Below are 144,179 nucleotides of genomic sequence, written 5' to 3'. Positions count from 1 at the left end.
ATATGCAGAGAGTCCGGGTTTATCCCATGCTTTTTCAGTCACAGTCCAGCTGGCCTTGGTGAGCTCCCAACAGATCAACCCCACTGTCTCCGTGGGTGGGTGCACCCCTTGTGGTCCTGACTTCTCTTCTCCTGTTCTCCCTCCTTCTGCTCCTCATTGGGACATTGGGAGCTCAGTCCGGTGCTCCAGTGTGGGTCTCTGTCTCTATCTTCATCCATCTCCAGATGAAGGTTCTATGGTGATATGCAAGATATTCATCAGTATGGCTATAGGATAGGGTCATTTCAGATTCCCTATCCTCAGCTGCTCCAGGAACTAATTGGGGACATCGCCCTGGGCACCTGGGAGCCCCTACAGGTCAAAGTCTCTTGCCAACCCTAATTCTTCTCGACTAACAGGTCTATTTAGGTCGTTCACCTGGTCCTGGTTTAACTTTGGTATATGGTATTTATCTAAAAAAGGGTCCATTTCTTTTACATTTTCCAGTTTTGTGGCTACCTATTGTTTAAATATTTTTTCTTTTTAACATTTTTTTATTGAGAAAAAGAGAAAAAAACCCACAAATTTCCTCCTCCTCCCAGCCTCCCATTTCCCTTACCCTCCTCCCACCCTTCTCCCCCTCCTCCCACCCTTCTTCCCCTCCCCCCACTCCTCTCCCCCTCCCTCTCCAGCCGAAAGAGCAGTCAGGGTTCCCTGCCCTGTGGTAAGTCCTAGGTACTCCCCCCTCCGTCCATTTATAGGAAGGTGAACATCCAATCTGGCTAGGCTCCCACAAAGCCAGTACATTACGTAGGTTCAAAACCCCGTGCCATTGTCCTTGGGTTCTCATCAGCCCTCATTGCTCGCCATGCTCAGAGAGTCCAGTTTCGTCCCATGCTTTTTCAGCCACAGTCCAGCTGGCCTTGGTGAGCTCCCAATAGATCAGCTCCACTGTTTCAGTGGGTGGATGCTCCCCTCGGGGTCCCGACTTCTTTGCTCATGTTCTCCCTCCTTCTGCTCCTCATTGGGACCTTGTGAGCTCAGTCCAGTGCTCCAATGTGGGTCTCTGTCTCTGTCTCCATCCATCCCCATATGAAGGTTCTATGATGATATGCAAGATATTCGTCAGTATTGCTATAGGTTAGGGTCATTTCAGGTTCCCTATCCTCAGCTGCCCAAGGAACTAACTGGGGACCTCGGTTTGGGCATCTGGGAGCCACTCTAGGTTCAAGTCTCTTGCCAATCCTAAAGTGGCTCCCTTAATTAAGAATTGTGCTTCCATGCTCCCCTATCCAACATTCCTTTATCCCAATCCTCCTTTATCCCCAAGTTCCACCCATCCTCCCCTTCTCCCTTTTTTCTCCCCATCTCCACTTACCCCCATCCCACCCTACCCCCAAGCTCTCGATTTTCTCCCCGGCAATTTTGTCTAATTCCCATAGCCAAGAGGACAACTATATGCTTTTCCTTTGGTTCACCTTCTTACTTAGCTTCTTTGGGATCACCAATCTTAGCCTCCGTGACCCTTGTTTATGGCTAGAAACCAATTATGAGTGAGTACATCCCATATTCATCTTTTTGGGTCTGGGTTACCTCACTCAGGATAGTGTTTTCTATTTCCATACATTTGCATGCAAAATTTGAGAAGTCATTGTTTTTTATGCAGCATAGTACTCTAATGTGTAGATATTCCACACTTTCTTCATCCATTCTTCCCATGAAGGGCATCTAGGTTGTTTCCAGGTTCTGGCTATTACAAATAATACTGCTATGAACATAGTTGAACAAATGCTCTTGTCATATGATAGGGCATCTCTTGTGTATATTTCCAAGAGTGGTATTGCTGGGTCCAGGGGTAAGTTGATCCTGAATTTCCTGAGAAACCGAAACACCGATTTGCAAAATGGTTGCACAAGATTGCATTCCCACCAGCAATGGATGAGGGTACCCCTTCCTCCACAGCCTCTCCAGCAAAGGCTATCATTGGAGTTTTTTATTTTAGCCATTCTGACAAGTGTAAGATGATATCTCAAAGTTGTTTTGATTTGCATTTCCCTGATTGCTAAGGAGGTGGAGCATGACCTTGAGGGTCTTTTGGCTATTTGAACTTCCTCTGCTGAGAATTCTCTGTTCAGTTCAGTGCCCCATTTTTTAATTGGTTCAATTAGCATTTTAAAGTCTAGTTTCCTGAGTTCTCTATATATTTTGGAGATCAGACCTTTGTCTGTTTCGGGGTTGGTGAAGATCTTCTCCCAGTCAGTAGGTTGCCTTTGTGTCTTGTTGACAGTGTCCTTTGCTTTACAGAAGCTTCTCTGTTTAAGTAGGTCCCATTTATTCAATGTTGCCCTTAATGTCTGTGCTTCTGGGGTTACTCATAGGAAGCGATCTCCTGTGCCCATCTCCTGTAGGGTACTTCCCACTTTCTCTTCTATCAGATTCAATGTGTTCTGACTGATAGTGAGGTCTTTAATCCATTTGGACGTGAGTTTTGTGCATAGTGATAGATATGGGTCTATTTTCATTCTTCTACAGGTTGGCATCCAGTTATGCCAGCACCATTTGTTAAGGATGCTTTCTTTCTTCCATTGTGTACTTTTGGCTCCGTTATCAAAAATGAGGTGTTCATAGGTTTGAGGGTTAAAATTCGGGTCTTCTATATGATTCCATTGGTCGACTTCTCTGTTTTTATGCCAGTACCACACTGTTTTCATCACTGTAGCTCTGTAATAGAGTTTGAAGTCAGGGATGGTAATGCCTCCAGACAATCCTTTATTGTATAGGATTGTTTTGGCTATCCTGGGTTTTTTGTTTTTGCATATAAAGTTGGTTATTGTCCTCTCAAGATATGTGAACAATTTTGATGGAACCCTGATGGGGATTGCATTGAATCTATAAATTGCCTTTGGTAGAATTGCCATTTTTACAATGTTGATCCTCCCAATCCAAGATCAAGGGAGGTCCTTCCATTTTCTGGTGTACTCCTCAGTTTCTTTCTTCAATGCCTTAAAGTTCTTGTCAAATAGATCTTTCACTTCCTTGGTTAGAGTTACCCCAAGATATTTTATGCTGTTTGTGGCAATCCTGAAAGGTGAAGCTTCTCTGATTTCCCTCTCTGCTTCCATATACTTTGTGTATAAGAGGGCAACTGATTTTTTGGAGTTGATCTTGTATCCTGTCACATTACTAAAGGTGTTTATCAGCTGTAAAAGTTCTTTGGTGGAGTTTTGGGGGTCGCTTATGTACACTATAATATCATCTGCAAATAACGAAAGTTTCACTTCTTCCTTTCCAATTCCAATCCCGTTGATCCCCTTATGTTGTCTTATTGCTATTGCTAGAACTTCAAGTACTATATTGAAGAGGTATGGAGAGAGTGGACAGCCTTGTCGTGGTCCTGAGTTTAGTGGGTTCCTGGAGAAAATCAACAAGATTGCCAAACCCCTATCCAAACTAATCAAACGGCAGAGAGAGAATTTGCAAATTAAAAAGATCAGAAATGAAAAAAGGGACATAACCACAGACACAGAGGAAATTCAGAGAATCATTAGATCTTTCTACAAAAGCCTATATGCCACAAAACTGGAAAATGTAAAGGAAATGGACACTTTTTTAGATAAATACCATATACCAAAGTTAAACGAGGACCAGGTGAACAATCTAAATAGACCTGTTAGTCGCGAAGAATTAGAAGAGGTTATCAAAAACCTCCCTACCAAAAAGAGCCCAGGACCAGATGGTTTCAATGCGGAATTCTACCAGAACTTCCAAGAAGACCTAATACCTATACTCCTTAATGTATTTCACAATATAGAAACAGAAGAGGCATTGCCAAATTCCTTTTATGAAGCTACAGTTACTCTGATACCAAAACCACACAAAGACTCAACCAAGAAAGAAAATTACAGGCCAATCTCACTCATGAACATCGATGCAAAAATTCTCAACAAAATACTGGCAAACTGAATCCAAGAATACATTAGAAAAATTATCCATTATGATCAAGTAGGCTTCATCCCAGGGATGCAGGGCTGGTTCAACATACGAAAATCTATCAATGTAATCCATCATATAAATAAAGTGAAAGAAAAAAAACATATGATCATTTCATTAGATGCTGAAAAAGCATTTGACAAAATTCAACATACCTTTATGATAAAAGTATTGGAGAGATTAGGGATACAAGGGTCATACCTAAATATAATAAAAGCTATAAACAGCAAGCCAACAGCTAACATCAAATTAAGTGTAGAGAAACTTAAAGCCATCCCACTATTCTTTAAATTTGTTCTTATCCGGGAATGTCTTGTTTTCTCCAGGCTGGGTTTAGTAGTTTGTGTTTGCATCCACGGTCTCTTAGATACTGCAGTACCTCTATCCAGGACCTTCTGGCTTTCATGGTTTCCATAGAGAAGTCAGGGGTAAGTCTGATCAGCTTACCTTTATAAGTTACTTGGCCTTTTTCCTTTGCAGCTCTTAATATTCTTTCTTTAACCTGTATATTTTGTGTTTTGATTATTATATGGCGAGGGGATGTTTTTCTTTGATCCAGTATGTTTGGTGTTTTGTATGCTTCTTGAATATTCAGAGGAATATCTTTCTTTATGTTGGGAAAGTTTTCTTCCATAATTTTGATAAAAATATTTTCTGGGACTTTAGCTGTGACTCTTCTCCTTCTTCTATTCCTATTATTCTTAGGTTTGGTCTTTTTATTGTGTCCCATATTTCCTGAATGTTTTGTGATGAGAATTTGTTGGCTTTGCTGTTTTCTTTGATCAGTGCATTTATTTTCTCTATGGTGTCCCCAGAATCTGAGATTCTTTCTTCTATCTCTTGTATTCTATTGATTATGCTTGTTTCTGTAGACTCTGCTCGTTGACCTAGATTTACCATATCCAGTTGGTTCTCAGATTATGTGTTCTTCCTTGCTTCCATTTCAGTTTTCAATTCTTGAACTGTTTTCATTACCTGTTTGATCGTTTTTTTTTCTTGGTTTCCCATGGTATCATGTACGTATTTACTCATTTCTTGAAACTTTTTGTTATACTTCCCATCCATTTCTATAAGGGCGTTTTTTACATGTTGTTTAAGGGACTCTGTTGCTTTCATAAAGTCAATTTTTTCCACTTCTTCTGTGTTAGGGTGTTCAATTACTTCTGTTTTAAGATCATTGGATTCTGGTGTTTTCATGTTGTTTTTCAGATCATTGGGTGAATTCTTTCCTTGGCGCCTGCCCATCTCCTCCTATCGATGCTATATAATGGGTCTTTTTAAACAGGATCAGGTTTCCCTGCTGGCCAGGGGCTCCTCTTACAAAATGCCCTCGCTCTGCTTCCTGGCTCCTGCCAGGGGCCAAGTTACTTCTCACCCCTCAGAAGGGTCTTCAGGAAAAGAAAAAGGCTCCCCATTTTTCTGGGACCTTGCCAAGAAAAGGCATACCTCTTTGATTTAATTGTAGTGGAGCAATCTGCTCTCAGTGTTGCATGCCTGTCCCCGCCGCCTGCATCTGCCGCTGCGCTGGTCCCCACTGCCTGTGATCTGCGTCTGCCGCTGCCTGCATCTTTTCATGGTTTCCCAGATTACTGAATGTTTGTGATAAAATTTTGTTGGATTCAATGTTTTCTTTTACTGTAGAAAATGTTTCATCTATAGTATCTTCAGCACCTGAGACTCTCTTTCCATCTCTTGATTTCTGTTGATTATGCTTGCCTCTGTAGTTCCCATTTCTTTACCCAGATATTCCATATCCAGAATTCCCTTGATTTGTGTTTTCCTAATTGCCTCTATTTCAGGATTTTATTCTTGAACTTTTTGAACTCTTTGCTTCACCTGTTTGGTTATTTTTTTTCTCTGCTTTCTTGGAGTTCTTCTAGAGATTTTTTAATTTTCTGTTTTCTGTTTGTCTTTTTCTCCAGTTCTTTAAGGGAATGTTTCATTTCATCTTTAAAGGTCTTCATCATCCTTGTAAAGTTCCATTTAAAATTGTTTCCTTGTGTTACTTCTGAGTTAGGATGATCAAGTCATCCTGTTGTATGACCACTAGTTTCTGATTTACCTTGTTCTGTTTTAGGATGTTAATGAATTCTTGCATTGTCACCTACCCATATCTTCTTCCAATTGGTCCCAGAAATGTCTTTGTCTCTTAGTCCGTTCCTTGCAGTGGCTGTTTGTGTCTTTGGGGACTGTTTTTGTTCTGCTCTGTAATGTCATTGTCTGTGTCTCTGGAAGATATTGACGTCTCTCTCAGCTTGCTCTCTTGGTCCACTCTATTAGATTGCTCTCTTGGTCTTCTATGTGCAGTCAAAGCCTGATCTTCATTGTATATTTGCAGCTCTTGGTCCTCTCAATTGGTCTTCTCTGTGTAGTTGCAGCTTGTGATTCAAAGTTCCTCTATGTTTGTAGGATGGTAGGAGGGTTAAGGTGCCTAATGGGACTGACAGATTACAGGGCCCAAATCATTTGGGTGTGAGTATTGGAGCGGCCTACTTGCAGGGAGCATACATGATGGCTGGCTAGAGAAGATTAAGCTGGTGTGGGACTTTCCCAAGGTTTATTTACTTTATCAACATTATTTAAATTACTTTTTATGCTGACCAGTTTGACTTCACTTTTCCCCTTCCATACCCTCCTCAGAGTCTCAGCTAATCCTTCCCCATCTAGCTAAGTCTCCATTCAGAAAAGTTCAGGCAGCTGTGTGTCCTCATGAGGGCTCCAGTTTCCTCGGCCTGAGATGCAATTCAATAAAAGCAACACATAAAAGGACCTACCACAGCACAGTTCCTCGATTATCTCTTACAGTCTCCATCTCTGGCACCTAGACAGACCCATCCTTGATATCTACAGAAACAAGGCTGTGCAGGTATAAGATGTTCATTTGGGAAATGCTTTTCACTGCCCAACAGGAATCCTAACCTTGTGGGTACTCAGAGGCTGACCTCCACACTTGTACAGTGCAGAGAATGATGGACCCTAAAAGAAGACTACTCTCCCTGCATCCTGTAGACAACCCTGTCTATGCTCTTCCAACTTTCCCTCTCTACCAAGACTTCTGGAGGCATCTGGTCTGAGACTAGAAATGAAGCTCCCAGGGAGTGTTAGGTGGGCATATGTTTGTGTTGGGCAGTGGGCATTGAGTTCCTAGAAATGCCATGTGGGCCACTCTTAATAAGGGTACTTCCACTTCTGTATGATTCCCACAAAATTCTCTCATCCATCAAGCAACACATTCAGATGCTGCCCACTCCACAAATGCACGCTATTAACTAAATCACTCCATACTTATGCCCGCATGAGGTAGAACTGAAGGATGGAGCCTGAAAAGCCTTCAGCTACATGCCAACCTACCCTACCATTTTAACTCTGAGCTGACCACCATAACTGTTACACACTGTGACCTCTCTAGCACTTCTTATGGCCTCTCCCATAATTAGTCTTTTGTCTCTACAAAGTAAAAACCAAACACACACAGACACACACTTGCACATACACACACTAACAAAGCAGTGCATGGGGACAGATATCACAGTGCATGGGGCCAGATATCACCCTCTGTTCTTTCAGACCCTTTTTTATGTATTCTTGTAGCCAAAATGATGCCTGGACAGCACAGAGAAGGAGAAGGGGCTCTTCGACCCTTGACCCTGTGACTTCTTCCCGTACATTGGGAAGTGTAAGTTAGGCAGGAGAAATCATGTGTAAACAGCCTATATGGGTGCCCTTATTAGAGTGAGGGGGATTACCAGGGAGGGCAAGGGCAGTGAAACCTGGTCTGAATGGTACCCACAGGCCTGCCTGGCCTCTTTTGGGCACCTTCCAATCCACACCCTGCTCTGGATCTTCAGATTCACTCTGAAGCACCAGACGAAATTGAGCTCAGTGCCCACTAGGTACACACAAGCAGGAGGTTCAAGATGATGTTGGTGGCAGGTGCCTTTCAGACTCTTTGTATAGTTCTTGGGATGTAGGTGTTGATCAGAAACCTCTTCTGGTAGGTCCCAGTCCCTGAACAGGTCAAGGAGAAAGCCATTTCTCAGAGAAAACAAGGGAGGGCCCTACAGACAGAGAGGAGGGAGGATGGCAGGTAGGGAGATATGTGAATGACAGATACACTGTGCCCTTTCTGGCACTGCTTATGGACTCTCCCAGGACTAGATTTCAGAAATAAATAGCCAGAGACAGTAGTGCCCATGTGTCGTTTCTACATTTTTTATGTAATAGGAATCCAGGAATGGGTTAGAATTATGTAAGAAAATAATTAGATTGACAAGTTTGGTATGTGCAATGCAAACACAGACATAAGAGAAACCCTGTTTCTGAAAAGGATAAAAATTAAAAACAACTCCCAAATGCTGTCCTCTGTACTCTGTGTATACTGTGACTTAGTCACTCCATTTACATAGACTTTGTGAACACACACACATTATACACATATACACAAATTTTAATAATAACCTTCAAAAAGAATTTTAGAATTTTGAATGCATTAGAAGATGCCTGTAATCTCAGCATTCCTGTGATTAAAGCTGGGGACAAGATACTTAGTGTAAGAAAGAAAAAAATTGGACGAAGAGTACCTAAAACTACTCGGGCATCACATTTTCTTGTAGTATACATCAACATAAGAGACAGTTGTATGTCAAAGCTCTCTAGTTCCTTGTTTAGTTTAGTTCAAAGACTAAACCTGAATAAACTCCCACACACTAAGACAATGGGGATGTTCTATTGGGATCTCACCAAGGCCAGCTGGCCTAGGTCTGAAAAAGCATGGGATAAATCCGGACTAGCTGAACATAGCGGACAATGAGGAATACTGAGAATTCAAGAACAATTGCAGTGGGTTTTTGATCCTACTGCACGTACTGACTTTGTGGGAGCCTAGGCAGTTTGAATGCTCACCTTACGAGACCTGGATAGAGGTGGGCAGTTCCTTGGGCTTCCCACAGGTCAGGGAACCCTGATTGCTCTTCGAGCAGATGAGGGGGGGGGACTTGATTGGGGGAGGGGGAGGGAAATGGGAAGCGGTTTTGGGGACGAGGCAGAAATCCTTAATAAATAAATAAATTAAAAAAAAAACTGAAAGGAGAACTATTTTGTTTTCTATTTTTTTACATTAGTTCTTTCCTTTATCATTCTAGACCATAGATGAAGCTTTAGTACTACTATGGATGAGTGAAAACAAAGTGCAAAAAAATAAAAGCCATGGCCATATGTGAACATATTATTCATCATAGTAAATAAAGTGGGAACTATATGATATTTATCTGTTAGGAAATTATAAATTTTCAATAATTTTGCTTTAAAGAGTACTGTTTCATGATGATTAACAGGAAATACAAGGATATACAGGAATGCATACAAATACAGACAAAGCTGTCATTTTCAAATAATTAGCATTTAGCCTAGTTTTTAAATACAACTTGCACTTCAAGCAGTGTTATGCATTCTTATAGAGTTTGGTAACTGAAATTATTTCTTCCATAAAAATTTAAAATTTAAGCTTCATTATCTTTTTCTTACCACAGGGCAGGGTTCAATGCAGGGACGGGGATGGTGGAGGGTAAGTTGGGGAGCGGGAAGGGAATGGGAGGAGGGGAGGAAGTGTAAATTTTTTGAATGGAAAAATAAATAAATAAAGTAAAAAATTTTAAAAATAAAATAAAAAGATCCCTGGCAACATGTAACTCTATGACAGGGTAGTTTTATTTGTACATACATGGTGCTGGTATCCACAATGAGTGCTGGAAAATATTCATGAATATAATTTCATTTCTTCTCTAGTTCATAAACCTCTAGTTTCTGGAGTCTGGATCATTGAAAGTGTGAATGCCTTTGGTGTGTTTTTTACATCCCAGTAGTTGAGAGACTTAGAAAGACAGATCTCTGAGTTGGAGGACAGCCTGGTCTACAGAACAAATGAGTTCCAGTATGGCCAGGGCTATACAAATGCAACCATGTCTGGGAAAACTACAATTAAAGTGAATGGCTCTGAAATTTCTTGAGAATATGCCAATGCACTTGCAGAAATGCAGCTATTTTGCTACCTCCCCCAAAGATCCACCAAATTAAAAGCCCTTACCAGTAATTTTGGGGAGCAAAGCCATTAGTTTTCTGCCTTGATGTCTGCCTACAGACCAGAAGAGGGCACAAGAGCTTATTACTGGTCTTTATGAGCCATGATATGTTTCTTGACAATGTTATTGATTAACATACCTGAAAAGTGCATGTAGTATTTTCTAATATCCTCTTGATATTGGCAATCTTTTACCATATAAATGTAATCATACAAACTTTAGTTTTTTAGGTGCATTTTCATATTTTATATCTCAAAAATAACATTAAATAGCATCATAATATGTGGGAACTATGAACAAAATTCTGCAACTTTTAACTATAGTTTTTTTTTATTGTGAAAAGAAGAAAAAAAACATAAACAAAAAACAAGTTTCCACCTCCTCCCAGCCTCCCATATCCCTTCCCCTCCTCCCACCCTTCTCCCCCTCCTCCCACCCTTCTCCCCCTCCCCCCACTCCTCTCCCCCTCCCTCTCCAGTCCACAGAGCAGTCCGGGTTCCCTGCCCTGTGTTAAGTCCTAGGTCCTCCCCCCTCGGTCCATATCTAGGAAGGTGAACATCCAAACTGGATAGGCTCCCACAAAGCCAGCACATTAAGTAGGATCAAAACCCCCTGCCATTGTCCTTGGTGTCTCATCAGCCCTCATTGTTCGCCATGTTCAGAGAGTCCGGGTTTATCCCATGCTTTTTCGGTCACAGTCCAGCTGGCCTTGGTGAGCTCCCCGTAGATCAGCTCCACTGTCTCAGTGGGTGGATGCACGCCTTGTGGTCCCGAATTCTTTGCTCATGTTCTCCCTCCTTCTGCTCCTCCTTGGGACCTTGGGAGCTCAGTCCAGTGCTCCTGTGTGGGTCACTGTCTCGATCTCTATCCATCACCAGATGAAGATTCTATGATGATATGCAAGATATTCGTCAGTATTGCTCTAGGATAGGGTCATTTCAGGTTCCCAATCCTCAGCTGCCCAAGGAACTAACTGGGAACCTCATCTTGGGCACTAGGGAGCCCCTCTAGGGTCAAGTCGCTTGCCCACCCTAAAGTGGCTCCCTTAACTAAGAATTGTGGTTCTGTGCTCCCCTATCCACCTTTCCTTTATCCCAATTCTCCCGTTTCCCAGGTCCCCCCTCCTTACCTTCTACCTTTTCTCTCCCCATCTCCCCTTACCCCCATCCCGCCCCCAAGATCCCATTTTCTCCCCGGAAATTTGGTCTACTTCCCTTAGCGAAGAGGACAACTATATGTTTTTCCTTCAGTTCACCTTTTTCCTTAGCTTCTTTAGGTTCACCTATTGTAGACTCCTTGGTCCTTATTTATGGCTAGAAACCAATTATGAGTGAGTACATCCCATATTCATCTTTTTGGGTCTGGGACACCTCACTCAGGATAGTGTTTTCTATTTCCATCCATTTGCATGCAAAATTCGAGAAGTTATTGTTTTTTACCGCAGCGTAGTACTCTAGCATGTATATATTCCATATTTTCTTCATCCATTATTCCATTGAAGGGCATCTAGGTTGTTTCCAGGTTCTGGCTATTACAAATATTACTGCTATGAACAAAGTTGAACAAATGCTTTTGTCATTTGATAGAGCATCTCTTGGGTATATTCCCAAGAGTGGTATTGCTGGGTCCAGGGGTAAGTTGATCCCGAATTTCCTGAGAAACCGAAACACTGATTTCCACAGTGGTTGCACAAGATTGCATTCCCACCAGCAATGGATGAGGGTACCCGTTCTTCCACAGCCTCTCCAGCAATGGTTATCCTTGGTGTTTTTGACTTTAGCCATTCTGACAGGTGTAAGATGATATCTCAAAGTTGTTTTGATTTGCATTTCCCTGATTGCTAAGGAAGTTGAGCACGACCTTAAGTGTCTTTTGGCCATTTGAACTTCTGTTGAGGATTCTCTGTTCAGTTCAGTGCCCCATTATTTAATTGGGTTAATTAGCATTTTAAAGTCTAGTTTCTGGAGTTCTCTATATATTTTGGAGATCAGACCTTTGTCTGTTGCGGGGTTGGTGAAGATCTTCTCCCAGTCAGTAGGTTGCCTTTGTGTCTTAGTGACCATGTCCTTTGCTTTACAGAAGCTTCTCTGTTTAAGTAGGTCCCATTTATTCAATGTTTCCCTTAATGTCTGTGCTTCTGGGGTTATACATAGGAAGCGATCTCCTGTGCCCATCTGTTGTAGGGTACTTCCCACTTTCTCTTCTATCAGGTTCAGTGTGTTCGGGCTGATATTGAGGTCTTTAATCCATTTGGACTTGAGTTTTGTGCATGGTGATAGATATGGGTCTATTTTCATTCTTCTACAGGTTGACATCCAGTTGTGCCAGCACCATTTGTTGAAGATGCTTTCTTTCTTCCATTGTATACTTTTAGCTCCTTTATCGAAAATGAGGTGTTCATAGGTTTGTGGGATAAAATCCGGGTCTTCTATAAGATTCCATTGGTCGACTTCTCTGTTTTTATGCCAGTACCACACTGTTTTCATTACTGTAGCTCTGTAATAGAGTTTGAAGTCAGGGATGGTAATGCCTCCAGAAGATCCTTTATTGTATAGGATTGTTTTGGCTATCCTGGGTTTTTTTGTTTTTCCATATAAAGTTGATTATTGTCTTCTCCAGATCTGTGAAGAATTTTGATGGGATCTAAATGGGGATTGCATTGAATCTATAAATTGCCTTTGGTAGAATTGCCATTTTTACTATGTTGATCCTCCCAATCCAAGAGCAAGGGAGGTCCATCCATTTTTTGGTATCCTCTTCAATTTCTTTCCTCAATGCCTTAAAGTTCTTGTCAAATAGATCTTTCACTTCCTTGGTTAGATTTACCCCAAGATATTTTATGCAGTTTGTGGCTATCGTGAATGGTAGCTTCTCTGATGTCCCTCTCTGCTTCCATATCCTTTGTGTATAAGAGGGCGACTGATTTTTTGGAGTTGATCTTGTATCCTGCCACATTACTAAAGCTGTTTATCAGCTGTATAAATTCTTTGGTGGAGTTTTGGGGGTCGCTTATGTACACTATCATATCATCTGCAAATAATGAAAGTTCAACTTCTTCCTTTCCAATTCGAATCCCCTTGATCCCATTATGTTGTCTTATTGCTATTGCTAGAACTTCAAGCACTATATTGAAGAGGTATGGCGAGAGTGGACAGCCTGGCCGTGTTCCTGAGTTAAGTGGGATGGCTTTGAGTTTCTCTCCATTTAATTTGATGTTAGCTGTCAGCTTGCTGTATATAGCTTTTATTATATTTAGGTATGACCCTTGTATCCCTAATCTCTCCAAGACTTTTAACATAAATGGATGTTGAATTTTGTCAAATGCTTTTTCAGCATCTAATGAAATGATCATATGGTTTTTTTCTTTCAGTTTATTTATATGCTGGATTACATTGATAGATTTTCGTATGTTGAACCAGCCCTGCATCTCAGGAATGAAGCCTACTTGATCATAATGGATAATTTTTCGGATGTGTTCTTGGATTCGATTTGCCAGTATTTTGTTGAGGATTTTTGCGTCCATATTCATGAGTGAGATTGGCCAGTAGTTCTCTTTCCTGGTTGAGTCTTTGAGTGGTTTTGGTATCAGAGTAATTGTGGCTTCATAAAAGGAATTTGGTAATGACCCTTCTGTTTCTATATTGTGGAATACATTAAGGAGTATAGGTATTAGGTCTTCTTGGAAGTTCTGGTAGAATTCTGCATTGAAACCATCTGGTCCTGGGCTTTTTTTGGTAGGGAGGTTTTTGATAACAGCTTCTAATTCTTCGCGACTTACAGGTCTGTTTAGATTGTTCACCTGGTCCTGGTTTATTTTTGGTAAATGGTATTTATCTAAAAATGCGTCCATTTCTTTTACATTTTCCAGTTTTGTGGCATACAGGCTTTTGTAGTAAGCTCTAATGACTCTCTGAATTTCCTCTGTGTCTGTGGTTATGTCCCCCTTTTCATTTCTGATCTTATTAATTTGCGTGTTCTCTCTCTGTCGTTTAATTAATTTGAATAGGGGTTTATCAATCTTGTTGATTTTCTCCAGGAACCAGCTTTTTGTTTCATTGATTCTTTGTATTGTTTTCTGTGTTTCTATTTTGTTGATTTCAGCCCTCAATTTGATTGTTTCCAGTCTTCTACTACTCCTAGGTGAGTCTGCTTCTTTTTTTTCTAGAGCTTTCAAGTGGGCTGTTAAGTCTCCAATATGTGCTTTCTCTGTTTTCTTTAGGTGGGCACTTAGTGCTATGAACTTTCCTCTTAGGACTGCTTTCATAGTGTCCCATAAGTTCGAGTATGTTTTTTCTTTATTTTCATTGAATTCAAGGAAGACTTTAATTTCTTTCTTTATTTCTTCCTTAATCCAGGTATGGTTCAGTAGTTGACTGTTCAGTTTCCACGAGTTTGTAGGCTTTCTGGGGGTAGCATTGTTGTTGAATTCTAACTTTAATCCATGGTGATCTGATAAGACACAGGTGGTTACTAATATTTTTTGTAACTGTGTAAGTTAGCTTTGTTACCAAGTATGTGGTCAATTTTCGAGAAGGGTCCATGAGCTGCAGAGAAGAAGGTATATTCTTTCCTCTTTGGGTGGAATAATCTATAGATGTCTGTTAAGTCCATTTGCTTCATTACCTCCATTAATTCTTTAATTTCTCTGTTAGGTTTCTGTCTGATTGACCTGTCCATTGGTGAGGGAGGAGTGTTGAAGTCTCCTACTATTAGTGTCTGCCTTTTGATGGCTGCCTTGAGTTTTAGTAATGATTCTTTTACGTACGTGGGTGCTTTTATATTAGGGGCGTAGATATTCAGGATTGAGACTTCTTCCTGATGAATTGTTCCTGTTATGAGTATAAAATATCCCTCTCCAACTCTTCTGATTGATTTAAGTTTGAAGTCACCTTTGTTAGAAATTAGTATGGCCACACCTGCTTGTTCCTTAGGTCCATTTGCTTGATAAGCCGTTTCCCAGTCCTTTACTCTGAGTAGGTGCCTGTCTTTGTGGTTGAGGTGTGTGTCTTGTAGACAGCAGAATGTTGGATCCTGTTTTCTTATCCAATCTCTTAGCCTGTGCCTTTTTATAGGTGAGTTGAGCCCATTGATATTAAGTGATATTAATGACCAGTGGTTGTTAACTCCGGTCACTTTTTTAGTAGTATGGTTTGTGTGTTTTCCTTCTTTGATTTGCGCTGGTGAATAGTCTCTAGATGTCTGAGTTTTTGTGGTCATTATTGGACTCCTTGGTTAGTGATTTTCCTTCTATTATTTTCTGTAAGGCTGGATTTGTGGCTACGTATTATTTAAATTTGTTTTTATCCTGGAAAATTTTGTTTTCTCCATTTATAGTGAATGAACGTTTGGCTGGATATAGTAGTCTGGGCTTCCATCTATGGTCTCTTAGTTTTTGGAGAACATCTATCCAGGACCTTCTGGCTTTCATGGTTTCCATAGAGAAGTCAGGTGTAAGTCTGATAGGTTTACCGTTATAAGTAACTTGGCCTTTTTCCTTTGCGGCTCTTAATATTCTTTCTTTATTCTGTATATTTTGTGTTTTGATTATTATATGGCGAGGGGATGTTTTCTTTTGATCCAGCCTATTTGGTGTTCTGTATGCTTCTTGAACCTTTATAGGTACATCTGTCTTCAGGTTGGGAAAGTTTTCTGCTATAATTTTATTAAGTATATTTTCTGTACCGTTGAGCTGCACTTCTTCTCCTTCTTCTACTCCAATTATTCTTAGGTTTGGTCTTTTTATTGTGTCCCATATTTCCTGAATGTTTTGTGATGAGAGTTTGTTGGACTTGCTGTTTTCTTTGATCAGAGTGTTTATTTTCTCTATGTTATCCTCAGAATCTGAGATTCTTTCTTCTATCTCTTGTATTCTGCTGGTTATACTTGATTCTGTAGTCTCTATTCGTTTACCTAGATTTTCCATGTCCAGCCGGCCCTCTGTTTGTGTTTTGTTCTTTGCCTCCATTTCAGTTTTCAAGTCATGAACTGTTTCCTTTATCTGCTTGATTGTTTTTCCTTGGTTTCCTAGGGTATCATTCACTGATTTACTCAATTCCTCGAACTTTCTATTATACTTCTCATCCATTTCTATAAGGGCGTTTTTTATATGCTGTTTAAGGGTGTCAATCACTTTCATGAAGTCAGTTTTTTCTACTTCTTCTTGATTAAGGTGTTCATGTCCTCCTGTTGTGGGGTCACTGGCTTCTGGTGGTTTCGTGTTGTTTTTCAGATTGTTGGGAGAATTCCTGCATTGGCGTCTGCCCATCTCTTCCTCCCAATACTCCCCTTTGGATCTTCTTTTATAGGATCAGGTCTTCTTGCCCACTGTTGTACCTTCCCAGTGATGTCACTCCCCAGAGATGTTTCTCCACAATGATGTTTCACTCGGTGCCCAGAACGAAACTCCACGCTGCTTGGTTAGCTCGCAAACAAAGGGCCCACCCCGCTCGCTGCGGGCAGGCTATGGGAACAAAGGAGCTACCGGCCACCCCTATGTCCTCCCGGTTCAGATTCAGTCCCAGCGCCCTAGCAGGCTGGGCAGGGAGGCGCTATGCCCCAAAGGAGGGAGGGAGACAGGGGGTGTGGGGATCTGGATGTAAGCTGAGTGGGATAGGAAGAGAGAGGGGGTTTGGGCAGTATAGCCCCTGTAGGATGGCCAGGAAGTGTGGGCGGGCTGAGGTATGATCCCAGCTGCCGCAGCACTCACTCACCACAATGATGTTTCACTCGGTGCCCAGATCGAAACTCTGCGCTGCTTGGTTAGCTCGCGAACAAAGGGCCCACCCCGCTCGCTGTGGGCAGGCTATGGGAACAAAGGAGCTACCGGCCACCCCTATGTCCTCCCGGTTCAGATTCGGTCCCAGCGCCCTAGCAGGCTGGGCAGTGAGGCGCTATGCCCCCAAAGAGGGAGGGAGACAGGGGGTGTGGGGATCTGGATGTAAGCTGAGTGGGATAGGAAGAGAGAGGGGGTTTGGGCAGTATAGCCCCTGTAGGATGGCCAGGAAGTGTGGGCAGGCTGAGGTATACGAAAAGCAGGAAGTGATGTGGGAGTGTCATATATCAATCTGTTGATTTCATTTGTTAAGCAATAAAGAAACTGCTTGGCCCTGATAGGTTAAAACATAGGTGGGAGGAGTAAACAGAACTGATTTCTTGGAGGAAGAGTAAGTGAGCTCAGAGACTCTGTGCTTCCTCTCTCGATGGGACAGACGCCATGAAACAAGCTGCCAGGTCATACATGCTGAATCTTTCCCAGTAAGAATGATGCTACACAGATTACTAGAGATGGGTTGATCAGGATATAAGAATTAGTCTGTGAGTGCTAGAGATAATGGGCCAAGCAGTGTTTAAATGAATACAGTGTGAGTGTTATTTCGGGGCATAAGCAAGCCAGGTGGCCGGGGTGCTGGGGACGCAACCCTCCGCTCCAATTACAACACCACATAGTGAGATCCCATCTTTAATAAAACAAAAAGACAAACAAAAGGTGAAGTGGCACATGGCTGTATCCTTGCACTAGACAGACAGAGGCAGAAAGACCAGAAGTTTATGGCCATGGGTCAGGAAGATGGCTCAGGTGTTAAAAGCACTTGTCTTGTGAGCCTAGCAACCTGAGTTCCATCACAGAATCCATGTAGCGTGGAAAAAAAACCCTCCCAAAACCTGTGCACCAACAGCACACCAATGCCTGAGCTTGCTTGTGTACGCAACGGCAATCATAAACCAAGCCTTTCCAAAAAGTTCCTCAGCCAAACCAATCAAACAGAACACCACTGTTTTCTCTATTGAAGTGAATTTTGTATTTTCAGGTTCTGGTCCTCTCCAGTGGGGGCAGTTTGGTAAACTAATGAACAAACTAAGCTTGGGCTGGACCCGGGGAAAGAAGGCCAGTCTGGCTTGAATCCTCCTGCTTTATTAAAGAAAGTACAGGCACCAGCCCCACCCAAACCAGTGAGCTAGCAGCCATGGAGGTAGAGTCCAAATGGCTGAACCAGGAATCCTGGGAGCCAGGAGGACAGGAGAAGAGAGAGGCTGAAGATGGAGAACCTGCCCCAGCTTATCTGATCTAGGCCACAGAGCTCATCACTCAAGCGCTGCAGAAAGGGATGGCCGGTGCCTATGGCGCTGCGCTCAAGACTAACAAGATAGGGTGCCCATCCTTTTCCAGGGTGTCTCAGTGAGTATGGCAGTAAGGAAGACGGGGACAGAAGGGAAGATAGCTCGGTGTGTAAAGTGCTTGTCGTGTCAGCATGAGGGACTGAATTAGAGTGCCCAGAACCCACACAGAGGTATGCTGCAGCATGCTCAGGGACCAAGTGTTCCTATGGCAATGTCGGGCAGAGACAGAAACAGGACTGGTGAGCCAGGCATGTGTAGCAGAGAACAGTCATGATGGAAGGGGGATACTACATCTGAGGTTGACCACTGACCTCCACACTGACCTCACACATCTACAATGTATTTTAAGGAAACAAAGAAGGCTCAGGAGCCTCCTTTTCTCACAGAGACCTTGGACAGAATTTTCTTTCTCTTTTTAATACACCTATAAATTGGGAAATACTAGGGCAGGGGGAGGCACATTCTGGCCAGGGATTTTGAAGGGACTGGACCTTCTGCTCTTTGAAGTAACCTGTCCACTGCCTGTCAGGATGGTGTGAAGAAGAAGGCAGCTGAGTGCCTGAAACGGGCGGAGACCCTCCAAGCACACTTGCCTTGATGGGGACCCTTCCTTGGATGTCAATTCCTGCACTGCCAGCCTCCTCTGCTCCTTTCCTTGGGACACGGTCGTTTTTCCCCTGCTCTTGTTACCCACAGACCTTATCAGTATTAACTGGATCAAGTATGAGAAAACCTAAGACTTCACAGCTCTGACCTGCCTGCCTCCTTGGAATCAGACTTGAACTTCTGGTCCTGCCTGTCTCTGCTTTATGTGAGTGGCATCTGGGCCACAAATCTGTCAGTTCACCCACGTAGACCCAGGGTCTGCAGCCTGTAGTCTGCACCAGACCTGGCCCACTGTCTTTCTTTGTAAGACAGTCAAGATATGAGGGTTTTTTTTCCTTTTTTTTTTTTTTGATATTTGCTTTTTTTGTTTTTTTGGGTTAACGGTTGGTTGAAAGGAAAAGGATTCTTTGACCAATTAATCAATTTTAAATGTGTGTGAATAAAGAGACTCAGAACATAACCAAGACCGTTTGCTTAAACTATCTGTGGTTGAGTTAACATTGTACCAATTGAGCTGAGTAAGCTGTGCCTAGAAAATCCTGTCTCAGTGTTGTGGCCCATGCCTTTAATCCTGGTACTCAGAAGGCAGGGGCAGGCAGGTATTTATTGAGTTAATTCAAAGTCAGTGAGCCACGACCACAAAATGAGACCTGGTTTCAAAACAAACAAAAAAAAATGCTTAGCAAAGGTATCTCCAGGGAAACAAATAAAGAACAGGCCCAAGGAACTAACTAGTTTTGTTTGTTAAAGAGATAATGGAGAGATAAGCAAAGCAGGGTTACCTATTTTGAGAGCCCAAGTCCCAAAAGCTGAAGTTTACTAAACTGCAGAAGATCTGAGAGGGTGTGGGCTCATCACTGGACTACAAACTGATGCATCATGGGACGGCTTATGTGGACCGGAATTGGTGGATATGGGAGGCATTACAGAAGCCTGCCGAGCAGGAGATTTCCTGCATGTTTTTCCTTGTCTGGGAAACCTGAGTGAGCTGGGACAGGCCAGCCACACTGTGCCCAGTGTGTGCTCGGTGAGTGTTCGCGTGTTCCCGGAGCATAAGGCAGAATGCTGCCCTTTGCTCTCCTACTATTTCCTTTTCTTCTAAATCGCTGATTTCTAGATTCATGTCATCCATCTTCTGATTGTTTGTCTACCTACAAACTTTTGTGTTTATTCATAATATAAGTGTAATGGAAAAATTAAAAATATTACAGGATCCCCGGTTGCAGTAGGCAGGTAGGCAGCAGAAATGCTGTAGGTCCCAACGCGGTGGTATCAGGCCATGTGGTGTTAGGCAGAGGATCCTGAGATCAGCCAGTCCCAGGCAGAGGTTGCTGGTCCTCAAGCAGTGGCTGTCCCCAGGTATGGATACACGTGGCAGGTGGGCAAGAGACAGAGACATGGATAGGTACGTCATACCAAGTGAGGTTGAATATTTATTCAGGGGATTATGAAGGGGAAGGAAAAGAGGAGAAAGGGGGGAGAGAGAGAGAGAAAGGGGGGGGAGAGAGAAACGAACGAGTGTAAAAGAGGGAGAGCGAGAGGGGGAGAAAGTTGGCAGCCTCTCCGAGAGAGAGGACAGGAAGAGAGAATGGGGCAGAGGCTGCAAGAAGGAAGGGAATCAGTGTGGCTTGTCTCTTAAAGAGACAGAACATTATATTCCCATCTCTTTTTTATAACAAAATGCAGGAGATTAGCACCAAAGGTTAAAGAAATTGGGGCAGCAGATTCTCAAGACTGCTTATTTGTGGTTTTCATCTTTGGGGCAGGGGAATCTGAGAAGGCTGAGTGCTGGCCACGTCCTGGCATAGCTGGTCTCTTTGCACCTGTCTGGTGTTTGTGGCATGGAAATGTCTGGTATCTCTTACACCTGGTTAAGGTATTGGCAGAACAGAGGACAAAGTTAAATTAAGAAAAATAAATTAGGATCAGGGAATTGAGGGGGGTATATTTAACCTGTTTAAGGTGGACCCTTCCATTCGGCTCCCTGGAACTAGTTTTAGACATATACATTGCATAAACAGTAGCATATTTATGTCTAAATGACTGTGACAGGTATTTTTGCACAATGAAAAGTATTTTCACGATTATACAAAGCATCATGTGAGAGAAATTTGAGCTGAAATTTGTTTGATGGGGTTGTATTTTTTTAAACTGACAAAACCTCTCAGCAATGAAACTGCATCAGAGATCTTTGAGAAGGATAACACTTTACTTGAATTACTGATTAGAAAATGGCAAAGAATTTACTTGGCTGGCACCCAGAGCAACCTCAGGGTCCTCCGTGGTTGCAGAAGGTTGAATTTGCCTTTTGCTATTTAGCGCAGGGCCTGCCAGGCTTCAGAAGATCCTGTGGGTTGAGAAATCTGTAGGAAGACAAGCCTACATTGACCTGATCAGCTAGGCTGTTGATTCCAGTAATTCTGTTCATGTCAGGAGATCTTCAGTTTGATCTTCAGTTTGAGATCTTTCAGATGAAAGGTACTTTGGCCCAGTGAAGATGGACTCTGGAGGTAGAGACCGACATTGAGGTTAAGGATTGCCTAGGAGCTAGTCCCAGGCTAGGCTGTTAGTATTCATGCATCTGTACTGGCCTGCTCTCAGCATCTTGACAGGAATGTCCTCAGCTACAGGCACATAGAGCATCTTCAGTTCACATTCACTTTCTCCCTCTCTCTCTCTCTCTCTCTCTCTCTCTCTCTTTCTCTCTCTCTTTCCCCTCCTGCCTCTGACTCTCTCTTCTCCTCTGCTACCCCTGTCCCCAGAATTGGTCACTCAGACCTTTCACCCTTTTACCATTCCATTTCCCCTAATAAACAACCCCCCCTACACGAAAAAAAGGAATCAAGTCAGAGAAGAATTCAGATTAAATCTTTACCTTCTATTGTTTATTTTAAATCTCATCCAGTGTGGAAGGATTCCTTTTCTGTATTTCCAAACTTATTTCTCTTGAACACCCCAATACCCTACTACTTATAAGACAATAGGCAGCTTATAGTTTGAAAATATTTTTTCAAGTTAATTACCTATATAAATTATTTCTAAATTAAAAACCTATATTCTAAAATTTTCAAATACATTTCTGGTAAAACAAACCAATCGTTTTAAAGAAATCTTCAAATCTCAATATTTTTATTTTAAAGGATTAATGTCCAGTTATAAATGAAAAGTAAAATTTTGTTCATCTTCTAAGTATCACATATTACTTTATTTATGAATGGATGAAGTTCTACAACATGCCCTGAAAATGTATTAGGGAAATTTTAAAGAAAAACAGGAGAGGGAATCACCCAGCAAGGTTCTTTACTATGCAACAGCAAATATTTATTACAATTTGAAGTGCAGGTTTCCATTGGCAAAAAAAAAATCAGTAAATAATAACTGATTGCCTTTGTTTGGCCTTGGTACACAAATAAAGAAATAAAAGATGGCAGTTTACAATCTCTGCTCTCAAATCACTTATAAGAGAGTTGGAACCATACATGCAAGCAAAAGAACTACACAGATATGTAGTAAAACTATAATTTGCGGAATGAACCTGCATAATCTCTATAAACAAAAATTTGACTATTTTGTATATCCAACTCACAAGTAATTCTTTTCAGCAATTTAGGTTTGGTACTGAACAGCATGTAGTTTGTCAACACCAATCCAAAATACATGTCAGATGTTTAGGGAAAAGGAAACGTGGCTCAATACCAATCCTGGGCTAACCTATCCTGGCCAGTTTTGAGGAAGGCCTGGCTGCTTTATCATTCTCAGTATTCTCACCTAAGAACAAGTCCAATGCACCTGTAGAGCATCCCACTACCTCTGTTAATGTGAATGGCAAAGTTCTTCACTCAGACCTATCTTTTTTAATCCCCAGCTCCTCTATTGGAAAATCATACAGCATTGTCACAATCACATAGTATTACCTTTAGAGGCACAGAATGAGAGGCTTTGGTAACGCACATATTCCACTTTTAAGTAAGAAAGTTTGAAGTTCACAAAATGAAATCTAATTAATTTGGAGCTTATAAAGAGGGGCGTTTCTTTCACAGTGAGCTAGATGGGCTCATTTTCTTTCTTTGCATTTTTTTCTTTTAACTTAAATCATAGGCAGATTTTTGAAAGTTTATACATGCTCAAATATAACATTTGTGAGGAAAAATAGCAACAGCAAAAATATCCAGTCTATACCTTAGAGCAGTGTGTTTTCTGCCCTCTCGCCTATACATTCTACACTTATACTTAATATCCCTGCATCGAATGATGGCACTGAAACTCTGTGTAAGTTACTCCAACCACAAACATTCAAATATATCCACAAGTCTTGACAGTACTAAGGCAAGAAGTGAAAACAAGTACATTCTTTGATTAGTAAGAAGACAGAGCATAAAACTAAGATAAGGCTTGAAAGAAAAATACCGATTTTTGGATTAATTTTGAAAGTTCAAATTAGCAGAATACTTGACCACTTGAATACCTAAACCTTCCTCATCAACTGAGATTCTGATACACAAGATTCTATGACATAATAAACTTTTCAGAAAAGTGTGTTTTTCACCAACAACATACGAACTATATACACCATGATCACAGTTCACGAGTGACATATTTCCAAAAGAACGCAATCTGCAACATGGAATGCATGTTATAATCGGAACAATGCAATAAAACTATGGTTAGCGCTCCAGAAGAAATGTCTAAACTCTGTTTATGAGAAAATCTTGTTCATATATCACACACACGTGATGAAAATTAAAAGCAGTGTCTTTAAACCAGCTAATAGTAAAATAACACAACACATACAAGCGTCTAACATTATAACAGGGGTTTTCTTCCACATAGAGACTATATGGATCACTCACTCAGAGACGGCACAGCTAATAATTAGTGGAAAGTATTTGTATGAACAGTTCAAAGAATGGTGGAGAGGTGCAGAAAATTTCTCAAAGCGACTTCTGTCAGCTCCATCTGTCTTCTCCTCTCTTTCTGCTAAGAAATACACCGGTTAATCAGGGCCCGCTCTGCCTGAAAGAAAAAAAGAGAGAGAAACAGAGTTAAAACAGCATGTGGAAAACGAAAACGGCAGCGTTCAGTTAGATTGACCAGAAAGATAAATGCATACTGTGAGTTCAGCTAACCTTAGCTCCAGAGGCCTGCATAGTTGCCATGGAGGCCTGAGGCCAGTGGGCCCCCACCCACGAAGAGCTTCATCTCTGGCCAGTTGTAGCAGTGAGTGTAGAGTGCGTTGGGGAAATCTACACCAGCAGCGTAATTCTCTAAGAAATCATTCTGGTTGATCCAGCCGCTGCCACAGGTGAGCTTGAGCTTCCTTCCAGAGGGCACAGGAAACATGTCTGGACTGGCTACAGATCTTTGCTCGAGGAACTTCTGGGCACGGATGTCATAGAAGAGCAGAGAACCGTGACCTGTTCCCACGGTGACAATATGCTGGTGGACACTCAAGGAATGCACACCAATGCCTCCTTCTCGGGAGCAGAATGGCCGGATGTTCTGCTGGCTTTGGCGAGTATCCAGGAATGAAACATGACACTGGGATCCGACAGCATAGAGGCACAACTCATCACAGTAGGTGAGACACATGTTCTCCCTGGAGTAGGGCAGCTTTAGGGACATCAGCCTGTACAGGGAGCTCCTGGCTTTCCACAGGTGGAAGTAGCCATCCAGAGACACTGCTCCCAGCTCCTGGTTTTGGTTGCTGTAAGCAAGGGCTCGAACTTTGCGGTTACCAGGATTGGTAGTGACTTTAGGGATGGCCTCTATATCTGTAGGACGGATGTGAGCATATACTGGAAGGCCCGCATCCTCGTGCCCAGCAATGCTGCTATTGAACATGTTCGGATCCACCAGCCAGAGTGCCAAGGTGCCATCGCGGGAACCACTCACAGCCACAGTGTCACTCATCCAAGCTATGGCAAAGATCCAGTCCCTGTGGCCTTGGCAATCTCCTAGGCACATGGGGTCCAGCTTGGGCAACTGGTAGACGGCCAGGCTGTTGGGGTTTTCCCCTCCAGTGGCCATGAGGGTCTTGGAGGGATTCAGCTCCACAGCATGAATGCCACAGGACGGCGAGCCACGGAATCGGTCGGGCCCCCTGTCACTAATCAGAGGAATGCACCTGATATGGTCGGTCTTGACGTCGACCACAAAAAGCGTGTTGCACTTGGTGCCACACACCACCTGCCTGGCATTTAGCCACTGCGATGCGAACACTTTGTTGAGGGGGCCAAGTGCCAGCTGGCGCTCCCTCAGCAGCTCCGGCAGCCTGAGGGCCCTGTAGCTGCTCAGGTCGCCCTCGAAGCCCGCCAGCCTCGGGTGGCCCTCGTAGCCCAGGGCCCGGCCCTTCAGGTAGTGCACCAAGGAATGGCGAGCCATGGGCCGCTGTGGCCTCTTGACCAGCAGCAGCGACCCCTCGGCTTGGCCTGCTTCGGCTGCAGCCATCGCCACCACGGAGGGGACTGGAGACGAAGAGCTCCCCGCGCCCTCCTTGGAGGCTTTCAGCGTACTGCTACCTATTTGCTGAGGGGCCATGGTGGTTGGCGAGCGGTTGGAGGGTCCTGCTGCGGGCTTTGGCATCTCCTGTGCCGCTGGAGAAGGCAGTGCCGCGGTGTTGGCCTGAAACAGCGAATCGCTGGGAGCCTGAGGCTAGGCAACCGAGCCTCAGAGAGCCTCTGGAGTCCAGAGCTCCTGGGCAGCAATGGAGGCGAAAGCTGCGTGACCCAGCAGGCATTGCGCGGTCTGGCGGAAAGAGCCAAGACTGAGCTGCTAGAGCCGAGGGTGCGGTGCCGCAGGAGCTAGAGGGAGCAGCAGATTCCAGCCAGCTCAGCTTGTGGACTTCTGGGTCTTGAGCAACAAGTCTCTGGAGGATAAGGACAGCAGGCCAGGAGGGGCAGGTTCTGAGGGTGGTGTTGGAAGAGCTGGCGGGCGGTATGGGCTGACTATCAATGGCAGAAGTGATGGGAGGTGTTGAAGGGTTGGGAGATCATGGCAATAGGGAGTTGCTCGTTCCCAGCCACAAGGGGATGGTAGGTAGTAGAGTAGTAAAGCCAAGAAGATAGGAAAGCGATACAAAAGCTAGAAAGGAGCTTGGAGGAACAGGGAGACATCACTCTAGGGCCAGTAGTCCAGCACCTTCCGGATCCAACAAGTCAAACTCAGTCACCTTCTCTTCGGCAGCCAAAATCCTTTAAATCTCTACTGCAATATAATCTGAAACCCAATATGTCGTCAATCATGGGATAGACAGAGCCGTGATCTTTCCTGTCTGTGGAAGAACACAAAAGTGTGCTCATAGGAGTCTTTACTAAGGTCTTATATTGAACTTGACAGAAAATAAAAGTGTTTGAAACTAGCAGTCCCTGTTCCTTTTAACAGCCCTTCTGCTGTTGGTAATTTATTTTCCACGAATCACTTTCCCCCTCCTCAAATGTTCTGTCCTTCTGCAACACAATCATCGGAGCAGACTGTGTCAAATGACAGAACATTGCGCCTCACATCCTGCCAGCCTATGATGATGCCCAGGCCTTGATGACTGACCACAGTCTTTAACGTCAAGTGGATTGTGCGAATTGGCTAGGAAGAAGTGAAGTTGGGTATTTTGGAGATACCATCATCTCTTTTAGCTATGAGAACTAAGGAAGTGGGGGTAGAAAACTGCAAGTGAGGACCTGGGGATACAAGTTCCCATCATTAGTTTAAGAGGTCCATGGCCTTAGAGAACACTGAATCTCTGAGTTAGGAATACGAAGGATGGTCATGATTTTAAGGACATGCGGAGACAGAGAATATTCCAGAGGAAAATGAGCATGTGAACACAGTGGAAAGAACTATGGTCTTCTAGCTCATAGAAGCTCAGGAGTCAGAGAGGAAAATTTTATATCGTTTATTTTATTTTATTTCTTTTTGCTTCAAGATCTCACATCCCATGACCGACATATACTTGGTAGTTTAGTCAAGTGTGACTTTAATTAATTAGGGATGCATTCCATAGACGCTCTTGCATAATACGGACTCTAAATATCTTATTTCCCCTCCACAAAATGTAGTTTATTGAGAATGGGAGCCATGATTTCACTTTTCTGATTAATCATGCAGTTTAAGAACTATTTTGTCCAAATAGACTAGGGTCCCAGATAGCCAGTACATGCAGTAGAAACTAGTCCCAGTGCCTTTATCAATGGCTGCTCAGTCAGCACCCATTGTCAGACAAATTCAGAGAGTCTGGTTTGATCGCATGCTCCTTCAGTCCCGGTCCAACTGGATTTGGTGAGCTCCCATTCCAACAGGCACGTTGAGGAAGTGTAATTTTTTTGAATGGAAAATAAATTAGAAAACCTGAAAAATAAATAAATAAATAAATAAATAAGACATTTAAGAATAGAAAAAAAGAACTATTTTATAGTGTTCCCACTCCCAAATGCCCCAAAACAGTTTGCTAATTTTATTTCTACTACTTTTTGCACTTTCGCTTCAAGGGTAAATTCCATGTACAAGCCATGTGTTGTTCTTTCCCACCATCTCAGTTAATCTGTCTCATCTTTGTACTCCCTAACATGCTCCAGTCTCAGAGTTCTGACCCTTTTCTACGTTATCCTTTTTATGGCAAAGGAAAAGGTGAAATAGGTTGCTCTGTTCAGTGAGAAACTATAGATAGTGCCTCATGGAGGAAACACAGAGACTCCGTTTGTTCCATTGTTACCTATGCGATGAACAAACATTTCAGAAATAAGTAAGCTATGTGAACAGGTTCAAGTGGTGTATATGAGTAACTCCTGGATTTTAATGTTCATCAAGATGACAGGAGTAACTTCACAAGTTGGCACCCCACCTTACATGGCTCTCTAGATATTTTGGTGCAAGTGACTTGGAACAATCTTATTAAGAATATTAAATGTAATAAATTTATAAAATAACATTCTAAAATATGACTTTAAATTTATAGTACACATAATACACTTACCCTGAAAGAATACTGATTTATTTTAAATATTTTAGTGCCATTAAAATTGCATAATACTTGGTGATGTAGCCATTTAAGGATTTGGTTTTCTGTTCATTTATCTTTATTTTAAAACGGTGTTTCAGTTTATGAGTTGAAAGGCAGTCACAACTCAAAGATATTTCACAAAGTTTCAAAGATTTAATTAGAAACAGCCTATTATGTTTGAGTTTCTTAAATCATGCATATTTAATCCCAGTCAAAAACTGCAGGTATAACTTCTCTTTTATTTTCATATTATAATGTAATTATACTCTCTCTCTCCCCCTTTTCTTTTCTTCAAACTTTCCCATATATCCCTTCTTCGTTGCTTTCAATCTTATGGTCTCTTTTTTTCCATTAATTGTTGCTTCTGAAGTAGGTGTGTGTGTGTGTGTGTGTGTGTGTGTGTGTGATTTTTCTGAATGCAGAAGTACAACTTTACAACTTTATCTGTCTGCATAGTGTTTCTTATGTTTCAGGGGTGACTGCTTGGTATTCGAAGCCAATTGGCGTGATATTTACTTGAGCAGAATATTTCTCCAATTCTCTGCATTCCTTAGTTTCTCATAGCTCTTTTTCTTTCCATAAATTTTTCCCATTCTGGCTCATGTTTTAGGGATTCATATTGGTATGGCTTTACAGTTGTAGCTTCTGGAATTTTAAATAAAACTATAGTTAGTGAATTTTCTACTTCTTTGAACATTTTCATTATACTTGGCAATTTGCACTTCTACAAAGAAGTTGTTATATTTTGAGGTTCCTTATTTAGATAGATTTTGAAATATGCTTGAAATAAAGGTTCCAATGATGTTTTGTTCATGTGACAGTTTACATTATAATTGTTAGCATATATTCATCATGCAAAGCGATGGATTTCATGTTGTTATACTATTTCACAGATATTCTCTTTTTTAATTTTTTAAACATTTCTCTTTTACATTTATTTATGTATTTTATGTTTGTGAATGATCTATTGACTTTATTCCAGAAGAGATCAGATTCCATTATAGGTGGTTGGGAGCAAACATATTTTTTGGGAATTAAACTCAGGACATCTGGAAGAGCAGCCTGTGCTCTTAAATTTTGAGCAAACACTCCAGCACCATGTAATACCTTTTGACAATGGAAAAGCTGGCTATGGTGGCACACATTTCTGATCCCAGCATTCAGGGAGTTAAAGGCAGGCAGATATGTGAATTCAAGATCAGCCTAGTCTACATAGCATATTACAGAATAGCCAGGCCCACATAGTGAGATCCCATCTTTAATAAAACAAACAGACAAAGAAAAGTTGAAGTTGCACATGGCTGTATCCTCGCACTAGACAGACAGAGTCAGAATGACCAGAAGTTCAAGGCCATGTGTCAGTAAGATGGCTCAAGAGTTGAAAGCACTTGTCTCGTGAGCCTGGCAACTTGAGTTCCATCACAGAATCCATGTAGGGTGAAAAAAAAACCTTCCCAAAACTTGTGCACCAACAACACAACAATGCCTGTGCTTGCTTGTGTATGCAACGGAAATGATAAACCAAGCCTTTCCAAAAAGTTCCTCAGCCGAATCAAGCAAACAGCACAACACTGATTTCCCTATGCAAGTGAATTTTGTATTTCCAGGTTCTGGTCCTCTCCAGTGGGGGCAGTTTGGTAAACTAATGAACAAACTAAGCTTGGGCTGGACCCGGGGAAAGAAGGCCAGTCTGGCTTGAATCCTCCTGCTTTATTAAAGAAAGTACAGGCACCAGCCCCACCCAAACCAGTGAGCTAGCAGCCATGGAGGTAGAGTCCAAATGGCTGAACCAGGAATCCTGGGAGCCAGGAGGACAGGAGAAGAGAGAGGCTGAAGATGGAGAACCTGCCCCAGCTTATCTGATCTAGGCCACAGAGCTCATCACTCAAGCGCTGCAGAAAGGGATGGCCGGGGCCTATGGCGCTGCGCTCAAGACTAACAAGATAGGGTGCCCATCCTTTTCCAGGGTGTCTCAGTGAGTATGGCAGTAAGGAAGACGGGGACAGAAGGGAAGATAGCTCGGTGTGTAAAGTGCTTGTCGTGTCAGCATGAGGGACTGAATTAGAGTGCCCAGAACCCACACAGAGGTATGCTGCAGCATGCTCAGGGACCAAGTGTTCCTATGGCAATATCGGGCAGAGACAGAAACAGGACTGGTGAGCCAGGCATGTGTAGCAGAGAACAGTCATGATGGAAGGGGGATACTACATCTGAGGTTGACCACTGACCTCCACACTGACCTCACACATCTACAATGTATTTTAAGGAAACAAAGAAGGCTCAGGAGCCTCCTTTTCTCACAGAGACCTTGGACAGAATTTTCTTTCTCTTTTTAATACACCTATAAATTGGGAAATACTAGGGCAGGGGGAGGCACATTCTGGCCAGGGATTTTGAAGGGACTGGACCTTCTGCTCTTTGAAGTAACCTGTCCACTGCCTGTCAGGATGGTGTGAAGAAGAAGGCAGCTGAGTGCCTGAAACGGGCGGAGACCCTCCAAGCACACTTGCCTTGATGGGGACCCTTCCTTGGATGTCAATTCCTGCACTGCCAGCCTCCTCTGCTCCTTTCCTTGGGACACGGTCGTTTTTCCCCTGCTCTTGTTACCCACAGACCTTATCAGTATTAACTGGATCAAGTATGAGAAAACCTAAGACTTCACAGCTCTGACCTGCCTGCCTCCTTGGAATCAGACTTGAACTTCTGGTCCTGCCTGTCTCTGCTTTATGTGAGTGGCATCTGGGCCACAAATCTGTCAGTTCACCCACGTAGACCCAGGGTCTGCAGCCTGTAGTCTGCACCAGACCTGGCCCACTGTCTTTCTTTGTAAGACAGTCAAGATATGAGGGTTTTTTTTCCTTTTTTTTTTTTGATATTTGCTTTTTTTGTTTTTTTGGGTTAACGGTTGGTTGAAAGGAAAAGGATTCTTTGACCAATTAATCAATTTTAAATGTGTGTGAATAAAGAGACTCAGAACATAACCAAGACCGTTTGCTTAAACTATCTGTGGTTGAGTTAACATTGTACCAATTGAGCTGAGTAAGCTGTGCCTAGAAAATCCTGTCTCAGTGTTGTGGCCCATGCCTTTAATCCTGGTACTCAGAAGGCAGGGGCAGGCAGGTATTTATTGAGTTAATTCAAAGTCAGTGAGCCACGACCACAAAATGAGACCTGGTTTCAAAACAAACAAAAAAAAATGCTTAGCAAAGGTATCTCCAGGGAAACAAATAAAGAACAGGCCCAAGGAACTAACTAGTTTTGTTTGTTAAAGAGATAATGGAGAGATAAGCAAAGCAGGGTTACCTATTTTGAGAGCCCAAGTCCCAAAAGCTGAAGTTTACTAAACTGCAGAAGATCTGAGAGGGTGTGGGCTCATCACTGGACTACAAACTGATGCATCATGGGACGGCTTATGTGGACCGGAATTGGTGGATATGGGAGGCATTACAGAAGCCTGCCGAGCAGGAGATTTCCTGCATGTTTTTCCTTGTCTGGGAAACCTGAGTGAGCTGGGACAGGCCAGCCCCACTGTGCCCAGTGTGTGCTCGGTGAGTGTTCGCGTGTTCCCGGAGCATAAGGCAGAATGCTGCCCTTTGCTCTCCTACTATTTCCTTTTCTTCTAAATTGCTGATTTCTAGATTCATGTCATCCATCTTCTGATTGTTTGTCTACCTACAAACTTTTGTGTTTATTCATAATATAAGTGTAATGGAAAAATTAAAAATATTACAGGATCCCCGGTTGCAGTAGGCAGGTAGGCAGCAGAAATGCTGTAGGTCCCAACGCGGTGGTATCAGGCCATGTGGTGTTAGGCAGAGGATCCTGAGATCAGCCAGTCCCAGGCAGAGGTTGCTGGTCCTCAAGCAGTGGCTGTCCCCAGGTATGGATACACGTGGCAGGTGGGCAAGAGACAGAGACATGGATAGGTACGTCATACCAAGTGAGGTTGAATATTTATTCAGGGGATTATGAAGGGGAAGGAAAAGAGGAGAAAGGGGGGAGAGAGAGAGAGAAAGGGGGGGGAGAGAGAAACGAACGAGTGTAAAAGAGGGAGAGCGAGAGGGGGAGAAAGTTGGCAGCCTCTCCGAGAGAGAGGACAGGAAGAGAGAATGGGGCAGAGGCTGCAAGAAGGAAGGGAATCAGTGTGGCTTGTCTCTTAAAGAGACAGAACATTATATTCCCATCTCTTTTTTATAACAAAATGCAGGAGATTAGCACCAAAGGTTAAAGAAATTGGGGCAGCAGATTCTCAAGACTGCTTATTTGTGGTTTTCATCTTTGGGGCAGGGGAATCTGAGAAGGCTGAGTGCTGGCCACGTCCTGGCATAGCTGGTCTCTTTGCACCTGTCTGGTGTTTGTGGCATGGAAATGTCTGGTATCTCTTACACCTGGTTAAGGTATTGGCAGAACAGAGGACAAAGTTAAATTAAGAAAAATAAATTAGGATCAGGGAATTGAGGGGGGTATATTTAACCTGTTTAAGGTGGACCCTTCCATTCGGCTCCCTGGAACTAGTTTTAGACATATACATTGCATAAACAGTAGCATATTTATGTCTAAATGACTGTGACAGGTATTTTTGCACAATGAAAAGTATTTTCACGATTATACAAAGCATCATGTGAGAGAAATTTGAGCTGAAATTTGTTTGATGGGGTTGTATTTTTTTAAACTGACAAAACCTCTCAGCAATGAAACTGCATCAGAGATCTTTGAGAAGGATAACACTTTACTTGAATTACTGATTAGAAAATGGCAAAGAATTTACTTGGCTGGCACCCAGAGCAACCTCAGTGTCCTCCGTGGTTGCAGAAGGTTGAATTTGCCTTTTGCTATTTAGCGCAGGGCCTGCCAGGCTTCAGAAGATCCTGTGGGTTGAGAAATCTGTAGGAAGACAAGCCTACATTGACCTGATCAGCTAGGCTGTTGATTCCAGTAATTCTGTTCATGTCAGGAGATCTTCAGTTTGATCTTCAGTTTGAGATCTTTCAGAGGAAAGGTACTTTGGCCCAGTGAAGATGGACTCTGGAGGTAGAGACCGACATTGAGGTTAAGGATTGCCTAGGAGCTAGTCCCAGGCTAGGCTGTTAGTATTCATGCATCTGTACTGGCCTGCTCTCAGCATCTTGACAGGACATGTCCTCAGCTACAGGCACATAGAGCATCTTCAGTTCACATTCACTTTCTCTCTCTCTCTCTCTCTCTCTCTCTCTCTTTCTCTCTCTCTTTCCCCTCCTGCCTCTGACTCTCTCTTCTCCTCTGCTACCCCTGTCCCCAGAATTGGTCACTCAGACCTTTCACCCTTTTACCATTCCATTTCCCCTAATAAACAACCCCCCCTACACGAAAAAAAGGAATCAAGTCAGAGAAGAATTCAGATTAAATCTTTACCTTCTATTGTTTATTTTAAATCTCATCCAGTGTGGAAGGATTCCTTTTCTGTATTTCCAAACTTATTTCTCTTGAACACCCCAATACCCTACTACTTATAAGACAATAGGCAGCTTATAGTTTGAAAATTTTTTTTCAAGTTAATTACCCATATAAATTATTTCTAAATTAAAAACCTATATTCTAAAATTTTCAAATACATTTCTGGTAAAACAAACCAATCGTTTTAAAGAAATCTTCAAATCTCAATATTTTTATTTTAAAGGATTAATGTCCAGTTATAAATGAAAAGTAAAATTTTGTTCATCTTCTAAGTATCACATATTACTTTATTTATGAATGGATGAAGTTCTACAACATGCCCTGAAAATGTATTAGGGAAATTTTAAAGAAAAACAGGAGAGGGAATCACCCAGCAAGGTTCTTTACTATGCAACAGCAAATATTTATTACAATTTGAAGTGCAGGTTTCCATTGGCAAAAAAAAATCAGTAAATAATAACTGATTGCCTTTGTTTGGCCTTGGTACACAAATAAAGAAATAAAAGATGGCAGTTTACAATCTCTGCTCTCAAATCACTTATAAGAGAGTTGGAACCATACATGCAAGCAAAAGAACTACACAGATGTGTAGCAAAACTATAATTTGCGGAATGAACCTGCATAATCTCTATAAACAAAAATTTGACTATTTTGTATATCTAACTCACAAGTAATTCTTTTCAGCAATTTAGGTTTGGTACTGAACAGCATGTAGTTTGTCAACACCAATCCAAAATACATGTCAGATGTTTAGGGAAAAGGAAACGTGGCTCAATACCAATCCTGGGCTAACCTATCCTGGCCAGTTTTGAGGAAGGCCTGGCTGCTTTATCATTCTCAGTATTCTCACCTAAGAACAAGTCCAATGCACCTGTAGAGCATCCCACTACCTCTGTTAATGTGAATGGCAAAGTTCTTCACTCAGACCTATCTTTTTTAATCCCCAGCTCCTCTATTGGAAAATCATACAGCATTGTCACAATCACATAGTATTACCTTTAGAGGCACAGAATGAGAGGCTTTGGTAACGCACATATTCCACTTTTAAGTAAGAAAGTTTGAAGTTCACAAAATGAAATCTAATTAATTTGGAGCTTATAAAGAGGGGCGTTTCTTTCACAGTGAGCTAGATGGGCTCATTTTCTTTCTTTGCATTTTTTTTCTTTTAACTTAAATTATAGGCAGATTTTTGAAAGTTTATACATGCTCAAATATAACATTTGTGAGGAAAAATAGCAACAGCAAAAATATCCAGTCTATACCTTAGAGCAGTGTGTTTTCTGCCCTCTCGCCTATACATTCTACACTTATACTTAATATCCCTGCATCGAATGATGGCACTGAAACTCTGTGTAAGTTACTCCAACCACAAACATTCAAATATATCCACAAGTCTTGACTGTACTAAGGCAAGAAGTGAAAACAAGTACATTCTTTGATTAGTAAGAAGACAGAGCATAAAACTAAGATAAGGCTTGAAAGAAAAATACCGATTTTTGGATTAATTTTGAAAGTTCAAATTAGCAGAATACTTGACCACTTGAATACCTAAACCTTCCTCATCAACTGAGATTCTGATACACAAGATTCTATGACATAATAAACTTTTCAGAAAAGTGTGTTTTTCACCAACAACATACGAACTATATACACCATGATCACAGTTCACGAGTGACATATTTCCAAAAGAACGCAATCTGCAACATGGAATGCATGTTATAATGGGAACAATGCAATAAAACTATGGTTAGCGCTCCAGAAGAAATGTCTAAACTCTGTTTATGAGAAAATCTTGTTCATATATCACACACACGTGATGAAAATTAAAAGCAGTGTCTTTAAACCAGCTAATAGTAAAATAACACAACACATACAAGCGTCTAACATTATAACAGGGGTTTTCTTCCACATAGAGACTATATGGATCACTCACTCAGAGACGGCACAGCTAATAATTAGTGGAAAGTATTTGTATGAACAGTTCAAAGAATGGTGGAGAGGTGCAGAAAATTTCTCAAAGCGACTTCTGTCAGCTCCATCTGTCTTCTCCTCTCTTTCTGCTAAGAAATACACCGGTTAATCAGGGCCCGCTCTGCCTGAAAGAAAAAAAGAGAGAGAAACAGAGTTAAAACAGCATGTGGAAAACGAAAACGGCAGCGTTCAGTTAGATTGACCAGAAAGATAAATGCATACTGTGAGTTCAGCTAACCTTAGCTCCAGAGGCCTGCATAGTTGCCATGGAGGCCTGAGGCCAGTGGGCCCCCACCCACGAAGAGCTTCATCTCTGGCCAGTTGTAGCAGTGAGTGTAGAGTGCGTTGGGGAAATCTACACCAGCAGCGTAATTCTCTAAGAAATCATTCTGGTTGATCCAGCCGCTGCCACAGGTGAGCTTGAGCTTCCTTCCAGAGGGCACAGGAAACATGTCTGGACTGGCTACAGATCTTTGCTCGAGGAACTTCTGGGCACGGATGTCATAGAAGAGCAGAGAACCGTGACCTGTTCCCACGGTGACAATATGCTGGTGGACACTCAAGGAATGCACACCAATGCCTCCTTCTCGGGAGCAGAATGGCCGGATGTTCTGCTGGCTTTGGCGAGTATCCAGGAATGAAACATGACACTGGGATCCGACAGCATAGAGGCACAACTCATCACAGTAGGTGAGACACATGTTCTCCCTGGAGTAGGGCAGCTTTAGGGACATCAGCCTGTACAGGGAGCTCCTGGCTTTCCACAGGTGGAAGTAGCCATCCAGAGACACTGCTCCCAGCTCCTGGTTTTGGTTGCTGTAAGCAAGGGCTCGAACTTTGCGGTTACCAGGATTGGTAGTGACTTTAGGGATGGCCTCTATGTCTGTAGGACGGATGTGAGCATATACTGGAAGGCCCGCATCCTCGTGCCCAGCAATGCTGCTATTGAACATGTTCGGATCCACCAGCCAGAGTGCCAAGGTGCCATCGCGGGAACCACTCACAGCCACAGTGTCACTCATCCAAGCTATGGCAAAGATCCAGTCCCTGTGGCCTTGGCAATCTCCTAGGCACATGGGGTCCAGCTTGGGCAACTGGTAGACGGCCAGGCTGTTGGGGTTTTCCCCTCCAGTGGCCATGAGGGTCTTGGAGGGATTCAGCTCCACAGCATGAATGCCACAGGACGGCGAGCCACGGAATTGGTCGGGCCCCCTGTCACTAATCAGAGGAATGCACCTGATATGGTCGGTCTTGACGTCGACCACAAAAAGCGTGTTGCACTTGGTGCCACACACCACCTGCCTGGCATTTAGCCACTGCGATGCGAACACTTTGTTGAGGGGGCCAAGTGCCAGCTGGCGCTCCCTCAGCAGCTCCGGCAGCCTGAGGGCCCTGTAGCTGCTCAGGTCGCCCTCGAAGCCCGCCAGCCTCGGGTGGCCCTCGTAGCCCAGGGCCCGGCCCTTCAGGTAGTGCACCAAGGAATGGCGAGCCATGGGCCGCTGTGGCCTCTTGACCAGCAGCAGCGACCCCTCGGCTTGGCCTGCTTCGGCTGCAGCCATCGCCACCACGGAGGGGACTGGAGACGAAGAGCTCCCCGCGCCCTCCTTGGAGGCTTTCAGCGTACTGCTACCTATTTGCTGAGGGGCCATGGTGGTTGGCAAGCGGTTGGAGGGTCCTGCTGCGGGCTTTGGCATCTCCTGTGCCGCTGGAGAAGGCAGTGTCGCGGTGTTGGCCTGAAACAGCGAATCGCTGGGAGCCTGAGGCTAGGCAACCGAGCCTCAGAGAGCCTCTGGAGTCCAGAGCTCCTGGGCAGCAATGGAGGCGAAAGCTGCGTGACCCAGCAGGCATTGCGCGGTCTGGCGGAAAGAGCCAAGACTGAGCTGCTAGAGCCGAGGGTGCGGTGCCGCAGGAGCTAGAGGGAGCAGCAGATTCCAGCCAGCTCAGCTTGTGGACTTCTGGGTCTTGAGCAACAAGTCTCTGGAGGATAAGGACAGCAGGCCAGGAGGGGCAGGTTCTGAGGGTGGTGTTGGAAGAGCTGGCGGGCGGTATGGGCTGACTATCAATGGCAGAAGTGATGGGAGGTGTTGAAGGGTTGGGAGATCATGGCAATAGGGAGTTGCTCGTTCCCAGCCACAAGGGGATGGTAGGTAGTAGAGTAGTAAAGCCAAGAAGATAGGAAAGCGATACAAAAGCTAGAAAGGAGCTTGGAGGAACAGGGAGACATCACTCTAGGGCCAGTAGTCCAGCACCTTCCGGATCCAACAAGTCAAACTCAGTCACCTTCTCTTCGGCAGCCAAAATCCTTTAAATCTCTACTGCAATATAATCTGAAACCCAATATGTCGTCAATCATGGGATAGACAGAGCCGTGATCTTTCCTGTCTGTGGAAGAACACAAAAGTGTGCTCATAGGAGTCTTTACTAAGGTCTTATATTGAACTTGACAGAAAATAAAAGTGTTTGAAACTAGCAGTCCCTGTTCCTTTTAACAGCCCTTCTGCTGTTGGTAATTTATTTTCCACGAATCACTTTCCCCCTCCTCAAATGTTCTGTCCTTCTGCAACACAATCATCGGAGCAGACTGTGTCAAATGACAGAACATTGCGCCTCACATCCTGCCAGCCTATGATGATGCCCAGGCCTTGATGACTGACCACAGTCTTTAACGTCAAGTGGATTGTGCGAATTGGCTAGGAAGAAGTGAAGTTGGGTATTTTGGAGATACCATCATCTCTTTTAGCTATGAGAACTAAGGAAGTGGGGGTAGAAAACTGCAAGTGAGGACCTGGGGATACAAGTTCCCATCATTAGTTTAAGAGGTCCATGGCCTTAGAGAACACTGAATCTCTGAGTTAGGAAAACGAAGGATGGTCATGATTTTAAGGACATGCGGAGACAGAGAATATTCCAGAGGAAAATGAGCATGTGAACACAGTGGAAAGAACTATGGTCTTCTAGCTCATAGAAGCTCAGGAGTCAGAGAGGAAAATTTTATATCGTTTATTTTATTTTATTTCTTTTTGCTTCAAGATCTCACATCCCATGACCGACATATACTTAGTAGTTTAGTCAAGTGTGACTTTAATTAATTAGGGATGCATTCCATAGACGCTCTTGCATAATATGGACTCTAAATATCTTTTTTCCCCTCCACAAAATGTAGTTTAGTGAGAATGGGAGCCATGAATTCACTTTTCTGATTAATCATGCAGTTTAAGAACTATTTTGTCCAAATAGACTAGGGTCCCAGATAGCCAGTACATGCAGTAGAAACTAGTCCCAGTGCCTTTATCAATGGCTGCTCAGTCAGCACCCATTGTCAGACAAATTCAGAGAGTCTGGTTTGATCGCATGCTCCTTCAGTCCCGGTCCAACTGGATTTGGTGAGCTCCCATTCGAACAGGCACGTTGAGGAAGTGTAATTTCTTTGAATGGAAAATAAATTAGAAAACCTGAAAAATAAATAAATAAATAAATAAATAAATAAGACATTTGAGAATAGAAAAAAAGAACTATTTTATAGTGTTCCCACTCCCAAATGCCCCAAAACAGTTTGCTAATTTTATTTCTACTACTTTTTGCACTTTCGCTTCAAGGGTAAATTCCATGTACAAGCCATGTGTTGTTCTTTCCCACCATCTCAGTTAATCTGTCTCATCTTTGTACTCCCTAACATGCTCCAGTCTCAGAGTTCTGACCCTTTTCTACGTTATCCTTTTTATGGCAAAGGAAAAGGTGAAATAGGTTGCTCTGTTCAGTGAGAAACTATAGATAGTGCCTCATGGAGGAAACACAGAGACTCCGTTTGTTCCATTGTTACCTATGCGATGAACAAACATTTCAGAAATAAGTAAGCTATGTGAACAGGTTCAAGTGGTGTATATGAGTAACTCCTGGATTTTAATGTTCATCAAGATGACAGGAGTAACTTCACAAGTTGGCACCCCACCTTACATGGCTCTCTAGATATTTTGGTGCAAGTGACTTGGAACAATCTTATTAAGAATATTAAATGTAATAAATTTATAAAATAACATTCTAAAATATGACTTTAAATTTATAGTACACATAATACACTTACCCTGAAAGAATACTGATTTATTTTAAATATTTTAGTGCCATTAAAATTGCATAATACTTGGTGATGTAGCCATTTAAGGATTTGGTTTTCTGTTCATTTATCTTTATTTTAAAACGGTGTTTCAGTTTATGAGTTGAAAGGCAGTCACAACTCAAAGATATTTCACAAAGTTTCAAAGATTTAATTAGAAACAGCCTATTATGTTTGAGTTTCTTAAATCATGCATATTTATCCCAGTCAAAAACTGCAGGTATAACTTCTCTTTTATTTTCATATTATAATGTAATTATACTCTCTCTCTCCCCCTTTTCTTTTCTTCAAACTTTCCCATATATCCCTTCTTCGTTGCTTTCAATCTTATGGTCTCTTTTTTTCCATTAATTGTTGCTTCTGAAGTAGGTGTGTGTGTGTGTGTGTGTGTGTGTGTGTGTGTGTGATTTTTCTGAATGCAGAAGTACAACTTTACAACTTTATCTGTCTGCATAGTGTTTCTTATGTTTCAGGGGTGACTGCTTGGTATTCGAAGCCAATTGGCGTGATATTTACTTGAGCAGAATATTTCTCCAATTCTCTGCATTCCTTAGTTTCTCATAGCTCTTTTTCTTTCCATAAATTTTTCCCATTCTGGCTCATGTTTTAGGGATTCATATTGGTATGGCTTTACAGTTGTAGCTTCTGGCATTTTAAATAAAACTATAGTTAGTGAATTTTCTACTTCTTTGAACATTTTCATTATACTTGGCAATTTGCACTTCTACAAAGAAGTTGTTATATTTTGAGGTTCCTTATTTAGATAGATTTTGAAATATGCTTGAAATAAAGGTTCCAATGATGTTTTGTTCATGTGACAGTTTACATTATAATTGTTAGCATATATTCATCATGCAAAGCGATGGATTTCATGTTGTTATACTATTTCACAGATATTCTCTTTTTTAATTTTTTAAACATTTCTCTTTTACATTTATTTATGTATTTTATGTTTGTGAATGATCTATTGACTTTATTCCAGAAGAGATCAGATTCCATTATAGGTGGTTGGGAGCAAACATATTTTTTGGGAATTAAACTCAGGACATCTGGAAGAGCAGCCTGTGCTCTTAAATTTTGAGCAAACACTCCAGCACCATGTAATACCTTTTGACAATGGAAAAGCTGGCTATGGTGGCACACATTTCTGATCCCAGCATTCAGGGAGTTAAAGGCAGGCAGATATGTGAATTCAAGATCAGCCTAGTCTACATAGCATATTACAGAATAGCCAGGCCCACATAGTGAGATCCCATCTTTAATAAAACAAACAGACAAAGAAAAGTTGAAGTTGCACATGGCTGTATGCTCGCACTAGACAGACAGAGTCAGAATGACCAGAAGTTCAAGGCCATGTGTCAGTAAGATGGCTCAAGAGTTGAAAGCACTTGTCTCGTGAGCCTGGCAACTTGAGTTCCATCACAGAATCCATGTAGGGTGAAAAAAAAAACCTTCCCAAAACTTGTGCACCAACAACACAACAATGCCTGTGCTTGCTTGTGTATGCAACGGAAATGATAAACCAAGCCTTTCCAAAAAGTTCCTCAGCCGAATCAAGCAAACAGCACAACACTGATTTCCCTATGCAAGTGAATTTTGTATTTCCAGGTTCTGGTCCTCTCCAGTGGGGGCAGTTTGGTAAACTAATGAACAAACTAAGCTTGGGCTGGACCCGGGGAAAGAAGGCCAGTCTGGCTTGAATCCTCCTGCTTTATTAAAGAAAGCACAGGCACCAGTCCCACCCAAACCAGTGAGCTAGCAGCCATGGAGGTAGAGTCCAAATGGCTGAACCAGGAATCCTGGGAGCCAGGAGGACAGGAGAAGAGAGAGGCTGAAGATGGAGAACCTGCCCCAGCTTATCTGATCTAGGCCACAGAGCTCATCACTCAAGCGCTGCAGAAAGGGATGGCCGGTGCCTATGGCGCTGCGCTCAAGACTAACAAGATAGGGTGCTCATCCTTTTCCAGGGTGTCTCAGTGAGTATGGCAGTAAAGAAGACGGGGACAGAAGGGAAGATAGCTCGGTGTGTAAAGTGCTTGTCGTGTCAGCATGAGGGACTGAATTAGAGTGCCCAGAACCCACACAGAGGTATGCTGCAGCATGCTCAGGGACCAAGTGTTCCTATGGCAATGTTGGGCAGAGACAGAAACAGGACTGGTGAGCCAGGCATGTGTAGCAGAGAACAGTCATGATGGAAGGGGGATACTACATCTGAGGTTGACCACTGACCTCCACACTGACCTCACACATCTACAATGTATTTTAAGGAAACAAAGAAGGCTCAGGAGCCTCCTTTTCTCACAGAGACCTTGGACAGAATTTTCTTTCTCTTTTTAATACACCTATAAATTGGGAAATACTAGGGCAGGGGGAGGCACATTCTGGCCAGGGATTTTGAAGGGACTGGACCTTCTGCTCTTTGAAGTAACCTGTCCACTGCCTGTCAGGATGGTGTGAAGAAGAAGGCAGCTGAGTGCCTGAAACGGGCGGAGACCCTCCAAGCACACTTGCCTTGATGGGGACCCTTCCTTGGATGTCAATTCCTGCACTGCCAGCCTCCTCTGCTCCTTTCCTTGGGACACGGTCGTTTTTCCCCTGCTCTTGTTACCCACAGACCTTATCAGTATTAACTGGATCAAGTATGAGAAAACCTAAGACTTCACAGCTCTGACCTGCCTGCCTCCTTGGAATCAGACTTGAACTTCTGGTCCTGCCTGTCTCTGCTTTATGTGAGTGGCATCTGGGCCACAAATCTGTCAGTTCACCCACGTAGACCCAGGGTCTGCAGCCTGTAGTCTGCACCAGACCTGGCCCACTGTCTTTCTTTGTAAGACAGTCAAGATATGAGGGTTTTTTTTCCTTTTTTTTTTTTTGATATTTGCTTTTTTTGTTTTTTTGGGTTAACGGTTGGTTGAAAGGAAAAGGATTCTTTGACCAATTAATCAATTTTAAATGTGTGTGAATAAAGAGACTCAGAACATAACCAAGACCGTTTGCTTAAACTATCTGTGGTTGAGTTAACATTGTACCAATTGAGCTGAGTAAGCTGTGCCTAGAAAATCCTGTCTCAGTGTTGTGGCCCATGCCTTTAATCCTGGTACTCAGAAGGCAGGGGCAGGCAGGTATTTATTGAGTTAATTCAAAGTCAGTGAGCCACGACCACAAAATGAGACCTGGTTTCAAAACAAACAAAAAAAAAATGCTTAGCAAAGGTATCTCCAGGGAAACAAATAAAGAACAGGCCCTAGGAACTAACTAGTTTTGTTTGTTAAAGAGATAATGGAGAGATAAGCAAAGCAGGGTTACCTATTTTGAGAGCCCAAGTCCCAAAAGCTGAAGTTTACTAAATTGCAGAAGATCTGAGAGGGTGTGGGCTCATCACTGGACTACAAACTGATGCATCATGGGACGGCTTATGTGGACCGGAATTGGTGGATATGGGAGGCATTACAGAAGCCTGCCGAGCAGGAGATTTCCTGCATGTTTTTCCTTGTCTGGGAAACCTGAGTGAGCTGGGACAGGCCAGCCCCACTGTGCCCAGTGTGTGCTCGGTGAGTGTTCGCGTGTTCCCGGAGCATAAGGCAGAATGCTGCCCTTTGCTCTCCTACTATTTCCTTTTCTTCTAAATAGCTGATTTCTAGATTCATGTCATCCATCTTCTGATTGTTTGTCTACCTACAAACTTTTGTGTTTATTCATAATATAAGTGTAATGGAAAAATTAAAAATATTACAGGATCCCCGGTTGCAGTAGGCAGGTAGGCAGCAGAAATGCTGTAGGTCCCAACGCGGTGGTATCAGGCCATGTGGTGTTAGGCAGAGGATCCTGAGATCAGCCAGTCCCAGGCAGAGGTTGCTGGTCCTCAAGCAGTGGCTGTCCCCAGGTATGGATACACGTGGCAGGTGGGCAAGAGACAGAGACATGGATAGGTACGTCATACCAAGTGAGGTTGAATATTTATTCAGGGGATTATGAAGGGGAAGGAAAAGAGGAGAAAGGGGGGAGAGAGAGAGAGAAAGAGGGGGGGAGAGAGAAACGAACGAGTGTAAAAGAGGGAGAGCGAGAGGGGGAGAAAGTTGGCAGCCTCTCCGAGAGAGAGGACAGGAAGAGAGAATGGGGCAGAGGCTGCAAGAAGGAAGGGAATCAGTGTGGCTTGTCTCTTAAAGAGACAGAACATTATATTCCCATCTCTTTTTTATAACAAAATGCAGGAGATTAGCACCAAAGGTTAAAGAAATTGGGGCAGCAGATTCTCAAGACTGCTTATTTGTGGTTTTCATCTTTGGGGCAGGGGAATCTGAGAAGGCTGAGTGCTGGCCACGTCCTGGCATAGCTGGTCTCTTTGCACCTGTCTGGTGTTTGTGGCATGGAAATGTCTGGTATCTCTTACACCTGGTTAAGGTATTGGCAGAACAGAGGACAAAGTTAAATTAAGAAAAATAAATTAGGATCAGGGAATTGAGGGGGGTATATTTAACCTGTTTAAGGTGGACCCTTCCATTCGGCTCCCTGGAACTAGTTTTAGACATATACATTGCATAAACAGTAGCATATTTATGTCTAAATGACTGTGACAGGTATTTTTGCACAATGAAAAGTATTTTCACGATTATACAAAGCATCATGTGAGAGAAATTTGAGCTGAAATTTGTTTGATGGGGTTGTATTTTTTTAAACTGACAAAACCTCTCAGCAATGAAACTGCATCAGAGATCTTTGAGAAGGATAACACTTTACTTGAATTACTGATTAGAAAATGGCAAAGAATTTACTTGGCTGGCACCCAGAGCAACCTCAGTGTCCTCCGTGGTTGCAGAAGGTTGAATTTGCCTTTTGCTATTTAGCGCAGGGCCTGCCAGGCTTCAGAAGATCCTGTGGGTTGAGAAATCTGTAGGAAGACAAGCCTACATTGACCTGATCAGCTAGGCTGTTGATTCCAGTAATTCTGTTCATGTCAGGAGATCTTTAGTTTGATCTTCAGTTTGAGATCTTTCAGATGAAAGGTACTTTGGCCCAGTGAAGATGGACTCTGGAGGTAGAGACCGACATTGAGGTTAAGGATTGCCTAGGAGCTAGTCCCAGGCTAGGCTGTTAGTATTCATGCATCTGTACTGGCCTGCTCTCAGCATCTTGACAGGACATGTCCTCAGCTACAGGCACATAGAGCATCTTCAGTTCACATTCACTTTCTCTCTCTCTCTCTCTCTCTCTCTCTCTCTTTCTCTCTCTCTTTCCCCTCCTGCCTCTGACTCTCTCTTCTCCTCTGCTACCCCTGTCCCCAGAATTGGTCACTCAGACCTTTCACCCTTTTACCATTCCATTTCCCCTAATAAACAACCCCCCCTACACGAAAAAAAGGAATCAAGTCAGAGAAGAATTCAGATTAAATCTTTACCTTCTATTGTTTATTTTAAATCTCATCCAGTGTGGAAGGATTCCTTTTCTGTATTTCCAAACTTATTTCTCTTGAACACCCCAATACCCTACTACTTATAAGACAATAGGCAGCTTATAGTTTGAAAATTTTTTTTCAAGTTAATTACCCATATAAATTATTTCTAAATTAAAAACCTATATTCTAAAATTTTCAAATACATTTCTGGTAAAACAAACCAATCGTTTTAAAGAAATCTTCAAATCTCAATATTTTTATTTTAAAGGATTAATGTCCAGTTATAAATGAAAAGTAAAATTTTGTTCATCTTCTAAGTATCACATATTACTTTATTTATGAATGGATGAAGTTCTACAACATGCCCTGAAAATGTATTAGGGAAATTTTAAAGAAAAACAGGAGAGGGAATCACCCAGCAAGGTTCTTTACTATGCAACAGCAAATATTTATTACAATTTGAAGTGCAGGTTTCCATTGGCAAAAAAAAATCAGTAAATAATAACTGATTGCCTTTGTTTGGCCTTGGTACACAAATAAAGAAATAAAAGATGGCAGTTTACAATCTCTGCTCTCAAATCACTTATAAGAGAGTTGGAACCATACATGCAAGCAAAAGAACTACACAGATGTGTAGCAAAACTATAATTTGCGGAATGAACCTGCATAATCTCTATAAACAAAAATTTGACTATTTTGTATATCTAACTCACAAGTAATTCTTTTCAGCAATTTAGGTTTGGTACTGAACAGCATGTAGTTTGTCAACACCAATCCAAAATACATGTCAGATGTTTAGGGAAAAGGAAACGTGGCTCAATACCAATCCTGGGCTAACCTATCCTGGCCAGTTTTGAGGAAGGCCTGGCTGCTTTATCATTCTCAGTATTCTCACCTAAGAACAAGTCCAATGCACCTGTAGAGCATCCCAATACCTCTGTTAATGTGAATGGCAAAGTTCTTCACTCAGACCTATCTTTTTTAATCCCCAGCTCCTCTATTGGAAAATCATACAGCATTGTCACAATCACATAGTATTACCTTTAGAGGCACAGAATGAGAGGCTTTGGTAACGCACATATTCCACTTTTAAGTAAGAAAGTTTGAAGTTCACAAAATGAAATCTAATTAATTTGGAGCTTATAAAGAGGGGCGTTTCTTTCACAGTGAGCTAGATGGGCTCATTTTCTTTCTTTGCATTTTTTTTCTTTTAACTTAAATTATAGGCAGATTTTTGAAAGTTTATACATGCTCAAATATAACATTTGTGAGGAAAAATAGCAACAGCAAAAATATCCAGTCTATACCTTAGAGCAGTGTGTTTTCTGCCCTCTCGCCTATACATTCTACACTTATACTTAATATCCCTGCATCGAATGATGGCACTGAAACTCTGTGTAAGTTACTCCAACCACAAACATTCAAATATATCCACAAGTCTTGACTGTACTAAGGCAAGAAGTGAAAACAAGTACATTCTTTGATTAGTAAGAAGACAGAGCATAAAACTAAGATAAGGCTTGAAAGAAAAATACCGATTTTTGGATTAATTTTGAAAGTTCAAATTAGCAGAATACTTGACCACTTGAATACCTAAACCTTCCTCATCAACTGAGATTCTGATACACAAGATTCTATGACATAATAAACTTTTCAGAAAAGTGTGTTTTTCACCAACAACATACGAACTATATACACCATGATCACAGTTCACGAGTGACATATTTCCAAAAGAACGCAATCTGCAACATGGAATGCATGTTATAATGGGAACAATGCAATAAAACTATGGTTAGCGCTCCAGAAGAAATGTCTAAACTCTGTTTATGAGAAAATCTTGTTCATATATCACACACACGTGATGAAAATTAAAAGCAGTGTCTTTAAACCAGCTAATAGTAAAATAACACAACACATACAAGCGTCTAACATTATAACAGGGGTTTTCTTCCACATAGAGACTATATGGATCACTCACTCAGAGACGGCACAGCTAATAATTAGTGGAAAGTATTTGTATGAACAGTTCAAAGAATGGTGGAGAGGTGCAGAAAATTTCTCAAAGCGACTTCTGTCAGCTCCATCTGTCTTCTCCTCTCTTTCTGCTAAGAAATACACCGGTTAATCAGGGCCCGCTCTGCCTGAAAGAAAAAAAGAGAGAGAAACAGAGTTAAAACAGCATGTGGAAAACGAAAACGGCAGCGTTCAGTTAGATTGACCAGAAAGATAAATGCATACTGTGAGTTCAGCTAACCTTAGCTCCAGAGGCCTGCATAGTTGCCATGGAGGCCTGAGGCCAGTGGGCCCCCACCCACGAAGAGCTTCATCTCTGGCCAGTTGTAGCAGTGAGTGTAGAGTGCGTTGGGGAAATCTACACCAGCAGCGTAATTCTCTAAGAAATCATTCTGGTTGATCCAGCCGCTGCCACAGGTGAGCTTGAGCTTCCTTCCAGAGGGCACAGGAAACATGTCTGGACTGGCTACAGATCTTTGCTCGAGGAACTTCTGGGCACGGATGTCATAGAAGAGCAGAGAACCGTGACCTGTTCCCACGGTGACAATATGCTGGTGGACACTCAAGGAATGCACACCAATGCCTCCTTCTCGGGAGCAGAATGGCCGGATGTTCTGCTGGCTTTGGCGAGTATCCAGGAATGAAACATGACACTGGGATCCGACAGCATAGAGGCACAACTCATCACAGTAGGTGAGACACATGTTCTCCCTGGAGTAGGGCAGCTTTAGGGACATCAGCCTGTACAGGGAGCTCCTGGCTTTCCACAGGTGGAAGTAGCCATCCAGAGACACTGCTCCCAGCTCCTGGTTTTGGTTGCTGTAAGCAAGGGCTCGAACTTTGCGGTTACCAGGATTGGTAGTGACTTTAGGGATGGCCTCTATGTCTGTAGGACGGATGTGAGCATATACTGGAAGGCCCGCATCCTCGTGCCCAGCAATGCTGCTATTGAACATGTTCGGATCCACCAGCCAGAGTGCCAAGGTGCCATCGCGGGAACCACTCACAGCCACAGTGTCACTCATCCAAGCTATGGCAAAGATCCAGTCCCTGTGGCCTTGGCAATCTCCTAGGCACATGGGGTCCAGCTTGGGCAACTGGTAGACGGCCAGGCTGTTGGGGTTTTCCCCTCCAGTGGCCATGAGGGTCTTGGAGGGATTCAGCTCCACAGCATGAATGCCACAGGACGGCGAGCCACGGAATTGGTCGGGCCCCCTGTCACTAATCAGAGGAATGCACCTGATATGGTCGGTCTTGACGTCGACCACAAAAAGCGTGTTGCACTTGGTGCCACACACCACCTGCCTGGCATTTAGCCACTGCGATGCGAACACTTTGTTGAGGGGGCCAAGTGCCAGCTGGCGCTCCCTCAGCAGCTCCGGCAGCCTGAGGGCCCTGTAGCTGCTCAGGTCGCCCTCGAAGCCCGCCAGCCTCGGGTGGCCCTCGTAGCCCAGGGCCCGGCCCTTCAGGTAGTGCACCAAGGAATGGCGAGCCATGGGCCGCTGTGGCCTCTTGACCAGCAGCAGCGACCCCTCGGCTTGGCCTGCTTCGGCTGCAGCCATCGCCACCACGGAGGGGACTGGAGACGAAGAGCTCCCCGCGCCCTCCTTGGAGGCTTTCAGCGTACTGCTACCTATTTGCTGAGGGGCCATGGTGGTTGGCAAGCGGTTGGAGGGTCCTGCTGCGGGCTTTGGCATCTCCTGTGCCGCTGGAGAAGGCAGTGTCGCGGTGTTGGCCTGAAACAGCGAATCGCTGGGAGCCTGAGGCTAGGCAACCGAGCCTCAGAGAGCCTCTGGAGTCCAGAGCTCCTGGGCAGCAATGGAGGCGAAAGCTGCGTGACCCAGCAGGCATTGCGCGGTCTGGCGGAAAGAGCCAAGACTGAGCTGCTAGAGCCGAGGGTGCGGTGCCGCAGGAGCTAGAGGGAGCAGCAGATTCCAGCCAGCTCAGCTTGTGGACTTCTGGGTCTTGAGCAACAAGTCTCTGGAGGATAAGGACAGCAGGCCAGGAGGGGCAGGTTCTGAGGGTGGTGTTGGAAGAGCTGGCGGGCGGTATGGGCTGACTATCAATGGCAGAAGTGATGGGAGGTGTTGAAGGGTTGGGAGATCATGGCAATAGGGAGTTGCTCGTTCCCAGCCACAAGGGGATGGTAGGTAGTAGAGTAGTAAAGCCAAGAAGATAGGAAAGCGATACAAAAGCTAGAAAGGAGCTTGGAGGAACAGGGAGACATCACTCTAGGGCCAGTAGTCCAGCACCTTCCGGATCCAACAAGTCAAACTCAGTCACCTTCTCTTCGGCAGCCAAAATCCTTTAAATCTCTACTGCAATATAATCTGAAACCCAATATGTCGTCAATCATGGGATAGACAGAGCCGTGATCTTTCCTGTCTGTGGAAGAACACAAAAGTGTGCTCATAGGAGTCTTTACTAAGGTCTTATATTGAACTTGACAGAAAATAAAAGTGTTTGAAACTAGCAGTCCCTGTTCCTTTTAACAGCCCTTCTGCTGTTGGTAATTTATTTTCCACGAATCACTTTCCCCCTCCTCAAATGTTCTGTCCTTCTGCAACACAATCATCGGAGCAGACTGTGTCAAATGACAGAACATTGCGCCTCACATCCTGCCAGCCTATGATGATGCCCAGGCCTTGATGACTGACCACAGTCTTTAACGTCAAGTGGATTGTGCGAATTGGCTAGGAAGAAGTGAAGTTGGGTATTTTGGAGATACCATCATCTCTTTTAGCTATGAGAACTAAGGAAGTGGGGGTAGAAAACTGCAAGTGAGGACCTGGGGATACAAGTTCCCATCATTAGTTTAAGAGGTCCATGGCCTTAGAGAACACTGAATCTCTGAGTTAGGAATACGAAGGATGGTCATGATTTTAAGGACATGCGGAGACAGAGAATATTCCAGAGGAAAATGAGCATGTGAACACAGTGGAAAGAACTATGGTCTTCTAGCTCATAGAAGCTCAGGAGTCAGAGAGGAAAATTTTATATCGTTTATTTTATTTTATTTCTTTTTGCTTCAAGATCTCACATCCCATGACCGACATATACTTGGTAGTTTAGTCAAGTGTGACTTTAATTAATTAGGGATGCATTCCATAGACGCTCTTGCATAATACGGACTCTAAATATCTTTTTTCCCCTCCACAAAATGTAGTTTATTGAGAATGGGAGCCATGAATTCACTTTTCTGATTAATCATGCAGTTTAAGAACTATTTTGTCCAAATAGACTAGGGTCCCAGATAGTCAGTACATGCAGTAGAAACTAGTCCCAGTGCCTTTATCAATGGCTGCTCAGTCAGCACCCATTGTCAGACAAATTCAGAGAGTCTGGTTTGATCGCATGCTCCTTCAGTCCCGGTCCAACTGGATTTGGTGAGCTCCCATTCCAACAGGCACGTTGAGGAAGTGTAATTTTTTTGAATGGAAAATAAATTAAAAACCTGAAAAATAAATAAATAAATAAATAAATAAGACATTTAAGAATAGAAAAAAAGAACTATTTTATAGTGTTCCCACTCCCAAATGCCCCAAAACAGTTTGCTAATTTTATTTCTACTACTTTTTGCACTTTCGCTTCAAGGGTAAATTCCATGTACAAGCCATGTGTTGTTCTTTCCCACCATCTCAGTTAATCTGTCTCATCTTTGTACTCCCTAACATGCTCCAGTCTCAGAGTTCTGACCCTTTTCTACGTTATCCTTTTTATGGCAAAGGAAAAGGTGAAATAGGTTGCTCTGTTCAGTGAGAAACTATAGATAGTGCCTCATGGAGGAAACACAGAGACTCCGTTTGTTCCATTGTTACCTATGCGATGAACAAACATTTCAGAAATAAGTAAGCTATGTGAACAGGTTCAAGTGGTGTATATGAGTAACTCCTGGATTTTAATGTTCATCAAGATGACAGGAGTAACTTCACAAGTTGGCACCCCACCTTACATGGCTCTCTAGATATTTTGGTGCAAGTGACTTGGAACAATCTTATTAAGAATATTAAATGTAATAAATTTATAAAATAACATTCTAAAATATGACTTTAAATTTATAGTACACATAATACACTTACCCTGAAAGAATACTGATTTATTTTAAATATTTTAGTGCCATTAAAATTGCATAATACTTGGTGATGTAGCCATTTAAGGATTTGGTTTTCTGTTCATTTATCTTTATTTTAAAACGGTGTTTCAGTTTATGAGTTGAAAGGCAGTCACAACTCAAAGATATTTCACAAAGTTTCAAAGATTTAATTAGAAACAGCCTATTATGTTTGAGTTTCTTAAATCATGCATATTTAATCCCAGTCAAAAACTGCAGGTATAACTTCTCTTTTATTTTCATATTATAATGTAATTATACTCTCTCTCTCCCCCTTTTCTTTTCTTCAAACTTTCCCATATATCCCTTCTTCGTTGCTTTCAATCTTATGGTCTCTTTTTTCCATTAATTGTTGCTTCTGAAGTAGGTGTGTGTGTGTGTGTGTGTGTGTGTGTGTGATTTTTCTGAATACAGAAGTACAACTTTACAACTTTATCTGTCTGCATAGTGTTTCTTATGTTTCAGGGGTGACTGCTTGGTATTCGAAGCCAATTGGCGTGATATTTACTTGAGCAGAATATTTCTCCAATTCTCTGCATTCCTTAGTTTCTCATAGCTCTTTTTCTTTCCATAAATTTTTCCCATTCTGGCTCATGTTTTAGGGATTCATATTGGTATGGCTTTACAGTTGTAGCTTCTGGCATTTTAAATAAAACTATAGTTAGTGAATTTTCTACTTCTTTGAACATTTTCATTATACTTGGCAATTTGCACTTCTACAAAGAAGTTGTTATATTTTGAGGTTCCTTATTTAGATAGATTTTGAAATATGCTTGAAATAAAGGTTCCAATGATGTTTTGTTCATGTGACAGTTTACATTATAATTGTTAGCATATATTCATCATGCAAAGCGATGGATTTCATGTTGTTATACTATTTCACAGATATTCTCTTTTTTAATTTTTTAAACATTTCTCTTTTACATTTATTTATGTATTTTATGTTTGTGAATGATCTATTGACTTTATTCCAGAAGAGATCAGATTCCATTATAGGTGGTTGGGAGCAAACATATTTTTTGGGAATTAAACTCAGGACATCTGGAAGAGCAGCCTGTGCTCTTAAATTTTGAGCAAACACTCCAGCACCATGTAATACCTTTTGACAATGGAAAAGCTGGCTATGGTGGCACACATTTCTGATCCCAGCATTCAGGGAGTTAAAGGCAGGCAGATATGTGAATTCAAGATCAGCCTAGTCTACATAGCATATTACAGAATAGCCAGGCCCACATAGTGAGATCCCATCTATAATAAAACAAACAGACAAAGAAAAGTTGAAGTTGCACATGGCTGTATCCTCGCACTAGACAGACAGAGTCAGAATGACCAGAAGTTCAAGGCCATGTGTCAGTAAGATGGCTCAAGAGTTGAAAGCACTTGTCTCGTGAGCCTGGCAACTTGAGTTCCATCACAGAATCCATGTAGGGTGAAAAAAAAAACCTTCCCAAAACTTGTGCACCAACAACACAACAATGCCTGTGCTTGCTTGTGTATGCAACGGAAATGATAAACCAAGCCTTTCCAAAAAGTTCCTCAGCCGAATCAAGCAAACAGCACAACACTGATTTCCCTATGCAAGTGAATTTTGTATTTCCAGGTTCTGGTCCTCTCCAGTGGGGGCAGTTTGGTAAACTAATGAACAAACTAAGCTTGGGCTGGACCCGGGGAAAGAAGGCCAGTCTGGCTTGAATCCTCCTGCTTTATTAAAGAAAGTACAGGCACCAGCCCCACCCAAACCAGTGAGCTAGCAGCCATGGAGGTAGAGTCCAAATGGCTGAACCAGGAATCCTGGGAGCCAGGAGGACAGGAGAAGAGAGAGGCTGAAGATGGAGAACCTGCCCCAGCTTATCTGATCTAGGCCACAGAGCTCATCACTCAAGCGCTGCAGAAAGGGATGGCCGGTGCCTATGGCGCTGCGCTCAAGACTAACAAGATAGGGTGCCCATCCTTTTCCAGGGTGTCTCAGTGAGTATGGCAGTAAGGAAGACGGGGACAGAAGGGAAGATAGCTCGGTGTGTAAAGTGCTTGTCGTGTCAGCATGAGGGACTGAATTAGAGTGCCCAGAACCCACACAGAGGTATGCTGCAGCATGCTCAGGGACCAAGTGTTCCTATGGCAATGTCGGGCAGAGACAGAAACAGGACTGGTGAGCCAGGCATGTGTAGCAGAGAACAGTCATGATGGAAGGGGGATACTACATCTGAGGTTGACCACTGACCTCCACACTGACCTCACACATCTACAATGTATTTTAAGGAAACAAAGAAGGCTCAGGAGCCTCCTTTTCTCACAGAGACCTTGGACAGAATTTTCTTTCTCTTTTTAATACACCTATAAATTGGGAAATACTAGGGCAGGGGGAGGCACATTCTGGCCAGGGATTTTGAAGGGACTGGACCTTCTGCTCTTTGAAGTAACCTGTCCACTGCCTGTCCGGATGGTGTGAAGAAGAAGGCAGCTGAGTGCCTGAAACGGGCGGAGACCCTCCGAGCACACTTGCCTTGATGGGGACCCTTCTTTGGATGTCAATTCCTGCACTGCCAGCCTCCTCTGCTCCTTTCCTTGGGACACGGTCGTTTTTCCCCTGCTCTTGTTACCCACAGACCTTATCAGTATTAACTGGATCAAGTATGAGAAAACCTAAGACTTCACAGCTCTGACCTGCCTGCCTCCTTGGAATCAGACTTGAACTTCTGGTCCTGCCTGTCTCTGCTTTATGTGAGTGGCATCTGGGCCACAAATCTGTCAGTTCACCTACGTAGACCCAGGGTCTGCAGCCTGTAGTCTACACCAAACCTGGCACACTGTCTTTCTTTGTAAGACTGTCAAGATATGAGGGTTTTTTTCCTTTTTTTTTGATATTTTCTTTTTTTTTTTTTTGGGTTAACGGTTGGTGAAAGGAAAAGGATTCTTTGACCAATTAATCAATTTTAAATGTGTGTGAATAAAGAGACTCAGAACATAACCAAGACCGTTTGCTTAAATTATCTGTGGTTGAGTTAACATTGTACCAATTGAGCTGAGTAAGCTGTGCCTAGAAAATCCTGTCTCAGTGTTGTGGCCCATGCCTTTAATCCTGGTACTCAGAAGGCAGGGGCAGGCAGGTATTTATTGAGTTAATTCAAAGTCAGTGAGCCACGACCACAAAATGAGACCTGGTTTCAAAACAAACAAAAAAAATGCTTAGCAAAAGTATCTCCAGGGAAACAAATAAAGAACAGGCCCAAGGAACTAACTAGTTTTGTTTGTTAAAGAGATAATGGAGAGATAAGCAAAGCAGGGTTACCTATTTTGAGAGCCCAAGTCCCAAAAGCTGAAGTTTACTAAATTGCAGAAGATCTGAGAGGGTGTGGGCTCATCACTGGACTACAAACTGATGCATCATGGGACGGCTTACGTGGACCGGAATTGGTGGATATGGGAGGCATTACAGAAGCCTGCCGAGCAGGAGATTTCCTGCATGTTTTTCCTTGTCTGGGAAACCTGAGTGAGCTGGGACAGGCCAGCCACACTGTGCCCAGTGTGTGCTCGGTGAGTGTTCGCGTGTTCCCGGAGCATAAGGCAGAATGCTGCCCTTTGCTCTCCTACTATTTCCTTTTCTTCTAAATAGCTGATTTCTAGATTCATGTCATCCATCTTCTGATTGTTTGTCTACCTACAAACTTTTGTGTTTATTCATAATATAAGTGTAATGGAAAAATTAAAAATATTACAGGATCCCCGGTTGCAGTAGGCAAGTAGGCAGCAGAAATGCTGTAGGTCCCAACGCGGTGGTATCAGGCCATGTGGTGTTAGGCAGAGGATCCTGAGATCAGCCAGTCCCAGGCAGAGGTTGCTGGTCCTCAAGCAGTGGCTGTCCCCAGGTATGGATACACGTGGCAGGTGGGCAAGAGACAGAGACATGGATAGGTACGTCATACCAAGTGAGGTTGAATATTTATTCAGGGGATTATGAAGGGGAAGGAAAAGAGGAGAAAGGGGGGAGAGAGAGAGAGAAAGAGGGGGGGAGAGAGAAACGAACGAGTGTAAAAGAGGGAGAGCGAGAGGGGGAGAAAGTTGGCAGCCTCTCCGAGAGAGAGGACAGGAAGAGAGAATGGGGCAGAGGCTGCAAGAAGGAAGGGAATCAGTGTGGCTTGTCTCTTAAAGAGACAGAACATTATATTCCCATCTCTTTTTTATAACAAAATGCAGGAGATTAGCACCAAAGGTTAAAGAAATTGGGGCAGCAGATTCTCAAGACTGCTTATTTGTGGTTTTCATCTTTGGGGCAGGGGAATCTGAGAAGGCTGAGTGCTGGCCACGTCCTGGCATAGCTGGTCTCTTTGCACCTGTCTGGTGTTTGTGGCATGGAAATGTCTGGTATCTCTTACACCTGGTTAAGGTATTGGCAGAACAGAGGACAAAGTTAAATTAAGAAAAATAAATTAGGATCAGGGAATTGAGGGGGGTATATTTAACCTGTTTAAGGTGGACCCTTCCATTCGGCTCCCTGGAACTAGTTTTAGACATATACATTGCATAAACAGTAGCATATTTATGTCTAAATGACTGTGACAGGTATTTTTGCACAATGAAAAGTATTTTCACGATTATACAAAGCATCATGTGAGAGAAATTTGAGCTGAAATTTGTTTGATGGGGTTGTATTTTTTTAAACTGACAAAACCTCTCAGCAATGAAACTGCATCAGAGATCTTTGAGAAGGATAACACTTTACTTGAATTACTGATTAGAAAATGGCAAAGAATTTACTTGGCTGGCACCCAGAGCAACCTCAGTGTCCTCCGTGGTTGCAGAAGGTTGAATTTGCCTTTTGCTATTTAGCGCAGGGCCTGCCAGGCTTCAGAAGATCCTGTGGGTTGAGAAATCTGTAGGAAGACAAGCCTACATTGACCTGATCAGCTAGGCTGTTGATTCCAGTAATTCTGTTCATGTCAGGAGATCTTTAGTTTGATCTTCAGTTTGAGATCTTTCAGATGAAAGGTACTTTGGCCCAGTGAAGATGGACTCTGGAGGTAGAGACCGACATTGAGGTTAAGGATTGCCTAGGAGCTAGTCCCAGGCTAGGCTGTTAGTATTCATGCATCTGTACTGGCCTGCTCTCAGCATCTTGACAGGACATGTCCTCAGCTACAGGCACATAGAGCATCTTCAGTTCACATTCACTTTCTCTCTCTCTCTCTCTCTCTCTCTCTCTTTCTCTCTCTCTTTCCCCTCCTGCCTCTGACTCTCTCTTCTCCTCTGCTACCCCTGTCCCCAGAATTGGTCACTCAGACCTTTCACCCTTTTACCATTCCATTTCCCCTAATAAACAACCCCCCCTACACGAAAAAAAGGAATCAAGTCAGAGAAGAATTCAGATTAAATCTTTACCTTCTATTGTTTATTTTAAATCTCATCCAGTGTGGAAGGATTCCTTTTCTGTATTTCCAAACTTATTTCTCTTGAACACCCCAATACCCTACTACTTATAAGACAATAGGCAGCTTATAGTTTGAAAATTTTTTTTCAAGTTAATTACCTATATAAATTATTTCTAAATTAAAAACCTATATTCTAAAATTTTCAAATACATTTCTGGTAAAACAAACCAATCGTTTTAAAGAAATCTTCAAATCTCAATATTTTTATTTTAAAGGATTAATGTCCAGTTATAAATGAAAAGTAAAATTTTGTTCATCTTCTAAGTATCACATATTACTTTATTTATGAATGGATGAAGTTCTACAACATGCCCTGAAAATGTATTAGGGAAATTTTAAAGAAAAACAGGAGAGGGAATCACCCAGCAAGGTTCTTTACTATGCAACAGCAAATATTTATTACAATTTGAAGTGCAGGTTTCCATTGGCAAAAAAAAATCAGTAAATAATAACTGATTGCCTTTGTTTGGCCTTGGTACACAAATAAAGAAATAAAAGATGGCAGTTTACAATCTCTGCTCTCAAATCACTTATAAGAGAGTTGGAACCATACATGCAAGCAAAAGAACTACACAGATGTGTAGCAAAACTATAATTTGCGGAATGAACCTGCATAATCTCTATAAACAAAAATTTGACTATTTTGTATATCTAACTCACAAGTAATTCTTTTCAGCAATTTAGGTTTGGTACTGAACAGCATGTAGTTTGTCAACACCAATCCAAAATACATGTCAGATGTTTAGGGAAAAGGAAACGTGGCTCAATACCAATCCTGGGCTAACCTATCCTGGCCAGTTTTGAGGAAGGCCTGGCTGCTTTATCATTCTCAGTATTCTCACCTAAGAACAAGTCCAATGCACCTGTAGAGCATCCCACTACCTCTGTTAATGTGAATGGCAAAGTTCTTCACTCAGACCTATCTTTTTTAATCCCCAGCTCCTCTATTGGAAAATCATACAGCATTGTCACAATCACATAGTATTACCTTTAGAGGCACAGAATGAGAGGCTTTGGTAACACACATATTCCACTTTTAAGTAAGAAAGTTTGAAGTTCACAAAATGAAATCTAATTAATTTGGAGCTTATAAAGAGGGGCGTTTCTTTCACAGTGAGCTAGATGGGCTCATTTTCTTTCTTTGCATTTTTTTTCTTTTAACTTAAATTATAGGCAGATTTTTGAAAGTTTATACATGCTCAAATATAACATTTGTGAGGAAAAATAGCAACAGCAAAAATATCCAGTCTATACCTTAGAGCAGTGTGTTTTCTGCCCTCTCGCCTATACATTCTACACTTATACTTAATATCCCTGCATCGAATGATGGCACTGAAACTCTGTGTAAGTTACTCCAACCACAAACATTCAAATATATCCACAAGTCTTGACAGTACTAAGGCAAGAAGTGAAAACAAGTACATTCTTTGATTAGTAAGAAGACAGAGCATAAAACTAAGATAAGGCTTGAAAGAAAAATACCGATTTTTGGATTAATTTTGAAAGTTCAAATTAGCAGAATACTTGACCACTTGAATACCTAAACCTTCCTCATCAACTGAGATTCTGATACACAAGATTCTATGACATAATAAACTTTTCAGAAAAGTGTGTTTTTCACCAACAACATACGAACTATATACACCATGATCACAGTTCACGAGTGACATATTTCCAAAAGAACGCAATCTGCAACATGGAATGCATGTTATAATGGGAACAATGCAATAAAACTATGGTTAGCGCTCCAGAAGAAATGTCTAAACTCTGTTTATGAGAAAATCTTGTTCATATATCACACACACGTGATGAAAATTAAAAGCAGTGTCTTTAAACCAGCTAATAGTAAAATAACACAACACATACAAGCGTCTAACATTATAACAGGGGTTTTCTTCCACATAGAGACTATATGGATCACTCACTCAGAGACGGCACAGCTAATAATTAGTGGAAAGTATTTGTATGAACAGTTCAAAGAATGGTGGAGAGGTGCAGAAAATTTCTCAAAGCGACTTCTGTCAGCTCCATCTGTCTTCTCCTCTCTTTCTGCTACGAAATACACCGGTTAATCAGGGCCCGCTCTGCCTGAAAGAAAAAAAGAGAGAGAAACAGAGTTAAAACAGCATGTGGAAAACGAAAACGGCAGCGTTCAGTTAGATTGACCAGAAAGATAAATGCATACTGTGAGTTCAGCTAACCTTAGCTCCAGAGGCCTGCATAGTTGCCATGGAGGCCTGAGGCCAGTGGGCCCCCACCCACGAAGAGCTTCATCTCTGGCCAGTTGTAGCAGTGAGTGTAGAGTGCGTTGGGGAAATCTACACCAGCAGCGTAATTCTCTAAGAAATCATTCTGGTTGATCCAGCCGCTGCCACAGGTGAGCTTGAGCTTCCTTCCAGAGGGCACAGGAAACATGTCTGGACTGGCTACAGATCTTTGCTCGAGGAACTTCTGGGCACGGATGTCATAGAAGAGCAGAGAACCGTGACCTGTTCCCACGGTGACAATATGCTGGTGGACACTCAAGGAATGCACACCAATGCCTCCTTCTCGGGAGCAGAATGGCCGGATGTTCTGCTGGCTTTGGCGAGTATCCAGGAATGAAACATGACACTGGGATCCGACAGCATAGAGGCACAACTCATCACAGTAGGTGAGACACATGTTCTCCCTGGAGTAGGGCAGCTTTAGGGACATCAGCCTGTACAGGGAGCTCCTGGCTTTCCACAGGTGGAAGTAGCCATCCAGAGACACTGCTCCCAGCTCCTGGTTTTGGTTGCTGTAAGCAAGGGCTCGAACTTTGCGGTTACCAGGATTGGTAGTGACTTTAGGGATGGCCTCTATGTCTGTAGGACGGATGTGAGCATATACTGGAAGGCCCGCATCCTCGTGCCCAGCAATGCTGCTATTGAACATGTTCGGATCCACCAGCCAGAGTGCCAAGGTGCCATCGCGGGAACCACTCACAGCCACAGTGTCACTCATCCAAGCTATGGCAAAGATCCAGTCCCTGTGGCCTTGGCAATCTCCTAGGCACATGGGGTCCAGCTTGGGCAACTGGTAGACGGCCAGGCTGTTGGGGTTTTCCCCTCCAGTGGCCATGAGGGTCTTGGAGGGATTCAGCTCCACAGCATGAATGCCACAGGACGGCGAGCCACGGAATTGGTCGGGCCCCCTGTCACTAATCAGAGGAATGCACCTGATATGGTCGGTCTTGACGTCGACCACAAAAAGCGTGTTGCACTTGGTGCCACACACCACCTGCCTGGCATTTAGCCACTGCGATGCGAACACTTTGTTGAGGGGGCCAAGTGCCAGCTGGCGCTCCCTCAGCAGCTCCGGCAGCCTGAGGGCCCTGTAGCTGCTCAGGTCGCCCTCGAAGCCCGCCAGCCTCGGGTGGCCCTCGTAGCCCAGGGCCCGGCCCTTCAGGTAGTGCACCAAGGAATGGCGAGCCATGGGCCGCTGTGGCCTCTTGACCAGCAGCAGCGACCCCTCGGCTTGGCCTGCTTCGGCTGCAGCCATCGCCACCACGGAGGGGACTGGAGACGAAGAGCTCCCCGCGCCCTCCTTGGAGGCTTTCAGCGTACTGCTACCTATTTGCTGAGGGGCCATGGTGGTTGGCAAGCGGTTGGAGGGTCCTGCTGCGGGCTTTGGCATCTCCTGTGCCGCTGGAGAAGGCAGTGTCGCGGTGTTGGCCTGAAACAGCGAATCGCTGGGAGCCTGAGGCTAGGCAACCGAGCCTCAGAGAGCCTCTGGAGTCCAGAGCTCCTGGGCAGCAATGGAGGCGAAAGCTGCGTGACCCAGCAGGCATTGCGCGGTCTGGCGGAAAGAGCCAAGACTGAGCTGCTAGAGCCGAGGGTGCGGTGCCGCAGGAGCTAGAGGGAGCAGCAGATTCCAGCCAGCTCAGCTTGTGGACTTCTGGGTCTTGAGCAACAAGTCTCTGGAGGATAAGGACAGCAGGCCAGGAGGGGCAGGTTCTGAGGGTGGTGTTGGAAGAGCTGGCGGGCGGTATGGGCTGACTATCAATGGCAGAAGTGATGGGAGGTGTTGAAGGGTTGGGAGATCATGGCAATAGGGAGTTGCTCGTTCCCAGCCACAAGGGGATGGTAGGTAGTAGAGTAGTAAAGCCAAGAAGATAGGAAAGCGATACAAAAGCTAGAAAGGAGCTTGGAGGAACAGGGAGACATCACTCTAGGGCCAGTAGTCCAGCACCTTCCGGATCCAACAAGTCAAACTCAGTCACCTTCTCTTCGGCAGCCAAAATCCTTTAAATCTCTACTGCAATATAATCTGAAACCCAATATGTCGTCAATCATGGGATAGACAGAGCCGTGATCTTTCCTGTCTGTGGAAGAACACAAAAGTGTGCTCATAGGAGTCTTTACTAAGGTCTTATATTGAACTTGACAGAAAATAAAAGTGTTTGAAACTAGCAGTCCCTGTTCCTTTTAACAGCCCTTCTGCTGTTGGTAATTTATTTTCCACGAATCACTTTCCCCCTCCTCAAATGTTCTGTCCTTCTGCAACACAATCATCGGAGCAGACTGTGTCAAATGACAGAACATTGCGCCTCACATCCTGCCAGCCTATGATGATGCCCAGGCCTTGATGACTGACCACAGTCTTTAACGTCAAGTGGATTGTGCGAATTGGCTAGGAAGAAGTGAAGTTGGGTATTTTGGAGATACCATCATCTCTTTTAGCTATGAGAACTAAGGAAGTGGGGGTAGAAAACTGCAAGTGAGGACCTGGGGATACAAGTTCCCATCATTAGTTTAAGAGGTCCATGGCCTTAGAGAACACTGAATCTCTGAGTTAGGAAAACGAAGGATGGTCATGATTTTAAGGACATGCGGAGACAGAGAATATTCCAGAGGAAAATGAGCATGTGAACACAGTGGAAAGAACTATGGTCTTCTAGCTCATAGAAGCTCAGGAGTCAGAGAGGAAAATTTTATATCGTTTATTTTATTTTATTTCTTTTTGCTTCAAGATCTCACATCCCATGACCGACATATACTTGGTAGTTTAGTCAAGTGTGACTTTAATTAATTAGGGATGCATTCCATAGACGCTCTTGCATAATACGGACTCTAAATATCTTTTTTCACCTCCACAAAATGTAGTTTATTGAGAATGGGAGCCATGAATTCACTTTTCTGATTAATCATGCAGTTTAAGAACTATTTTGTCCAAATAGACTAGGGTCCCAGATAGCCAGTACATGCAGTAGAAACTAGTCCCAGTGCCTTTATCAATGGCTGCTCAGTCAGCACCCATTGTCAGACAAATTCAGAGAGTCTGGTTTGATCGCATGCTCCTTCAGTCCCGGTCCAACTGGATTTGGTGAGCTCCCATTCGAACAGGCACGTTGAGGAAGTGTAATTTTTTTGAATGGAAAATAAATTAGAAAACCTGAAAAATAAATAAATAAATAAATAAATAAGACATTTAAGAATAGAAAAAAAGAACTATTTTATAGTGTTCCCACTCCCAAATGCCCCAAAACAGTTTGCTAATTTTATTTCTACTACTTTTTGCACTTTCGCTTCAAGGGTAAATTCCATGTACAAGCCATGTGTTGTTCTTTCCCACCATCTCAGTTAATCTGTCTCATCTTTGTACTCCCTAACATGCTCCAGTCTCAGAGTTCTGACCCTTTTCTACGTTATCCTTTTTATGGCAAAGGAAAAGGTGAAATAGGTTGCTCTGTTCAGTGAGAAACTATAGATAGTGCCTCATGGAGGAAACACAGAGACTCCGTTTGTTCCATTGTTACCTATGCGATGAACAAACATTTCAGAAATAAGTAAGCTATGTGAACAGGTTCAAGTGGTGTATATGAGTAACTCCTGGATTTTAATGTTCATCAAGATGACAGGAGTAACTTCACAAGTTGGCACCCCACCTTACATGGCTCTCTAGATATTTTGGTGCAAGTGACTTGGAACAATCTTATTAAGAATATTAAATGTAATAAATTTATAAAATAACATTCTAAAATATGACTTTAAATTTATAGTACACATAATACACTTACCCTGAAAGAATACTGATTTATTTTAAATATTTTAGTGCCATTAAAATTGCATAATACTTGGTGATGTAGCCATTTAAGGATTTGGTTTTCTGTTCATTTATCTTTATTTTAAAACGGTGTTTCAGTTTATGAGTTGAAAGGCAGTCACAACTCAAAGATATTTCACAAAGTTTCAAAGATTTAATTAGAAACAGCCTATTATGTTTGAGTTTCTTAAATCATGCATATTTATCCCAGTCAAAAACTGCAGGTATAACTTCTCTTTTATTTTCATATTATAATGTAATTATACTCTCTCTCTCCCCCTTTTCTTTTCTTCAAACTTTCCCATATATCCCTTCTTCGTTGCTTTCAATCTTATGGTCTCTTTTTTTCCATTAATTGTTGCTTCTGAAGTAGGTGTGTGTGTGTGTGTGTGTGTGTGTGTGATTTTTCTGAATGCAGAAGTACAACTTTACAACTTTATCTGTCTGCATAGTGTTTCTTATGTTTCAGGGGTGACTGCTTGGTATTAGAAGCCAATTGGCGTGATATTTACTTGAGCAGAATATTTCTCCAATTCTCTGCATTCCTTAGTTTCTCATAGCTCTTTTTCTTTCCATAAATTTTTCCCATTCTGGCTCATGTTTTAGGGATTCATATTGGTATGGCTTTACAGTTGTAGCTTCTGGAATTTTAAATAAAACTATAGTTAGTGAATTTTCTACTTCTTTGAACATTTTCATTATACTTGGCAATTTGCACTTCTACAAAGAAGTTGTTATATTTTGAGGTTCCTTATTTAGATAGATTTTGAAATATGCTTGAAATAAAGGTTCCAATGATGTTTTGTTCATGTGACAGTTTACATTATAATTGTTAGCATATATTCATCATGCAAAGCGATGGATTTCATGTTGTTATACTATTTCACAGATATTCTCTTTTTTAATTTTTTAAACATTTCTCTTTTACATTTATTTATGTATTTTATGTTTGTGAATGATCTATTGACTTTATTCCAGAAGAGATCAGATTCCATTATAGGTGGTTGGGAGCAAACATATTTTTTGGGAATTAAACTCAGGACATCTGGAAGAGCAGCCTGTGCTCTTAAATTTTGAGCAAACACTCCAGCACCATGTAATACCTTTTGACAATGGAAAAGCTGGCTATGGTGGCACACATTTCTGATCCCAGCATTCAGGGAGTTAAAGGCAGGCAGATATGTGAATTCAAGATCAGCCTAGTCTACATAGCATATTACAGAATAGCCAGGCCCACATAGTGAGATCCCATCTTTAATAAAACAAACAGACAAAGAAAAGTTGAAGTTGCACATGGCTGTATCCTCGCACTAGACAGACAGAGTCAGAATGACCAGAAGTTCAAGGCCATGTGTCAGTAAGATGGCTCAAGAGTTGAAAGCACTTGTCTCGTGAGCCTGGCAACTTGAGTTCCATCACAGAATCCATGTAGGGTGAAAAAAAAAACCTTCCCAAAACTTGTGCACCAACAACACAACAATGCCTGTGCTTGCTTGTGTATGCAACGGAAATGATAAACCAAGCCTTTCCAAAAAGTTCCTCAGCCGAATCAAGCAAACAGCACAACACTGATTTCCCTATGCAAGTGAATTTTGTATTTCCAGGTTCTGGTCCTCTCCAGTGGGGGCAGTTTGGTAAACTAATGAACAAACTAAGCTTGGGCTGGACCCGGGGAAAGAAGGCCAGTCTGGCTTGAATCCTCCTGCTTTATTAAAGAAAGCACAGGCACCAGTCCCACCCAAACCAGTGAGCTAGCAGCCATGGAGGTAGAGTCCAAATGGCTGAACCAGGAATCCTGGGAGCCAGGAGGACAGGAGAAGAGAGAGGCTGAAGATGGAGAACCTGCCCCAGCTTATCTGATCTAGGCCACAGAGCTCATCACTCAAGCGCTGCAGAAAGGGATGGCCGGTGCCTATGGCGCTGCGCTCAAGACTAACAAGAAAGGGTGCCCATCCTTTTCCAGGGTGTCTCAGTGAGTATGGCAGTAAAGAAGACGGGGACAGAAGGGAAGATAGCTTGGTGTGTAAAGTGCTTGTCATGTCAGCATGAGGGACTGAATTAGAGTGCCCAGAACCCACACAGAGGTATGCTGCAGCATGCTCAGGGACCAAGTGTTCCTATGGCAATGTTGGGCAGAGACAGAAACAGGACTGGTGAGCCAGGCATGTGTAGCAGAGAACAGTCATGATGGAAGGGGGATACTACATCTGAGGTTGACCACTGACCTCCACACTGACCTCACACATCTACAATGTATTTTAAGGAAACAAAGAAGGCTCAGGAGCCTCCTTTTCTCACAGAGACCTTGGACAGAATTTTCTTTCTCTTTTTAATACACCTATAAATTGGGAAATACTAGGGCAGGGGGAGGCACATTCTGGCCAGGGATTTTGAAGGGACTGGACCTTCTGCTCTTTGAAGTAACCTGTCCACTGCCTGTCAGGATGGTGTGAAGAAGAAGGCAGCTGAGTGCCTGAAACGGGCGGAGACCCTCCAAGCACACTTGCCTTGATGGGGACCCTTCTTTGGATGTCAATTCCTGCACTGCCAGCCTCCTCTGCTCCTTTCCTTGGGACACGGTCGTTTTTCCCCTGCTCTTGTTACCCACAGACCTTATCAGTATTAACTGGATCAAGTATGAGAAAACCTAAGACTTCACAGCTCTGACCTGCCTGCCTCCTTGGAATCAGACTTGAACTTCTGGTCCTGCCTGTCTCTGCTTTATGTGAGTGGCATCTGGGCCACAAATCTGTCAGTTCACCTACGTAGACCCAGGGTCTGCAGCCTGTAGTCTACACCAAACCTGGCACACTGTCTTTCTTTGTAAGACTGTCAAGATATGAGGGTTTTTTTCCTTTTTTTTTGATATTTTCTTTTTTTTTTTTTTTTGGGTTAACGGTTGGTTGAAAGGAAAAGGATTCTTTGACCAATTAATCAATTTTAAATGTGTGTGAATAAAGAGACTCAGAACATAACCAAGACCGTTTGCTTAAATTATCTGTGGTTGAGTTAACATTGTACCAATTGAGCTGAGTAAGCTGTGCCTAGAAAATCCTGTCTCAGTGTTGTGGCCCATGCCTTTAATCCTGGTACTCAGAAGGCAGGGGCAGGCAGGTATTTATTGAGTTAATTCAAAGTCAGTGAGCCACGACCACAAAATGAGACCTGGTTTCAAAACAAACAAAAAAAATGCTTAGCAAAAGTATCTCCAGGGAAACAAATAAAGAACAGGCCCAAGGAACTAACTAGTTTTGTTTGTTAAAGAGATAATGGAGAGATAAGCAAAGCAGGGTTACCTATTTTGAGAGCCCAAGTCCCAAAAGCTGAAGTTTACTAAATTGCAGAAGATCTGAGAGGGTGTGGGCTCATCACTGGACTACAAACTGATGCATCATGGGACGGCTTACGTGGACCGGAATTGGTGGATATGGGAGGCATTACAGAAGCCTGCCGAGCAGGAGATTTCCTGCATGTTTTTCCTTGTCTGGGAAACCTGAGTGAGCTGGGACAGGCCAGCCACACTGTGCCCAGTGTGTGCTCGGTGAGTGTTCGCGTGTTCCCGGAGCATAAGGCAGAATGCTGCCCTTTCCTCTCCTACTATTTCCTTTTCTTCTAAATAGCTGATTTCTAGATTCATGTCATCTATCTTCTGATTGTTTGTCTACCTACAAACTTTTGTGTTTATTCATAATATAAGTGTAATGGAAAAATTAAAAATATTACAGGATCCCCGGTTGCAGTAGGCAGGTAGGCAGCAGAAATGCTGTAGGTCCCAACGCGGTGGTATCAGGCCATGTGGTGTTAGGCAGAGGATCCTGAGATCAGCCAGTCCCAGGCAGAGGTTGCTGGTCCTCAAGCAGTGGCTGTCCCCAGGTATGGATACACGTGGCAGGTGGGCAAGAGACAGAGACATGGATAGGTACGTCATACCAAGTGAGGTTGAATATTTATTCAGGGGATTATGAAGGGGAAGGAAAAGAGGAGAAAGGGGGGAGAGAGAGAGAGAAAGAGGGGGGGAGAGAGAAACGAACGAGTGTAAAAGAGGGAGAGCGAGAGGGGGAGAAAGTTGGCAGCCTCTCCGAGAGAGAGGACAGGAAGAGAGAATGGGGCAGAGGCTGCAAGAAGGAAGGGAATCAGTGTGGCTTGTCTCTTAAAGAGACAGAACATTATATTCCCATCTCTTTTTTATAACAAAATGCAGGAGATTAGCACCAAAGGTTAAAGAAATTGGGGCAGCAGATTCTCAAGACTGCTTATTTGTGGTTTTCATCTTTGGGGCAGGGGAATCTGAGAAGGCTGAGTGCTGGCCACGTCCTGGCATAGCTGGTCTCTTTGCACCTGTCTGGTGTTTGTGGCATGGAAATGTCTGGTATCTCTTACACCTGGTTAAGGTATTGGCAGAACAGAGGACAAAGTTAAATTAAGAAAAATAAATTAGGATCAGGGAATTGAGGGGGGTATATTTAACCTGTTTAAGGTGGACCCTTCCATTCGGCTCCCTGGAACTAGTTTTAGACATATACATTGCATAAACAGTAGCATATTTATGTCTAAATGACTGTGACAGGTATTTTTGCACAATGAAAAGTATTTTCACGATTATACAAAGCATCATGTGAGAGAAATTTGAGCTGAAATTTGTTTGATGGGGTTGTATTTTTTTAAACTGACAAAACCTCTCAGCAATGAAACTGCATCAGAGATCTTTGAGAAGGATAACACTTTACTTGAATTACTGATTAGAAAATGGCAAAGAATTTACTTGGCTGGCACCCAGAGCAACCTCAGTGTCCTCCGTGGTTGCAGAAGGTTGAATTTGCCTTTTGCTATTTAGCGCAGGGCCTGCCAGGCTTCAGAAGATCCTGTGGGTTGAGAAATCTGTAGGAAGACAAGCCTACATTGACCTGATCAGCTAGGCTGTTGATTCCAGTAATTCTGTTCATGTCAGGAGATCTTCAGTTTGATCTTCAGTTTGAGATCTTTCAGAGGAAAGGTACTTTGGCCCAGTGAAGATGGACTCTGGAGGTAGAGACCGACATTGAGGTTAAGGATTGCCTAGGAGCTAGTCCCAGGCTAGGCTGTTAGTATTCATGCATCTGTACTGGCCTGCTCTCAGCATCTTGACAGGACATGTCCTCAGCTACAGGCACATAGAGCATCTTCAGTTCACATTCACTTTCTCTCTCTCTCTCTCTCTCTCTCTCTCTCTCTTTCTCTCTCTCTTTCCCCTCCTGCCTCTGACTCTCTCTTCTCCTCTGCTACCCCTGTCCCCAGAATTGGTCACTCAGACCTTTCACCCTTTTACCATTCCATTTCCCCTAATAAACAACCCCCCCTACACGAAAAAAAGGAATCAAGTCAGAGAAGAATTCAGATTAAATCTTTACCTTCTATTGTTTATTTTAAATCTCATCCAGTGTGGAAGGATTCCTTTTCTGTATTTCCAAACTTATTTCTCTTGAACACCCCAATACCCTACTACTTATAAGACAATAGGCAGCTTATAGTTTGAAAATTTTTTTTCAAGTTAATTACCTATATAAATTATTTCTAAATTAAAAACCTATATTCTAAAATTTTCAAATACATTTCTGGTAAAACAAACCAATCGTTTTAAAGAAATCTTCAAATCTCAATATTTTTATTTTAAAGGATTAATGTCCAGTTATAAATGAAAAGTAAAATTTTGTTCATCTTCTAAGTATCACATATTACTTTATTTATGAATGGATGAAGTTCTACAACATGCCCTGAAAATGTATTAGGGAAATTTTAAAGAAAAACAGGAGAGGGAATCACCCAGCAAGGTTCTTTACTATGCAACAGCAAATATTTATTACAATTTGAAGTGCAGGTTTCCATTGGCAAAAAAAAATCAGTAAATAATAACTGATTGCCTTTGTTTGGCCTTGGTACACAAATAAAGAAATAAAAGATGGCAGTTTACAATCTCTGCTCTCAAATCACTTATAAGAGAGTTGGAACCATACATGCAAGCAAAAGAACTACACAGATGTGTAGCAAAACTATAATTTGCGGAATGAACCTGCATAATCTCTATAAACAAAAATTTGACTATTTTGTATATCTAACTCACAAGTAATTCTTTTCAGCAATTTAGGTTTGGTACTGAACAGCATGTAGTTTGTCAACACCAATCCAAAATACATGTCAGATGTTTAGGGAAAAGGAAACGTGGCTCAATACCAATCCTGGGCTAACCTATCCTGGCCAGTTTTGAGGAAGGCCTGGCTGCTTTATCATTCTCAGTATTCTCACCTAAGAACAAGTCCAATGCACCTGTAGAGCATCCCACTACCTCTGTTAATGTGAATGGCAAAGTTCTTCACTCAGACCTATCTTTTTTAATCCCCAGCTCCTCTATTGGAAAATCATACAGCATTGTCACAATCACATAGTATTACCTTTAGAGGCACAGAATGAGAGGCTTTGGTAACGCACATATTCCACTTTTAAGTAAGAAAGTTTGAAGTTCACAAAATGAAATCTAATTAATTTGGAGCTTATAAAGAGGGGCGTTTCTTTCACAGTGAGCTAGATGGGCTCATTTTCTTTCTTTGCATTTTTTTTCTTTTAACTTAAATTATAGGCAGATTTTTGAAAGTTTATACATGCTCAAATATAACATTTGTGAGGAAAAATAGCAACAGCAAAAATATCCAGTCTATACCTTAGAGCAGTGTGTTTTCTGCCCTCTCGCCTATACATTCTACACTTATACTTAATATCCCTGCATCGAATGATGGCACTGAAACTCTGTGTAAGTTACTCCAACCACAAACATTCAAATATATCCACAAGTCTTGACAGTACTAAGGCAAGAAGTGAAAACAAGTACATTCTTTGATTAGTAAGAAGACAGAGCATAAAACTAAGATAAGGCTTGAAAGAAAAATACCGATTTTTGGATTAATTTTGAAAGTTCAAATTAGCAGAATACTTGACCACTTGAATACCTAAACCTTCCTCATCAACTGAGATTCTGATACACAAGATTCTATGACATAATAAACTTTTCAGAAAAGTGTGTTTTTCACCAACAACATACGAACTATATACACCATGATCACAGTTCACGAGTGACATATTTCCAAAAGAACGCAATCTGCAACATGGAATGCATGTTATAATGGGAACAATGCAATAAAACTATGGTTAGCGCTCCAGAAGAAATGTCTAAACTCTGTTTATGAGAAAATCTTGTTCATATATCACACACACGTGATGAAAATTAAAAGCAGTGTCTTTAAACCAGCTAATAGTAAAATAACACAACACATACAAGCGTCTAACATTATAACAGGGGTTTTCTTCCACATAGAGACTATATGGATCACTCACTCAGAGACGGCACAGCTAATAATTAGTGGAAAGTATTTGTATGAACAGTTCAAAGAATGGTGGAGAGGTGCAGAAAATTTCTCAAAGCGACTTCTGTCAGCTCCATCTGTCTTCTCCTCTCTTTCTGCTACGAAATACACCGGTTAATCAGGGCCCGCTCTGCCTGAAAGAAAAAAAGAGAGAGAAACAGAGTTAAAACAGCATGTGGAAAACGAAAACGGCAGCGTTCAGTTAGATTGACCAGAAAGATAAATGCATACTGTGAGTTCAGCTAACCTTAGCTCCAGAGGCCTGCATAGTTGCCATGGAGGCCTGAGGCCAGTGGGCCCCCACCCACGAAGAGCTTCATCTCTGGCCAGTTGTAGCAGTGAGTGTAGAGTGCGTTGGGGAAATCTACACCAGCAGCGTAATTCTCTAAGAAATCATTCTGGTTGATCCAGCCGCTGCCACAGGTGAGCTTGAGCTTCCTTCCAGAGGGCACAGGAAACATGTCTGGACTGGCTACAGATCTTTGCTCGAGGAACTTCTGGGCACGGATGTCATAGAAGAGCAGAGAACCGTGACCTGTTCCCACGGTGACAATATGCTGGTGGACACTCAAGGAATGCACACCAATGCCTCCTTCTCGGGAGCAGAATGGCCGGATGTTCTGCTGGCTTTGGCGAGTATCCAGGAATGAAACATGACACTGGGATCCGACAGCATAGAGGCACAACTCATCACAGTAGGTGAGACACATGTTCTCCCTGGAGTAGGGCAGCTTTAGGGACATCAGCCTGTACAGGGAGCTCCTGGCTTTCCACAGGTGGAAGTAGCCATCCAGAGACACTGCTCCCAGCTCCTGGTTTTGGTTGCTGTAAGCAAGGGCTCGAACTTTGCGGTTACCAGGATTGGTAGTGACTTTAGGGATGGCCTCTATGTCTGTAGGACGGATGTGAGCATATACTGGAAGGCCCGCATCCTCGTGCCCAGCAATGCTGCTATTGAACATGTTCGGATCCACCAGCCAGAGTGCCAAGGTGCCATCGCGGGAACCACTCACAGCCACAGTGTCACTCATCCAAGCTATGGCAAAGATCCAGTCCCTGTGGCCTTGGCAATCTCCTAGGCACATGGGGTCCAGCTTGGGCAACTGGTAGACGGCCAGGCTGTTGGGGTTTTCCCCTCCAGTGGCCATGAGGGTCTTGGAGGGATTCAGCTCCACAGCATAAATGCCACAGGACGGCGAGCCACGGAATTGGTCGGGCCCCCTGTCACTAATCAGAGGAATGCACCTGATATGGTCGGTCTTGACGTCGACCACAAAAAGCGTGTTGCACTTGGTGCCACACACCACCTGCCTGGCATTTAGCCACTGCGATGCGAACACTTTGTTGAGGGGGCCAAGTGCCAGCTGGCGCTCCCTCAGCAGCTCCGGCAGCCTGAGGGCCCTGTAGCTGCTCAGGTCGCCCTCGAAGCCCGCCAGCCTCGGGTGGCCCTCGTAGCCCAGGGCCCGGCCCTTCAGGTAGTGCACCAAGGAATGGCGAGCCATGGGCCGCTGTGGCGTCTTGACCAGCAGCAGCGACCCCTCGGCTTGGCCTGCTTCGGCTGCAGCCATCGCCACCACGGAGGGGACTGGAGACGAAGAGCTCCCCGCGCCCTCCTTGGAGGCTTTCAGCGTACTGCTACCTATTTGCTGAGGGGCCATGGTGGTTGGCAAGCGGTTGGAGGGTCCTTCTGCGGGCTTTGGCATCTCCTGTGCCGCTGGAGAAGGCAGTGTCGCGGTGTTGGCCTGAAACAGCGAATCGCTGGGAGCCTGAGGCTAGGCAACCGAGCCTCAGAGAGCCTCTGGAGTCCAGAGCTCCTGGGCAGCAATGGAGGCGAAAGCTGCGTGACCCAGCAGGCATTGCGTGGTCTGGCGGAAAGAGCCAAGACTGAGCTGCTAGAGCCGAGGGTGCGGTGCCGCAGGAGCTAGAGGGAGCAGCAGATTCCAGCCAGCTCAGCTTGTGGACTTCTGGGTCTTGAGCAACAAGTCTCTGGAGGATAAGGACAGCAGGCCAGGAGGGGCAGGTTCTGAGGGTGGTGTTGGAAGAGCTGGCGGGCGGTATGGGCTGACTATCAATGGCAGAAGTGATGGGAGGTGTTGAAGGGTTGGGAGATCATGGCAATAGGGAGTTGCTCGTTCCCAGCCACAAGGGGATGGTAGGTAGTAGAGTAGTAAAGCCAAGAAGATAGGAAAGCGATACAAAAGCTAGAAAGGAGCTTGGAGGAACAGGGAGACATCACTCTAGGGCCAGTAGTCCAGCACCTTCCGGATCCAACAAGTCAAACTCAGTCACCTTCTCTTCGGCAGCCAAAATCCTTTAAATCTCTACTGCAATATAATCTGAAACCCAATATGTCGTCAATCATGGGATAGACAGAGCCGTGATCTTTCCTGTCTGTGGAAGAACACAAAAGTGTGCTCATAGGAGTCTTTACTAAGGTCTTATATTGAACTTGACAGAAAATAAAAGTGTTTGAAACTAGCAGTCCCTGTTCCTTTTAACAGCCCTTCTGCTGTTGGTAATTTATTTTCCACGAATCACTTTCCCCCTCCTCAAATGTTCTGTCCTTCTGCAACACAATCATCGGAGCAGACTGTGTCAAATGACAGAACATTGCGCCTCACATCCTGCCAGCCTATGATGATGCCCAGGCCTTGATGACTGACCACAGTCTTTAACGTCAAGTGGATTGTGCGAATTGGCTAGGAAGAAGTGAAGTTGGGTATTTTGGAGATACCATCATCTCTTTTAGCTATGAGAACTAAGGAAGTGGGGGTAGAAAACTGCAAGTGAGGACCTGGGGATACAAGTTCCCATCATTAGTTTAAGAGGTCCATGGCCTTAGAGAACACTGAATCTCTGAGTTAGGAAAACGAAGGATGGTCATGATTTTAAGGACATGCGGAGACAGAGAATATTCCAGAGGAAAATGAGCATGTGAACACAGTGGAAAGAACTATGGTCTTCTAGCTCATAGAAGCTCAGGAGTCAGAGAGGAAAATTTTATATCGTTTATTTTATTTTATTTCTTTTTGCTTCAAGATCTCACATCCCATGACCGACATATACTTGGTAGTTTAGTCAAGTGTGACTTTAATTAATTAGGGATGCATTCCATAGACGCTCTTGCATAATACGGACTCTAAATATCTTTTTTCACCTCCACAAAATGTAGTTTATTGAGAATGGGAGCCATGAATTCACTTTTCTGATTAATCATGCAGTTTAAGAACTATTTTGTCCAAATAGACTAGGGTCCCAGATAGTCAGTACATGCAGTAGAAACTAGTCCCAGTGCCTTTATCAATGGCTGCTCAGTCAGCACCCATTGTCAGACAAATTCAGAGAGTCTGGTTTGATCGCATGCTCCTTCAGTCCCGGTCCAACTGGATTTGGTGAGCTCCCATTCGAACAGGCACGTTGAGGAAGTGTAATTTTTTTGAATGGAAAATAAATTAGAAAACCTGAAAAATAAATAAATAAATAAATAAATAAGACATTTAAGAATAGAAAAAAAGAACTATTTTATAGTGTTCCCACTCCCAAATGCCCCAAAACAGTTTGCTAATTTTATTTCTACTACTTTTTGCACTTTCGCTTCAAGGGTAAATTCCATGTACAAGCCATGTGTTGTTCTTTCCCACCATCTCAGTTAATCTGTCTCATCTTTGTACTCCCTAACATGCTCCAGTCTCAGAGTTCTGACCCTTTTCTACGTTATCCTTTTTATGGCAAAGGAAAAGGTGAAATAGGTTGCTCTGTTCAGTGAGAAACTATAGATAGTGCCTCATGGAGGAAACACAGAGACTCCGTTTGTTCCATTGTTACCTATGCGATGAACAAACATTTCAGAAATAAGTAAGCTATGTGAACAGGTTCAAGTGGTGTATATGAGTAACTCCTGGATTTTAATGTTCATCAAGATGACAGGAGTAACTTCACAAGTTGGCACCCCACCTTACATGGCTCTCTAGATATTTTGGTGCAAGTGACTTGGAACAATCTTATTAAGAATATTAAATGTAATAAATTTATAAAATAACATTCTAAAATATGACTTTAAATTTATAGTACACATAATACACTTACCCTGAAAGAATACTGATTTATTTTAAATATTTTAGTGCCATTAAAATTGCATAATACTTGGTGATGTAGCCATTTAAGGATTTGGTTTTCTGTTCATTTATCTTTATTTTAAAACGGTGTTTCAGTTTATGAGTTGAAAGGCAGTCACAACTCAAAGATATTTCACAAAGTTTCAAAGATTTAATTAGAAACAGCCTATTATGTTTGAGTTTCTTAAATCATGCATATTTAATCCCAGTCAAAAACTGCAGGTATAACTTCTCTTTTATTTTCATATTATAATGTAATTATACTCTCTCTCTCCCCCTTTTCTTTTCTTCAAACTTTCCCATATATCCCTTCTTCGTTGCTTTCAATCTTATGGTCTCTTTTTTCCATTAATTGTTGCTTCTGAAGTAGGTGTGTGTGTGTGTGTGTGTGTGTGTGTGTGTGTGTGATTTTTCTGAATACAGAAGTACAACTTTACAACTTTATCTGTCTGCATAGTGTTTCTTATGTTTCAGGGGTGACTGCTTGGTATTCGAAGCCAATTGGCGTGATATTTACTTGAGCAGAATATTTCTCCAATTCTCTGCATTCCTTAGTTTCTCATAGCTCTTTTTCTTTCCATAAATTTTTCCCATTCTGGCTCATGTTTTAGGGATTCATATTGGTATGGCTTTACAGTTGTAGCTTCTGGCATTTTAAATAAAACTATAGTTAGTGAATTTTCTACTTCTTTGAACATTTTCATTATACTTGGCAATTTGCACTTCTACAAAGAAGTTGTTATATTTTGAGGTTCCTTATTTAGATAGATTTTGAAATATGCTTGAAATAAAGGTTCCAATGATGTTTTGTTCATGTGACAGTTTACATTATAATTGTTAGCATATATTCATCATGCAAAGCGATGGATTTCATGTTGTTATACTATTTCACAGATATTCTCTTTTTTAATTTTTTAAACATTTCTCTTTTACATTTATTTATGTATTTTATGTTTGTGAATGATCTATTGACTTTATTCCAGAAGAGATCAGATTCCATTATAGGTGGTTGGGAGCAAACATATTTTTTGGGAATTAAACTCAGGACATCTGGAAGAGCAGCCTGTGCTCTTAAATTTTGAGCAAACACTCCAGCACCATGTAATACCTTTTGACAATGGAAAAGCTGGCTATGGTGGCACACATTTCTGATCCCAGCATTCAGGGAGTTAAAGGCAGGCAGATATGTGAATTCAAGATCAGCCTAGTCTACATAGCATATTACAGAATAGCCAGGCCCACATAGTGAGATCCCATCTATAATAAAACAAACAGACAAAGAAAAGTTGAAGTTGCACATGGCTGTATGCTCGCACTAGACAGACAGAGTCAGAATGACCAGAAGTTCAAGGCCATGTGTCAGTAAGATGGCTCAAGAGTTGAAAGCACTTGTCTCGTGAGCCTGGCAACTTGAGTTCCATCACAGAATCCATGTAGGGTGAAAAAAAAAACCTTCCCAAAACTTGTGCACCAACAACACAACAATGCCTGTGCTTGCTTGTGTATGCAACGGAAATGATAAACCAAGCCTTTCCAAAAAGTTCCTCAGCCGAATCAAGCAAACAGCACAACACAGATTTCCCTATGCAAGTGAATTTTGTATTTCCAGGTTCTGGTCCTCTCCAGTGGGGGCAGTTTGGTAAACTAATGAACAAACTAAGCTTGGGCTGGACCCGGGGAAAGAAGGCCAGTCTGGCTTGAATCCTCCTGCTTTATTAAAGAAAGTACAGGCACCAGCCCCACCCAAACCAGTGAGCTAGCAGCCATGGAGGTAGAGTCCAAATGGCTGAACCAGGAATCCTGGGAGCCAGGAGGACAGGAGAAGAGAGAGGCTGAAGATGGAGAACCTGCCCCAGCTTATCTGATCTAGGCCACAGAGCTCATCACTCAAGCGCTGCAGAAAGGGATGGCCGGTGCCTATGGCGCTGCGCTCAAGACTAACAAGATAGGGTGCCCATCCTTTTCCAGGGTGTCTCAGTGAGTATGGCAGTAAGGAAGACGGGGACAGAAGGGAAGATAGCTCGGTGTGTAAAGTGCTTGTCGTGTCAGCATGAGGGACTGAATTAGAGTGCCCAGAACCCACACAGAGGTATGCTGCAGCATGCTCAGGGACCAAGTGTTCCTATGGCAATGTCGGGCAGAGACAGAAACAGGACTGGTGAGCCAGGCATGTGTAGCAGAGAACAGTCATGATGGAAGGGGGATACTACATCTGAGGTTGACCACTGACCTCCACACTGACCTCACACATCTACAATGTATTTTAAGGAAACAAAGAAGGCTCAGGAGCCTCCTTTTCTCACAGAGACCTTGGACAGAATTTTCTTTCTCTTTTTAATACACCTATATATTGGGAAATACTAGGGCAGGGGGAGGCACATTCTGGCCAGGGATTTTGAAGGGACTGGACCTTCTGCTCTTTGAAGTAACCTGTCCACTGCCTGTCCGGATGGTGTGAAGAAGAAGGCAGCTGAGTGCCTGAAACGGGCGGAGACCCTCCAAGCACACTTGCCTTGATGGGGACCCTTCCTTGGATGTCAATTCCTGCACTGCCAGCCTCCTCTGCTCCTTTCCTTGGGACACGGTCGTTTTTCCCCTGCTCTTGTTACCCACAGACCTTATCAGTATTAACTGGATCAAGTATGAGAAAACCTAAGACTTCACAGCTCTGACCTGCCTGCCTCCTTGGAATCAGACTTGAACTTCTGGTCCTGCCTGTCTCTGCTTTATGTGAGTGGCATCTGGGCCACAAATCTTGTCAGTTCACCCACGTAGACCCAGGGTCTGCAGCCTGTAGTCTGCACCAGACCTGGCACACTGTCTTTCTTTGTAAGACTGTCAAGATATGAGGGTTTTTTTCCTTTTTTTTTTGATATTTGCTTTTTTTGTTTCTTTTGGGTTAACGGTTGGTTGAAAGGAAAAGGATTCTTTGACCAATTAATCAATTTTAAATGTGTGTGAATAAAGAGACTCAGAACATAACCAAGACCGTTTGCTTAAACTATCTGTGGTTGAGTTAACATTGTACCAATTGAGCTGAGTAAGCTGTGCCTAGAAAATCCTGTCTCAGTGTTGTGGCCCATGCCTTTAATCCTGGTACTCAGAAGGCAGGGGCAGGCAGGTATTTATTGAGTTAATTCAAAGTCAGTGAGCCACGACCACAAAATGAGACCTGGTTTCAAAACAAACAAAAAAAATGCTTAGCAAAGGTATCTCCAGGGAAACAAATAAAGAACAGGCCCAAGGAACTAACTAGTTTTGTTTGTTAAAGAGATAATGGAGAGATAAGCAAAGCAGGGTTACCTATTTTGAGAGCCCAAGTCCCAAAAGCTGAAGTTTACTAAATTGCAGAAGATCTGAGAGGGTGTGGGCTCATCACTGGACTACAAACTGATGCATCATGGGACGGCTTATGTGGACCGGAATTGGTGGATATGGGAGGCATTACAGAAGCCTGCCGAGCAGGAGATTTCCTGCATGTTTTTCCTTGTCTGGGAAACCTGAGTGAGCTGGGACAGGCCAGCCCCACTGTGCCCAGTGTGTGCTCGGTGAGTGTTCGCGTGTTCCCGGAGCATAAGGCAGAATGCTGCCCTTTGCTCTCCTACTATTTCCTTTTCTTCTAAATCGCTGATTTCTAGATTCATGTCATCCATCTTCTGATTGTTTGTCTACCTACAAACTTTTGTGTTTATTCATAATATAAGTGTAATGGAAAAATTAAAAATATTACAGGATCCCCGGTTGCAGTAGGCAGGTAGGCAGCAGAAATGCTGTAGGTCCCAACGCGGTGGTATCAGGCCATGTGGTGTTAGGCAGAGGATCCTGAGATCAGCCAGTCCCAGGCAGAGGTTGCTGGTCCTCAAGCAGTGGCTGTTCCCAGGTATGGATACACGTGGCAGGTGGGCAAGAGACAGAGACATGGATAGGTACGTCATACCAAGTGAGGTTGAATATTTATTCAGGGGATTATGAAGGGGAAGGAAAAGAGGAGAAAGGGGGGAGAGAAGGAGAGAAAGAGGGGGGAGAGAGAAACGAACGAGTGTAAAAGAGGGAGAGCGAGAGGGGGAGAAAGTTGGCAGCCTCTCCGAGAGAGAGGACAGGAAGAGAGAATGGGGCAGAGGCTGCAAGAAGGAAGGGAATCAGTGTGGCTTGTCTCTTAAAGAGACAGAACATTATATTCCCATCTCTTTTTTATAACAAAATGCAGGAGATTAGCACCAAAGGTTAAAGAAATTGGGGCAGCAGATTCTCAAGACTGCTTATTTGTGGTTTTCATCTTTGGGGCAGGGGAATCTGAGAAGGCTGAGTGCTGGCCACGTCCTGGCATAGCTGGTCTCTTTGCACCTGTCTGGTGTTTGTGGCATGGAAATGTCTGGTATCTCTTACACCTGGTTAAGGTATTGGCAGAACAGAGGACAAAGTTAAATTAAGAAAAATAAATTAGGATCAGGGAATTGAGGGGGGTATATTTAACCTGTTTAAGGTGGACCCTTCCATTCGGCTCCCTGGAACTAGTTTTAGACATATACATTGCATAAACAGTAGCATATTTATGTCTAAATGACTGTGACAGGTATTTTTGCACAATGAAAAGTATTTTCACGATTATACAAAGCATCATGTGAGAGAAATTTGAGCTGAAATTTGTTTGATGGGGTTGTATTTTTTTAAACTGACAAAACCTCTCAGCAATGAAACTGCATCAGAGATCTTTGAGAAGGATAACACTTTACTTGAATTACTGATTAGAAAATGGCAAAGAATTTACTTGGCTGGCACCCAGAGCAACCTCAGTGTCCTCCGTGGTTGCAGAAGGTTGAATTTGCCTTTTGCTATTTAGCGCAGGGCCTGCCAGGCTTCAGAAGATCCTGTGGGTTGAGAAATCTGTAGGAAGACAAGCCTACATTGACCTGATCAGCTAGGCTGTTGATTCCAGTAATTCTGTTCATGTCAGGAGATCTTTAGTTTGATCTTCAGTTTGAGATCTTTCAGATGAAAGGTACTTTGGCCCAGTGAAGATGGACTCTGGAGGTAGAGACCGACATTGAGGTTAAGGATTGCCTAGGAGCTAGTCCCAGGCTAGGCTGTTAGTATTCATGCATCTGTACTGGCCTGCTCTCAGCATCTTGACAGGACATGTCCTCAGCTACAGGCACATAGAGCATCTTCAGTTCACATTCACTTTCTCTCTCTCTCTCTCTCTCTCTCTCTCTTTCTCTCTCTCTTTCCCCTCCTGCCTCTGACTCTCTCTTCTCCTCTGCTACCCCTGTCCCCAGAATTGGTCACTCAGACCTTTCACCCTTTTACCATTCCATTTCCCCTAATAAACAACCCCCCCTACACGAAAAAAAGGAATCAAGTCAGAGAAGAATTCAGATTAAATCTTTACCTTCTATTGTTTATTTTAAATCTCATCCAGTGTGGAAGGATTCCTTTTCTGTATTTCCAAACTTATTTCTCTTGAACACCCCAATACCCTACTACTTATAAGACAATAGGCAGCTTATAGTTTGAAAATTTTTTTTCAAGTTAATTACCTATATAAATTATTTCTAAATTAAAAACCTATATTCTAAAATTTTCAAATACATTTCTGGTAAAACAAACCAATCGTTTTAAAGAAATCTTCAAATCTCAATATTTTTATTTTAAAGGATTAATGTCCAGTTATAAATGAAAAGTAAAATTTTGTTCATCTTCTAAGTATCACATATTACTTTATTTATGAATGGATGAAGTTCTACAACATGCCCTGAAAATGTATTAGGGAAATTTTAAAGAAAAACAGGAGAGGGAATCACCCAGCAAGGTTCTTTACTATGCAACAGCAAATATTTATTACAATTTGAAATGCAGGTTTCCATTGGCAAAAAAAAAATCAGTAAATAATAACTGATTGCCTTTGTTTGGCCTTGGTACACAAATAAAGAAATAAAAGATGGCAGTTTACAATCTCTGCTCTCAAATCACTTATAAGAGAGTTGGAACCATACATGCAAGCAAAAGAACTACACAGATGTGTAGCAAAACTATAATTTGCGGAATGAACCTGCATAATCTCTATAAACAAAAATTTGACTATTTTGTATATCTAACTCACAAGTAATTCTTTTCAGCAATTTAGGTTTGGTACTGAACAGCATGTAGTTTGTCAACACCAATCCAAAATACATGTCAGATGTTTAGGGAAAAGGAAACGTGGCTCAATACCAATCCTGGGCTAACCTATCCTGGCCAGTTTTGAGGAAGGCCTGGCTGCTTTATCATTCTCAGTATTCTCACCTAAGAACAAGTCCAATGCACCTGTAGAGCATCCCACTACCTCTGTTAATGTGAATGGCAAAGTTCTTCACTCAGACCTATCTTTTTTAATCCCCAGCTCCTCTATTGGAAAATCATACAGCATTGTCACAATCACATAGTATTACCTTTAGAGGCACAGAATGAGAGGCTTTGGTAACGCACATATTCCACTTTTAAGTAAGAAAGTTTGAAGTTCACAAAATGAAATCTAATTAATTTGGAGCTTATAAAGAGGGGCGTTTCTTTCACAGTGAGCTAGATGGGCTCATTTTCTTTCTTTGCATTTTTTTTCTTTTAACTTAAATTATAGGCAGATTTTTGAAAGTTTATACATGCTCAAATATAACATTTGTGAGGAAAAATAGCAACAGCAAAAATATCCAGTCTATACCTTAGAGCAGTGTGTTTTCTGCCCTCTCGCCTATACATTCTACACTTATACTTAATATCCCTGCATCGAATGATGGCACTGAAACTCTGTGTAAGTTACTCCAACCACAAACATTCAAATATATCCACAAGTCTTGACAGTACTAAGGCAAGAAGTGAAAACAAGTACATTCTTTGATTAGTAAGAAGACAGAGCATAAAACTAAGATAAGGCTTGAAAGAAAAATACCGATTTTTGGATTAATTTTGAAAGTTCAAATTAGCAGAATACTTGACCACTTGAATACCTAAACCTTCCTCATCAACTGAGATTCTGATACACAAGATTCTATGACATAATAAACTTTTCAGAAAAGTGTGTTTTTCACCAACAACATACGAACTATATACACCATGATCACAGTTCACGAGTGACATATTTCCAAAAGAACGCAATCTGCAACATGGAATGCATGTTATAATCGGAACAATGCAATAAAACTATGGTTAGCGCTCCAGAAGAAATGTCTAAACTCTGTTTATGAGAAAATCTTGTTCATATATCACACACACGTGATGAAAATTAAAAGCAGTGTCTTTAAACCAGCTAATAGTAAAATAACACAACACATACAAGCGTCTAACATTATAACAGGGGTTTTCTTCCACATAGAGACTATATGGATCACTCACTCAGAGACGGCACAGCTAATAATTAGTGGAAAGTATTTGTATGAACAGTTCAAAGAATGGTGGAGAGGTGCAGAAAATTTCTCAAAGCGACTTCTGTCAGCTCCATCTGTCTTCTCCTCTCTTTCTGCTAAGAAATACACCGGTTAATCAGGGCCCGCTCTGCCTGAAAGAAAAAAAGAGAGAGAAACAGAGTTAAAACAGCATGTGGAAAACGAAAACGGCAGCGTTCAGTTAGATTGACCAGAAAGATAAATGCATACTGTGAGTTCAGCTAACCTTAGCTCCAGAGGCCTGCATAGTTGCCATGGAGGCCTGAGGCCAGTGGGCCCCCACCCACGAAGAGCTTCATCTCTGGCCAGTTGTAGCAGTGAGTGTAGAGTGCGTTGGGGAAATCTACACCAGCAGCGTAATTCTCTAAGAAATCATTCTGGTTGATCCAGCCGCTGCCACAGGTGAGCTTGAGCTTCCTTCCAGAGGGCACAGGAAACATGTCTGGACTGGCTACAGATCTTTGCTCGAGGAACTTCTGGGCACGGATGTCATAGAAGAGCAGAGAACCGTGACCTGTTCCCACGGTGACAATATGCTGGTGGACACTCAAGGAATGCACACCAATGCCTCCTTCTCGGGAGCAGAATGGCCGGATGTTCTGCTGGCTTTGGCGAGTATCCAGGAATGAAACATGACACTGGGATCCGACAGCATAGAGGCACAACTCATCACAGTAGGTGAGACACATGTTCTCCCTGGAGTAGGGCAGCTTTAGGGACATCAGCCTGTACAGGGAGCTCCTGGCTTTCCACAGGTGGAAGTAGCCATCCAGAGACACTGCTCCCAGCTCCTGGTTTTGGTTGCTGTAAGCAAGGGCTCGAACTTTGCGGTTACCAGGATTGGTAGTGACTTTAGGGATGGCCTCTATGTCTGTAGGACGGATGTGAGCATATACTGGAAGGCCCGCATCCTCGTGCCCAGCAATGCTGCTATTGAACATGTTCGGATCCACCAGCCAGAGTGCCAAGGTGCCATCGCGGGAACCACTCACAGCCACAGTGTCACTCATCCAAGCTATGGCAAAGATCCAGTCCCTGTGGCCTTGGCAATCTCCTAGGCACATGGGGTCCAGCTTGGGCAACTGGTAGACGGCCAGGCTGTTGGGGTTTTCCCCTCCAGTGGCCATGAGGGTCTTGGAGGGATTCAGCTCCACAGCATGAATGCCACAGGACGGCGAGCCACGGAATTGGTCGGGCCCCCTGTCACTAATCAGAGGAATGCACCTGATATGGTCGGTCTTGACGTCGACCACAAAAAGCGTGTTGCACTTGGTGCCACACACCACCTGCCTGGCATTTAGCCACTGCGATGCGAACACTTTGTTGAGGGGGCCAAGTGCCAGCTGGCGCTCCCTCAGCAGCTCCGGCAGGCTGAGGGCCCTGTAGCTGCTCAGGTCGCCCTCGAAGCCCGCCAGCCTCGGGTGGCCCTCGTAGCCCAGGGCCCGGCCCTTCAGGTAGTGCACCAAGGAATGGCGAGCCATGGGCCGCTGTGGCCTCTTGACCAGCAGCAGCGACCCCTCGGCTTGGCCTGCTTCGGCTGCAGCCATCGCCACCACGGAGGGGACTGGAGACGAAGAGCTCCCCGCGCCCTCCTTGGAGGCTTTCAGCGTACTGCTACCTATTTGCTGAGGGGCCATGGTGGTTGGCGAGCGGTTGGAGGGTCCTGCTGCGGGCTTTGGCATCTCCTGTGCCGCTGGAGAAGGCAGTGCCGCGGTGTTGGCCTGAAACAGCGAATCGCTGGGAGCCTGAGGCTAGGCAACCGAGCCTCAGAGAGCCTCTGGAGTCCAGAGCTCCTGGGCAGCAATGGAGGCGAAAGCTGCGTGACCCAGCAGGCATTGCGCGGTCTGGCGGAAAGAGCCAAGACTGAGCTGCTAGAGCCGAGGGTGCGGTGCCGCAGGAGCTAGAGGGAGCAGCAGATTCCAGCCAGCTCAGCTTGTGGACTTCTGGGTCTTGAGCAACAAGTCTCTGGAGGATAAGGACAGCAGGCCAGGAGGGGCAGGTTCTGAGGGTGGTGTTGGAAGAGCTGGCGGGCGGTATGGGCTGACTATCAATGGCAGAAGTGATGGGAGGTGTTGAAGGGTTGGGAGATCATGGCAATAGGGAGTTGCTCGTTCCCAGCCACAAGGGGATGGTAGGTAGTAGAGTAGTAAAGCCAAGAAGATAGGAAAGCGATACAAAAGCTAGAAAGGAGCTTGGAGGAACAGGGAGACATCACTCTAGGGCCAGTAGTCCAGCACCTTCCGGATCCAACAAGTCAAACTCAGTCACCTTCTCTTCGGCAGCCAAAATCCTTTAAATCTCTACTGCAATATAATCTGAAACCCAATATGTCGTCAATCATGGGATAGACAGAGCCGTGATCTTTCCTGTCTGTGGAAGAACACAAAAGTGTGCTCATAGGAGTCTTTACTAAGGTCTTATATTGAACTTGACAGAAAATAAAAGTGTTTGAAACTAGCAGTCCCTGTTCCTTTTAACAGCCCTTCTGCTGTTGGTAATTTATTTTCCACGAATCACTTTCCCCCTCCTCAAATGTTCTGTCCTTCTGCAACACAATCATCGGAGCAGACTGTGTCAAATGACAGAACATTGCGCCTCACATCCTGCCAGCCTATGATGATGCCCAGGCCTTGATGACTGACCACAGTCTTTAACGTCAAGTGGATTGTGCGAATTGGCTAGGAAGAAGTGAAGTTGGGTATTTTGGAGATACCATCATCTCTTTTAGCTATGAGAACTAAGGAAGTGGGGGTAGAAAACTGCAAGTGAGGACCTGGGGATACAAGTTCCCATCATTAGTTTAAGAGGTCCATGGCCTTAGAGAACACTGAATCTCTGAGTTAGGAATACGAAGGATGGTCATGATTTTAAGGACATGCGGAGACAGAGAATATTCCAGAGGAAAATGAGCATGTGAACACAGTGGAAAGAACTATGGTCTTCTAGCTCATAGAAGCTCAGGAGTCAGAGAGGAAAATTTTATATCGTTTATTTTATTTTATTTCTTTTTGCTTCAAGATCTCACATCCCATGACCGACATATACTTGGTAGTTTAGTCAAGTGTGACTTTAATTAATTAGGGATGCATTCCATAGACGCTCTTGCATAATACGGACTCTAAATATCTTATTTCCCCTCCACAAAATGTAGTTTATTGAGAATGGGAGCCATGAATTCACTTTTCTGATTAATCATGCAGTTTAAGAACTATTTTGTCCAAATAGACTAGGGTCCCAGATAGCCAGTACATGCAGTAGAAACTAGTCCCAGTGCCTTTATCAATGGCTGCTCAGTCAGCACCCATTGTCAGACAAATTCAGAGAGTCTGGTTTGATCGCATGCTCCTTCAGTCCCGGTCCAACTGGATTTGGTGAGCTCCCATTCCAACAGGCACGTTGAGGAAGTGTAATTTTTTTGAATGGAAAATAAATTAGAAAACCTGAAAAATAAATAAATAAATAAATAAATAAGACATTTAAGAATAGAAAAAAAGAACTATTTTATAGTGTTCCCACTCCCAAATGCCCCAAAACAGTTTGCTAATTTTATTTCTACTACTTTTTGCACTTTCGCTTCAAGGGTAAATTCCATGTACAAGCCATGTGTTGTTCTTTCCCACCATCTCAGTTAATCTGTCTCATCTTTGTACTCCCTAACATGCTCCAGTCTCAGAGTTCTGACCCTTTTCTACGTTATCCTTTTTATGGCAAAGGAAAAGGTGAAATAGGTTGCTCTGTTCAGTGAGAAACTATAGATAGTGCCTCATGGAGGAAACACAGAGACTCCGTTTGTTCCATTGTTACCTATGCGATGAACAAACATTTCAGAAATAAGTAAGCTATGTGAACAGGTTCAAGTGGTGTATATGAGTAACTCCTGGATTTTAATGTTCATCAAGATGACAGGAGTAACTTCACAAGTTGGCACCCCACCTTACATGGCTCTCTAGATATTTTGGTGCAAGTGACTTGGAACAAGCTTATTAAGAATATTAAATGTAATAAATTTATAAAATAACATTCTAAAATATGACTTTAAATTTATAGTACACATAATACACTTACCCTGAAAGAATACTGATTTATTTTAAATATTTTAGTGCCATTAAAATTGCATAATACTTGGTGATGTAGCCATTTAAGGATTTGGTTTTCTGTTCATTTATCTTTATTTTAAAACGGTGTTTCAGTTTATGAGTTGAAAGGCAGTCACAACTCAAAGATATTTCACAAAGTTTCAAAGATTTAATTAGAAACAGCCTATTATGTTTGAATTTCTTAAATCATGCATATTTAATCCCAGTCAAAAACTGCAGGTATAACTTCTCTTTTATTTTCATATTATAATGTAATTATACTCTCTCTCTCCCCCTTTTCTTTTCTTCAAACTTTCCCATATATCCCTTCTTCGTTGCTTTCAATCTTATGGTCTCTTTTTTCCATTAATTGTTGCTTCTGAAGTAGGTGTGTGTGTGTGTGTGTGTGTGATTTTTCTGAATACAGAAGTACAACTTTACAACTTTATCTGTCTGCATAGTGTTTCTTATGTTTCAGGGGTGACTGCTTGGTATTAGAAGCCAATTGGCGTGATATTTACTTGAGCAGAATATTTCTCCAATTCTCTGCATTCCTTAGTTTCTCATAGCTCTTTTTCTTTCCATAAATTTTTCCCATTCTGGCTCATGTTTTAGGGATTCATATTGGTATGGCTTTACAGTTGTAGCTTCTGGCATTTTAAATAAAACTATAGTTAGTGAATTTTCTACTTCTTTGAACATTTTCATTATACTTGGCAATTTGCACTTCTACAAAGAAGTTGTTATATTTTGAGGTTCCTTATTTAGATAGATTTTGAAATATGCTTGAAATAAAGGTTCCAATGATGTTTTGTTCATGTGACAGTTTACATTATAATTGTTAGCATATATTCATCATGCAAAGCGATGGATTTCATGTTGTTATACTATTTCACAGATATTCTCTTTTTTAATTTTTTAAACATTTCTCTTTTACATTTATTTATGTATTTTATGTTTGTGAATGATCTATTGACTTTATTCCAGAAGAGATCAGATTCCATTATAGGTGGTTGGGAGCAAACATATTTTTTGGGAATTAAACTCAGGACATCTGGAAGAGCAGCCTGTGCTCTTAAATTTTGAGCAAACACTCCAGCACCATGTAATACCTTTTGACAATGGAAAAGCTGGCTATGGTGGCACACATTTCTGATCCCAGCATTCAGGGAGTTAAAGGCAGGCAGATATGTGAATTCAAGATCAGCCTAGTCTACATAGCATATTACAGAATAGCCAGGCCCACATAGTGAGATCCCATCTATAATAAAACAAACAGACAAAGAAAAGTTGAAGTTGCACATGGCTGTATCCTCGCACTAGACAGACAGAGTCAGAATGACCAGAAGTTCAAGGCCATGTGTCAGTAAGATGGCTCAAGAGTTGAAAGCACTTGTCTCGTGAGCCTGGCAACTTGAGTTCCATCACAGAATCCATGTAGGGTGAAAAAAAAAACCTTCCCAAAACTTGTGCACCAACAACACAACAATGCCTGTGCTTGCTTGTGTATGCAACGGAAATGATAAACCAAGCCTTTCCAAAAAGTTCCTCAGCCGAATCAAGCAAACAGCACAACACTGATTTCCCTATGCAAGTGAATTTTGTATTTCCAGGTTCTGGTCCTCTCCAGTGGGGGCAGTTTGGTAAACTAATGAACAAACTAAGCTTGGGCTGGACCCGGGGAAAGAAGGCCAGTCTGGCTTGAATCCTCCTGCTTTATTAAAGAAAGTACAGGCACCAGCCCCACCCAAACCAGTGAGCTAGCAGCCATGGAGGTAGAGTCCAAATGGCTGAACCAGGAATCCTGGGAGCCAGGAGGACAGGAGAAGAGAGAGGCTGAAGATGGAGAACCTGCCCCAGCTTATCTGATCTAGGCCACAGAGCTCATCACTCAAGCGCTGCAGAAAGGGATGGCCGGTGCCTATGGCGCTGCGCTCAAGACTAACAAGATAGGGTGCCCATCCTTTTCCAGGGTGTCTCAGTGAGTATGGCAGTAAGGAAGACGGGGACAGAAGGGAAGATAGCTCGGTGTGTAAAGTGCTTGTCGTGTCAGCATGAGGGACTGAATTAGAGTGCCCAGAACCCACACAGAGGTATGCTGCAGCATGCTCAGGGACCAAGTGTTCCTATGGCAATGTCGGGCAGAGACAGAAACAGGACTGGTGAGCCAGGCATGTGTAGCAGAGAACAGTCATGATGGAAGGGGGATACTACATCTGAGGTTGACCACTGACCTCCACACTGACCTCACACATCTACAATGTATTTTAAGGAAACAAAGAAGGCTCAGGAGCCTCCTTTTCTCACAGAGACCTTGGACAGAATTTTCTTTCTCTTTTTAATACACCTATAAATTGGGAAATACTAGGGCAGGGGGAGGCACATTCTGGCCAGGGATTTTGAAGGGACTGGACCTTCTGCTCTTTGAAGTAACCTGTCCACTGCCTGTCCGGATGGTGTGAAGAAGAAGGCAGCTGAGTGCCTGAAACGGGCGGAGACCCTCCAAGCACACTTGCCTTGATGGGGACCCTTCTTTGGATGTCAATTCCTGCACTGCCAGCCTCCTCTGCTCCTTTCCTTGGGACACGGTCGTTTTTCCCCTGCTCTTGTTACCCACAGACCTTATCAGTATTAACTGGATCAAGTATGAGAAAACCTAAGACTTCACAGCTCTGACCTGCCTGCCTCCTTGGAATCAGACTTGAACTTCTGGTCCTGCCTGTCTCTGCTTTATGTGAGTGGCATCTGGGCCACAAATCTGTCAGTTCACCTACGTAGACCCAGGGTCTGCAGCCTGTAGTCTACACCAAACCTGGCACACTGTCTTTCTTTGTAAGACTGTCAAGATATGAGGGTTTTTTTCCTTTTTTTTTGATATTTTCTTTTTTTTTTTTTTGGGTTAACGGTTGGTGAAAGGAAAAGGATTCTTTGACCAATTAATCAATTTTAAATGTGTGTGAATAAAGAGACTCAGAACATAACCAAGACCGTTTGCTTAAATTATCTGTGGTTGAGTTAACATTGTACCAATTGAGCTGAGTAAGCTGTGCCTAGAAAATCCTGTCTCAGTGTTGTGGCCCATGCCTTTAATCCTGGTACTCAGAAGGCAGGGGCAGGCAGGTATTTATTGAGTTAATTCAAAGTCAGTGAGCCACGACCACAAAATGAGACCTGGTTTCAAAACAAACAAAAAAAAAAATGCTTAGCAAAAGTATCTCCAGGGAAACAAATAAAGAACAGGCCCAAGGAACTAACTAGTTTTGTTTGTTAAAGAGATAATGGAGAGATAAGCAAAGCAGGGTTACCTATTTTGAGAGCCCAAGTCCCAAAAGCTGAAGTTTACTAAATTGCAGAAGATCTGAGAGGGTGTGGGCTCATCACTGGACTACAAACTGATGCATCATGGGACGGCTTACGTGGACCGGAATTGGTGGATATGGGAGGCATTACAGAAGCCTGCCGAGCAGGAGATTTCCTGCATGTTTTTCCTTGTCTGGGAAACCTGAGTGAGCTGGGACAGGCCAGCCCCACTGTGCCCAGTGTGTGCTCGGTGAGTGTTCGCGTGTTCCCGGAGCATAAGGCAGAATGCTGCCCTTTGCTCTCCTACTATTTCCTTTTCTTCTAAATAGCTGATTTCTAGATTCATGTCATCCATCTTCTGATTGTTTGTCTACCTACAAACTTTTGTGTTTATTCATAATATAAGTGTAATGGAAAAATTAAAAATATTACAGGATCCCCGGTTGCAGTAGGCAGGTAGGCAGCAGAAATGCTGTAGGTCCCAACGCGGTGGTATCAGGCCATGTGGTGTTAGGCAGAGGATCCTGAGATCAGCCAGTCCCAGGCAGAGGTTGCTGGTCCTCAAGCAGTGGCTGTCCCCAGGTATGGATACACGTGGCAGGTGGGCAAGAGACAGAGACATGGATAGGTACGTCATACCAAGTGAGGTTGAATATTTATTCAGGGGATTATGAAGGGGAAGGAAAAGAGGAGAAAGGGGGGAGAGAGAGAGAGAAAGAGGGGGGGAGAGAGAAACGAACGAGTGTAAAAGAGGGAGAGCGAGAGGGGGAGAAAGTTGGCAGCCTCTCCGAGAGAGAGGACAGGAAGAGAGAATGGGGCAGAGGCTGCAAGAAGGAAGGGAATCAGTGTGGCTTGTCTCTTAAAGAGACAGAACATTATATTCCCATCTCTTTTTTATAACAAAATGCAGGAGATTAGCACCAAAGGTTAAAGAAATTGGGGCAGCAGATTCTCAAGACTGCTTATTTGTGGTTTTCATCTTTGGGGCAGGGGAATCTGAGAAGGCTGAGTGCTGGCCACGTCCTGGCATAGCTGGTCTCTTTGCACCTGTCTGGTGTTTGTGGCATGGAAATGTCTGGTATCTCTTACACCTGGTTAAGGTATTGGCAGAACAGAGGACAAAGTTAAATTAAGAAAAATAAATTAGGATCAGGGAATTGAGGGGGGTATATTTAACCTGTTTAAGGTGGACCCTTCCATTCGGCTCCCTGGAACTAGTTTTAGACATATACATTGCATAAACAGTAGCATATTTATGTCTAAATGACTGTGACAGGTATTTTTGCACAATGAAAAGTATTTTCACGATTATACAAAGCATCATGTGAGAGAAATTTGAGCTGAAATTTGTTTGATGGGGTTGTATTTTTTTAAACTGACAAAACCTCTCAGCAATGAAACTGCATCAGAGATCTTTGAGAAGGATAACACTTTACTTGAATTACTGATTAGAAAATGGCAAAGAATTTACTTGGCTGGCACCCAGAGCAACCTCAGTGTCCTCCGTGGTTGCAGAAGGTTGAATTTGCCTTTTGCTATTTAGCGCAGGGCCTGCCAGGCTTCAGAAGATCCTGTGGGTTGAGAAATCTGTAGGAAGACAAGCCTACATTGACCTGATCAGCTAGGCTGTTGATTCCAGTAATTCTGTTCATGTCAGGAGATCTTCAGTTTGATCTTCAGTTTGAGATCTTTCAGAGGAAAGGTACTTTGGCCCAGTGAAGATGGACTCTGGAGGTAGAGACCGACATTGAGGTTAAGGATTGCCTAGGAGCTAGTCCCAGGCTAGGCTGTTAGTATTCATGCATCTGTACTGGCCTGCTCTCAGCATCTTGACAGGACATGTCCTCAGCTACAGGCACATAGAGCATCTTCAGTTCACATTCACTTTCTCTCTCTCTCTCTCTCTCTCTCTCTCTCTTTCTCTCTCTCTTTCCCCTCCTGCCTCTGACTCTCTCTTCTCCTCTGCTACCCCTGTCCCCAGAATTGGTCACTCAGACCTTTCACCCTTTTACCATTCCATTTCCCCTAATAAACAACCCCCCCTACACGAAAAAAAGGAATCAAGTCAGAGAAGAATTCAGATTAAATCTTTACCTTCTATTGTTTATTTTAAATCTCATCCAGTGTGGAAGGATTCCTTTTCTGTATTTCCAAACTTATTTCTCTTGAACACCCCAATACCCTACTACTTATAAGACAATAGGCAGCTTATAGTTTGAAAATTTTTTTTCAAGTTAATTACCTATATAAATTATTTCTAAATTAAAAACCTATATTCTAAAATTTTCAAATACATTTCTGGTAAAACAAACCAATCGTTTTAAAGAAATCTTCAAATCTCAATATTTTTATTTTAAAGGATTAATGTCCAGTTATAAATGAAAAGTAAAATTTTGTTCATCTTCTAAGTATCACATATTACTTTATTTATGAATGGATGAAGTTCTACAACATGCCCTGAAAATGTATTAGGGAAATTTTAAAGAAAAACAGGAGAGGGAATCACCCAGCAAGGTTCTTTACTATGCAACAGCAAATATTTATTACAATTTGAAGTGCAGGTTTCCATTGGCAAAAAAAAAAATCAGTAAATAATAACTGATTGCCTTTGTTTGGCCTTGGTACACAAATAAAAAATAAAAGATGGCAGTTTACAATCTCTGCTCTCAAATCACTTATAAGAGAGTTGGAACCATACATGCAAGCAAAAGAACTACACAGATGTGTAGCAAAACTATAATTTGCGGAATGAACCTGCATAATCTCTATAAACAAAAATTTGACTATTTTGTATATCTAACTCACAAGTAATTCTTTTCAGCAATTTAGGTTTGGTACTGAACAGCATGTAGTTTGTCAACACCAATCCAAAATACATGTCAGATGTTTAGGGAAAAGGAAACGTGGCTCAATACCAATCCTGGGCTAACCTATCCTGGCCAGTTTTGAGGAAGGCCTGGCTGCTTTATCATTCTCAGTATTCTCACCTAAGAACAAGTCCAATGCACCTGTAGAGCATCCCACTACCTCTGTTAATGTGAATGGCAAAGTTCTTCACTCAGACCTATCTTTTTTAATCCCCAGCTCCTCTATTGGAAAATCATACAGCATTGTCACAATCACCTATTATTACCTTTAGAGGCACAGAATGAGAGGCTTTGGTAACGCACATATTCCACTTTTAAGTAAGAAAGTTTGAAGTTCACAAAATGAAATCTAATTAATTTGGAGCTTATAAAGAGGGGCGTTTCTTTCACAGTGAGCTAGATGGGCTCATTTTCTTTCTTTGCATTTTTTTTCTTTTAACTTAAATTATAGGCAGATTTTTGAAAGTTTATACATGCTCAAATATAACATTTGTGAGGAAAAATAGCAACAGCAAAAATATCCAGTCTATACCTTAGAGCAGTGTGTTTTCTGCCCTCTCGCCTATACATTCTACACTTATACTTAATATCCCTGCATCGAATGATGGCACTGAAACTCTGTGTAAGTTACTCCAACCACAAACATTCAAATATATCCACAAGTCTTGACTGTACTAAGGCAAGAAGTGAAAACAAGTACATTCTTTGATTAGTAAGAAGACAGAGCATAAAACTAAGATAAGGCTTGAAAGAAAAATACCGATTTTTGGATTAATTTTGAAAGTTCAAATTAGCAGAATACTTGACCACTTGAATACCTAAACCTTCCTCATCAACTGAGATTCTGATACACAAGATTCTATGACATAATAAACTTTTCAGAAAAGTGTGTTTTTCACCAACAACATACGAACTATATACACCATGATCACAGTTCACGAGTGACATATTTCCAAAAGAACGCAATCTGCAACATGGAATGCATGTTATAATGGGAACAATGCAATAAAACTATGGTTAGCGCTCCAGAAGAAATGTCTAAACTCTGTTTATGAGAAAATCTTGTTCATATATCACACACACGTGATGAAAATTAAAAGCAGTGTCTTTAAACCAGCTAATAGTAAAATAACACAACACATACAAGCGTCTAACATTATAACAGGGGTTTTCTTCCACATAGAGACTATATGGATCACTCACTCAGAGACGGCACAGCTAATAATTAGTGGAAAGTATTTGTATGAACAGTTCAAAGAATGGTGGAGAGGTGCAGAAAATTTCTCAAAGCGACTTCTGTCAGCTCCATCTGTCTTCTCCTCTCTTTCTGCTAAGAAATACACCGGTTAATCAGGGCCCGCTCTGCCTGAAAGAAAAAAAGAGAGAGAAACAGAGTTAAAACAGCATGTGGAAAACGAAAACGGCAGCGTTCAGTTAGATTGACCAGAAAGATAAATGCATACTGTGAGTTCAGCTAACCTTAGCTCCAGAGGCCTGCATAGTTGCCATGGAGGCCTGAGGCCAGTGGGCCCCCACCCACGAAGAGCTTCATCTCTGGCCAGTTGTAGCAGTGAGTGTAGAGTGCGTTGGGGAAATCTACACCAGCAGCGTAATTCTCTAAGAAATCATTCTGGTTGATCCAGCCGCTGCCACAGGTGAGCTTGAGCTTCCTTCCAGAGGGCACAGGAAACATGTCTGGACTGGCTACAGATCTTTGCTCGAGGAACTTCTGGGCACGGATGTCATAGAAGAGCAGAGAACCGTGACCTGTTCCCACGGTGACAATATGCTGGTGGACACTCAAGGAATGCACACCAATGCCTCCTTCTCGGGAGCAGAATGGCCGGATGTTCTGCTGGCTTTGGCGAGTATCCAGGAATGAAACATGACACTGGGATCCGACAGCATAGAGGCACAACTCATCACAGTAGGTGAGACACATGTTCTCCCTGGAGTAGGGCAGCTTTAGGGACATCAGCCTGTACAGGGAGCTCCTGGCTTTCCACAGGTGGAAGTAGCCATCCAGAGACACTGCTCCCAGCTCCTGGTTTTGGTTGCTGTAAGCAAGGGCTCGAACTTTGCGGTTACCAGGATTGGTAGTGACTTTAGGGATGGCCTCTATGTCTGTAGGACGGATGTGAGCATATACTGGAAGGCCCGCATCCTCGTGCCCAGCAATGCTGCTATTGAACATGTTCGGATCCACCAGCCAGAGTGCCAAGGTGCCATCGCGGGAACCACTCACAGCCACAGTGTCACTCATCCAAGCTATGGCAAAGATCCAGTCCCTGTGGCCTTGGCAATCTCCTAGGCACATGGGGTCCAGCTTGGGCAACTGGTAGACGGCCAGGCTGTTGGGGTTTTCCCCTCCAGTGGCCATGAGGGTCTTGGAGGGATTCAGCTCCACAGCATGAATGCCACAGGACGGCGAGCCACGGAATTGGTCGGGCCCCCTGTCACTAATCAGAGGAATGCACCTGATATGGTCGGTCTTGACGTCGACCACAAAAAGCGTGTTGCACTTGGTGCCACACACCACCTGCCTGGCATTTAGCCACTGCGATGCGAACACTTTGTTGAGGGGGCCAAGTGCCAGCTGGCGCTCCCTCAGCAGCTCCGGCAGCCTGAGGGCCCTGTAGCTGCTCAGGTCGCCCTCGAAGCCCGCCAGCCTCGGGTGGCCCTCGTAGCCCAGGGCCCGGCCCTTCAGGTAGTGCACCAAGGAATGGCGAGCCATGGGCCGCTGTGGCCTCTTGACCAGCAGCAGCGACCCCTCGGCTTGGCCTGCTTCGGCTGCAGCCATCGCCACCACGGAGGGGACTGGAGACGAAGAGCTCCCCGCGCCCTCCTTGGAGGCTTTCAGCGTACTGCTACCTATTTGCTGAGGGGCCATGGTGGTTGGCGAGCGGTTGGAGGGTCCTGCTGCGGGCTTTGGCATCTCCTGTGCCGCTGGAGAAGGCAGTGCCGCGGTGTTGGCCTGAAACAGCGAATCGCTGGGAGCCTGAGGCTAGGCAACCGAGCCTCAGAGAGCCTCTGGAGTCCAGAGCTCCTGGGCAGCAATGGAGGCGAAAGCTGCGTGACCCAGCAGGCATTGCGCGGTCTGGCGGAAAGAGCCAAGACTGAGCTGCTAGAGCCGAGGGTGCGGTGCCGCAGGAGCTAGAGGGAGCAGCAGATTCCAGCCAGCTCAGCTTGTGGACTTCTGGGTCTTGAGCAACAAGTCTCTGGAGGATAAGGACAGCAGGCCAGGAGGGGCAGGTTCTGAGGGTGGTGTTGGAAGAGCTGGCGGGCGGTATGGGCTGACTATCAATGGCAGAAGTGATGGGAGGTGTTGAAGGGTTGGGAGATCATGGCAATAGGGAGTTGCTCGTTCCCAGCCACAAGGGGATGGTAGGTAGTAGAGTAGTAAAGCCAAGAAGATAGGAAAGCGATACAAAAGCTAGAAAGGAGCTTGGAGGAACAGGGAGACATCACTCTAGGGCCAGTAGTCCAGCACCTTCCGGATCCAACAAGTCAAACTCAGTCACCTTCTCTTCGGCAGCCAAAATCCTTTAAATCTCTACTGCAATATAATCTGAAACCCAATATGTCGTCAATCATGGGATAGACAGAGCCGTGATCTTTCCTGTCTGTGGAAGAACACAAAAGTGTGCTCATAGGAGTCTTTACTAAGGTCTTATATTGAACTTGACAGAAAATAAAAGTGTTTGAAACTAGCAGTCCCTGTTCCTTTTAACAGCCCTTCTGCTGTTGGTAATTTATTTTCCACGAATCACTTTCCCCCTCCTCAAATGTTCTGTCCTTCTGCAACACAATCATCGGAGCAGACTGTGTCAAATGACAGAACATTGCGCCTCACATCCTGCCAGCCTATGATGATGCCCAGGCCTTGATGACTGACCACAGTCTTTAACGTCAAGTGGATTGTGCGAATTGGCTAGGAAGAAGTGAAGTTGGGTATTTTGGAGATACCATCATCTCTTTTAGCTATGAGAACTAAGGAAGTGGGGGTAGAAAACTGCAAGTGAGGACCTGGGGATACAAGTTCCCATCATTAGTTTAAGAGGTCCATGGCCTTAGAGAACACTGAATCTCTGAGTTAGGAATACGAAGGATGGTCATGATTTTAAGGACATGCGGAGACAGAGAATATTCCAGAGGAAAATGAGCATGTGAACACAGTGGAAAGAACTATGGTCTTCTAGCTCATAGAAGCTCAGGAGTCAGAGAGGAAAATTTTATATCGTTTATTTTATTTTATTTCTTTTTGCTTCAAGATCTCACATCCCATGACCGACATATACTTGGTAGTTTAGGCAAGTGTGACTTTAATTAATTAGGGATGCATTCCATAGACGCTCTTGCATAATACGGACTCTAAATATCTTATTTCCCCTCCACAAAATGTAGTTTATTGAGAATGGGAGCCATGAATTCACTTTTCTGATTAATCATGCAGTTTAAGAACTATTTTGTCCAAATAGACTAGGGTCCCAGATAGCCAGTACATGCAGTAGAAACTAGTCCCAGTGCCTTTATCAATGGCTGCTCAGTCAGCACCCATTGTCAGACAAATTCAGAGAGTCTGGTTTGATCGCATGCTCCTTCAGTCCCGGTCCAACTGGATTTGGTGAGCTCCCATTCCAACAGGCACGTTGAGGAAGTGTAATTTTTTTGAATGGAAAATAAATTAGAAAACCTGAAAAATAAATAAATAAATAAATAAATAAGACATTTAAGAATAGAAAAAAAGAACTATTTTATAGTGTTCCCACTCCCAAATGCCCCAAAACAGTTTGCTAATTTTATTTCTACTACTTTTTGCACTTTCGCTTCAAGGGTAAATTCCATGTACAAGCCATGTGTTGTTCTTTCCCACCATCTCAGTTAATCTGTCTCATCTTTGTACTCCCTAACATGCTCCAGTCTCAGAGTTCTGACCCTTTTCTACGTTATCCTTTTTATGGCAAAGGAAAAGGTGAAATAGGTTGCTCTGTTCAGTGAGAAACTATAGATAGTGCCTCATGGAGGAAACACAGAGACTCCGTTTGTTCCATTGTTACCTATGCGATGAACAAACATTTCAGAAATAAGTAAGCTATGTGAACAGGTTCAAGTGGTGTATATGAGTAACTCCTGGATTTTAATGTTCATCAAGATGACAGGAGTAACTTCACAAGTTGGCACCCCACCTTACATGGCTCTCTAGATATTTTGGTGCAAGTGACTTGGAACAAGCTTATTAAGAATATTAAATGTAATAAATTTATAAAATAACATTCTAAAATATGACTTTAAATTTATAGTACACATAATACACTTACCCTGAAAGAATACTGATTTATTTTAAATATTTTAGTGCCATTAAAATTGCATAATACTTGGTGATGTAGCCATTTAAGGATTTGGTTTTCTGTTCATTTATCTTTATTTTAAAACGGTGTTTCAGTTTATGAGTTGAAAGGCAGTCACAACTCAAAGATATTTCACAAAGTTTCAAAGATTTAATTAGAAACAGCCTATTATGTTTGAATTTCTTAAATCATGCATATTTAATCCCAGTCAAAAACTGCAGGTATAACTTCTCTTTTATTTTCATATTATAATGTAATTATACTCTCTCTCTCCCCCTTTTCTTTTCTTCAAACTTTCCCATATATCCCTTCTTCGTTGCTTTCAATCTTATGGTCTCTTTTTTCCATTAATTGTTGCTTCTGAAGTAGGTGTGTGTGTGTGTGTGTGTGTGATTTTTCTGAATACAGAAGTACAACTTTACAACTTTATCTGTCTGCATAGTGTTTCTTATGTTTCAGGGGTGACTGCTTGGTATTAGAAGCCAATTGGCGTGATATTTACTTGAGCAGAATATTTCTCCAATTCTCTGCATTCCTTAGTTTCTCATAGCTCTTTTTCTTTCCATAAATTTTTCCCATTCTGGCTCATGTTTTAGGGATTCATATTGGTATGGCTTTACAGTTGTAGCTTCTGGCATTTTAAATAAAACTATAGTTAGTGAATTTTCTACTTCTTTGAACATTTTCATTATACTTGGCAATTTGCACTTCTACAAAGAAGTTGTTATATTTTGAGGTTCCTTATTTAGATAGATTTTGAAATATGCTTGAAATAAAGGTTCCAATGATGTTTTGTTCATGTGACAGTTTACATTATAATTGTTAGCATATATTCATCATGCAAAGCGATGGATTTCATGTTGTTATACTATTTCACAGATATTCTCTTTTTTAATTTTTTAAACATTTCTCTTTTACATTTATTTATGTATTTTATGTTTGTGAATGATCTATTGACTTTATTCCAGAAGAGATCAGATTCCATTATAGGTGGTTGGGAGCAAACATATTTTTTGGGAATTAAACTCAGGACATCTGGAAGAGCAGCCTGTGCTCTTAAATTTTGAGCAAACACTCCAGCACCATGTAATACCTTTTGACAATGGAAAAGCTGGCTATGGTGGCACACATTTCTGATCCCAGCATTCAGGGAGTTAAAGGCAGGCAGATATGTGAATTCAAGATCAGCCTAGTCTACATAGCATATTACAGAATAGCCAGGCCCACATAGTGAGATCCCATCTATAATAAAACAAACAGACAAAGAAAAGTTGAAGTTGCACATGGCTGTATCCTCGCACTAGACAGACAGAGTCAGAATGACCAGAAGTTCAAGGCCATGTGTCAGTAAGATGGCTCAAGAGTTGAAAGCACTTGTCTCGTGAGCCTGGCAACTTGAGTTCCATCACAGAATCCATGTAGGGTGAAAAAAAAAACCTTCCCAAAACTTGTGCACCAACAACACAACAATGCCTGTGCTTGCTTGTGTATGCAACGGAAATGATAAACCAAGCCTTTCCAAAAAGTTCCTCAGCCGAATCAAGCAAACAGCACAACACTGATTTCCCTATGCAAGTGAATTTTGTATTTCCAGGTTCTGGTCCTCTCCAGTGGGGGCAGTTTGGTAAACTAATGAACAAACTAAGCTTGGGCTGGACCCGGGGAAAGAAGGCCAGTCTGGCTTGAATCCTCCTGCTTTATTAAAGAAAGTACAGGCACCAGCCCCACCCAAACCAGTGAGCTAGCAGCCATGGAGGTAGAGTCCAAATGGCTGAACCAGGAATCCTGGGAGCCAGGAGGACAGGAGAAGAGAGAGGCTGAAGATGGAGAACCTGCCCCAGCTTATCTGATCTAGGCCACAGAGCTCATCACTCAAGCGCTGCAGAAAGGGATGGCCGGTGCCTATGGCGCTGCGCTCAAGACTAACAAGATAGGGTGCCCATCCTTTTCCAGGGTGTCTCAGTGAGTATGGCAGTAAGGAAGACGGGGACAGAAGGGAAGATAGCTCGGTGTGTAAAGTGCTTGTCGTGTCAGCATGAGGGACTGAATTAGAGTGCCCAGAACCCACACAGAGGTATGCTGCAGCATGCTCAGGGACCAAGTGTTCCTATGGCAATGTCGGGCAGAGACAGAAACAGGACTGGTGAGCCAGGCATGTGTAGCAGAGAACAGTCATGATGGAAGGGGGATACTACATCTGAGGTTGACCACTGACCTCCACACTGACCTCACACATCTACAATGTATTTTAAGGAAACAAAGAAGGCTCAGGAGCCTCCTTTTCTCACAGAGACCTTGGACAGAATTTTCTTTCTCTTTTTAATACACCTATAAATTGGGAAATACTAGGGCAGGGGGAGGCACATTCTGGCCAGGGATTTTGAAGGGACTGGACCTTCTGCTCTTTGAAGTAACCTGTCCACTGCCTGTCCGGATGGTGTGAAGAAGAAGGCAGCTGAGTGCCTGAAACGGGCGGAGACCCTCCAAGCACACTTGCCTTGATGGGGACCCTTCTTTGGATGTCAATTCCTGCACTGCCAGCCTCCTCTGCTCCTTTCCTTGGGACACGGTCGTTTTTCCCTTGCTCTTGTTACCCACAGACCTTATCAGTATTAACTGGATCAAGTATGAGAAAACCTAAGACTTCACAGCTCTGACCTGCCTGCCTCCTTGGAATCAGACTTGAACTTCTGGTCCTGCCTGTCTCTGCTTTATGTGAGTGGCATCTGGGCCACAAATCTGTCAGTTCACCTACGTAGACCCAGGGTCTGCAGCCTGTAGTCTACACCAAACCTGGCACACTGTCTTTCTTTGTAAGACTGTCAAGATATGAGGGTTTTTTTCCTTTTTTTTTGATATTTTCTTTTTTTTTTTTTTGGGTTAACGGTTGGTTGAAAGGAAAAGGATTCTTTGACCAATTAATCAATTTTAAATGTGTGTGAATAAAGAGACTCAGAACATAACCAAGACCGTTTGCTTAAATTATCTGTGGTTGAGTTAACATTGTACAAATTGAGCTGAGTAAGCTGTGCCTAGAAAATCCTGTCTCAGTGTTGTGGCCCATGCCTTTAATCCTGGTACTCAGAAGGCAGGGGCAGGCAGGTATTTATTGAGATAATTCAAAGTCAGTGAGCCACGACCACAAAATGAGACCTGGTTTCAAAACAAACAAAAAAAATGCTTAGCAAAAGTATCTCCAGGGAATCAAATAAAGAACAGGCCCAAGGAACTAACTAGTTTTGTTTGTTAAAGAGATAATGGAGAGATAAGCAAAGCAGGGTTACCTATTTTGAGAGCCCAAGTCCCAAAAGCTGAAGTTTACTAAATTGCAGAAGATCTGAGAGGGTGTGGGCTCATCACTGGACTACAAACTGATGCATCATGGGACGGCTTACGTGGACCGGAATTGGTGGATATGGGAGGCATTACAGAAGCCTGCCGAGCAGGAGATTTCCTGCATGTTTTTCCTTGTCTGGGAAACCTGAGTGAGCTGGGACAGGCCAGCCACACTGTGCCCAGTGTGTGCTCGGTGAGTGTTCGCGTGTTCCCGGAGCATAAGGCAGAATGCTGCCCTTTGCTCTCCTACTATTTCCTTTTCTTCTAAATAGCTGATTTCTAGATTCATGTCATCCATCTTCTGATTGTTTGTCTACCTACAAACTTTTGTGTTTATTCATAATATAAGTGTAATGGAAAAATTAAAAATATTACAGGATCCCCGGTTGCAGTAGGCAGGTAGGCAGCAGAAATGCTGTAGGTCCCAACGCGGTGGTATCAGGCCATGTGGTGTTAGGCAGAGGATCCTGAGATCAGCCAGTCCCAGGCAGAGGTTGCTGGTCCTCAAGCAGTGGCTGTCCCCAGGTATGGATACACGTGGCAGGTGGGCAAGAGACAGAGACATGGATAGGTACGTCATACCAAGTGAGGTTGAATATTTATTCAGGGGATTATGAAGGGGAAGGAAAAGAGGAGAAAGGGGGGAGAGAGAGAGAGAAAGAGGGGGGGAGAGAGAAACGAACGAGTGTAAAAGAGGGAGAGCGAGAGGGGGAGAAAGTTGGCAGCCTCTCCGAGAGAGAGGACAGGAAGAGAGAATGGGGCAGAGGCTGCAAGAAGGAAGGGAATCAGTGTGGCTTGTCTCTTAAAGAGACAGAACATTATATTCCCATCTCTTTTTTATAACAAAATGCAGGAGATTAGCACCAAAGGTTAAAGAAATTGGGGCAGCAGATTCTCAAGACTGCTTATTTGTGGTTTTCATCTTTGGGGCAGGGGAATCTGAGAAGGCTGAGTGCTGGCCACGTCCTGGCATAGCTGGTCTCTTTGCACCTGTCTGGTGTTTGTGGCATGGAAATGTCTGGTATCTCTTACACCTGGTTAAGGTATTGGCAGAACAGAGGACAAAGTTAAATTAAGAAAAATAAATTAGGATCAGGGAATTGAGGGGGGTATATTTAACCTGTTTAAGGTGGACCCTTCCATTCGGCTCCCTGGAACTAGTTTTAGACATATACATTGCATAAACAGTAGCATATTTATGTCTAAATGACTGTGACAGGTATTTTTGCACAATGAAAAGTATTTTCACGATTATACAAAGCATCATGTGAGAGAAATTTGAGCTGAAATTTGTTTGATGGGGTTGTATTTTTTTAAACTGACAAAACCTCTCAGCAATGAAACTGCATCAGAGATCTTTGAGAAGGATAACACTTTACTTGAATTACTGATTAGAAAATGGCAAAGAATTTACTTGGCTGGCACCCAGAGCAACCTCAGTGTCCTCCGTGGTTGCAGAAGGTTGAATTTGCCTTTTGCTATTTAGCGCAGGGCCTGCCAGGCTTCAGAAGATCCTGTGGGTTGAGAAATCTGTAGGAAGACAAGCCTACATTGACCTGATCAGCTAGGCTGTTGATTCCAGTAATTCTGTTCATGTCAGGAGATCTTTAGTTTGATCTTCAGTTTGAGATCTTTCAGATGAAAGGTACTTTGGCCCAGTGAAGATGGACTCTGGAGGTAGAGACCGACATTGAGGTTAAGGATTGCCTAGGAGCTAGTCCCAGGCTAGGCTGTTAGTATTCATGCATCTGTACTGGCCTGCTCTCAGCATCTTGACAGGACATGTCCTCAGCTACAGGCACATAGAGCATCTTCAGTTCACATTCACTTTCTCTCTCTCTCTCTCTCTCTCTCTCTCTTTCTCTCTCTCTTTCCCCTCCTGCCTCTGACTCTCTCTTCTCCTCTGCTACCCCTGTCCCCAGAATTGGTCACTCAGACCTTTCACCCTTTTACCATTCCATTTCCCCTAATAAACAACCCCCCCTACACGAAAAAAAGGAATCAAGTCAGAGAAGAATTCAGATTAAATCTTTACCTTCTATTGTTTATTTTAAATCTCATCCAGTGTGGAAGGATTCCTTTTCTGTATTTCCAAACTTATTTCTCTTGAACACCCCAATACCCTACTACTTATAAGACAATAGGCAGCTTATAGTTTGAAAATTTTTTTTCAAGTTAATTACCCATATAAATTATTTCTAAATTAAAAACCTATATTCTAAAATTTTCAAATACATTTCTGGTAAAACAAACCAATCGTTTTAAAGAAATCTTCAAATCTCAATATTTTTATTTTAAAGGATTAATGTCCAGTTATAAATGAAAAGTAAAATTTTGTTCATCTTCTAAGTATCACATATTACTTTATTTATGAATGGATGAAGTTCTACAACATGCCCTGAAAATGTATTAGGGAAATTTTAAAGAAAAACAGGAGAGGGAATCACCCAGCAAGGTTCTTTACTATGCAACAGCAAATATTTATTACAATTTGAAGTGCAGGTTTCCATTGGCAAAAAAAAATCAGTAAATAATAACTGATTGCCTTTGTTTGGCCTTGGTACACAAATAAAGAAATAAAAGATGGCAGTTTACAATCTCTGCTCTCAAATCACTTATAAGAGAGTTGGAACCATACATGCAAGCAAAAGAACTACACAGATGTGTAGCAAAACTATAATTTGCGGAATGAACCTGCATAATCTCTATAAACAAAAATTTGACTATTTTGTATATCTAACTCACAAGTAATTCTTTTCAGCAATTTAGGTTTGGTACTGAACAGCATGTAGTTTGTCAACACCAATCCAAAATACATGTCAGATGTTTAGGGAAAAGGAAACGTGGCTCAATACCAATCCTGGGCTAACCTATCCTGGCCAGTTTTGAGGAAGGCCTGGCTGCTTTATCATTCTCAGTATTCTCACCTAAGAACAAGTCCAATGCACCTGTAGAGCATCCCACTACCTCTGTTAATGTGAATGGCAAAGTTCTTCACTCAGACCTATCTTTTTTAATCCCCAGCTCCTCTATTGGAAAATCATACAGCATTGTCACAATCACATAGTATTACCTTTAGAGGCACAGAATGAGAGGCTTTGGTAACGCACATATTCCACTTTTAAGTAAGAAAGTTTGAAGTTCACAAAATGAAATCTAATTAATTTGGAGCTTATAAAGAGGGGCGTTTCTTTCACAGTGAGCTAGATGGGCTCATTTTCTTTCTTTGCATTTTTTTTCTTTTAACTTAAATTATAGGCAGATTTTTGAAAGTTTATACATGCTCAAATATAACATTTGTGAGGAAAAATAGCAACAGCAAAAATATCCAGTCTATACCTTAGAGCAGTGTGTTTTCTGCCCTCTCGCCTATACATTCTACACTTATACTTAATATCCCTGCATCGAATGATGGCACTGAAACTCTGTGTAAGTTACTCCAACCACAAACATTCAAATATATCCACAAGTCTTGACTGTACTAAGGCAAGAAGTGAAAACAAGTACATTCTTTGATTAGTAAGAAGACAGAGCATAAAACTAAGATAAGGCTTGAAAGAAAAATACCGATTTTTGGATTAATTTTGAAAGTTCAAATTAGCAGAATACTTGACCACTTGAATACCTAAACCTTCCTCATCAACTGAGATTCTGATACACAAGATTCTATGACATAATAAACTTTTCAGAAAAGTGTGTTTTTCACCAACAACATACGAACTATATACACCATGATCACAGTTCACGAGTGACATATTTCCAAAAGAACGCAATCTGCAACATGGAATGCATGTTATAATGGGAACAATGCAATAAAACTATGGTTAGCGCTCCAGAAGAAATGTCTAAACTCTGTTTATGAGAAAATCTTGTTCATATATCACACACACGTGATGAAAATTAAAAGCAGTGTCTTTAAACCAGCTAATAGTAAAATAACACAACACATACAAGCGTCTAACATTATAACAGGGGTTTTCTTCCACATAGAGACTATATGGATCACTCACTCAGAGACGGCACAGCTAATAATTAGTGGAAAGTATTTGTATGAACAGTTCAAAGAATGGTGGAGAGGTGCAGAAAATTTCTCAAAGCGACTTCTGTCAGCTCCATCTGTCTTCTACTCTCTTTCTGCTACGAAATACACCGGTTAATCAGGGCCCGCTCTGCCTGAAAGAAAAAAAGAGAGAGAAACAGAGTTAAAACAGCATGTGGAAAACGAAAACGGCAGCGTTCAGTTAGATTGACCAGAAAGATAAATGCATACTGTGAGTTCAGCTAACCTTAGCTCCAGAGGCCTGCATAGTTGCCATGGAGGCCTGAGGCCAGTGGGCCCCCACCCACGAAGAGCTTCATCTCTGGCCAGTTGTAGCAGTGAGTGTAGAGTGCGTTGGGGAAATCTACACCAGCAGCGTAATTCTCTAAGAAATCATTCTGGTTGATCCAGCCGCTGCCACAGGTGAGCTTGAGCTTCCTTCCAGAGGGCACAGGAAACATGTCTGGACTGGCTACAGATCTTTGCTCGAGGAACTTCTGGGCACGGATGTCATAGAAGAGCAGAGAACCGTGACCTGTTCCCACGGTGACAATATGCTGGTGGACACTCAAGGAATGCACACCAATGCCTCCTTCTCGGGAGCAGAATGGCCGGATGTTCTGCTGGCTTTGGCGAGTATCCAGGAATGAAACATGACACTGGGATCCGACAGCATAGAGGCACAACTCATCACAGTAGGTGAGACACATGTTCTCCCTGGAGTAGGGCAGCTTTAGGGACATCAGCCTGTACAGGGAGCTCCTGGCTTTCCACAGGTGGAAGTAGCCATCCAGAGACACTGCTCCCAGCTCCTGGTTTTGGTTGCTGTAAGCAAGGGCTCGAACTTTGCGGTTACCAGGATTGGTAGTGACTTTAGGGATGGCCTCTATGTCTGTAGGACGGATGTGAGCATATACTGGAAGGCCCGCATCCTCGTGCCCAGCAATGCTGCTATTGAACATGTTCGGATCCACCAGCCAGAGTGCCAAGGTGCCATCGCGGGAACCACTCACAGCCACAGTGTCACTCATCCAAGCTATGGCAAAGATCCAGTCCCTGTGGCCTTGGCAATCTCCTAGGCACATGGGGTCCAGCTTGGGCAACTGGTAGACGGCCAGGCTGTTGGGGTTTTCCCCTCCAGTGGCCATGAGGGTCTTGGAGGGATTCAGCTCCACAGCATGAATGCCACAGGACGGCGAGCCACGGAATTGGTCGGGCCCCTTGTCACTAATCAGAGGAATGCACCTGATATGGTCGGTCTTGACGTCGACCACAAAAAGCGTGTTGCACTTGGTGCCACACACCACCTGCCTGGCATTTAGCCACTGCGATGCGAACACTTTGTTGAGGGGGCCAAGTGCCAGCTGGCGCTCCCTCAGCAGCTCCGGCAGCCTGAGGGCCCTGTAGCTGCTCAGGTCGCCCTCGAAGCCCGCCAGCCTCGGGTGGCCCTCGTAGCCCAGGGCCCGGCCCTTCAGGTAGTGCACCAAGGAATGGCGAGCCATGGGCCGCTGTGGCCTCTTGACCAGCAGCAGCGACCCCTCGGCTTGGCCTGCTTCGGCTGCAGCCATCGCCACCACGGAGGGGACTGGAGACGAAGAGCTCCCCGCGCCCTCCTTGGAGGCTTTCAGCGTACTGCTACCTATTTGCTGAGGGGCCATGGTGGTTGGCAAGCGGTTGGAGGGTCCTGCGGGCTTTGGCATCTCCTGTGCCGCTGGAGAAGGCAGTGCCGCGGTGTTGGCCTGAAACAGCGAATCGCTGGGAGCCTGAGGCTAGGCAACCGAGCCTCAGAGAGCCTCTGGAGTCCAGAGCTCCTGGGCAGCAATGGAGGCGAAAGCTGCGTGACCCAGCAGGCATTGCGCGGTCTGGCGGAAAGAGCCAAGACTGAGCTGCTAGAGCCGAGGGTGCGGTGCCGCAGGAGCTAGAGGGAGCAGCAGATTCCAGCCAGCTCAGCTTGTGGACTTCTGGGTCTTGAGCAACAAGTCTCTGGAGGATAAGGACAGCAGGCCAGGAGGGGCAGGTTCTGAGGGTGGTGTTGGAAGAGCTGGCGGGCGGTATGGGCTGACTATCAATGGCAGAAGTGATGGGAGGTGTTGAAGGGTTGGGAGATCATGGCAATAGGGAGTTGCTCGTTCCCAGCCACAAGGGGATGGTAGGTAGTAGAGTAGTAAAGCCAAGAAGATAGGAAAGCGATACAAAAGCTAGAAAGGAGCTTGGAGGAACAGGGAGACATCACTCTAGGGCCAGTAGTCCAGCACCTTCCGGATCCAACAAGTCAAACTCAGTCACCTTCTCTTCGGCAGCCAAAATCCTTTAAATCTCTACTGCAATATAATCTGAAACCCAATATGTCGTCAATCATGGGATAGACAGAGCCGTGATCTTTCCTGTCTGTGGAAGAACACAAAAGTGTGCTCATAGGAGTCTTTACTAAGGTCTTATATTGAACTTGACAGAAAATAAAAGTGTTTGAAACTAGCAGTCCCTGTTCCTTTTAACAGCCCTTCTGCTGTTGGTAATTTATTTTCCACGAATCACTTTCCCCCTCCTCAAATGTTCTGTCCTTCTGCAACACAATCATCGGAGCAGACTGTGTCAAATGACAGAACATTGCGCCTCACATCCTGCCAGCCTATGATGATGCCCAGGCCTTGATGACTGACCACAGTCTTTAACGTCAAGTGGATTGTGCGAATTGGCTAGGAAGAAGTGAAGTTGGGTATTTTGGAGATACCATCATCTCTTTTAGCTATGAGAACTAAGGAAGTGGGGGTAGAAAACTGCAAGTGAGGACCTGGGGATACAAGTTCCCATCATTAGTTTAAGAGGTCCATGGCCTTAGAGAACACTGAATCTCTGAGTTAGGAATACGAAGGATGGTCATGATTTTAAGGACATGCGGAGACAGAGAATATTCCAGAGGAAAATGAGCATGTGAACACAGTGGAAAGAACTATGGTCTTCTAGCTCATAGAAGCTCAGGAGTCAGAGAGGAAAATTTTATATCGTTTATTTTATTTTATTTCTTTTTGCTTCAAGATCTCACATCCCATGACCGACATATACTTGGTAGTTTAGTCAAGTGTGACTTTAATTAATTAGGGATGCATTCCATAGACGCTCTTGCATAATACGGACTCTAAATATCTTATTTCCCCTCCACAAAATGTAGTTTATTGAGAATGGGAGCCATGAATTCACTTTTCTGATTAATCATGCAGTTTAAGAACTATTTTGTCCAAATAGACTAGGGTCCCAGATAGCCAGTACATGCAGTAGAAACTAGTCCCAGTGCCTTTATCAATGGCTGCTCAGTCAGCACCCATTGTCAGACAAATTCAGAGAGTCTGGTTTGATCGCATGCTCCTTCAGTCCCGGTCCAACTGGATTTGGTGAGCTCCCATTCCAACAGGCACGTTGAGGAAGTGTAATTTTTTTGAATGGAAAATAAATTAGAAAACCTGAAAAATAAATAAATAAATAAATAAATAAATAAGACATTTAAGAATAGAAAAAAAGAACTATTTTATAGTGTTCCCACTCCCAAATGCCCCAAAACAGTTTGCTAATTTTATTTCTACTACTTTTTGCACTTTCGCTTCAAGGGTAAATTCCATGTACAAGCCATGTGTTGTTCTTTCCCACCATCTCAGTTAATCTGTCTCATCTTTGTACTCCCTAACATGCTCCAGTCTCAGAGTTCTGACCCTTTTCTACGTTATCCTTTTTATGGCAAAGCAAAAGGTGAAATAGGTTGCTCTGTTCAGTGAGAAACTATAGATAGTGCCTCATGGAGGAAACACAGAGACTCCGTTTGTTCCATTGTTACCTATGCGATGAACAAACATTTCAGAAATAAGTAAGCTATGTGAACAGGTTCAAGTGGTGTATATGAGTAACTCCTGGATTTTAATGTTCATCAAGATGACAGGAGTAACTTCACAAGTTGGCACCCCACCTTACATGGCTCTCTAGATATTTTGGTGCAAGTGACTTGGAACAATCTTATTAAGAATATTAAATGTAATAAATTTATAAAATAACATTCTAAAATATGACTTTAAATTTATAGTACACATAATACACTTACCCTGAAAGAATACTGATTTATTTTAAATATTTTAGTGCCATTAAAATTGCATAATACTTGGTGATGTAGCCATTTAAGGATTTGGTTTTCTGTTCATTTATCTTTATTTTAAAACGGTGTTTCAGTTTATGAGTTGAAAGGCAGTCACAACTCAAAGATATTTCACAAAGTTTCAAAGATTTAATTAGAAACAGCCTATTATGTTTGAATTTCTTAAATCATGCATATTTAATCCCAGTCAAAAACTGCAGGTATAACTTCTCTTTTATTTTCATATTATAATGTAATTATACTCTCTCTCTCCCCCTTTTCTTTTCTTCAAACTTTCCCATATATCCCTTCTTCGTTGCTTTCAATCTTATGGTCTCTTTTTTCCATTAATTGTTGCTTCTGAAGTAGGTGTGTGTGTGTGTGTGTGTGTGTGTGTGTGTGATTTTTCTGAATACAGAAGTACAACTTTACAACTTTATCTGTCTGCATAGTGTTTCTTATGTTTCAGGGGTGACTGCTTGGTATTAGAAGCCAATTGGCGTGATATTTACTTGAGCAGAATATTTCTCCAATTCTCTGCATTCCTTAGTTTCTCATAGCTCTTTTTCTTTCCATAAATTTTTCCCATTCTGGCTCATGTTTTAGGGATTCATATTGGTATGGCTTTACAGTTGTAGCTTCTGGCATTTTAAATAAAACTATAGTTAGTGAATTTTCTACTTCTTTGAACATTTTCATTATACTTGGCAATTTGCACTTCTACAAAGAAGTTGTTATATTTTGAGGTTCCTTATTTAGATAGATTTTGAAATATGCTTGAAATAAAGGTTCCAATGATGTTTTGTTCATGTGACAGTTTACATTATAATTGTTAGCATATATTCATCATGCAAAGCGATGGATTTCATGTTGTTATACTATTTCACAGATATTCTCTTTTTTAATTTTTTAAACATTTCTCTTTTACATTTATTTATGTATTTTATGTTTGTGAATGATCTATTGACTTTATTCCAGAAGAGATCAGATTCCATTATAGGTGGTTGGGAGCAAACATATTTTTTGGGAATTAAACTCAGGACATCTGGAAGAGCAGCCTGTGCTCTTAAATTTTGAGCAAACACTCCAGCACCATGTAATACCTTTTGACAATGGAAAAGCTGGCTATGGTGGCACACATTTCTGATCCCAGCATTCAGGGAGTTAAAGGCAGGCAGATATGTGAATTCAAGATCAGCCTAGTCTACATAGCATATTACAGAATAGCCAGGCCCACATAGTGAGATCCCATCTTTAATAAAACAAACAGACAAAGAAAAGTTGAAGTTGCACATGGCTGTATCCTCGCACTAGACAGACAGAGTCAGAATGACCAGAAGTTCAAGGCCATGTGTCAGTAAGATGGCTCAAGAGTTGAAAGCACTTGTCTCGTGAGCCTGGCAACTTGAGTTCCATCACAGAATCCCTGTAGGGTGAAAAAAAAACCTTCCCAAAACTTGTGCACCAACAACACAACAATGCCTGTGCTTGCTTGTGTATGCAACGGAAATGATAAACCAAGCCTTTCCAAAAAGTTCCTCAGCCGAATCAAGCAAACAGCACAACACTGATTTCCCTATGCAAGTGAATTTTGTATTTCCAGGTTCTGGTCCTCTCCAGTGGGGGCAGTTTGGTAAACTAATGAACAAAATAAGCTTGGTATGGACCCAGGGAAAGAAGGCCAGTCTGGCTTGAATCCTCCTGCTTTATTAAAGAAAGTACAGGCACCAGCCCCACCCAAACCAGTGAGCTAGCAGCCATGGAGGTAGAGTCCAAATGGCTGAACCAGGAATCCTGGGAGCCAGGAGGACAGGAGAAGAGAGAGGCTGAAGATGGAGAACCTGCCCCAGCTTATCTGATCTAGGCCACAGAGCTCATCACTCAAGCGCTGCAGAAAGGGATGGCCGGTGCCTATGGCGCTGCGCTCAAGACTAACAAGATAGGGTGCCCATCCTTTTCCAGGGTGTCTCAGTGAGTATGGCAGTAAGGAAGACGGGGACAGAAGGGAAGATAGCTCGGTGTGTAAAGTGCTTGTCGTGTCAGCATGAGGGACTGAATTAGAGTGCCCAGAACCCACACAGAGGTATGCTGCAGCATGCTCAGGGACCAAGTGTTCCTATGGCAATGTCGGGCAGAGACAGAAACAGGACTGGTGAGCCAGGCATGTGTAGCAGAGAACAGTCATGATGGAAGGGGGATACTACATCTGAGGTTGACCACTGACCTCCACACTGACCTCACACATCTACAATGTATTTTAAGGAAACAAAGAAGGCTCAGGAGCCTCCTTTTCTCACAGAGACCTTGGACAGAATTTTCTTTCTCTTTTTAATACACCTATAAATTGGGAAATACTAGGGCAGGGGGAGGCACATTCTGGCCAGGGATTTTGAAGGGACTGGACCTTCTGCTCTTTGAAGTAACCTGTCCACTGCCTGTCCGGATGGTGTGAAGAAGAAGGCAGCTGAGTGCCTGAAACGGGCGGAGACCCTCCAAGCACACTTGCCTTGATGGGGACCCTTCTTTGGATGTCAATTCCTGCACTGCCAGCCTCCTCTGCTCCTTTCCTTGGGACACGGTCGTTTTTCCCCTGCTCTTGTTACCCACAGACCTTATCAGTATTAACTGGATCAAGTATGAGAAAACCTAAGACTTCACAGCTCTGACCTGCCTGCCTCCTTGGAATCAGACTTGAACTTCTGGTCCTGCCTGTCTCTGCTTTATGTGAGTGGCATCTGGGCCACAAATCTGTCAGTTCACCTACGTAGACCCAGGGTCTGCAGCCTGTAGTCTACACCAAACCTGGCACACTGTCTTTCTTTGTAAGACTGTCAAGATATGAGGGTTTTTTTCCTTTTTTTTTGATATTTTCTTTTTTTTTTTTTTTGGGTTAACGGTTGGTTGAAAGGAAAAGGATTCTTTGACCAATTAATCAATTTTAAATGTGTGTGAATAAAGAGACTCAGAACATAACCAAGACCGTTTGCTTAAATTATCTGTGGTTGAGTTAACATTGTACAAATTGAGCTGAGTAAGCTGTGCCTAGAAAATCCTGTCTCAGTGTTGTGGCCCATGCCTTTAATCCTGGTACTCAGAAGGCAGGGGCAGGCAGGTATTTATTGAGATAATTCAAAGTCAGTGAGCCACGACCACAAAATGAGACCTGGTTTCAAAACAAACAAAAAAAATGCTTAGCAAAAGTATCTCCAGGGAATCAAATAAAGAACAGGCCCAAGGAACTAACTAGTTTTGTTTGTTAAAGAGATAATGGAGAGATAAGCAAAGCAGGGTTACCTATTTTGAGAGCCCAAGTCCCAAAAGCTGAAGTTTACTAAATTGCAGAAGATCTGAGAGGGTGTGGGCTCATCACTGGACTACAAACTGATGCATCATGGGACGGCTTACGTGGACCGGAATTGGTGGATATGGGAGGCATTACAGAAGCCTGCCGAGCAGGAGATTTCCTGCATGTTTTTCCTTGTCTGGGAAACCTGAGTGAGCTGGGACAGGCCAGCCACACTGTGCCCAGTGTGTGCTCGGTGAGTGTTCGCGTGTTCCCGGAGCATAAGGCAGAATGCTGCCCTTTGCTCTCCTACTATTTCCTTTTCTTCTAAATAGCTGATTTCTAGATTCATGTCATCCATCTTCTGATTGTTTGTCTACCTACAAACTTTTGTGTTTATTCATAATATAAGTGTAATGGAAAAATTAAAAATATTACAGGATCCCCGGTTGCAGTAGGCAGGTAGGCAGCAGAAATGCTGTAGGTCCCAACGCGGTGGTATCAGGCCATGTGGTGTTAGGCAGAGGATCCTGAGATCAGCCAGTCCCAGGCAGAGGTTGCTGGTCCTCAAGCAGTGGCTGTCCCCAGGTATGGATACACGTGGCAGGTGGGCAAGAGACAGAGACATGGATAGGTACGTCATACCAAGTGAGGTTGAATATTTATTCAGGGGATTATGAAGGGGAAGGAAAAGAGGAGAAAGGGGGGAGAGAGAGAGAGAAAGAGGGGGGGAGAGAGAAACGAACGAGTGTAAAAGAGGGAGAGCGAGAGGGGGAGAAAGTTGGCAGCCTCTCCGAGAGAGAGGACAGGAAGAGAGAATGGGGCAGAGGCTGCAAGAAGGAAGGGAATCAGTGTGGCTTGTCTCTTAAAGAGACAGAACATTATATTCCCATCTCTTTTTTATAACAAAATGCAGGAGATTAGCACCAAAGGTTAAAGAAATTGGGGCAGCAGATTCTCAAGACTGCTTATTTGTGGTTTTCATCTTTGGGGCAGGGGAATCTGAGAAGGCTGAGTGCTGGCCACGTCCTGGCATAGCTGGTCTCTTTGCACCTGTCTGGTGTTTGTGGCATGGAAATGTCTGGTATCTCTTACACCTGGTTAAGGTATTGGCAGAACAGAGGACAAAGTTAAATTAAGAAAAATAAATTAGGATCAGGGAATTGAGGGGGGTATATTTAACCTGTTTAAGGTGGACCCTTCCATTCGGCTCCCTGGAACTAGTTTTAGACATATACATTGCATAAACAGTAGCATATTTATGTCTAAATGACTGTGACAGGTATTTTTGCACAATGAAAAGTATTTTCACGATTATACAAAGCATCATGTGAGAGAAATTTGAGCTGAAATTTGTTTGATGGGGTTGTATTTTTTTAAACTGACAAAACCTCTCAGCAATGAAACTGCATCAGAGATCTTTGAGAAGGATAACACTTTACTTGAATTACTGATTAGAAAATGGCAAAGAATTTACTTGGCTGGCACCCAGAGCAACCTCAGTGTCCTCCGTGGTTGCAGAAGGTTGAATTTGCCTTTTGCTATTTAGCGCAGGGCCTGCCAGGCTTCAGAAGATCCTGTGGGTTGAGAAATCTGTAGGAAGACAAGCCTACATTGACCTGATCAGCTAGGCTGTTGATTCCAGTAATTCTGTTCATGTCAGGAGATCTTTAGTTTGATCTTCAGTTTGAGATCTTTCAGATGAAAGGTACTTTGGCCCAGTGAAGATGGACTCTGGAGGTAGAGACCGACATTGAGGTTAAGGATTGCCTAGGAGCTAGTCCCAGGCTAGGCTGTTAGTATTCATGCATCTGTACTGGCCTGCTCTCAGCATCTTGACAGGACATGTCCTCAGCTACAGGCACATAGAGCATCTTCAGTTCACATTCACTTTCTCTCTCTCTCTCTCTCTCTCTCTCTCTCTTTCTCTCTCTCTTTCCCCTCCTGCCTCTGACTCTCTCTTCTCCTCTGCTACCCCTGTCCCCAGAATTGGTCACTCAGACCTTTCACCCTTTTACCATTCCATTTCCCCTAATAAACAACCCCCCCTACACGAAAAAAAGGAATCAAGTCAGAGAAGAATTCAGATTAAATCTTTACCTTCTATTGTTTATTTTAAATCTCATCCAGTGTGGAAGGATTCCTTTTCTGTATTTCCAAACTTATTTCTCTTGAACACCCCAATACCCTACTACTTATAAGACAATAGGCAGCTTATAGTTTGAAAATTTTTTTTCAAGTTAATTACCTATATAAATTATTTCTAAATTAAAAACCTATATTCTAAAATTTTCAAATACATTTCTGGTAAAACAAACCAATCGTTTTAAAGAAATCTTCAAATCTCAATATTTTTATTTTAAAGGATTAATGTCCAGTTATAAATGAAAAGTAAAATTTTGTTCATCTTCTAAGTATCACATATTACTTTATTTATGAATGGATGAAGTTCTACAACATGCCCTGAAAATGTATTAGGGAAATTTTAAAGAAAAACAGGAGAGGGAATCACCCAGCAAGGTTCTTTACTATGCAACAGCAAATATTTATTACAATTTGAAGTGCAGGTTTCCATTGGCAAAAAAAAATCAGTAAATAATAACTGATTGCCTTTGTTTGGCCTTGGTACACAAATAAAGAAATAAAAGATGGCAGTTTACAATCTCTGCTCTCAAATCACTTATAAGAGAGTTGGAACCATACATGCAAGCAAAAGAACTACACAGATGTGTAGCAAAACTATAATTTGCGGAATGAACCTGCATAATCTCTATAAACAAAAATTTGACTATTTTGTATATCTAACTCACAAGTAATTCTTTTCAGCAATTTAGGTTTGGTACTGAACAGCATGTAGTTTGTCAACACCAATCCAAAATACATGTCAGATGTTTAGGGAAAAGGAAACGTGGCTCAATACCAATCCTGGGCTAACCTATCCTGGCCAGTTTTGAGGAAGGCCTGGCTGCTTTATCATTCTCAGTATTCTCACCTAAGAACAAGTCCAATGCACCTGTAGAGCATCCCACTACCTCTGTTAATGTGAATGGCAAAGTTCTTCACTCAGACCTATCTTTTTTAATCCCCAGCTCCTCTATTGGAAAATCATACAGCATTGTCACAATCACATAGTATTACCTTTAGAGGCACAGAATGAGAGGCTTTGGTAACGCACATATTCCACTTTTAAGTAAGAAAGTTTGAAGTTCACAAAATGAAATCTAATTAATTTGGAGCTTATAAAGAGGGGCGTTTCTTTCACAGTGAGCTAGATGGGCTCATTTTCTTTCTTTGCATTTTTTTTCTTTTAACTTAAATTATAGGCAGATTTTTGAAAGTTTATACATGCTCAAATATAACATTTGTGAGGAAAAATAGCAACAGCAAAAATATCCAGTCTATACCTTAGAGCAGTGTGTTTTCTGCCCTCTCGCCTATACATTCTACACTTATACTTAATATCCCTGCATCGAATGATGGCACTGAAACTCTGTGTAAGTTACTCCAACCACAAACATTCAAATATATCCACAAGTCTTGACAGTACTAAGGCAAGAAGTGAAAACAAGTACATTCTTTGATTAGTAAGAAGACAGAGCATAAAACTAAGATAAGGCTTGAAAGAAAAATACCGATTTTTGGATTAATTTTGAAAGTTCAAATTAGCAGAATACTTGACCACTTGAATACCTAAACCTTCCTCATCAACTGAGATTCTGATACACAAGATTCTATGACATAATAAACTTTTCAGAAAAGTGTGTTTTTCACCAACAACATACGAACTATATACACCATGATCACAGTTCACGAGTGACATATTTCCAAAAGAACGCAATCTGCAACATGGAATGCATGTTATAATGGGAACAATGCAATAAAACTATGGTTAGCGCTCCAGAAGAAATGTCTAAACTCTGTTTATGAGAAAATCTTGTTCATATATCACACACACGTGATGAAAATTAAAAGCAGTGTCTTTAAACCAGCTAATAGTAAAATAACACAACACATACAAGCGTCTAACATTATAACAGGGGTTTTCTTCCACATAGAGACTATATGGATCACTCACTCAGAGACGGCACAGCTAATAATTAGTGGAAAGTATTTGTATGAACAGTTCAAAGAATGGTGGAGAGGTGCAGAAAATTTCTCAAAGCGACTTCTGTCAGCTCCATCTGTCTTCTCCTCTCTTTCTGCTACGAAATACACCGGTTAATCAGGGCCCGCTCTGCCTGAAAGAAAAAAAGAGAGAGAAACAGAGTTAAAACAGCATGTGGAAAACGAAAACGGCAGCGTTCAGTTAGATTGACCAGAAAGATAAATGCATACTGTGAGTTCAGCTAACCTTAGCTCCAGAGGCCTGCATAGTTGCCATGGAGGCCTGAGGCCAGTGGGCCCCCACCCACGAAGAGCTTCATCTCTGGCCAGTTGTAGCAGTGAGTGTAGAGTGCGTTGGGGAAATCTACACCAGCAGCGTAATTCTCTAAGAAATCATTCTGGTTGATCCAGCCGCTGCCACAGGTGAGCTTGAGCTTCCTTCCAGAGGGCACAGGAAACATGTCTGGACTGGCTACAGATCTTTGCTCGAGGAACTTCTGGGCACGGATGTCATAGAAGAGCAGAGAACCGTGACCTGTTCCCACGGTGACAATATGCTGGTGGACACTCAAGGAATGCACACCAATGCCTCCTTCTCGGGAGCAGAATGGCCGGATGTTCTGCTGGCTTTGGCGAGTATCCAGGAATGAAACATGACACTGGGATCCGACAGCATAGAGGCACAACTCATCACAGTAGGTGAGACACATGTTCTCCCTGGAGTAGGGCAGCTTTAGGGACATCAGCCTGTACAGGGAGCTCCTGGCTTTCCACAGGTGGAAGTAGCCATCCAGAGACACTGCTCCCAGCTCCTGGTTTTGGTTGCTGTAAGCAAGGGCTCGAACTTTGCGGTTACCAGGATTGGTAGTGACTTTAGGGATGGCCTCTATATCTGTAGGACGGATGTGAGCATATACTGGAAGGCCCGCATCCTCGTGCCCAGCAATGCTGCTATTGAACATGTTCGGATCCACCAGCCAGAGTGCCAAGGTGCCATCGCGGGAACCACTCACAGCCACAGTGTCACTCATCCAAGCTATGGCAAAGATCCAGTCCCTGTGGCCTTGGCAATCTCCTAGGCACATGGGGTCCAGCTTGGGCAACTGGTAGACGGCCAGGCTGTTGGGGTTTTCCCCTCCAGTGGCCATGAGGGTCTTGGAGGGATTCAGCTCCACAGCATGAATGCCACAGGACGGCGAGCCACGGAATCGGTCGGGCCCCCTGTCACTAATCAGAGGAATGCACCTGATATGGTCGGTCTTGACGTCGACCACAAAAAGCGTGTTGCACTTGGTGCCACACACCACCTGCCTGGCATTTAGCCACTGCGATGCGAACACTTTGTTGAGGGGGCCAAGTGCCAGCTGGCGCTCCCTCAGCAGCTCCGGCAGCCTGAGGGCCCTGTAGCTGCTCAGGTCGCCCTCGAAGCCCGCCAGCCTCGGGTGGCCCTCGTAGCCCAGGGCCCGGCCCTTCAGGTAGTGCACCAAGGAATGGCGAGCCATGGGCCGCTGTGGCCTCTTGACCAGCAGCAGCGACCCCTCGGCTTGGCCTGCTTCGGCTGCAGCCATCGCCACCACGGAGGGGACTGGAGACGAAGAGCTCCCCGCGCCCTCCTTGGAGGCTTTCAGCGTACTGCTACCTATTTGCTGAGGGGCCATGGTGGTTGGCGAGCGGTTGGAGGGTCCTGCTGCGGGCTTTGGCATCTCCTGTGCCGCTGGAGAAGGCAGTGCCGCGGTGTTGGCCTGAAACAGCGAATCGCTGGGAGCCTGAGGCTAGGCAACCGAGCCTCAGAGAGCCTCTGGAGTCCAGAGCTCCTGGGCAGCAATGGAGGCGAAAGCTGCGTGACCCAGCAGGCATTGCGCGGTCTGGCGGAAAGAGCCAAGACTGAGCTGCTAGAGCCGAGGGTGCGGTGCCGCAGGAGCTAGAGGGAGCAGCAGATTCCAGCCAGCTCAGCTTGTGGACTTCTGGGTCTTGAGCAACAAGTCTCTGGAGGATAAGGACAGCAGGCCAGGAGGGGCAGGTTCTGAGGGTGGTGTTGGAAGAGCTGGCGGGCGGTATGGGCTGACTATCAATGGCAGAAGTGATGGGAGGTGTTGAAGGGTTGGGAGATCATGGCAATAGGGAGTTGCTCGTTCCCAGCCACAAGGGGATGGTAGGTAGTAGAGTAGTAAAGCCAAGAAGATAGGAAAGCGATACAAAAGCTAGAAAGGAGCTTGGAGGAACAGGGAGACATCACTCTAGGGCCAGTAGTCCAGCACCTTCCGGATCCAACAAGTCAAACTCAGTCACCTTCTCTTCGGCAGCCAAAATCCTTTAAATCTCTACTGCAATATAATCTGAAACCCAATATGTCGTCAATCATGGGATAGACAGAGCCGTGATCTTTCCTGTCTGTGGAAGAACACAAAAGTGTGCTCATAGGAGTCTTTACTAAGGTCTTATATTGAACTTGACAGAAAATAAAAGTGTTTGAAACTAGCAGTCCCTGTTCCTTTTAACAGCCCTTCTGCTGTTGGTAATTTATTTTCCACGAATCACTTTCCCCCTCCTCAAATGTTCTGTCCTTCTGCAACACAATCATCGGAGCAGACTGTGTCAAATGACAGAACATTGCGCCTCACATCCTGCCAGCCTATGATGATGCCCAGGCCTTGATGACTGACCACAGTCTTTAACGTCAAGTGGATTGTGCGAATTGGCTAGGAAGAAGTGAAGTTGGGTATTTTGGAGATACCATCATCTCTTTTAGCTATGAGAACTAAGGAAGTGGGGGTAGAAAACTGCAAGTGAGGACCTGGGGACACAAGTTCCCATCATTAGTTTAAGAGGTCCATGGCCTTAGAGAACACTGAATCTCTGAGTTAGGAATACGAAGGATGGTCATGATTTTAAGGACATGCGGAGACAGAGAATATTCCAGAGGAAAATGAGCATGTGAACACAGTGGAAAGAACTATGGTCTTCTAGCTCATAGAAGCTCAGGAGTCAGAGAGGAAAATTTTATATCGTTTATTTTATTTTATTTCTTTTTGCTTCAAGATCTCACATCCCATGACCGACATATACTTGGTAGTTTAGTCAAGTGTGACTTTAATTAATTAGGGATGCATTCCATAGACGCTCTTGCATAATACGGACTCTAAATATCTTATTTCCCCTCCACAAAATGTAGTTTATTGAGAATGGGAGCCATGAATTCACTTTTCTGATTAATCATGCAGTTTAAGAACTATTTTGTCCAAATAGACTAGGGTCCCAGATAGCCAGTACATGCAGTAGAAACTAGTCCCAGTGCCTTTATCAATGGCTGCTCAGTCAGCACCCATTGTCAGACAAATTCAGAGAGTCTGGTTTGATCGCATGCTCCTTCAGTCCCGGTCCAACTGGATTTGGTGAGCTCCCATTCGAACACGTTGAGGAAGTGTAATTTTTTTGAATGGAAAATAAATTAGAAAACCTGAAAAATAAATAAATAAATAAATAAGACATTTAAGAATAGAAAAAAAGAACTATTTTATAGTGTTCCCACTCCCAAATGCCCCAAAACAGTTTGCTAATTTTATTTCTACTACTTTTTGCACTTTCGCTTCAAGGGTAAATTCCATGTACAAGCCATGTGTTGTTCTTTCCCACCATCTCAGTTAATCTGTCTCATCTTTGTACTCCCTAACATGCTCCAGTCTCAGAGTTCTGACCCTTTTCTACGTTATCCTTTTTATGGCAAAGGAAAAGGTGAAATAGGTTGCTCTGTTCAGTGAGAAACTATAGATAGTGCCTCATGGAAGAAACACAGAGACTCCGTTTGTTCCATTGTTACCTATGCGATGAACAAACATTTCAGAAATAAGTAAGCTATGTGAACAGGTTCAAGTGGTGTATATGAGTAACTCCTGGATTTTAATGTTCATCAAGATGACAGGAGTAACTTCACAAGTTGGCACCCCACCTTACATGGCTCTCTAGATATTTTGGTGCAAGTGACTTGGAACAATCTTATTAAGAATATTAAATGTAATAAATTTATAAAATAACATTCTAAAATATGACTTTAAATTTATAGTACACATAATACACTTACCCTGAAAGAATACTGATTTATTTTAAATATTTTAGTGCCATTAAAATTGCATAATACTTGGTGATGTAGCCATTTAAGGATTTGGTTTTCTGTTCATTTATCTTTATTTTAAAACAGTGTTTCAGTTTATGAGTTGAAAGGCAGTCACAACTCAAAGATATTTCACAAAGTTTCAAAGATTTAATTAGAAACAGCCTATTATGTTTGAGTTTCTTAAATCATGCATATTTAATCCCAGTCAAAAACTGCAGGTATAACTTCTCTTTTATTTTCATATTATAATGTAATTATACTCTCTCTCTCCCCCTTTTCTTTTCTTCAAACTTTCCCATATATCCCTTCTTCGTTGCTTTCAATCTTATGGTCTCTTTTTTTCCATTAATTGTTGCTTCTGAAGTAGGTGTGTGTGTGTGTGTGTGTGTGTGTGTGATTTTTCTGAATGCAGAAGTACAACTTTACAACTTTATCTGTCTGCATAGTGTTTCTTATGTTTCAGGGGTGACTGCTTGGTATTAGAAGCCAATTGGCGTGATATTTACTTGAGCAGAATATTTCTCCAATTCTCTGCATTCCTTAGTTTCTCATAGCTCTTTTTCTTTCCATAAATTTTTCCCATTCTGGCTCATGTTTTAGGGATTCATATTGGTATGGCTTTACAGTTGTAGCTTCTGGCATTTTAAATAAAACTATAGTTAGTGAATTTTCTACTTCTTTGAACATTTTCATTATACTTGGCAATTTGCACTTCTACAAAGAAGTTGTTATATTTTGAGGTTCCTTATTTAGATAGATTTTGAAATATGCTTGAAATAAAGGTTCCAATGATGTTTTGTTCATGTGACAGTTTACATTATAATTGTTAGCATATATTCATCATGCAAAGCGATGGATTTCATGTTGTTATACTATTTCACAGATATTCTCTTTTTTAATTTTTTAAACATTTCTCTTTTACATTTATTTATGTATTTTATGTTTGTGAATGATCTATTGACTTTATTCCAGAAGAGATCAGATTCCATTATAGGTGGTTGGGAGCAAACATATTTTTTGGGAATTAAACTCAGGACATCTGGAAGAGCAGCCTGTGCTCTTAAATTTTGAGCAAACACTCCAGCACCATGTAATACCTTTTGACAATGGAAAAGCTGGCTATGGTGGCACACATTTCTGATCCCAGCATTCAGGGAGTTAAAGGCAGGCAGATATGTGAATTCAAGATCAGCCTAGTCTACATAGCATATTACAGAATAGCCAGGCCCACATAGTGAGATCCCATCTTTAATAAAACAAACAGACAAAGAAAAGTTGAAGTTGCACATGGCTGTATCCTCGCACTAGACAGACAGAGTCAGAATGACCAGAAGTTCAAGGCCATGTGTCAGTAAGATGGCTCAAGAGTTGAAAGCACTTGTCTCGTGAGCCTGGCAACTTGAGTTCCATCACAGAATCCATGTAGGGTGAAAAAAAAACCTTCCCAAAACTTGTGCACCAACAACACAACAATGCCTGTGCTTGCTTGTGTATGCAACGGAAATGATAAACCAAGCCTTTCCAAAAAGTTCCTCAGCCGAATCAAGCAAACAGCACAACACTGATTTCCCTATGCAAGTGAATTTTGTATTTCCAGGTTCTGGTCCTCTCCAGTGGGGGCAGTTTGGTAAACTAATGAACAAACTAAGCTTGGGCTGGACCCGGGGAAAGAAGGCCAGTCTGGCTTGAATCCTCCTGCTTTATTAAAGAAAGTACAGGCACCAGCCCCACCCAAACCAGTGAGCTAGCAGCCATGGAGGTAGAGTCCAAATGGCTGAACCAGGAATCCTGGGAGCCAGGAGGACAGGAGAAGAGAGAGGCTGAAGATGGAGAACCTGCCCCAGCTTATCTGATCTAGGCCACAGAGCTCATCACTCAAGCACTGCAGAAAGGGATGGCCGGGGCCTATGGCGCTGCGCTCAAGACTAACAAGATAGGGTGCCCATCCTTTTCCAGGGTGTCTCAGTGAGTATGGCAGTAAGGAAGACGGGGACAGAAGGGAAGATAGCTCGGTGTGTAAAGTGCTTGTCGTGTCAGCATGAGGGACTGAATTAGAGTGCCCAGAACCCACACAGAGGTATGCTGCAGCATGCTCAGGGACCAAGTGTTCCTATGGCAATATCGGGCAGAAACAGAAACAGGACTGGTGAGCCAGGCATGTGTAGCAGAGAACAGTCATGATGGAAGGGGGATACTACATCTGAGGTTGACCACTGACCTCCACACTGACCTCACACATCTACAATGTATTTTAAGGAAACAAAGAAGGCTCAGGAGCCTCCTTTTCTCACAGAGACCTTGGACAGAATTTTCTTTCTCTTTTTAATACACCTATAAATTGGGAAATACTAGGGCAGGGGGAGGCACATTCTGGCCAGGGATTTTGAAGGGACTGGACCTTCTGCTCTTTGAAGTAACCTGTCCACTGCCTGTCAGGATGGTGTGAAGAAGAAGGCAGCTGAGTGCCTGAAACGGGCGGAGACCCTCCAAGCACACTTGCCTTGATGGGGACCCTTCCTTGGATGTCAATTCCTGCACTGCCAGCCTCCTCTGCTCCTTTCCTTGGGACACGGTCGTTTTTCCCCTGCTCTTGTTACCCACAGACCTTATCAGTATTAACTGGATCAAGTATGAGAAAACCTAAGACTTCACAGCTCTGACCTGCCTGCCTCCTTGGAATCAGACTTAAACTTCTGGTCCTGCCTGTCTCTGCTTTATGTGAGTGGCATCTGGGCCACAAATCTGTCAGTTCACCAACGTAGACCCAGGGTCTGCAGCCTGTAGTCTGCACCAGACCTGGCACACTGTCTTTCTTTGTAAGACTGTCAAGATATGAGGGTTTTTTTCCTTTTTTTTTTGATATTTGCTTTTTTTTTTTTTAATGTTCATCAAGATCACAGGAGTAAATTCCCAAGTTGGCACCCCACCTTACATGGCTCTCTAGATATTTTGGTGCAAGTGACTTGGAACAATCTTATTAAGAATATTAAATGTAATAAATTTATAAAATAACATTCTAAAATATGACTTTAAATTTATAGTACACATAATACACTTACCCTGAAAGAATACTGATTTATTTTATATATTTTAGTGCCATTAAAATTGCATAATACTTGTGATGTAGCCATTTAAGGATTTGGTTTTCTGTTCATTTATCTTTATTTTAAAACGGTGTTTCAGTTTATGAGTTGAAAGGCAGTCACAACTCAAAGATATTTCACAAAGTTTCAAAGATTTAATTAGAAACAGCCTATTATGTTTGAGTTTCTTAAATCATGCATATTTAATCCCAGTCAAAAACTGCAGGTATAACTTCTCTTTTATTTTCATATTATAATGTAATTATACTCTCTCTCTCCCCCTTTTCTTTTCTTCAAACTTTCCCATATATCCCTTCTTCGTTGCTTTCAATCTTATGGTCTCTTTTTTTCCATTAATTGTTGCATCTGAAGTAGGTGTGTGTGTGTGTGTGTGTGTGTGTGTGTGTGATTTTTCTGAATGCAGAAGTACAACTTTACAACTTTATCTGTCTGCATAGTGTTTCTTATGTTTCAGGGGTGACTGCTTGGTATTAGAAGCCAATTGGCGTGATATTTACTTGAGCAGAATATTTCTCCAATTCTCTGCATTCCTTAGTTTCTCATAGCTCTTTTTCTTTCCATAAATTTTCCCATTCTGGCTCATGTTTTAGGGATTCATATTGGTATGGCTTTACAGTTGTAGCTTCTGGCATTTTAAGTAAAACTATAGTTAGTGAATTTTCTACTTCTTTGAACATTTTCATTATACTTGGCAATTTGCACTTCTACAAAGAAGTTGTTATATTTTGAGGTTCCTTATTTAGATAGATTTTGAAATATGCTTGAAATAAAGGTTCCAATGATGTTTTGTTCATGTGACAGTTTACATTATAATTGTTAGCATATATTCATCATTCAAAGGGATGGGTTTCATGTTGTTATATTATTACACAGATATTCTCTTTTTTAATTTTTTAAACATTTCTCTTTTACATTTATTAATGTATTTTATGTTTGTGAGTGTTCTATTGACTTTATTCCAGAAGAGATCAGATTCCATTATAGGTGGTTGGGAGCCACCATGTTGTTTCTGGGAATTAAACTCAGGACATCTGGAAGAGCAGCCTGTGCTCTTAACTTTTGAGCTAACACTCCAGCACCATGTAATACCTTTTGACAATGGAAAAGCTGTCTATGGTGGCACACATTTCTGATCCCAGCATTCAGGGAGTTAAAGGCAGGCAGATATGTGAATTCAAGATCAGCCTAGTCTACATAGCAAATTACAGAATAGCCAGGCCCACATTGATGTGATTGGAGCGGAGGGCTATGTTCCTGGCACCCGGCCGCCCACACAGCTAGCTTTACCTGAAATAATTACACGGAAATTGTATTCTTTTAAACACTGCCTGGCCCAGTTCTTCCAGCCTCTTAACCCATTTCTAATAATCTATGTAGCACCACGAGGTGTGTTTACCAGGAAAGATCCTAACCTGTTTCTGTCTGGAGAGGGAGAACCATGGTCACTCCCTGACTCAGCTTCTTTCTCCCAGCATTCTGTTCTGTTAACTCAACCCACCTATGTTCTAACCAATCAAATGGGCCAAGGCCGTTTCTTTATTGCTAAACCAATGAAATCGACAAATTGATATGTGACACTCCCACATCACTTACGAAAAGCAGGAAGTGATGTGGGAGTGTCATATATCAATCTGTTGATTTCATTTGTTAAGCAATAAAGAAACTGCTTGGCCCTGATAGGTTAAAACATAGGTGGGAGGAGTAAACAGAACTGATTTCTCGGAGGAAGAGTAAGTGAGCTCAGAGACTCTGTGCTTCCTCTCTCGATGGGACAGACGCCATGAAACAAGCTGCCAGGTCATACATGCTGAATCTTTCCCAGTAAGAATGATGCTACACAGATTACTAGAGATGGGTTGATCAGGATATAAGAATTAGCCTGTGAGTGCTAGAGATAATGGGCCAAGCAGTGTTTAAATGAATACAGTGTGAGTGTTATTTCGGGGCATAAGCAAGCCAGGTGCCCGGGGTGCTGGGGACGCAAGCCTCCGCTCCAAATACAACACCATATAGTGAGATCCCATCTTTAATAAAACAAAAAGACAAACAAAAGGTGAAGTGGCACATGGCTGTATCCTTGCACTAGACAGACAGAGGCAGAAAGACCAGAAGTTCATGGCCATGGGTCAGGAAGATGGCTCAGGTGTTAAAAGCACTTGTCTTGTGAGCCTAGCAACCTGAGTTCCATCACAGAATCCATGTATCATGGAAAAAAAACCCTCCCAAAACTTGTGCACCAACAGCACACCAATGCCTGAGCTTGCTTGTGTATGCAACAGCAATCATAAACCAAGCCTTTCCAAAAAGTTCCTCAGCCGAATCAAGCAAACAGAACAAAACTGTTTTCTCTATTGAAGTGAATTTTGTATTTTCAGGTTCTGGTCCCCTCAAGTGGGGTCAGTTTGGTAAACTAATGAAAAAACTAAGCTTGGGCTGGACCCGGGGAAAGAAGGCCAGTCTGGCTTGAATCCTCCTGCTTTATTAAAGAAAGTACAGGCACCAGCCCCACCCAAACCAGTGAGCTAGCAGCCATGGAGGTAGAGTCCAAATGGCTGAACCAGGAATCCTGGGAGCCAGGAGGACAGGAGAAGAGAGAGGCTGAAGATAGAGAACCTGCCCCAGCTTATCTGATCTAGGCCACAGAGCTCATCACTCAAGCGCTGCAGAAAGGGATGGCCGGTGCCTATGGCGCTGCGCTCAAGACTAACAAGATAGGGTGCCCATCCTTTTCCAGGGTGTCTCAGTGAGTATGGCAGTAAAGAAGATGGGGACAGAAGGGAAGATAGCTCGGTGTGTAAAGTGCTTGTCGTGTCATCATGAGGGACTGAATTAGAGTGCCCAGAACCCACACAGAGGTATGCTGCAGCATGCTCAGGGACCAAGTGTTCCTATGGCAATGTCGGGCAGAGACAGAAACAGGACTGGTGAGCCAGGCATGTGTAGCAGAGAACAGTCATGATGGAAGGGGGATACTACATCTGAGGTTGGCCACTGACCTCCACACTGACCTCACACATCTACATTGTATTTTAAGGAAACAAAGAAGGCTCAGGAGCCTCCTTTTCTCACAGAGACCTTGGACAGAATTTTCTTTCTCTTTTTAATACACCTATAAATTGGGAAATACTAGGGCAGGGGGAGGCACATTCTGGCCAGGGATTTTGAAGGGACTGGACCTTCTGCTCTTTGAAGTAACCTGTCCACTGCCTGTCAGGATGGTGTGAAGAAGAAGGCAGCTGAGTGCCTGAAACGGGCGGAGACCCTCCAAGCACACTTGCCTTGATGGGGACCCTTCCTTGGATGTCAATTCCTGCACTGCCAGCCTCCTCTGCTCCTTTCCTTGGGACACGGTCGTTTTTCCCCTGCTCTTGTTACCCACAGACCTTATCAGTATTAACTGGATCAAGTATGAGAAAACCTAAGACTTCACAGCTCTGACCTGCCTGCCTCCTTGGAATCAGACTTGAACTTCTGGTCCTGCCTGTCTCTGCTTTATGTGAGTGGCATCTGGGCCACAAATCTGTCAGTTCACCCACGTAGACCCAAGGTCTGCAGCCTGTAGTCTGCACCAGACCTGGCACACTGTCTTTCTTTGTAAGACTGTCAAGATATGAGGGTTTTTTTTCCTTTTTTTTTGATATTTGCTTTTTTTTGTTTTTTTGGGTTAACGGTTGGTTGAAAGGAAAAGGATTCTTTGACCAATTAAGCAATTTTAAATGTGTGTGAATAAAGAGACTCAGAACATAACCAAGACCGTTTGCTTAAACTATCTGTGGTTGAGTTAACATTGTACCAATTGAGCTGAGTAAGCTGTGCCTAGAAAATCCTGTCTCAGTGTTGTGGCCCATGCCTTTAATCCTGGTACTCAGAAGGCAGGGGCAGGCAGGTATTTATTGAGTTAATTCAAAGTCAGTGAGCCACGACCACAAAATGAGACCTGGTTTCAAAACAAACAAAAAAAATGCTTAGCAAAGGTATCTCCAGGGAAACAAATAAAGAACAGGCCCAAGGAACTAACTAGTTTTGTTTGTTAAAGAGATAATGGAGAGATAAGCAAAGCAGGGTTACCTATTTTGAGAGCCCAAGTCCCAAAAGCTGAAGTTTACTAAATTGCAGAAGATCTGAGAGGGTGTGGGCTCATCACTGGACTACAAACTGATGCATCATGGGACGGCTTATGTGGACCGGAATTGGTGGATATGGGAGGCATTACAGAAGCCTGCCGAGCAGGAGATTTCCTGCATGTTTTTCCTTGTCTGGGAAACCTGAGTGAGCTGGGACAGGCCAGCCCCACTGTGCCCAGTGTGTGCTCGGTGAGTGTTCGCGTGTTCCCGGAGCATAAGGCAGAATGCTGCCCTTTGCTCTCCTACTATTTCCTTTTCTTCTAAATCGCTGATTTCTAGATTCATGTCATCCATCTTCTGATTGTTTGTCTACCTACAAACTTTTGTGTTTATTCATAATATAAGTGTAATGGAAAAATTAAAAATATTACAGGATCCCCGGTTGCAGTAGGCAGGTAGGCAGCAGAAATGCTGTAGGTCCCAACGCGGTGGTATCAGGCCATGTGGTGTTAGGCAGAGGATCCTGAGATCAGCCAGTCCCAGGCAGAGGTTGCTGGTCCTCAAGCAGTGGCTGTTCCCAGGTATGGATACACGTGGCAGGTGGGCAAGAGACAGAGACATGGATAGGTACGTCATACCAAGTGAGGTTGAATATTTATTCAGGGGATTATGAAGGGGAAGGAAAAGAGGAGAAAGGGGGGAGAGAGAGAGAGAAAGAGGGGGGGAGAGAGAAACGAACGAGTGTAAAAGAGGGAGAGCGAGAGGGGGAGAAAGTTGGCAGCCTCTCCGAGAGAGAGGACAGGAAGAGAGAATGGGGCAGAGGCTGCAAGAAGGAAGGGAATCAGTGTGGCTTGTCTCTTAAAGAGACAGAACATTATATTCCCATCTCTTTTTTATAACAAAATGCAGGAGATTAGCACCAAAGGTTAAAGAAATTGGGGCAGCAGATTCTCAAGACTGCTTATTTGTGGTTTTCATCTTTGGGGCAGGGGAATCTGAGAAGGCTGAGTGCTGGCCACGTCCTGGCATAGCTGGTCTCTTTGCACCTGTCTGGTGTTTGTGGCATGGAAATGTCTGGTATCTCTTACACCTGGTTAAGGTATTGGCAGAACAGAGGACAAAGTTAAATTAAGAAAAATAAATTAGGATCAGGGAATTGAGGGGGGTATATTTAACCTGTTTAAGGTGGACCCTTCCATTCGGCTCCCTGGAACTAGTTTTAGACATATACATTGCATAAACAGTAGCATATTTATGTCTAAATGACTGTGACAGGTATTTTTGCACAATGAAAAGTATTTTCACGATTATACAAAGCATCATGTGAGAGAAATTTGAGCTGAAATTTGTTTGATGAGGTTGTATTTTTTTAAACTGACAAAACCTCTCAGCAATGAAACTGCATCAGAGATCTTTGAGAAGGATAACACTTTACTTGAATTACTGATTTGAAAATGGCAAAGAATTTACTTGGCTGGCACCCAGAGCAACCTCAGGGTCCTCCGTGGTTGCAGAAGGTTGAATTTGCCTTTTGCTATTTAGCGCAGGGCCTGCCAGGCTTCAGAAGATCCTGTGGGTTGAGAAATCTGTAGGAAGACAAGCCTACATTGACCTGATCAGCTAGGCTGTTGATTCCAGTAATTCTGTTCATGTCAGGAGATCTTCAGTTTGATCTTCAGTTTGAGATCTTTCAGATGAAAGGTACTTTGGCCCAGTGAAGATGGACTCTGGAGGTAGAGACCGACATTGAGGTTAAGGATTGCCTAGGAGCTAGTCCCAGGCTAGGCTGTTAGTATTCATGCATCTGTACTGGCCTGCTCTCAGCATCTTGACAGGACATGTCCTCAGCTACAGGCACATAGAGCATCTTCAGTTCACATTCACTTTCTCTCTCTCTCTCTCTCTCTCTCTCTTTCTCTCTCTCTTTCCCCTCCTGCCTCTGACTCTCTCTTCTCCTCTGCTACCCCTGTCCCCAGAATTGGTCACTCAGACCTTTCACCCTTTTACCATTCCATTTCCCCTAATAAACAACCCCCCCTACATGAAAAAAAGGAATCAAGTCAGAGAAGAATTCAGATTAAATCTTTACCTTCTATTGTTTATTTTAAATCTCATCCAGTGTGGAAGGATTCCTTTTCTGTATTTCCAATCTTATTTCTCTTGAACACCCCAATACCCTACTACTTATAAGACAATAGGCAGCTTATAGTTTGAAAATTTTTTTTCAAGTTAATTACCTATATAAATTATTTCTAAATTAAAAACCTATATTCTAAAATTTTCAAATACATTTCTGGTAAAACAAACCAATCGTTTTAAAGAAATCTTCAAATCTCAATATTTTTATTTTAAAGGATTAATGTCCAGTTATAAATGAAAAGTAAAATTTTGTTCATCTTCTAAGTATCACATATTACTTTATTTATGAATGGATGAAGTTCTACAACATGCCCTGAAAATGTATTAGGGAAATTTTAAAGAAAAACAGGAGAGGGAATCACCCAGCAAGGTTCTTTACTATGCAACAGCAAATATTTATTACAATTTGAAGTGCAGGTTTCCATTGGCAAAAAAAAAAATCAGTAAATAATAACTGATTGCCTTTGTTTGGCCTTGGTACACAAATAAAAAATAAAAGATGGCAGTTTACAATCTCTGCTCTCAAATCACTTATAAGAGAGTTGGAACCATACATGCAAGCAAAAGAACTACACAGATGTGTAGCAAAACTATAATTTGCGGAATGAACCTGCATAATCTCTATAAACAAAAATTTGACTATTTTGTATATCTAACTCACAAGTAATTCTTTTCAGCAATTTAGGTTTGGTACTGAACAGCATGTAGTTTGTCAACACCAATCCAAAATACATGTCAGATGTTTAGGGAAAAGGAAACGTGGCTCAATACCAATCCTGGGCTAACCTATCCTGGCCAGTTTTGAGGAAGGCCTGGCTGCTTTATCATTCTCAGTATTCTCACCTAAGAACAAGTCCAATGCACCTGTAGAGCATCCCACTACCTCTGTTAATGTGAATGGCAAAGTTCTTCACTCAGACCTATCTTTTTTAATCCCCAGCTCCTCTATTGGAAAATCATACAGCATTGTCACAATCACCTATTATTACCTTTAGAGGCACAGAATGAGAGGCTTTGGTAACGCACATATTCCACTTTTAAGTAAGAAAGTTTGAAGTTCACAAAATGAAATCTAATTAATTTGGAGCTTATAAAGAGGGGCGTTTCTTTCACAGTGAGCTAGATGGGCTCATTTTCTTTCTTTGCATTTTTTTTCTTTTAACTTAAATTATAGGCAGATTTTTGAAAGTTTATACATGCTCAAATATAACATTTGTGAGGAAAAATAGCAACAGCAAAAATATCCAGTCTATACCTTAGAGCAGTGTGTTTTCTGCCCTCTCGCCTATACATTCTACACTTATACTTAATATCCCTGCATCGAATGATGGCACTGAAACTCTGTGTAAGTTACTCCAACCACAAACATTCAAATATATCCACAAGTCTTGACTGTACTAAGGCAAGAAGTGAAAACAAGTACATTCTTTGATTAGTAAGAAGACAGAGCATAAAACTAAGATAAGGCTTGAAAGAAAAATACCGATTTTTGGATTAATTTTGAAAGTTCAAATTAGCAGAATACTTGACCACTTGAATACCTAAACCTTCCTCATCAACTGAGATTCTGATACACAAGATTCTATGACATAATAAACTTTTCAGAAAAGTGTGTTTTTCACCAACAACATACGAACTATATACACCATGATCACAGTTCACGAGTGACATATTTCCAAAAGAACGCAATCTGCAACATGGAATGCATGTTATAATGGGAACAATGCAATAAAACTATGGTTAGCGCTCCAGAAGAAATGTCTAAACTCTGTTTATGAGAAAATCTTGTTCATATATCACACACACGTGATGAAAATTAAAAGCAGTGTCTTTAAACCAGCTAATAGTAAAATAACACAACACATACAAGCGTCTAACATTATAACAGGGGTTTTCTTCCACATAGAGACTATATGGATCACTCACTCAGAGACGGCACAGCTAATAATTAGTGGAAAGTATTTGTATGAACAGTTCAAAGAATGGTGGAGAGGTGCAGAAAATTTCTCAAAGCGACTTCTGTCAGCTCCATCTGTCTTCTCCTCTCTTTCTGCTACGAAATACACCGGTTAATCAGGGCCCGCTCTGCCTGAAAGAAAAAAAGAGAGAGAAACAGAGTTAAAACAGCATGTGGAAAACGAAAACGGCAGCGTTCAGTTAGATTGACCAGAAAGATAAATGCATACTGTGAGTTCAGCTAACCTTAGCTCCAGAGGCCTGCATAGTTGCCATGGAGGCCTGAGGCCAGTGGGCCCCCACCCACGAAGAGCTTCATCTCTGGCCAGTTGTAGCAGTGAGTGTAGAGTGCGTTGGGGAAATCTACACCAGCAGCGTAATTCTCTAAGAAATCATTCTGGTTGATCCAGCCGCTGCCACAGGTGAGCTTGAGCTTCCTTCCAGAGGGCACAGGAAACATGTCTGGACTGGCTACAGATCTTTGCTCGAGGAACTTCTGGGCACGGATGTCATAGAAGAGCAGAGAACCGTGACCTGTTCCCACGGTGACAATATGCTGGTGGACACTCAAGGAATGCACACCAATGCCTCCTTCTCGGGAGCAGAATGGCCGGATGTTCTGCTGGCTTTGGCGAGTATCCAGGAATGAAACATGACACTGGGATCCGACAGCATAGAGGCACAACTCATCACAGTAGGTGAGACACATGTTCTCCCTGGAGTAGGGCAGCTTTAGGGACATCAGCCTGTACAGGGAGCTCCTGGCTTTCCACAGGTGGAAGTAGCCATCCAGAGACACTGCTCCCAGCTCCTGGTTTTGGTTGCTGTAAGCAAGGGCTCGAACTTTGCGGTTACCAGGATTGGTAGTGACTTTAGGGATGGCCTCTATGTCTGTAGGACGGATGTGAGCATATACTGGAAGGCCCGCATCCTCGTGCCCAGCAATGCTGCTATTGAACATGTTCGGATCCACCAGCCAGAGTGCCAAGGTGCCATCGCGGGAACCACTCACAGCCACAGTGTCACTCATCCAAGCTATGGCAAAGATCCAGTCCCTGTGGCCTTGGCAATCTCCTAGGCACATGGGGTCCAGCTTGGGCAACTGGTAGACGGCCAGGCTGTTGGGGTTTTCCCCTCCAGTGGCCATGAGGGTCTTGGAGGGATTCAGCTCCACAGCATGAATGCCACAGGACGGCGAGCCACGGAATTGGTCGGGCCCCCTGTCACTAATCAGAGGAATGCACCTGATATGGTCGGTCTTGACGTCGACCACAAAAAGCGTGTTGCACTTGGTGCCACACACCACCTGCCTGGCATTTAGCCACTGCGATGCGAACACTTTGTTGAGGGGGCCAAGTGCCAGCTGGCGCTCCCTCAGCAGCTCCGGCAGCCTGAGGGCCCTGTAGCTGCTCAGGTCGCCCTCGAAGCCCGCCAGCCTCGGGTGGCCCTCGTAGCCCAGGGCCCGGCCCTTCAGGTAGTGCACCAAGGAATGGCGAGCCATGGGCCGCTGTGGCCTCTTGACCAGCAGCAGCGACCCCTCGGCTTGGCCTGCTTCGGCTGCAGCCATCGCCACCACGGAGGGGACTGGAGACGAAGAGCTCCCCGCGCCCTCCTTGGAGGCTTTCAGCGTACTGCTACCTATTTGCTGAGGGGCCATGGTGGTTGGCGAGCGGTTGGAGGGTCCTGCGGGCTTTGGCATCTCCTGTGCCGCTGGAGAAGGCAGTGCCGCGGTGTTGGCCTGAAACAGCGAATCGCTGGGAGCCTGAGGCTAGGCAACCGAGCCTCAGAGAGCCTCTGGAGTCCAGAGCTCCTGGGCAGCAATGGAGGCGAAAGCTGCGTGACCCAGCAGGCATTGCGCGGTCTGGCGGAAAGAGCCAAGACTGAGCTGCTAGAGCCGAGGGTGCGGTGCCGCAGGAGCTAGAGGGAGCAGCAGATTCCAGCCAGCTCAGCTTGTGGACTTCTGGGTCTTGAGCAACAAGTCTCTGGAGGATAAGGACAGCAGGCCAGGAGGGGCAGGTTCTGAGGGTGGTGTTGGAAGAGCTGGCGGGCGGTATGGGCTGACTATCAATGGCAGAAGTGATGGGAGGTGTTGAAGGGTTGGGAGATCATGGCAATAGGGAGTTGCTCGTTCCCAGCCACAAGGGGATGGTTGGTAGTAGAGTAGTAAAGCCAAGAAGATAGGAAAGCGATACAAAAGCTAGAAAGGAGCTTGGAGGAACAGGGAGACATCACTCTAGGGCCAGTAGTCCAGCACCTTCCGGATCCAACAAGTCAAACTCAGTCACCTTCTCTTCGGCAGCCAAAATCCTTTAAATCTCTACTGCAATATAATCTGAAACCCAATATGTCGTCAATCATGGGATAGACAGAGCCGTGATCTTTCCTGTCTGTGGAAGAACACAAAAGTGTGCTCATAAGAGTCTTTACTAAGGTCTTATATTGAACTTGACAGAAAATAAAAGTGTTTGAAACTAGCAGTCCCTGTTCCTTTTAACAGCCCTTCTGCTGTTGGTAATTTATTTTCCACGAATCACTTTCCCCCTCCTCAAATGTTCTGTCCTTCTGCAACACAATCATCGGAGCAGACTGTGTCAAATGACAGAACATTGCGCCTCACATCCTGCCAGCCTATGATGATGCCCAGGCCTTGATGACTGACCACAGTCTTTAACGTCAAGTGGATTGTGCGAATTGGCTAGGAAGAAGTGAAGTTGGGTATTTTGGAGATACCATCATCTCTTTTAGCTATGAGAACTAAGGAAGTGGGGGTAGAAAACTGCAAGTGAGGGCCTGGGGACACAAGTTCCCATCATTAGTTTAAGAGGTCCATGGCCTTAGAGAACACTGAATCTCTGAGTTAGGAATACGAAGGATGGTCATGATTTTAAGGACATGCGGAGACAGAGAATATTCCAGAGGAAAATGAGCATGTGAACACAGTGGAAAGAACTATGGTCTTCTAGCTCATAGAAGCTCAGGAGTCAGAGAGGAAAATTTTATATCGTTTATTTTATTTTATTTCTTTTTGCTTCAAGATCTCACATCCCATGACCGACATATACTTGGTAGTTTAGTCAAGTGTGACTTTAATTAATTAGGGATGCATTCCATAGACGCTCTTGCATAATACGGACTCTAAATATCTTATTTCCCCTCCACAAAATGTAGTTTATTGAGAATGGGAGCCATGAATTCACTTTTCTGATTAATCATGCAGTTTAAGAACTATTTTGTCCAAATAGACTAGGGTCCCAGATAGCCAGTACATGCAGTAGAAACTAGTCCCAGTGCCTTTATCAATGGCTGCTCAGTCAGCACCCATTGTCAGACAAATTCAGAGAGTCTGGTTTGATCGCATGCTCCTTCAGTCCCGGTCCAACTGGATTTGGTGAGCTCCCATTCGAACACGTTGAGGAAGTGTAATTTTTTTGAATGGAAAATAAATTAGAAAACGTGAAAAATAAATAAATAAATAAGACATTTAAGAATAGAAAAAAAGAACTATTTTATAGTGTTCCCACTCCCAAATGCCCCAAAACAGTTTGCTAATTTTATTTCTACTACTTTTTGCACTTTCGCTTCAAGGGTAAATTCCATGTACAAGCCATGTGTTGTTCTTTCCCACCATCTCAGTTAATCTGTCTCATCTTTGTACTCCCTAACATGCTCCAGTCTCAGAGTTCTGACCCTTTTCTACGTTATCCTTTTTATGGCAAAGCAAAAGGTGAAATAGGTTGCTCTGTTCAGTGAGAAACTATAGATAGTGCCTCATGGAGGAAACACAGAGACTCCGTTTGTTCCATTGTTACCTATGCGATGAACAAACATTTCAGAAATAAGTAAGCTATGTGAACAGGTTCAAGTGGTGTATATGAGTAACTCCTGGATTTTAATGTTCATCAAGATGACAGGAGTAACTTCACAAGTTGGCACCCCACCTTACATGGCTCTCTAGATATTTTGGTGCAAGTGACTTGGAACAATCTTATTAAGAATATTAAATGTAATAAATTTATAAAATAACATTCTAAAATATGACTTTAAATTTATAGTACACATAATACACTTACCCTGAAAGAATACTGATTTATTTTAAATATTTTAGTGCCATTAAAATTGCATAATACTTGGTGATGTAGCCATTTAAGGATTTGGTTTTCTGTTCATTTATCTTTATTTTAAAACGGTGTTTCAGTTTATGAGTTGAAAGGCAGTCACAACTCAAAGATATTTCACAAAGTTTCAAAGATTTAATTAGAAACAGCCTATTATGTTTGAGTTTCTTAAATCATGCATATTTAATCCCAGTCAAAAACTGCAGGTATAACTTCTCTTTTATTTTCATATTATAATGTAATTATACTCTCTCTCTCCCCCTTTTCTTTTCTTCAAACTTTCCCATATATCCCTTCTTCGTTGCTTTCAATCTTATGGTCTCTTTTTTTCCATTAATTGTTGCTTCTGAAGTAGGTGTGTGTGTGTGTGTGTGTGTGTGTGTGATTTTTCTGAATGCAGAAGTACAACTTTACAACTTTATCTGTCTGCATAGTGTTTCTTATGTTTCAGGGGTGACTTCTTGGTATTAGAAGCCAATTGGCGTGATATTTACTTGAGCAGAATATTTCTCCAATTCTCTGCATTCCTTAGTTTCTCATAGCTCTTTTTCTTTCCATAAATTTTTCCCATTCTGGCTCATGTTTTAGGGATTCATATTGGTATGGCTTTACAGTTGTAGCTTCTGGCATTTTAAATAAAACTATAGTTAGTGAATTTTCTACTTCTTTGAACATTTTCATTATACTTGGCAATTTGCACTTCTACAAAGAAGTTGTTATATTTTGAGGTTCCTTATTTAGATAGATTTTGAAATATGCTTGAAATAAAGGTTCCAATGATGTTTTGTTCATGTGACAGTTTACATTATAATTGTTAGCATATATTCATCATGCAAAGCGATGGATTTCATGTTGTTATACTATTTCACAGATATTCTCTTTTTTAATTTTTTAAACATTTCTCTTTTACATTTATTTATGTATTTTATGTTTGTGAATGATCTATTGACTTTATTCCAGAAGAGATCAGATTCCATTATAGGTGGTTGGGAGCAAACATATTTTTTGGGAATTAAACTCAGGACATCTGGAAGAGCAGCCTGTGCTCTTAAATTTTGAGCAAACACTCCAGCACCATGTAATACCTTTTGACAATGGAAAAGCTGGCTATGGTGGCACACATTTCTGATCCCAGCATTCAGGGAGTTAAAGGCAGGCAGATATGTGAATTCAAGATCAGCCTAGTCTACATAGCATATTACAGAATAGCCAGGCCCACATAGTGAGATCCCATCTTTAATAAAACAAACAGACAAAGAAAAGTTGAAGTTGCACATGGCTGTATGCTCGCACTAGACAGACAGAGTCAGAATGACCAGAAGTTCAAGGCCATGTGTCAGTAAGATGGCTCAAGAGTTGAAAGCACTTGTCTCGTGAGCCTGGCAACTTGAGTTCCATCACAGAATCCATGTAGGGTGAAAAAAAAACCTTCCCAAAACTTGTGCACCAACAACACAACAATGCCTGTGCTTGCTTGTGTATGCAACGGAAATGATAAACCAAGCCTTTCCAAAAAGTTCCTCAGCCGAATCAAGCAAACAGCACAACACTGATTTCCCTATGCAAGTGAATTTTGTATTTCCAGGTTCTGGTCCTCTCCAGTGGGGGCAGTTTGGTAAACTAATGAACAAACTAAGCTTGGTATGGACCCGGGGAAAGAAGGCCAGTCTGGCTTGAATCCTCCTGCTTTATTAAAGAAAGTACAGGCACCAGCCCCACCCAAACCAGTGAGCTAGCAGCCATGGAGGTAGAGTCCAAATGGCTGAACCAGGAATCCTGGGAGCCAGGAGGACAGGAGAAGAGAGAGGCTGAAGATGGAGAACCTGCCCCAGCTTATCTGATCTAGGCCACAGAGCTCATCACTCAAGCGCTGCAGAAAGGGATGGCCGGTGCCTATGGCGCTGCGCTCAAGACTAACAAGATAGGGTGCCCATCCTTTTCCAGGGTGTCTCAGTGAGTATGGCAGTAAGGAAGACGGGGACAGAAGGGAAGATAGCTCGGTGTGTAAAGTGCTTGTCGTGTCAGCATGAGGGACTGAATTAGAGTGCCCAGAACCCACACAGAGGTATGCTGCAGCATGCTCAGGGACCAAGTGTTCCTATGGCAATGTCGGGCAGAGACAGAAACAGGACTGGTGAGCCAGGCATGTGTAGCAGAGAACAGTCATGATGGAAGGGGGATACTACATCTGAGGTTGACCACTGACCTCCACACTGACCTCACACATCTACAATGTATTTTAAGGAAACAAAGAAGGCTCAGGAGCCTCCTTTTCTCACAGAGACCTTGGACAGAATTTTCTTTCTCTTTTTAATACACCTATAAATTGGGAAATACTAGGGCAGGGGGAGGCACATTCTGGCCAGGGATTTTGAAGGGACTGGACCTTCTGCTCTTTGAAGTAACCTGTCCACTGCCTGTCAGGATGGTGTGAAGAAGAAGGCAGCTGAGTGCCTGAAACGGGCGGAGACCCTCCAAGCACACTTGCCTTGATGGGGACCCTTCCTTGGATGTCTATTCCTGCACTGCCAGCCTCCTCTGCTCCTTTCCTTGGGACACGGTCGTTTTTCCCCTGCTCTTGTTACCCACAGACCTTATCAGTATTAACTGGATCAAGTATGAGAAAACCTAAGACTTCACAGCTCTGACCTGCCTGCCTCCTTGGACTCAGACTTGAACTTCTGGTCCTGCCTGTCTCTGCTTTATGTGAGTGGCATCTGGGCCACAAATCTGTCAGTTCACCCACGTAGACCCAGGGTCTGCAGCCTGTAGTCTGCACCAGACCTGGCCCACTGTCTTTCTTTGTAAGACTGTCAAGATATGAGGGTTTTTTTTCCTTTTTTTTTGATATTTGCTTTTTTTTGTTTTTTTGGGTTAACGGTTGGTTGAAAGGAAAAGGATTCTTTGACCAATTAAGCAATTTTAAATGTGTGTGAATAAAGAGACTCAGAACATAACCAAGACCGTTTGCTTAAACTATCTGTGGTTGAGTTAACATTGTACCAATTGAGCTGAGTAAGCTGTGCCTAGAAAATCCTGTCTCAGTGTTGTGGCCCATGCCTTTAATCCTGGTACTCAGAAGGCAGGGGCAGGCAGGTATTTATTGAGTTAATTCAAAGTCAGTGAGCCACGACCACAAAATGAGACCTGGTTTCAAAACAAACAAAAAAAATGCTTAGCAAAGGTATCTCCAGGGAAACAAATAAAGAACAGGCCCAAGGAACTAACTAGTTTTGTTTGTTAAAGAGATAATGGAGAGATAAGCAAAGCAGGGTTACCTATTTTGAGAGCCCAAGTCCCAAAAGCTGAAGTTTACTAAATTGCAGAAGATCTGAGAGGGTGTGGGCTCATCACTGGACTACAAACTGATGCATCATGGGACGGCTTATGTGGACCGGAATTGGTGGATATGGGAGGCATTACAGAAGCCTGCCGAGCAGGAGATTTCCTGCATGTTTTTCCTTGTCTGGGAAACCTGAGTGAGCTGGGACAGGCCAGCCCCACTGTGCCCAGTGTGTGCTCGGTGAGTGTTCGCGTGTTCCCGGAGCATAAGGCAGAATGCTGCCCTTTGCTCTCCTACTATTTCCTTTTCTTCTAAATCGCTGATTTCTAGATTCATGTCATCCATCTTCTGATTGTTTGTCTACCTACAAACTTTTGTGTTTATTCATAATATAAGTGTAATGGAAAAATTAAAAATATTACAGGATCCCCGGTTGCAGTAGGCAGGTAGGCAGCAGAAATGCTGTAGGTCCCAACGCGGTGGTATCAGGCCATGTGGTGTTAGGCAGAGGATCCTGAGATCAGCCAGTCCCAGGCAGAGGTTGCTGGTCCTCAAGCAGTGGCTGTTCCCAGGTATGGATACACGTGGCAGGTGGGCAAGAGACAGAGACATGGATAGGTACGTCATACCAAGTGAGGTTGAATATTTATTCAGGGGATTATGAAGGGGAAGGAAAAGAGGAGAAAGGGGGGAGAGAGAGAGAGAAAGAGGGGGGGAGAGAGAAACGAACGAGTGTAAAAGAGGGAGAGCGAGAGGGGGAGAAAGTTGGCAGCCTCTCCGAGAGAGAGGACAGGAAGAGAGAATGGGGCAGAGGCTGCAAGAAGGAAGGGAATCAGTGTGGCTTGTCTCTTAAAGAGACAGAACATTATATTCCCATCTCTTTTTTATAACAAAATGCAGGAGATTAGCACCAAAGGTTAAAGAAATTGGGGCAGCAGATTCTCAAGACTGCTTATTTGTGGTTTTCATCTTTGGGGCAGGGGAATCTGAGAAGGCTGAGTGCTGGCCACGTCCTGGCATAGCTGGTCTCTTTGCACCTGTCTGGTGTTTGTGGCATGGAAATGTCTGGTATCTCTTACACCTGGTTAAGGTATTGGCAGAACAGAGGACAAAGTTAAATTAAGAAAAATAAATTAGGATCAGGGAATTGAGGGGGGTATATTTAACCTGTTTAAGGTGGACCCTTCCATTCGGCTCCCTGGAACTAGTTTTAGACATATACATTGCATAAACAGTAGCATATTTATGTCTAAATGACTGTGACAGGTATTTTTGCACAATGAAAAGTATTTTCACGATTATACAAAGCATCATGTGAGAGAAATTTGAGCTGAAATTTGTTTGATGGGGTTGTATTTTTTTAAACTGACAAAACCTCTCAGCAATGAAACTGCATCAGAGATCTTTGAGAAGGATAACACTTTACTTGAATTACTGATTAGAAAATGGCAAAGAATTTACTTGGCTGGCACCCAGAGCAACCTCAGGGTCCTCCGTGGTTGCAGAAGGTTGAATTTGCCTTTTGCTATTTAGCGCAGGGCCTGCCAGGCTTCAGAAGATCCTGTGGGTTGAGAAATCTGTAGGAAGACAAGCCTACATTGACCTGATCAGCTAGGCTGTTGATTCCAGTAATTCTGTTCATGTCAGGAGATCTTCAGTTTGATCTTCAGTTTGAGATCTTTCAGATGAAAGGTACTTTGGCCCAGTGAAGATGGACTCTGGAGGTAGAGACCGACATTGAGGTTAAGGATTGCCTAGGAGCTAGTCCCAGGCTAGGCTGTTAGTATTCATGCATCTGTACTGGCCTGCTCTCAGCATCTTGACAGGACATGTCCTCAGCTACAGGCACATAGAGCATCTTCAGTTCACATTCACTTTCTCTCTCTCTCTCTCTCTCTCTCTCTCTCTCTCTCTTTCTCTCTCTCTTTCCCCTCCTGCCTCTGACTCTCTCTTCTCCTCTGCTACCCCTGTCCCCAGAATTGGTCACTCAGACCTTTCACCCTTTTACCATTCCATTTCCCCTAATAAACAACCCCCCCTACACGAAAAAAAGGAATCAAGTCAGAGAAGAATTCAGATTAAATCTTTACCTTCTATTGTTTATTTTAAATCTCATCCAGTGTGGAAGGATTCCTTTTCTGTATTTCCAATCTTATTTCTCTTGAACACCCCAATACCCTACTACTTATAAGACAATAGGCAGCTTATAGTTTGAAAATTTTTTTTCAAGTTAATTACCTATATAAATTATTTCTAAATTAAAAACCTATATTCTAAAATTTTCAAATACATTTCTGGTAAAACAAACCAATCGTTTTAAAGAAGTCTTCAAATCTCAATATTTTTATTTTAAAGGATTAATGTCCAGTTATAAATGAAAAGTAAAATTTTGTTCATCTTCTAAGTATCACATATTACTTTATTTATGAATGGATGAAGTTCTACAACATGCCCTGAAAATGTATTAGGGAAATTTTAAAGAAAAACAGGAGAGGGAATCACCCAGCAAGGTTCTTTACTATGCAACAGCAAATATTTATTACAATTTGAAGTGCAGGTTTCCATTGGCAAAAAAAAAAATCAGTAAATAATAACTGATTGCCTTTGTTTGGCCTTGGTACACAAATAAAAAATAAAAGATGGCAGTTTACAATCTCTGCTCTCAAATCACTTATAAGAGAGTTGGAACCATACATGCAAGCAAAAGAACTACACAGATGTGTAGCAAAACTATAATTTGCGGAATGAACCTGCATAATCTCTATAAACAAAAATTTGACTATTTTGTATATCTAACTCACAAGTAATTCTTTTCAGCAATTTAGGTTTGGTACTGAACAGCATGTAGTTTGTCAACACCAATCCAAAATACATGTCAGATGTTTAGGGAAAAGGAAACGTGGCTCAATACCAATCCTGGGCTAACCTATCCTGGCCAGTTTTGAGGAAGGCCTGGCTGCTTTATCATTCTCAGTATTCTCACCTAAGAACAAGTCCAATGCACCTGTAGAGCATCCCACTACCTCTGTTAATGTGAATGGCAAAGTTCTTCACTCAGACCTATCTTTTTTAATCCCCAGCTCCTCTATTGGAAAATCATACAGCATTGTCACAATCACCTATTATTACCTTTAGAGGCACAGAATGAGAGGCTTTGGTAACGCACATATTCCACTTTTAAGTAAGAAAGTTTGAAGTTCACAAAATGAAATCTAATTAATTTGGAGCTTATAAAGAGGGGCGTTTCTTTCACAGTGAGCTAGATGGGCTCATTTTCTTTCTTTGCATTTTTTTCTTTTAACTTAAATTATAGGCAGATTTTTGAAAGTTTATACATGCTCAAATATAACATTTGTGAGGAAAAATAGCAACAGCAAAAATATCCAGTCTATACCTTAGAGCAGTGTGTTTTCTGCCCTCTCGCCTATACATTCTACACTTATACTTAATATCCCTGCATCGAATGATGGCACTGAAACTCTGTGTAAGTTACTCCAACCACAAACATTCAAATATATCCACAAGTCTTGACAGTACTAAGGCAAGAAGTGAAAACAAGTACATTCTTTGATTAGTAAGAAGACAGAGCATAAAACTAAGATAAGGCTTGAAAGAAAAATACCGATTTTTGGATTAATTTTGAAAGTTCAAATTAGCAGAATACTTGACCACTTGAATACCTAAACCTTCCTCATCAACTGAGATTCTGATACACAAGATTCTATGACATAATAAACTTTTCAGAAAAGTGTGTTTTTCACCAACAACATACGAACTATATACACCATGATCACAGTTCACGAGTGACATATTTCCAAAAGAACGCAATCTGCAACATGGAATGCATGTTATAATCGGAACAATGCAATAAAACTATGGTTAGCGCTCCAGAAGAAATGTCTAAACTCTGTTTATGAGAAAATCTTGTTCATATATCACACACACGTGATGAAAATTAAAAGCAGTGTCTTTAAACCAGCTAATAGTAAAATAACACAACACATACAAGCGTCTAACATTATAACAGGGGTTTTCTTCCACATAGAGACTATATGGATCACTCACTCAGAGACGGCACAGCTAATAATTAGTGGAAAGTATTTGTATGAACAGTTCAAAGAATGGTGGAGAGGTGCAGAAAATTTCTCAAAGCGACTTCTGTCAGCTCCATCTGTCTTCTCCTCTCTTTCTGCTAAGAAATACACCGGTTAATCAGGGCCCGCTCTGCCTGAAAGAAAAAAAGAGAGAGAAACAGAGTTAAAACAGCATGTGGAAAACGAAAACGGCAGCGTTCAGTTAGATTGACCAGAAAGATAAATGCATACTGTGAGTTCAGCTAACCTTAGCTCCAGAGGCCTGCATAGTTGCCATGGAGGCCTGAGGCCAGTGGGCCCCCACCCACGAAGAGCTTCATCTCTGGCCAGTTGTAGCAGTGAGTGTAGAGTGCGTTGGGGAAATCTACACCAGCAGCGTAATTCTCTAAGAAATCATTCTGGTTGATCCAGCCGCTGCCACAGGTGAGCTTGAGCTTCCTTCCAGAGGGCACAGGAAACATGTCTGGACTGGCTACAGATCTTTGCTCGAGGAACTTCTGGGCACGGATGTCATAGAAGAGCAGAGAACCGTGACCTGTTCCCACGGTGACAATATGCTGGTGGACACTCAAGGAATGCACACCAATGCCTCCTTCTCGGGAGCAGAATGGCCGGATGTTCTGCTGGCTTTGGCGAGTATCCAGGAATGAAACATGACACTGGGATCCGACAGCATAGAGGCACAACTCATCACAGTAGGTGAGACACATGTTCTCCCTGGAGTAGGGCAGCTTTAGGGACATCAGCCTGTACAGGGAGCTCCTGGCTTTCCACAGGTGGAAGTAGCCATCCAGAGACACTGCTCCCAGCTCCTGGTTTTGGTTGCTGTAAGCAAGGGCTCGAACTTTGCGGTTACCAGGATTGGTAGTGACTTTAGGGATGGCCTCTATGTCTGTAGGACGGATGTGAGCATATACTGGAAGGCCCGCATCCTCATGCCCAGCAATGCTGCTATTGAACATGTTCGGATCCACCAGCCAGAGTGCCAAGGTGCCATCGCGGGAACCACTCACAGCCACAGTGTCACTCATCCAAGCTATGGCAAAGATCCAGTCCCTGTGGCCTTGGCAATCTCCTAGGCACATGGGGTCCAGCTTGGGCAACTGGTAGACGGCCAGGCTGTTGGGGTTTTCCCCTCCAGTGGCCATGAGGGTCTTGGAGGGATTCAGCTCCACAGCATGAATGCCACAGGACGGCGAGCCACGGAATTGGTCGGGCCCCCTGTCACTAATCAGAGGAATGCACCTGATATGGTCGGTCTTGACGTCGACCACAAAAAGCGTGTTGCACTTGGTGCCACACACCACCTGCCTGGCATTTAGCCACTGCGATGCGAACACTTTGTTGAGGGGGCCAAGTGCCAGCTGGCGCTCCCTCAGCAGCTCCGGCAGCCTGAGGGCCCTGTAGCTGCTCAGGTCGCCCTCGAAGCCCGCCAGCCTCGGGTGGCCCTCGTAGCCCAGGGCCCGGCCCTTCAGGTAGTGCACCAAGGAATGGCGAGCCATGGGCCGCTGTGGCCTCTTGACCAGCAGCAGCGACCCCTCGGCTTGGCCTGCTTCGGCTGCAGCCATCGCCACCACGGAGGGGACTGGAGACGAAGAGCTCCCCGCGCCCTCCTTGGAGGCTTTCAGCGTACTGCT

At 43.0% G+C, this 144,179-nt stretch overlaps 9 protein-coding genes across 9 annotated transcripts; all 9 read right to left on the bottom strand.

The window, feature by feature from the left end:
* Nucleotides 1-23,897: 23,897 nt before the first annotated feature.
* On the bottom strand, nucleotides 23,898-25,394 carry LOC121441103 (DDB1- and CUL4-associated factor 12-like protein 1; the record flags this gene model as incomplete). Its single annotated transcript, XM_041642232.1, has 1 exon — nucleotides 23,898-25,394. A coding segment is annotated over one exon (1,497 nt), but the record flags the coding sequence as incomplete, so codon positions are not given.
* A 10,011-nt stretch (nucleotides 25,395-35,405) lies between these two features.
* On the bottom strand, nucleotides 35,406-36,902 carry LOC121441104 (DDB1- and CUL4-associated factor 12-like protein 1; the record flags this gene model as incomplete). The annotated part of the gene is made up of 1 exon (XM_041642233.1): nucleotides 35,406-36,902. A coding segment is annotated over one exon (1,497 nt), but the record flags the coding sequence as incomplete, so codon positions are not given.
* Nucleotides 36,903-46,924: 10,022 nt separating this feature from the next.
* LOC121441105 (DDB1- and CUL4-associated factor 12-like protein 1) lies at nucleotides 46,925-48,421 on the bottom strand (the record flags this gene model as incomplete). Its single annotated transcript, XM_041642234.1, has 1 exon — nucleotides 46,925-48,421. A coding segment is annotated over one exon (1,497 nt), but the record flags the coding sequence as incomplete, so codon positions are not given.
* A 10,000-nt stretch (nucleotides 48,422-58,421) lies between these two features.
* LOC121441106 (DDB1- and CUL4-associated factor 12-like protein 1) lies at nucleotides 58,422-59,918 on the bottom strand (the record flags this gene model as incomplete). The annotated part of the gene is made up of 1 exon (XM_041642235.1): nucleotides 58,422-59,918. A coding segment is annotated over one exon (1,497 nt), but the record flags the coding sequence as incomplete, so codon positions are not given.
* Nucleotides 59,919-69,924: 10,006 nt separating this feature from the next.
* Nucleotides 69,925-71,421, bottom strand: LOC121441099 (DDB1- and CUL4-associated factor 12-like protein 1; the record flags this gene model as incomplete). Its single annotated transcript, XM_041642229.1, has 1 exon — nucleotides 69,925-71,421. A coding segment is annotated over one exon (1,497 nt), but the record flags the coding sequence as incomplete, so codon positions are not given.
* Nucleotides 71,422-81,433: 10,012 nt separating this feature from the next.
* LOC121441107 (DDB1- and CUL4-associated factor 12-like protein 1) lies at nucleotides 81,434-82,930 on the bottom strand (the record flags this gene model as incomplete). The annotated part of the gene is made up of 1 exon (XM_041642236.1): nucleotides 81,434-82,930. A coding segment is annotated over one exon (1,497 nt), but the record flags the coding sequence as incomplete, so codon positions are not given.
* A 9,999-nt stretch (nucleotides 82,931-92,929) lies between these two features.
* On the bottom strand, nucleotides 92,930-94,426 carry LOC121441108 (DDB1- and CUL4-associated factor 12-like protein 1; the record flags this gene model as incomplete). The annotated part of the gene is made up of 1 exon (XM_041642237.1): nucleotides 92,930-94,426. A coding segment is annotated over one exon (1,497 nt), but the record flags the coding sequence as incomplete, so codon positions are not given.
* Nucleotides 94,427-104,420: 9,994 nt separating this feature from the next.
* On the bottom strand, nucleotides 104,421-105,914 carry LOC121441111 (DDB1- and CUL4-associated factor 12-like protein 1; the record flags this gene model as incomplete). Its single annotated transcript, XM_041642239.1, has 1 exon — nucleotides 104,421-105,914. A coding segment is annotated over one exon (1,494 nt), but the record flags the coding sequence as incomplete, so codon positions are not given.
* Nucleotides 105,915-115,924: 10,010 nt separating this feature from the next.
* LOC121441109 (DDB1- and CUL4-associated factor 12-like protein 1) lies at nucleotides 115,925-117,421 on the bottom strand (the record flags this gene model as incomplete). Its single annotated transcript, XM_041642238.1, has 1 exon — nucleotides 115,925-117,421. A coding segment is annotated over one exon (1,497 nt), but the record flags the coding sequence as incomplete, so codon positions are not given.
* Nucleotides 117,422-144,179: the final 26,758 nt, after the last annotated feature.

This window comes from Microtus oregoni, unplaced genomic scaffold (genome assembly GCF_018167655.1).
Source record: "Microtus oregoni isolate MIOR12 unplaced genomic scaffold, Mior012 000073F_ref0000255, whole genome shotgun sequence".
NCBI lineage: Eukaryota > Metazoa > Chordata > Mammalia > Rodentia > Cricetidae > Microtus > Microtus oregoni.
The sequence above is the reverse complement of the archived record's forward strand: the minus strand, read 5'-3'. Positions and strand labels throughout refer to the sequence as shown.